Source organism: Musca autumnalis, unplaced genomic scaffold (assembly GCF_047663935.1).
Source record: "Musca autumnalis isolate F117 unplaced genomic scaffold, ASM4766393v1 scaffold_1, whole genome shotgun sequence".
Lineage (NCBI taxonomy): Eukaryota > Metazoa > Arthropoda > Insecta > Diptera > Muscidae > Musca > Musca autumnalis.
In genome coordinates, this window is record NW_027411644.1 from 59,074,178 (window position 1) to 59,218,356 (window position 144,179).

The window sequence follows — 144,179 nt, forward strand, 5'->3', positions numbered from 1 at the left end:
CGTTCCGAGGCGCAAACATTGATTCGGACCACTACCTTGTTGCAGAAAGGTACGTACCCGTCTAAACGTTGCAAATAAAGCACGAACAGACACAACGCGGAAGTTGGACATCGATAGGCTGCAAACACAACAGATAGCCACAGCATATTCCACTCAACTAGCCCAATTGCTTAACGCGAGCACTCCTTGTCCCGATAACATAACAACACAATGGCAACATATTGCCCACTTCATGCAAACAGCCGCAAAATCCATACTTGGATTCCAGAGACCTCCACAAAGGAATTCATGGTATGACCAGCAGTGTCGTGCTGCTACCGAAGAGAAAAATGCGGCATATAGAGCTACTTTACAATCAGTAGCAACTCGTAGCGCACGAGAGAGATATCGGGAGAAAAGGAGAGAAGAGAAACGTCTTTTTCGCAAGAAAAAGAGAGAAATGGAAAAGCGGGAGTGTGAAAAAATCGAGATGTACAGGAGCCAGAATGAAGTCCGAAAATTCTACTAAAGAGTGAAACATCAAACAGATGGCTTTGGTACAGGCACATCTTCCTGTAGAGACCAGCAAGGTAATCTGGTAACAGATACAGATAGCGTGCTCAGGATATGGAAGGAACATTTCTCCAATCTGCTGGTATCCAATAGTAGCGAAGACGATGATACCACAGATCCAATCCCAGAAGATGGTATAGAATGTATACCACCCGGCCAAGATGAGGTAAAAACAGCAATCAACCGGCTGAAGAATAATAAAGCAGCAGGAGCCGATGGCTTACCAGACGAGCTGTTTAAAACCGGAGGCGACGCGCTGATAAGGTGTATGCATCAGCTAGTTAGCACCATCTGGCAGGAAGAACGCGTACCCGACGATTGGAACCTGAGCATCCTATGTCCCGTCCACAAGAAAGGAGATAAGACTGTATGCTCCAACTATAGGGGCATAAGTCTTCTCCCTATCGCGTACAAGATAGTGTCAGGGATATTGTGCGAACGACTAAAGCCTATGATCAATCAAATAATTGGACCATACCAATTTGGCTTTAGACCTGGCAAGTCCACCATTGAAAAGATATTTACCCTGCTGCAAATCCTGAAGAAGACCCAAGAGATGCATATCGACACATTTCACCTTTTTGTCGATTATAAAGCTGCATTCGACAGTCCCCTCTGATCAAAGGTATTCCACGCAATGTCTGAATTTGGTATCCCCGCAAAGCTCATCCGGCTTTGTAAGATGACTTTAACTGATACTAGGTCCTCAGTTAAAATTGGAAAGAACCTCTCCGAAGAATTTTGTACCAAAAGAGGTTTCAGACAAGGAGACAGCCTTTCGTGTGACCTATTCAACATTTTGCTGGAAAAGGTAATACGAGATGCAAATGTCAAAAGAAATGGCACAATTTACACCAATAGCCACATGTTACTTGCCTATGCTGATGACATAGACATCATGGGACGATCAGTAAAGGAAGTAACTGATACCTTTAGGAAGGTCGGAGCAGAATCTGTGAAAGTGGGTCTGGCGGTAAACGGCGAAAGGACCAAATTGATGGTGTCGACGCGCAAAGCGTCCATAGAGCTCGGACCAACTGTGGAAGTTGGTACCTACAATTTTGAGGTAGTTAAAGACTTCGTCTACCTCGGCACTGCCATAAACACAACAAACAACATCAGTTGTGAAATAAGAAGAAGAATTGTATTGGCTAACAGATGCTACTATGGTCTAAGTAAGCAATTTAAAAACAAAGCCACATCTCGTCAAACAAAAATAACACTATACAAAACGCTGATACTACCCGTGCTAATGTTTGGCTCCGAAGCAATAGTACTTGCGCAAGCAGATAAGGTGTGTTTGAGAGGAAAATTCTTCGAAAGATCTACGGGCCGATTTGCGTTGACGGTGAATATCGACGTCGTATGAACCACGAGTTATATAAGCTATACAAAGACATGCATATAGTCAAACGTATCGAGATGCAACGATTGCGTTAACTAGGCCATATCATGAGAATGAGCGATGATGAACCCGCTAAAAAGGCGTATGAATACATGCCACATGGCGGTGCACGCAGAATCGGCAGGCCTAAGCTTCGATGGAGCATACAAGTGGATGAAGAAATGAAAAGGCGCGGTATTCCAAAAAGTCAAGCGAAAAACAGAGAGGAATGGAGATCTTTTCTTAGTTCGGTCTATGGAACAAATGTTCTGTAATGGGCCAACTAAGTAAGTAAGTAAGTAATTATTTTCAGATGACTTGATGAGTTTTTATTATTCTGTGCAAAAAACAAAAATAAAATTTCAAAACTTCAAAAATAGGGTTTTGGTCAAAAATTTCCTGATTGAAACCTACTCGTATGTGCAATGACAGGTTTTTGAAGAAAAAAGTCATTTTTTCAAGTCTTTGATTGAAATCAAATAATAACGGAATTATATTCTTAACACTTTCAAACCTCCAAAACCAGAAAAATTACAATCGGGCAACGACCCATGGTGACATGCCAAGCTGTCAAAGATGTCATAATTTTCATTCCGTTTATTTCTGGCATTCAGTCGTAATTAAACAATTTAAGTATTTTGGCACCAAACCCAGATCTGTTGATATTATATTTTTTAATGGAAAATACTGGTAATTGTATGTAAATTAAGATTATTATTAAAAATGTAAATGTAATATTAGATGTAGTCAATTATTTGTTGTGTCAGTAAGTGATGTTTTTTGATGTAGTCTATGGTATCGTCCATGTTTTCTTTGGAGTAGAACTTTCAGTATCGGGGCGTATTCTCGTAAATATATATATTTGGTGAGAGGTGGCGATATCAGCTAACAGTTTTTGAAAAGAAATTTTGCGTATACTTGCGAATTAAAAAGAAATTAATTTCCGGATTTCGTAAAACTTAAAATGTTGGATATTTTTAATTTTTGGTTTAAAAACCAACGAAAACCTGAATATGTTATAGACTGGAACTCTGCGAAATTTAATAGAGGTGTCAAAGACAACTACATAACGGGTGTTATACAACAAATTGAAAACATTTGTGCACGCCTTAAGGGAAGGGGCCGACTATGTGATACCCTCCCTATCTTATCTACTTAACATTAAATATGATAAAACAAGTAAGCAAAGTCTATAGTCGGACGGGGCCGACCATGGAATACCCTACACCACAACTTCTAGGAATTAGCTATGTGCAACCGGCTTGCACCCTGAATGCCCGGTTTCGATGCCCAGGCCTGGCCACATAAAATTTTCAACGGTTGCAAAATACCGCTTTGTAATTTTGCGATATTTCCTGAGTATTTCAGCAATGAAAAACTTCTCTACAAGTGGCAACTTAGGGCATGCCTTTCGGATTCGGCAAATAAAACTAAAAACTAAGTCACATATCAATGATATAATATAAATCCATTTAAATAAGAGAAGCCTCCTATATCCCTACTGGGATGTTTGTGGAACAATTATATAAATAGTTCATTGTGGTTATTAATTGTGATATCAAACATATATTTTATACCAGTAGAAATAACTAATATTGAATAGAAATTCAAATAATTTGCATGCAAACAAATTTATAAATCCCAAAATTATTCACATTCAATTACACACCAAAGAAGATAGAATAAGTCAGCTGCGCTAACGGTGATATACCCTCAGCATCTGGCCAGAAAAAGAAACAAGCACAATTATCATACCGTATAAAAATATATTGATTTTGTATCACCAGTTTGCTTCAAAATATGTGGAGTCTGTAGGTATCGAAATTTAAGGCTATACCAAATCAAGATTTGTAAGCTAACTTCAGATTTTTAAAAAGTTTGAGAATTATTTTTTAGAAATTTTGGACATTTATCTCAGTAAGTATGGATATACTCCGGAAAAATTGTACCATTGCAATAGGTACCGTGAAAAGAACCTTCTTCAAAAAAAATCAAATAGATCCGAGACGGGTCCTCGAACTGCACTTTTCCCAAATTTTGTGTGGGAGGTACTCGAAGGATATGACTGGATGAAATAATAGGATGTGCAAAGTTTGGACCAATCAAAAAAGACCCTTAAGAGTTATCTTGCAGATTTGCCATGTTAATTAGGTTTCTTGTTTGTTGTTCATTGCTTCATGGAGCTTTTCGGCCATAATCTCAGGAAGTATAGAATTGCCATTGCAATTGTACCTTCGGAAAGGGGAACGCAAGGACAAGCTGCTGAATATATTCACAGCGATTCGAGGGGACTCTTAAATTTCACTTTTCCGAATTTTGTGAGGGAGGTACTTGAAGGTGTGGACCGATCTTTTTCTGGAAGGAATAATAATATATGGAAAGTTTGGAACAAATCGATTGCTCACTTCGACAGTTATCGTTCACACAATTTTTCAGACAAATGTTGAACTTTTGTGGGGGAGGTGCCCGAAGGAGTGAACCGATATAGCCCATATTCGAAATTAAACTAAGTTTAGGCAAAATATTACGAAGTGTGTAGTGCGCACCAGCCAGCTAGACAGTAAGAGAGACAGATGAACGGACAGGTCTAAATCGACTCCAAATTGTCTGAAACGAATTTCGTTGAAATATACTAGGGGTCTAAAACCATTATTTCGATGAGGCACATCTTTGGTCGTATTTTGTATATATTCCCTTTACCCTAAACGCCGAGAGTATAAAATAGTTGTTTGCTGCAATATTTGTATGAAAAATCCAATTGGACAACTGAACTGAAAAATTCTCTGTCATGATAGATACAATTTGTAGCATGGGAGGAAATTGTGGTTCTCTACAGAAAACCCATTATATATTAGGCAGTAGGCCCGTTATCTAGCAGACACGTTATTGCAATTTACATCAGGGGAAAGGTCAGTAGTTATTTTTTCATATGTAGGCTACTTTACCGGTATATGCCCTCCAGGAATTAAAATATGGACCAAAAATAAAATTTGTATATTTTTCATACAAAAGCAATGGTCTATCTCACCCGCTAAATAATATCAGATCATCCTGCAAAATTCTAGGCATTTTCTTAAACCTAAACTCTTACCTCCAGCAAAATTTCGCGACTATTGAGCTGTAATTGCGACCTCTAAGGTGTTTATGAAAACATTACAAACAAAAAACTGGATATATTATATTGTAACTCTGTTATCTGATCACGTACATCAACACAATTGACATCAATAGAAAGGTCAAGCGCTCCTCTTCCAAGTATAGCTTATTTGCCCGGAATGTCTCTTCCAGGAAAAAAGAAATAAGCTGTTTATTAAAACTTTTCACAATTTTCACACAAAAGTTGTGGTCCATTTAACCCTCTAAATATTATCTGATCGCCATCTCAAATTGCAAGCTTCTTATTTGTCATATACTCTTACCTTATTTAAAATTTCGAGGGGATCGGACTATTATTGCGACCTACAGAGCAGCTACAAAATCGGATAAAAATTATGTTTTTGGTCCATTTCACCCGCTAAATATTTCACGATCATCACCAATTAAAATAGCGATCTATTCTGATGTGAAACCGACCTCCATACCAAATATCGTGACGATAGGTCCATAAATGCGGCCTGGAGTTTGATTACAATTTATAATGGACAGACGGACACACGGACGGACGGACGGACACACATCTCAAAATCGATTTATCTCGCCGAGATATGAAGATTGGTATACCACATTGGGGGTCTCCGACGAATATTTCGCGGTGTTACATGAATTTTTACCAAAACAAACTTATAATACCCTTTCCACATAGTGGTGTAGGGTATAAATATATAAGGGGGCTATAGTTCACTCTGAACTGAATATAACAAAAATTGACCGACTCTACTCTTGGCTGATTTCGGCCAGAAGTACCGAATTTATTCCGGATCGGACTTATCTTACGAATTTACTGTACAATAAACATCAAATCAGATGAAAAATGTATATGGGAGATATATTCAAATCTTAAGCGATTTAGATATAACTTGGCAAACTTATTTATTGTCCGAATTCCGCGAAATTTCCCAATTTGCATCAAAATTAGACATAATTTGCGTATTTGGTGCACCGACTAACTCAAATCGGGCGAATAGGTAGTTTATTTATTTTTATTTATTATTCATACATAGTAATGCAAAAAGTCTTTAAGACCAAAGTGCGCATTACAAATAAATACAAAATATCTTGCTGATTAATCCATGACTAAGATAACATTATACAAAAATAAAAAAAAATATAGTTTGCAAAAATAATGACAAAAATTAAAAGAAAAGGAAACTAGGAAAACGGCTCCCCAGCCAAAAAGAATGAAAGGTAATGAATTAAAATCCCATGTTAATAATAATGCACGTACTACAGGCACCGGGCTATGTTACGTTTAAATGTATTGGGTGAATATGCAAAACTTCTTAAGTTAAGAGGCAGGTGATTCCAAAGCCTTGCTACTCTAACAAGGAATGATCGATCATAGATACCGGACCAAAAGCGAGGGAGAAAGATTTGTGGATTGCGTAAGAATCGCGAGAAAATGAACTTTGAACAGAGTAATTCCGGTGTACCGTTTTTAATAATTTTATAAAAGCATGACATAACCCGAACATTTATGTACGACTGAAACGGAAGTCCCAAAAACTGCAAAGTATAACTGGAGATATGATCTCTATAATTTAAACGGTATACAAATCGAAAGGGTGACGTAGGGGATGGAAGATACCAAGCAACGGTCCTGACCGGTTTTAACATGGCAAAGCCCAGGATTTATCTTGGTCCCTCTTTCATCTCAAGTGGACACTGACCTCCCCGTGGTGTCACCTGGGGATCTGCCTTTAACACCCGTTAAAGGTAGTGAGCTAATATGTGCCGCGCGTTCTCCCATAAGAACGTTAAAAACTTGGGTTTGGGCGTCGGGTTAGTAACCCTCCCCTAGAAAAAACAGCATACTATGAAAAAACGAAAGAAAAGAAAAACAACCCCCTCTAAAGTTGACGAACCCCGCAAACGTTTTAAGGACCATGATCTGCGAATCTGCACCTGGAATGTTCGCACTCTTTATAGAGAAGGTGCAATCTTCGCATTGGCAGACGTACTTGAAAAGTACAAGGTCGATATTACTGCCATACAGGAAATACGATGGATTGGGAAAGGCGTCACAACAACACCTAAAGGTGACGCACTGTATTATAGCTGCCATGACGTAAAGCATGAGTTTGGTTGCGGATTTGTAGTTAGTCGGAGACTAAAACATCTGGTATCCAGCTTCACTCCAGTGAATGAAAGACTTGCTGCAATTCGAATAAAAGCTAAATTCTTCAACATCAGCTTTATTTGCGCTCATGCTCCCACTGAAGAAAAGGACGAACAGACCATAGATATATTTTACGAGCGCTTAGAAGAAACATGTGACAGTTGCCCTGCCCATGACATTAAAATCATTCTAGGCGATTTTAATGCCAAAATTGGAAAGGAGAATATCTTTGGCCCAACAGTCGGGAAATTCAGCCTCCACAGTGAAACATCTGACAATGGTATGAGGCTGATAGACTTTGCAGCTGCAAAAAACATGGTAGTTAGCAGTACCAGATTTAATCATCTCGATATTCATAAGGGCACCTGGCTGTCTCCAGATCAGAAAACAAGAAATCAAATTGATCATGTTGTGATAGATGGAAGACATTCATCGAGCGTGTTGGATGTACGATCGTTCCGAGGCGCAAACATTGATTCGGACCACTACCTTGTTGCAGCAAAGGTACGCACCCGCTTAAACGTAGCAAACAAAGTACGAACAGACACAACACGAAAGTTAGACATTGGTAAGCTGCAATCACAACAGATAGCCACAGCATATTCCACTCAACTAGCCCAATTGCTTAATCAAAGCACTCCTCATCCCGATAACATATCAGCGCAATGGCAAAGCATTGCCCACTCCATGCAAAGAGCCGCAAAATCCATACTTGGATACCAGAGGCCTCCACCAAGGAATCCATGGTATGATCAGGAGTGTCGTGCTGCCACCGAAGAGAAAAATGCGGCATATAGGGCTACTTTACAATCCGTAGCAACGCGTAGCGCACGAGAAAGATACTGGGAGAAAAGGAGAGAGAGGAGAAACGTCTTTTCCGCAGGAAAAAGAGAGAGATGGAAAAGCGGGAGGGTGAAAAAATCGAGATGTACAGGAGCCAGAATGAAGTCCGAAAATTCTACCAAAGAGTCAACTATCAAACTGATGGCTTTGGTACAGGCACATCCTCCTGTAGAGACCAGCAAGGTAATTTGGTAACTGATACAGATAGTGTACTCAGGATATGGAAAGAACATTTTTCAAATCTGTTGGTATCCAATAGCAGCGAAGACGACGAAGATACCACAGTCCCAATCCCAGAAGATGGTATTGAATGTATACCGCCCAGCCAAATGAGGTAAAGACAGCAATAAATCGGCTGAAGAATAATAAGGCAGCAGGGGCCGATGGCTTACCAGCCGAGCTGTTCAAAACCGGAGGCGACACGCTGATAAGGTGTATTCATCAGCTAGTTAGCACCATCTAGAAGGAAGAACGAGTACACGGCGATTGGAACTTGAACATCCTGTGCCCCGTCCACAAGAAGGGAGATAAGACTGTATGCTCTAACTATAGGGGCATAAGTCTACTCCCTATTGCCTACAAGATCGTGTCAGGGATATTGTGCGAACGACTAAAGCCTATGGTCAACGAGATAATTGGACCATACCAATGCGGCTTTAGACCTGGCAAGTCCACCATTGACCAGATATTTACCCTGCAGCAAATCCTGGAGAAGCCCCAAGAGATGCAGATCGACGCCTACCACCTTTTTGTCGATTATAAAGCAGCCTTCGACAGCCCGCTGCGTTCAAAGGTATTCCAAGCCATGTCTGAATTTGGTATTCCCGCAAAGCTCATCCGGCTTTGTAAAATGACTTTAACTGACACGAGGTCCTCAGTTAAAATAGGAAAGAACCTCTCCGAAGAGTTTGGTACCAAAAGAGGTTTCAGACAAGGAGACAGCCTTTCGTGTGACCTCTTCAACATCCTGCTAGAAAAGGTTATACGAGAGGCAAACGTCAAAAGAAGTGGCACAATCTACACCAATAGTCACATGTTACTTGCTTATGCTGATGATATAGACATCATAGGCCGATCAGTAAAAGAAGTAACTGATACCTTTATAAAGGTCGAAGGAGAATCTGCTAAAGTGGGTCTGGCGGTAAACGGTGAGAAGACCAAGTTGATGGTGTCGACGCGCAATGCGTCCATTGAGCTCGGACCGACTGTGGAAGTTGGTTCCTATAATATTGAGGTAGTAAAAGACTTCGTCTACCTCGGCACCTCCGTAAACACAACAAACGACATCAGTTGTGAAATAAAAAGAAGAATTGTATTGGCCAACAGATGCTACTTTGGTTTAAGTAAGCAGTTTAAAAACAAAGCCACATCTCGTCAAACAAAAAAAAAGCTCTACAAAACACTGATACTACCCGTGCTGATGTATGGCTCCGAAGCCTGGGTACTTGCGCAAGCAGACATGGCAGTGCTTGGTGTGTTTGAGAGAAAAATTCTTCGAAAGATCTACGGACCAATCTGCGTTGACGGTGAATATCGACGTCGCATTAACCACGAGCTGTATCTGCTATACAACGACATCAATATAGTTAAACGTATCGATATGCAGCGATTGCGTTGGCTAGGCCATATCATAAGAATGAGCGATGATGAACCCGCTAAAAAGGCGTATGAATACATGCCACATGGCGGTGCACGCAGAATTGGCAGGCCAAGGAATAGGTGGCGCAAACAAGTGGATGATGAGATGAAGAAGCGCGGTATTCCAGAGTGCAAAGCAACAAATAGAGAGGAATGGAGATCTCTTCTTAGTTCGGCCTATAGAACAAATGTTCTGTAATGGGTCAGCTAAGTAAGTAAGTAAGTATACAAATCGAACTACCATATTAATTAATATAAGAATTCTGTCGAGGCACGACTGAATAGTGCCAGAGAATACCTCTATACCATAGGTTATAGTTGACATTAACAACGAATATGCAAGCTGCCGTCTTACAAAGAAAGGAAGGTAATAAGTAGTACAATTCAATTTACGCAAAATGGAAATTACCTTGGGAAATAACGTGTCAATGTGTGATCTAAAATCAAGCCTGTAATCAATATATACGCCCAGACACTTAATCTTGTCAACTACCTCAACAATATTTCCATCCATAACCATGTGAAAGGAATGACTACTCTGACGCATAGAGCCAAACAGTAACGATTTAGTCTTACTAACATTGACAATAAAGTTATTGCGTTGCATCCAACAACTAACATTAGTCAATACTGCATTGACAACTGGCAATAAACCAAAAGAATTTGAACCACGAAAAAATAGGTGAATATCATCGGCATATATAAATGGCGAACATACATCAGCATCAAAGGCATCAACTATATCATTGATATACATAATAAAAAGTAAGGGGCCCAAGACAGAACTTTGGGTTACCCCACTATCTACACCCCGAACACTTGAAACTAATCCATTAAAATCTACAAACTGAAAACGATCAGTAGTGCGATTCTCTAACTCATTTTTTGAGTTACCGACAATTGTCGGTAAAATTAAAATGCTTATAATTTCTGTAATTACCGATGTTTTTCGGTAAGTTAGCGACGAATAAAAAGCAGTCGAAAAGTTCTACCGATTGCAAGAGTGTTGTCAACTTTTATTTGAAATTTTCATTCATAATTTTGCGTTTTGATGTTACCGATTTTTGTCGGTAACTCAAAAAATGTGTTAGAGAATCGCACTACTGATAGGTAAGAGAAAACAAGCTTACATGCCGTGTTATTAAAGTAGAATTTTGTTCTTAACTTCTCAATCAATACTATGTGATCGACTTTGTCAAATGCCTTAGACAAATCCAGCGAAATTAAAACCCCATTATTGTACATGTCGACTGCCTCTCTAATCGTGTCAGTCAAATGCAGCAAGTGAGATACCGTACTATGATTACGCCTGAAACCATGTTGAAAAGGATTGAGAAGCCTCTGGTCGTCAATAAACCTCAACATTTGCCGTTTCATTAGATGCTCACATACTTTTGAGAGAGCTGGAAGTATACTAATAGGGCGCATATTTTCAATAGAGTGTGTATTCTTCTGTTTGGGTGGGTATTGGTACTACTCGTGCAGTTTTCCAAGCACTAGGAAAAACAGATGTAGTAAATATAGAATTGAAAAAATGAAGAAAGAAATTGGACGCATACGGATATATAATTTTCAAAAATTTAACCGGTATGCCATCAATACCCGTAGACTCTGACTTAATAGAGTGCAAAGCAATAAAAATATCCTCTTCAAAGATGCAGTCGAAAGAAAAGGTAAAATGATCACCCTGATAACCAGACAAATCTACCACATTAGAAAGAGGAACAGATCCACATTGAACAAAATTATCATTAAGTTCATCAACATCTATTATATTGTCCATTGGCACCGGGTCATCACCAACTAATCCACCAGACCTTAACTTAGACCAAATCTGGGAAGAATTCATACCTTTAAATACGTCCGTAAAAAACTTTCTCCTCTCGTTCCGAAGAACACACTTTGCTCTGTTCCTATAAGAACGGAATATATCCAAATTTGCAGGTGTTGGACATCGTATATACTCCTTATATGCCAAATCCCTTAAGGATCTGGCCAACAAAACAGAATTTGATTTAAGCCAATTATCATTAGAATAAAAGACATTTTTCTTTATAACGGGGACAAATGTAAATAGATCTGATATAAGAGAGTCAATAAAGTCTAGTTGTTCATTGACACCTGACGTTAAAAGAAAGGCATTAATACTGACACCAGATAAATAGTCCAAGAATTCTCCCCAATTAATATGTTTGTAGTCTCTATACTCAATAAAAACATCACGTTGCAATAAATCTACTTTTATAGAACCAAAGACAAGGGCATGACGAGAAATTGAAGGACATTGTACCTGCGAAGAAAACTCCAAATAACTCGGGTTGCTTAATAAACAATAATCAATTAATGATGTAGATGAATGTGCCACATCAAAGTGAGAAGGCAATGAATTGTGAGCTACTGTCAACCCCAATCGTGTACAAACACCTCTCATCCGATCAGATCGAGATATATCAAATATATTGCAGTTGAAGTCACCAACAACTACTATGTGCCCATATCTAGAAAACAAATCACAATGTAAGTCTCCAAAAACGTCCACGTGTCCTTGGGGTAGGTAAACTACACCAAAAAGAAACTTCCCATTATTGGAAGAAATTTCGACAAAAATAGACTCACAAACACCATACTCGGCAGACCGGAAAACTACTCTGTACTACTCTTACACTATCTATCAATGTCATATGACACGAAATAACCAGTAAGGAAAGGATCAAAGTCGGGCGGGGCCGGCTATATGATACCCTACACCACTGTGAATATGTAAAATATAAATCGGAGCTATATCCAGATCTTAACCGATTTTGATATAATTTGGCACATTTTTTTCCAGACCGAATTCAGTCACACATTCCAAATATCATTGAAATCGGACTTGTATATCGTGTTTGGAGCAGAAAATACACGAAATCGGCCGAAAATATATGTATATGGGTGCTATATCCAAATCTGAACCGTTTTCGGTATAATTTGGCACATTTATTTCTAGACTGAATTCAGTCACACATTCCAAATTTCATCGAAATCGGAAATATATAGCGTGTTTGGTACAGAAAATACGTGAAATCGGCCGAAAATATATATGGGAGCTATATCCAAATCTGAACCGATTTCTATATTATTTGGCACATTTATTTGTAGACTGAATTCGGTCGCACATTCCAAATTTCATCGAAATCGGACATATATAGCGTGTGTGGTACAGGAAATACGTGAAATCGGCCGAAAATATATATGGGAGCTATATCCAAATCTGAACCGATTTCTATATAATTTGGCACATTTATTTGTAGACTGAATTCGGTCACACATTCCAAATTTCATCGAAATCGGAAATATATAACGTGTTTGGTACAGAAAATACGTGAAATCGGCCGAAAATATATATGGGAGCTATAATCAAATCGGAACCGATTTCGATATAATTTGGCACACTTATTTCTAGACCGAATTCAGTCAAACATTGCAAATTTCATCAAAATCGGACGTATATAGCGTGTTTGGTGCAGCAAATACGTGAAATCGGGCGAACATATATATGGGAGCTATATCCAAATTTGAACCGATTTCGATATAATTTGGCTCATTTATTTCTAGACTAAATTCAGTCACACATTCCAAATTTCATCGAAATCGGACATATATAGCGTGTGTGGTACAGGAAATACGTGAAATCGGCCGAAAATATATATGGGAGCTATATCCAAATCCGGACCGATTTCACTATAATTTTGCACACTTATTTGTAGACAAAATTCAGTTACACATTCAAAATTTCATTAAAATTGGACGTATATAGCGTGTTTGGTGCAGCAAATACGTGAAATCGGGCGAAAATATATATATGGGAGCTATATCCAAATCTGAACCGATTTTCACCAAAAGCAGTAGCGTTCTTCCTATGGCTAAAAAAGTTGTAGTCCCCAATTTTCAGCTGAATCGGACAAAAAATGCGACCTGTATGTTGCGAACAAAAATACATGGACAGACGAATAGGCAGGCAGACGGACGGACACGAATAAATCGACTCAGAAAGTGATTATATGTATATCCCCAAAAGGAACTGTGGGTCTATTTCGTTTCCTTTTGTTTGTTACATACAAATGCACAAAGACATAATACCCCTTACCACTGTGTGTGGTGTAGGGTATAAAAACATTCCCTATCTACCCACGGAGGCAATGTGGAGACGTAATTTTATTATCTTTTTGTTGGCGTGGACGCACAGAATAAATGGCATAAGGAAAATCTCCAATATTCCACATATTAGTGAATATTGAACGATGGAAAATTTCATGTCATATGACATTTACATATAGTGTAAACTACCCCTTAGATTAGGTCCCAATATGGACTCAATCGGTCCACTCCTTCCGGTACCACAAAAGTTCGAAAATGTTCAGTTTAGGACCTGCTCTCGAATCGTTTTGATTTTTGTTGTAACAATCATTGCCCTCCATACGTCGGTACGAGTTTCATCAGGGGCATGTCCATACTTCCTGAGAAAATAGCCTGAAAGGTGCAAAAACCCCTATAATACCGTGTGTAGTGGTTGGAGAGCAGCATAATTCTCGAACGGATCTGCCGATTCGGTCCAAAATTTGGCCTTTATAATATTTTATCCAAACTAAGTTTAAGTTCGAAGATAAACCATATCGGTCCACTCCTTCAGGTACCTTCCCCACAAAAGTTCACATATTCAGAAACATTGTGCGCATGATAACTCTTGAAGGGAGTGACCGATTCGGTCCATACTTTAGACGTCCTAATATATCTACCAGATATAGATCATGTTCGAATATAGACTATATTTGTCCACTCCTTCGGGTACCTCCCACACAAAACTTCGGATATGTTCACTTTAAGGCCAGTAGTGGGATTCTGTAACTCATTTTTGCTGTTACCGACAAAAATCGGTAAAATTAATTCGCAAAATTATGACTAAAAACATAAAGAAAAGTTGGCATCACTGTTTGTGTCGGTAGAGGCTAGCGACTACTTTTTATTCATCGTTAACTTACCGAAAAATTTCGTTAATTATCGAAATTATAAGCATTTTAATTTTACCGACAATTATCGATAACAGCAAAAATGAGTTACAGAATCCCACTACTGCTCTCGAATCACTTCGATTTTTGTAAAAGCAAATTCGTTGCCTCCATTACGACGGTAAAAGTTTTTTCAGTTTTTTTTTTAGTTTCAGTTCGGAGATAGGCAATACCGGTCCACAACTTCCGGTACTTTCCCCCAATATTTAAAAAAAGTCACTAAAATGCTATGCACTATATCTATTGATACAGGCTGAGGGTATATTTCTGTACGCAAAGCCGGCTGATACTTTTTTACTTGTTTCATAGTGTTACTAACCCGACGCCCAGACCCATGTTTTTAACGTTCTTATTGGTGAACGCGCGGCACATGTTAGCTCGCTACCTTTAGCGGGTGTTAATGGCATCTCCCCAGGTGACACCACGGGGAGGTCAGTGTCCACTTGAGATGAAAGAGGGACCAAGATAAATTCTGGGCTTTGTCATGTTAAAGCCGGTTAGGACCGTTCCTTGGTATCTTTCATTCCCTACGTCACGGTGTATAGATTCCAGTAACTTCAATATACTCTAACAGTCTATTGCAGTCTAAGTTTACGCATGTTCCTCATGCAACGAATCATTCCCATTGAAGTGAGTTCTAAATGAATCAACTGTTCTAATTTTAAGACAACAATTTAGTCTGTAACTAATTACAAACATTTTAGGACTTGAGTTTCAAAATGCATACATATGTATGTATCATCTGAATGCTGATTTCTTAACACTGTGCATTTTATTTTGTGCGTGCCACCCATTCATATTTGTTGACGATTATTGTTTTTTTTTTTGCTTTTGTTTGGATTGTAGTTTCCAATTTTGTTTCAGAAATATTCAAATCGCAAAAAAATTCTTATTTGTTTTCATTCAGAGTTTGTTTTTTTGTCTTTGCCTTCCATAATAGCAAATTTGTATTTTTGTTTATTTTTTTTCTATTTGTTGTTTTAATGGCCGGTTGTGGATGGTCGTCAGTGTTTTCAGTGGTTTGTTATCAGTCGTTAGGTGTAGTCGCACTGCTGTCGTCGATCGCCAGAGAACTAAGAAAACTTCTACAAATTTCAAATTTACTGATAAAGCCGTGTAATTAGTAAGTGTTAATTTTTTGTTGCATTAATAAGATTCGCAATCAGTGATAGTGTATTTGCGTGGTAGTTGTGTAATGTTGTGTGACGATAGTGCCGTTTAAGGTGAACAGTTGAAATATTGAAATCATAATTTTATTAATTTATTTCATTTTACATGCAACTAATGGAATTTTGGTACCTTTGTGTGACAATAATGCCGTTTAAGGTAAACAGTTGAAATATTGAAATGATAATTGTATTAATTTAATTGGGATATTTAATTTCATTTGACGTGCAACTAATGGCATTTTTGTACCTTGATAATGAATTATTTGCTTGACCTATTGCTAGAACTTTGGTTATCATCTCTTATACCATCTAAACTTTTTCTGTTATTGTTCTGAGTTGTTTTTTTTATACCCTCCACCATAGTATGGAGGGTATATTAAGTTTGTCATTCCGTTTGTAACACATCGAACTAATCATTTGCGACCCTATAAAGTATATATATTCTTGATCAGGATAAAATTCTAAGACGATCTAGCCATGTCCGTCTGTCCGTCTGTTGTAATCACTCTAGCGTCCGCAATAATTGAGATAGAGTGCTGAAATTTTGCACCCGAGGGTCTTTTTTCCATAGGCAGGTCAAGTTCGAAGATGGGCTATATCGGTCCACTCTTTGGTATAGCCCCCATATAACGGTACCTCCGGATTATAGGTATTTTGACGTTCTTCGCCACATTTGCAGCCCGAATTAGCTATAATTTGGCACTTAGGTTTCCTAGTGATCAACAAACTTATATTCCAAAGGATATGGGCATAGGTCCATGGTTTGGTATAGTCCCCATATAACGGTACCTCCCGATTTTCGGTATTTTGAGAATTTTAGACAAAATTTTTAACCGAACTATCTGCAATTTGACATTTGAGGTTCTCAATGGTCATGAAACATCTCCACGAAATATCGTCAACATAGGTCAATGTTTTCGTATAGCCCCCATATATCGGTACCTCCCGGTTTTCGGTATTTTGAAAATTTTAGCCACAATTTGTAACCGAACTATCTGCAATATGACATTTGAGGTTCTCAGTGGTCATGAAACATCTCAACGAAACATCGTCAACATACGTCCATGTTTTGGTATGGCCCCCTTATAACCGTACCTCCCGATTTTCGGTATTTTGAGCATTTTAGTTACAATTTTGAACCGAACTAGCTGTAATTTGCCATTTAAGGTTCTCAGTGGTCATGAAATATCTCCACCAAACATCGTCCACATAGGTCCATGTTTTGGTATAGCCCCATATAACGGCACCTCCCGATTTTCGGTATTTTGAGAATTTTAGCTACAGTTTTTAACCGATATAGCTGTAATTTGACATTTGAAGTTGTCAGTGGTCATAAAACATCTCCAACGAAACATCGTCAATATAGGTCCATGTTTTGGTATAGCCACCATATAACGGTATCTCCCGATTTTCGGTATTTTAAGAATTTTAGCTGCAATTTTTAACCGAACTAGCTGTAATGATCGGTATTTTGAGAATTTTAGCTACAATTTTGTCTATTCAAAAATAATCGTCAATATAGGTCCATGTTTTGGTATATCCCCCCATATAACTGTACCTCCCGGTTTTCGGGAATTTTCAGTGGTCACGAAATTTCTTCACTAAAATTCGTCAACATGGGTCCATTTAGGAGGGTATACATTGTTTTGATGAAACTACCCTCAATTTGACTGCAGCTATAAAACTTTTCCGCCAAAAAACTTAAAGATAGGTTGACTCTTTGATATAGCCCCGTAGGTGGTACCTTTCACCTAGCTGAACACATTTTTTTTAGATTAGATTAGATAACATTGTGCAACAAAATGGAGGTGAAAGTCTGGGCCACGGAAAATTCCTCTTGGGGAAGAAAGGCCTTGGTGAGTATATTATGTACCCCGAAGGACAGATCCGCCGTGAGTCGAACTTCCGCGCTATGGGGTGATGAAATTTTTATTAGAGACCCTGTGGGCCATTAGGAATTAGCGTTATATCTTTGTTCACTGTTGCTTAAGTGCTTTACAAAAACAACAATCAAAGATATAATGCTAATTCATTATGGCTTACAGGGTCTCTTGCAAAAACTTCATCACGCTATAACGCGGAAGTTCGACTCACGGCGCATCTGTCCTTCGGGGTTTTTAATATACACACACCAAGGGCTTTCATCTCCAAAAGGAATTATCTCTGCCCCCAACATTTGTGTTCACGGTGTAATTTAAGCAATAGTGGGAGGCAGTAGTTGTCTATCCATTGTCGAAAAGTTGTTCCACCTAAAATTGTAAAAGGACCCTAATTATTCCATTTTAATTAAGACTATTTTATGGTGGAGGGTATAAAAAGTTCGACCCGGCCGAACTTAACGACTTTTTACTTGTTTTTTTTTTTTTTAAATACAATTTTGAAACAAAAACCTTCCCCGTTATTTCTCAGCTAACGTCGGGTTGTCAAAACTACACCAACCAGTAATTAAACAACATCTGAGTTAGTGACCGAAAAGCCTGAAATATTTTCATCCAAAGTTTCCAATACAATAGAGTCTAATGTATGTATACTTTGAACTATACCGGAAAATTTTGGTTGCAAGTGTCAAATTGTGTTAAAGTAAAACAAGTAAAAAACTATCAGCCGGCAAAGACATACTCTCAGCCTATCTGAATTGAAAGTTTCATCTACGGACAGATCGAATGTATTAGCCATTTAAACATGCCGACAAAAATATGGATTAGGATTAAAGTTCAAAAGTGTTGCGGAGGAGGTACTTAAACGAATGGACCAATATAGTCCATTATGGAAGTGGATCTTATTTTGGAAGTCATATCTTTTGGATAGATATCGCGTCCACTACTCATTTCAGTGGGTCATCGTATAACTTTTAGACCAATATGCCAGGAAGCATGGACTTGTCCACGAACAGCATCGGTATACATTTCCAATGGATCCTCGAACAGACCCTAAACTGCACTTAGACACAAAAAATGAACTTTTGTGGGGGAGGTACCCTAAGGAGAGGACCGCTATGGGCCACTTTAGAAGTTAAACTAAATTTGGGCCAAATATTAGGAGATCCAAAGTTTGGACCAAATTGGTTGACCCGTTCAAGAGGCATCGTGTATACCATTATAGTGACATCTTTAAATATTGGGGGGAAGTAGCGGAAGTTGTGGACCAGTATTGCCCTTCTTCGAAATACAGAAAACTGAATGTTATCGTGCTCTCCAGATACTTTATGTGGTGCCACAGGGGGTTATTTTACACCTTTCGGTATGTTTTCTCAAGAAGTATGGGTTTGCCCCTGAAAAAAGGCAGCGAAGGCAAGTTGCTTTAACAAACATAAAAGTGATTCGAGAGCAGGTCTTACAGTTAACTGATCCAATATTTTGTGTGGGTGGTACCCGAAAGAGTGGACAAATATAGTCAATATTCGAATCTGCTAAATATATTAGGATGTGTAAAGCATGGACCAAATTGGTCACTCCCTTCAAGAGTTTTCGTGTGCACAATTTTGCCGAACATTTTTGAACTTTTATGGGGGAGTTACCTGCAAGAGTGGATATAGATGACTTATCTTCGAACTTAAACTAAGTTTGGACAATATATTACGAAGACCAAATTTAGGACCGAATCGGCAGATACATTCGAGAATTATCTTGCGCTCCAGACACTACACACCGTGTCAAAAGGTTTTTTTTGAACTTTCAGGGTATTTTCTCAGGAAGTATGGACTTGCTCCTAGTGAAACTTGTACCGTCGTATGGAGGGCAGTGAATGCAAGTTGTTACAACAAAAATCAAAGCGATTCGAGAGCAGGTCCTTAACTGAACTTTTCCGAAATTATGTGTGGGAGGTACCCGTTGGAGTGGACCGAGTGAGTTCATATTGGAACCTTAGTGTAGTAGAAATTTTACTATGGGCAAAGTACGGACCAAATCGGTTACTTCCTTTTGTAGTTATCGTGCGGACAAATTTTCCGAACATTTTCGATCTTTTGTGGGTGAGATAGCGGAAGGAGTGGACCGATATAACCCATCTTTGAACTTTAACTAACCCATCTTCTGAAACGTATTTCGTCCAAACATACTTGGGGTCTAAAACCATTATTTCGATGAGGCACATTTTGCCCATATAAAAGTGTATATACTCTCGTTAGCATAAATGCTGAGGGTATAAAAATACAAAAAAATCTTTTTGGACCAATATTAAAGAGGTTATGAGTATATCTTTGCATATAGTTTTTACAGAATTCGATTTGTCAAGGCGCTATTACTCAGGAACAGTTAGTCAAAAAAATCTGAAAATATATTAAAATGTTTTGGCGATGAGCAGCATCATTTTGAAATCCCTCAGAAATCTCCAAATATTTTTTCTTTATATGGGAATAAAGACGAATCGAGTTACAACGATTGAGTTGGCTGTCAATAAGATGGATAAAGATGGGCATCTTGTGCATGGAATAAGAGCCATTTGATGGTACGGATTTTCGCATTTTTATTTCTGTTATGTTGGTACATACATATATCATTTTATATATGTTAGCAATATCAGTCATTTTGGATTGTCTGTTTGCTTTTGACAGATAAAGGTTAGTCGTGTTTAGGTCAGCTTTTCGTTTTTTTACTATTCGAAAAAAAAAAAATGAATCAAAGAAACTCTGTTAACTTCACTTTTCCGAAATTTGGCGTCCGAGGTACACGAAGGAGGATATAGCCCAAATTCGAACCTGTCCTATGTCTGGTATAAATATTACGAAGCGTCGTGCAAAGTATGCTCCAAATCGGTTACACCCTTCTAGAGTTATCGTGCGCACAATTTTCACGAACAATCTTGAACTTTTGTGAGGGAGGTATCTGAGGGAGTGGACCGATATAGCTTGATCTAAGCTTTCGAAGATGAGAGTAATGAAAATGCTTAAAAAATTGACAAGTTAAACAATTTTTTGTGTTTTAACCTTTTGGTTCTTTTTTAATATTTCGTATTTCTCAGCATTGGAACCCCAGTGCGTATGATTGTTATTAATTAGAACGATTATAATAAAAATCATAAATGTTATGAAATACGAAATATTAAAAAAAGAAAAAAACCAAAGATATTTTTTATTAATTAATTGATTCTGTGGTTTACTTGGAAAACGACATAAGTCTAAAAATCAAAATTTTCAGGAGAGCGAAAACAATATTTTTTTTCAATATTTGCTACTTGTCGATGATTTTGTTTTGGTTTTTTTTTGTTACATATTCATAGAGCATCCCAAAAACAAACGCGAGGAACAAAAATATTTCAATTTTTGTATAAATGTATTTTTTATTATTTATTTAAACGTATCTTTGAGTGTGCATTTTATTATTATTTACATTTATACTTATGTTGTTTTTTTATGAAAGAGAGCGGTGGAAAATGGAAAACACATGTACACTTGTGTTGTTTTTCGGTAAATATTTATTTTACAAATTATTACCAAATCTTCATAAAAATAAAAAAAACATTTGATACAAATTTAAATTAAAATTTGTATTTCAAAAGTGTTAGCAGTTTTTGTAGACGATTGTCAAAAATTGAGCGAAGACGAAAACCAACTAAAATATTGTTCATACCAATATTATTAAGAAATTATTGGACATGAATTATCTATGTAATTAAATAGCCAGTTAGGCTTAATTATTATTAGACATCGGATTTTAGCATGTTTTTATTTCTTATCCAATTGGACTCCAATTTTGGATCTAGGCTTTTTGAGGGTCAATTTTTCGATATTTTGGGGTCATATCAAAAACATGCACAAAATATGGAAAAAATATGCTAAATATGCAAGCGTTTTTTAACAAAATCGTCAATTGAATTTGGAAAATCATCAAAAAGCGTTCTAAATTAAGTTTTTTTTGTCGTTTAACGTCGTTTTTTATACCCTCAGCATTTATGCTAACGAGGGTACATACATTTGCATACGGCAAAATGTGCCTCATCGAAATAATGGTTTTAGACCCCAAGTATGTTTGGACGAAATCCGTTTCAGACAATTTGGAGTTGATTTAGCAATGTCCGTCCGTCTGTCTGTCTGTCTGACTGGCTGGACCGCACGATAACTCTCGAAAAGATCGACCGATTCGGTCCAAAATTTGGCTTTCGTAATATTTTGTCCAAAATTATTTTCAGTTCGAAGATGGGTTATATCGGTCCACTCTTTCCGGTACCTCCCCCACAAAAGTCGGAAATGTTCGGAAATTTGTGCGCACGATAACTCTTGAAGGAAGAAACTGAATTAATCAATACATTGCACATCGTGAATTTTCTACCAGACTTAGATTTGGTTCCAATATGGACTCAATCGGCCATCTCCTTCGGGTACCTTCCATACAAAATTTGAAATAAGTTCAGTTTAGGACCTGCTCTTGAATCGCTTTGATTTTTGTTGTAGCGACTTGTATTCACTGCGCCTCATACGATGGTACAATTTTCATAAGGTGCAATTCCCCTATGACACCGTGTGTAGTTGTTGGAGCGCAACATAACTCTCGAACGGATCTGCCGATTCGGTCCAAAATTTGGCCTTAGTAATATTTTATCCAAGCATAGTTTAGGTTCGAAGATAAGCTATATCGGCCCACTCCTCTCCCAGAAAAGTTCAAAAATGTTCGGAAAAATTGTTCGTACGGTAACTGTTGAAGGGAGTGGTCGATTTGGTCCATACTTTACACATCCTAATATATCTACCAGATATAGATCAGGTTCAAACATGGACTATATTTGTCCACTCCATCCGGTACCTCCCACCAGGGACGTACGCAGGATTTCATTTCGGGGGGGGCCCAACTTGACCAAAAATCATGAAAAATTCAAATGTTGTGTAGTGTTACGTAAAGCTATTTTAAGGGATTATGGCCACTTATAAGTATCAGAAAAGCCATTTTCATGCATTTTTATAAGAAATCTACTTTTTTTCTTTTGAATAATCTTTCTGACAAATGTCCGAATATAAAGCACTGTTTTACTAAAGCAGTTTGCGGTACCCACTGTTGTTTAAAAAAGAATAAACCGATCAGCATATATTTTTGTGGGATCATTACGAACCTAATAATCTTGTCCATTATCGAAACGGAATTAATAAATCAAATTTTAAAAATTTTGAACAGTTAAAATCAAAATTTCGATTTAAAAAAAAACACACTGTAAAAAATTTATATTTTTCGGACTCCGTCAGCAGTTTTTAAAGACTCTCTCGGTAAGCACATGATTTATGTGTATAATAGTCCCACAAAAACATATAAAGACCGGAGCATCCGATTTCGAGCTATAGTGGGCACCGCTTTCAAAAGTGCCATTTCAAGGAAAAGACGTTTATAGATTCTATGCTACATACAGAACACCATAAATGTTTCCCTTCGATAGCAAATGTCCGATGGACTGAAAATTTTGGCACATATTCTATTCTACTATTCTTTAAAATGAGCCAAAAAATTTTCGATTTTTCGAATTTTATATGAAATATTGGTACAAAGTATATAAATTCAATAGAAAGAATTCATAATATTTAGGATACAATTTAAAATTTACAGAGTAGGATATTTAGAATTGAAAATAGACGAACGTGGCCCGGTTCGGTAAAGTCGCCATGTAAAATTTAAGCCCCGTTTTCAGTATATTGAAGTTTTTCATCATACGGGCTCACGTTATAGTTTATCGCAGAATTTTACAACCACAAAGAATTGCCGTTACCTTTGCTATAGCAAGATTTTTACTATTTCGATGATCTTAGCCTAATTTTTAAGAATATCGGCTGCCGTTGTCGTTGATATGTTTCCAAATGAAAACATTAAGAAAAATTTAACAGTTTTGGAGATATGGTGCGAAATCTATACAAATTATGGAATTTTTAGATATATTATAAAATTTGAGGTAATAAATGTAGTTTTTCCGGTTCAATACTTGTCCAAATATTTTATTCTGACCCTTATCTACAAATTTGCTTCAGAGGTCAGAAGAAGATTTGCATTGGTTTCAGAGATATAGCCCCGAGTTGCTTTAAAAAGTCGATAATTAGCAATGTTAAGAGGGGGCCATAAAGTCCAAGCTGGATCTGACTCAACAAAACGCAACTAGGGCTTTCGAACTTTGGGTCTGTACTTTCAAAAATCCTCACTTCAAATTTTTTGCACAAGAATACCACTGTGCAGCATAGTGCTATTTACTGGAAGAGATAGAGTCTGATTCGGATTATTTTTTTTACTTTTATTATAATGTTAAAGAAGAAGCATTATAATTTTTATAGCATTATAATTTTGTCCAGATTCGATTTAAGTTCGAAGATGGGCCATATAGGTCCACTCCTTCAGGTACCTCCCCACAAATGTTCAAAAATTGTCGCAAAACTTGTGCGCACGATAACTCTTGTAGGGAATAACCGATTTGGTCCATACTTTGCACATTATGAAATTTCTACCAGACTTAGATGAGGCTCCAATACGGACTCAATCGGTAAACTCCTTCGAGTACCTCCCACACAAAATTTCGGAAAAGTTCAGTTTAGGACCTTGGTTTTTGTTGTAACATCTTGTATTCACTGTCCCCTATACGAAGGTACAAGTTTCCTCAGGGGCAAGTCCATACTTCCTGAAAAAATAGCCTGAAAGTTGAAAAACAACCCCTATGACACCATGTTTATGGGTGGAAGCGCAAGATAATTCTCGAACGGAAATGCCGATTCCGGCCAAAATTTGGCCTTCGTAATATTGTTTCCAAACTTAGTTTAAGATCGTAGATAAGCCATATCGGTCCATTCCTTCAGGTACCTACCCCACAAAAGTTCAAAAATATTCGGAAAAATTGATAACTCTTGATGGGAGTGACCGATTTGGTCCATACTTTACACATTCTCATAATATCTACCAGATACAGATCAGGTTCGAATATGGACTATATTGTCCACTCCATCCCGTACCTCACACACAAAATTTTGGATAAGTTCACTTAAAGACTTGCTATTGAATCACTTTGATTTTTGTTGAAGCAACTTACATTCGCTGCCTCAATTACGATGGTAAAAGTTGTTTCAGGGGCAAGGGCATACTTCTTGAGAAAACAGCCCGAAGGGTCTATGTCGGACCATTCCATTAAGTACCATTTCAGCAAAATTTTTGAACTTTAATCCTAATCAACATTTTTGTCGGTTCATACGACCAAAATTTTGAAACCCTCTAAATACATAAGTTTTTTTGTGAAAAAAGTGTTTCAATTTGCACAGGCTGAGGGTATATCTCTGTCGACTGATACTTTTTTACTTGTTTTTAATTGGACTCGTCACTTTGACAAACACTTTGATGGACTTTGGAAAAACACCTTGATGGACTTAGTTCTATATACTTTTGACAAATAACAATCGATCGGTGGTAAGTACTTCCATCATGTCTGAAACGGATTTTGTCCAAACATATCTATGTGGAGTCTAAAATCATTATTTTGATGAGACCTATCTAATGTATATAATCTCGTAACCTTAAATTCTGAGGCTACAATTATACTTCGGTGATGATAAGGAAAAAAATCAAGTGACGCACAAAAATTCATTTGTCTTCATTATTTTCTCATACTATTTAGCAGCAAATTTGTCTAAAATAGAATAACAAAATTTTGGCGATCGCAGTAAAACAAATTTCTAATTGGTTTTCAAGATGTAGTCCACGAAGGACCGACCCTTCATACATTGTATCCAATAGACATTTTTTCATATACTTCCATTCCCACAATACTGAACTCGTTATTTTTGTTGTTACAGGATGAGTTTTAAGCCTCTAGAGCTCTATATAGTTCGAATATGACATAAACTTGGAGTACATTCATTAAGGATTCCATTTGATAGTGGAATGATATGGCATGTAGAAGTAATTCAGATTTCATTGGAAGTTTCTCTCAAAACCAGCATACTAACAAAAAATTTTTAAAATATTTTCATACAAAACTTGTTAATTATGTACATTTTCTGTTCAGAAAATATAAGCTTTAATTTGAAATCTGCAAACATACAAACATTTTTATAAGAAAAAATATAATAACTAGTTACAGCAGCTTAACAAATTTTGTTCGACCAAACCATTTCGGGGGGGGGGGCCCGGGCCCCCTGTGCCCCCCCCCCCTGCGTACGTCCCTGCCTCCCACACAAAATTTCGGATAAGTTCACTTTAAGACCTGCTATCGAATCATTTTGATTTTTGTTGAAGCAACTTGCATTCGCTGCCTCAATTACGATGGTAAAATTTGTTTCAGGGGCAAGTCCTTACTTCTTGAGCAAACAGCCCGAAGGGTGCAAAAACCCCATATGTTGTGGCTGGATATCCACTTCCATAATGGTCAATGTCGATCTATTCCTTTAAGTATCTCCTCCGCAAAACTTTTGATCTTTAATCCTAATCAACATTTTTTTCGGTTCATACATCCAAAATTTTTAAAACCCACTAAATACATTCGTTTTTGGGAAAAATTGTTTCAATATACGCAGGCTGAGGGTATATCTCTGTCGGCAAAGCTGACTGATAAGATCAACTTCCATAATGGACTATGTCTCACCATTCCTTCCAGTACCTCCTCCGCAACATTTTGAACTTTAATCCTCATTTTTGTTGGCAAGTTCAAATGTCCAAAAAGAGCCACAAAATTCTGTACGTAGATGAAAGTTTCGCTTCATATAGGCAGAGTGTGCAAGCCGACTGATACTTTTTTACTTGTTAATATTTCGTATTTCCTAACATTGGAACATTAGAGCGTATGATTGTTATTAATTAGAACGATTATGAAAGAATCATACGCAGTGGGGTTAAAATATTAAGAAATACGAAATATTAAAAAATAAAAAAACCGAAGGTATTAATTGAACTATCATGACCTAAGGAGTTTCTATTGAATATGTGATGCCTAGCGAAGTCCACACACATCCAACTAATATGCTACGATCGTTTCGCTGGTGGTTATTCAGCTCATCAAGCATATCAAATGTCAAATCAAACTTATTGCAAATTTGCAGTTGCGAAGTATTTTTGAAGCCTTTTTAATATCAAGTTAACTTAGTGTCTCTGGACTTCCTAGAATCATTCTTCAATACATTCACGCACATACAATCGAAAGCTTTTTCCTCCATGAATTGGAATTGGCCCACGTTTTGATATAGCCCCCATAGAACCGTACCTCCCTTTTTCAGTATTTTAAAAGTTTTACTGAAATTTGGCGGTTAGTCCTCAGCAGAGGTATGAAACATTCCAACTGAGAATTTTGGGTGTAGGTCCACGTTTTGATATGGCCCACATAGAACGATGCGTCCCGATTATCGGTATTTTGAAGATTTTAGCTTCATTATTACACCGAAATTGCTGAAATTTGGTATTTTGTCTTCGTTGGTGGCATAAAATTTTCAACTTGAAATTTGTCTGCATAGGTTCACGCCTTCGTATAGCACCCAGCGATTTTCAGCATTTTGGAGGTTTTAGCCGAAATGGCTGAAAATTGATATTAAGCCTTCGTTGGGGGCTTTTAACTTTCCAGTATAGGTCCTCGTCTTCCTATAGCGCCTATAGAACCGTACCTCCCTATTTTCGGTATTTTGAATGTTGTGGTCTCAATATTCACCCTTAATGACTGAAATTTGGTGTTCAGTCTTCATATTTTTTGTGAGCTTATTGAATACATTAAACTCTTGTCTTTATATATATGAGAATTTTCCTTTAAAATTTTTTTTGACCGATGAATGGTCAAAAACGGTCCATTTTTTGTAAAAAATCGAATTTTGATTTTCGCTATTCACCACTTTTTTTAAAAAGTTGATGTTTTTAAAAGTCTCTCGTTTTAAAGCAAGATTATTACGTAATTAATAAGCTCACAAAAATATATGATGATCGGTTCATTCGTTTTCGCGCTATAGTCAACACGGCAAAGCGCTTTGTTAAAATAGGGGTAACCCCTGAGTGAGGGGTCGCTGAAAAAGAGAAATAACATGTTCGTCTGCAAACCTCTGCAGCTGGAACCTTTATACGTTTTAAGTACTCACTTTTCACAACTCAAACAACAAATTATATCGATATACACTTTTATAAAATTTTTTCCCACTCCATTAATTTTAAAATTTGGTTCACAAAATCTATGTACTAAGTACCACAGACTTGGGTAGCTGTAAACACCATATGATCACTATTTACTTCCAAACAAAATTAAATCCATATTTATTACATCCAAACGATAAAATACTTTAAATATTAACATTTTGGAGCATAACACAAGTTATTTATTTTAGTAAAATAAGGACAAAAATACATATTTCTAACAATTATAGGATTTGAACCTTCCCATGGACAAAACTACTTGACAAATCAATACCATAATTCAAATTCGTTCAAATTGAAACTTTTATTATTAATTTTCATAAATAAATTTGTATTCCGAAGTTCTTGATTTTGACCATTTTTGACCACGGTAGTGACACTGTGCGTCGCACAATGGTTCAGGAATCGATTTTCCTGGCCAAAAATCAAAATGTTGTTTTGTCAAAGATATTTAATATCTATATGGGATTCTACAGTAAACATATTGAAACTAAGGTAACCAAAAAATTAGGTACACATATTGGAAAGTGTGGGCGTGGTGTGCCCTTAAAGACGAACATTTTCCCCATTTTTGGGAAATACGTAATTTTTGCAAATTTCTGAAGAAAGACGTAGCTATTTCTTGGAAACTATAACAAATGTTGTGTTCATTGTTTTTTGTAAGGTAATTAGGATTGTGGCCTTTAAAGATCGTTTTAGTAAATCACTGTAACGTTTATACAACGTGAGCTATTTTATTTTTGCTCAGGTACTAAATTTTATGAAATTCCAAATTTAGTGGACTAGAACTTTTGTGGAACAACACGGAAGATGACCGAGAGTCTCCTCTTTCAGCCCATATATACTTTTGTACCCGTCCCGTTCCGTCCGTTAAACACTTTTTTCAATTTATTGAATTAAAATGTGTGTTTTTCTATACTGTTTCCATATGAATTACAGATTTTTGACACAAATTAACATTTTTTTAGTATAAGAGTTTTTATACGAGTTATATAAGTTTAATGAAAACCCAATGAGTATTTTTTTAATTTTTAAAAAAATTTAAATTTTTTTTTTTTAAACGCCACAATGCACATAGGTTTCAATCAGGAAATTTTTGGCCAAAACCCTATTTTTAAAATTTCGAAATTGTAACTTTTTTTTGCACAGAATAATAAAAAACAGCTCAAGTCATCTGAAAATAATTAGTTTTTGTAAATAACGTTAGCATTCGCTGATTGGCGCAGTACCAAAGTTGACACTTTTTTATGTAAAAATAAAACAGACTTTGTGCTGCAAAATATACAATTTTTGTTGTATTGCGTTGATGCATAAATATACAGAAGTGAGACCAAAGTTATTATGAATCGGGAAGCTGTTAATGAGTACTTTCATAATATTTACAAAAAGGGCGATGCAATTTGCAAAATTAGCGTAATAAAATCAGTTTTTATATATATATTAAAAATTATTTTTTACAAATATTTTTAAAATATATTTAAACTTTTAAAAAAATGTCCACGTTTGTCCACCTCCAAATTGATTTTGGAAGATAGCTGGGAGTCTGAACTAACAAATTGAGAAATAAATTCTTGCTCAAATTTGCCACAGTTAAAATAAAGTGGATTTTTCTATTTTAAGATGGGAGAATATTTTGTAAATACCTGTTGTGACTGTACGTAGTATCAAATTGAAATAGAACGGTAATACCTACATCAATCAAGCGATTTTTCTTAAAATTCATATTGAAGGGTTTCAGAGTGTAGAAAACAAGTACGTGTAAGTTTTTTGAAAATAGGTCCATTTTTTGTCATAGCCCCCACATAAAAGTACCGTCCGATTTTAGATATTTTGTGAATTTTAGCGCCACTTTATGACCGATTCGGCTGAAATTTGGTATTTCGACCTCTTGGAAGATATGAATCCTTCGTACCAAAAATTGTTAACATAGGTCAATGTTTTGGTTTAGACCCCACACAACGGGACCACCCTGTTCAACAAATTTTGGCAGTTTTTGGTCATTTTGGTCGATAAAACGTAAGAAATGCTGTTTGTACACATTTATTAAAAATAATAATTAATTTCAATACAAAATGGACGTTGAAATAGTTTTGGCCAGAAAATTTGGATTTGGGACCATTGTGCAATGCTTCAAATTGAAGACGTTGGCACGACGTGTGTTGTTTTTGCTGTAAAGCAGACCAACCAAATTTTGGTGTGTGCATTCGTCGAAATTCGACGACACATAGAAGTGGAAGAGGTTTGAATTGTTTTCGCAGACACTTTCATCGGAGTTGTATAAGGTTGCCAAGGAAAAACTTCTCATTGAACTCTTTTCTTTGCTTATCTTTATACTTCGAGCTGACGATTGATGTTTGGGTATAAAAAGTTTCTTGTTGAAGAAGTTATTGAAAAATAACTTCGGTGGAGAATATCCACAAACAAGAAACAAGGGAACTGATGAGATCCCGTGGCGTGGATCGAAACTATAGTATTCCCTGCCTTACCCCTTGGCGAACAATGCCAAATCTTTTCCACTAATAAAATAGTTGTTTTAAAATATTAAAACAACAACAATGGGATTAAGCCAGACTATTTTGAAAAAACAAAATTGCAAACGCTATCCCAATAAAAAAACTCCACAATGCTTCAAATTTAAATTTTTTTTTGTAAAAATTTTATTACAAATATTTGAAAAAAAATTTCGACATTTTTTTCGATTTTTGTTTTAGTTTTTTTTGGTAATTTTATTGTTTATTTTTTGGTGTTTGACCATCTTTAATACATAGGAAGACATAAAAACCACAAAAACACCCATATTTTGATGAAAAATAGTTAAAAAACTAAAAAGTTTAACTTTGACCTTGAATCTCTCTGTAACTACCAGACCGACTTTGACCGCTTATAATTCGTCTGAAAGCTGATTGTGTTATATGTTTAACAAAAAAAAGAGTTATGAAAATATCTCTATCCGTTCAAAAGTTACAGAATTTTGACCAGGAAAAAACGATTCTGAACCACTGTGCGTCGGCAATATTGTCTGTATGAGTACCTATGAATATTCGTTTTTAAGTTTTGTCTCATTGTGTAATTACCGTAATTATTAATGTATGTAGACTTATTGGACATTTTTCGCATATTACTCTTTGTCTTATTTAGTAATGGCTATAATAAGTTTTAAATATAAAATGATCTAATTCTATAGTTTAACATCTCACACAGCCGTGACTATTTGTTCCCACAATTAATACCTTTAGATGACAATGTATTTTGTTTACTTCCATGAGCTAAAACTAACACCATTGTTATGCAGTCTGTTGTCACTTATACTGAGTTAACATTAGTTAAACAAGGGACTTATTTTTCATAGTACCCTTCAATTTTCACTGTCTACAAATGTAAATCTTTGCTCCCACTGTTAAAAATTGCTTTCACAAATGCACAAACTTCCCCTCGTAGCAATTTACTTCCCAAAAATACCTCATCAGTTTCGTGTCAAATGTGTCAAATTTAATGTCATATTGCTCTGTCACAAAGGTCATAAATGAAGGGTCGGTCATAAACCTTTTAGTTCAAAAAAAGTTTTAAAACAATAAAGTTTCACTTGTTCAACTTCACTGTTAGCGCAGTTAGCATGTCTTGTTATTATCTTGTCAAATTGTCGAAAAAATGACATTTTAATGAAGAGTTTCAAAATTTATCATAACGTTTTAAAAGCTTAGTCAGTTTAAAAAAGTTTTCGAGGGTGGGTGGTAGTCACATAAAATCAGGTTCTCCCTATTTAATTTGTTTTAAAGTCAACATCTATCATGTTTTAATATTCATCTCTCATTGAGAGTTGAGAGCATGTGACTCTCTTTTGTGGGAAAAATTGTTTGACTGTGATTGTTATGTTGTCTACAGGTGGTAATTCATTTGTTATTACCTGTGTTTTCCTACACTGAGAGGTAGGAGTAATAGTGGGGATGATGCGAACGGAAATATATTAGGAAGTTATGCGCACAGTTATTTAAGCAGGAGCGTTCGAAAAGATTTTAGTGAAAACTTTAACATAACTAAACGTCAGAGTGATATGTGGGCTTTAAATTACACTTATATACAAATTAAGTTGGAGCTCAGAGATAAATGTCCAATGTCATGGTTGTTATTTTCACTTTATAAAGTTATTTCGACATTTGTATAACTATGTCAACATATGTCGACTTCACTTGTACTACACGCTAATTCTGGTTCTAGAGAAAAGTGGAGATAAACTGTAATTTGGTTTTATGATGTGATTGAGAATTACTTGCAGAGGCAAAATCAAATAAAATGCACCGAAGTAAACATTGTGTACTCACGGTGCTCTTGAAACAACTTTAAATGGAATGTGTTTACACCTGGGAAGTTTTTGCGGATTCTGAAACTACAACGATCATAGATGAGAAAAAAAAACAAACAAAAAAATCGACAGAGCGCGCATGTTCTATATCTCAATAACGGTAAAAACTACGAAAATATCTTTAAGATCAATCTTCAGAGAATTTGCATAGCTACAATATTTTTTTAGTCCCACTTCGAAAAATCTTGCGGTTTCCAAGCAAAATCGTGAAAACCTGAAGTTAAATCGCGATTTATTTAAAAAGCGCTCCGGCGATTTTGTGTTTTTTGATTTTTCTCATTGAAGTTTCAGAATCCGCCAAAACATTCCAGGTGTAAGCACCTTCCATTTAAAATTTTTTCAAGAGCACTGTGTACTTTGATGGTGTTTCAAATGGTATATGTCTGATGGTTCCAATTAGCTGAAGTAATGTAGACATTTGAAGCATTGAGCTAACTACTTCTAATCTCATCTTTAGATTAATGTCTCATCCGCCTTATTTAATTCTTTAAGATAAAATTATTTCATCTCAAATTATTCTCATTTTATACTTATCCAAAAAATAACTACTTGGTTGTTCCTCTTGAGCCCCAGGAGGTCCAATTTAATCCATTGCTACAAGACTCTGCAGCACACAAATGTACTTCCGCATAGTTGTCTACAATGTTACGCCACTGTATGCTCTCTTGCAAGAATTTCTCAAAAAGCTTTCGTTTACAATGCGCGCCAAATTTTAAAGCAAAGCTTTTTTAAACCATCCCCCACTTTGAAGAACTTACTCTCATCATATCCCAAGCATTTAGTGTGTGCTTGCTCACAACACAGTATGGGAGAATGAGGAAGACAAGCCAACAACAACAACAACAAAAAGAAGAAAATTAACTTAAATTGACTCTCATAACCATTAAATACAAATCAAATTTGAACTTGAACTGAGAGTTACTATCAATGACTGCCCTCCATCGTCATCATTCATTCCAAGCACAGAAATCACCCACAATGCGACGGCAGCAACGAAGGCTGCTGCTGCATTTATAGCAGTAGCTGAGCAAGAGTGTTGTCGTTGTGGATTTTCTTTGTATGGAAATCGACCAAAATAAAGGGAACTTGAATGTTTTAGAAGTTGAGGAAATTAAATAAAATATTTTTTATCAATAGTAGACACCAAGTGGTCAACCGTCTATTGAAGACCTAAATAGGTCCTCTGTCTACAGAATAAAAAGATATCAAAAGGTCTTTTGTCTGTAGAAGAAGAAGAAGAAGAAATCAAGAGGTCTTCTGTCTATAGAAGACCTCAAGAGGTCTTCTGTCTATAGAAGATCTCAAGAGGTCTTCTGTCTATAGAAGACCTAAAGGGGTCTTCTATCTATAGAAGACCTAAAGGGGTCTTCTGTCTATAGCAGATCTCAAGAGCTCTTCTGTCTATAGAAAACGTCAAGAGGTCTTTTTCTATAGAAGGGCTCAAGAGGTCTTCTGTCTATATAGAAGACCTCAAGAGGTCTTCTGTCTATATAGAAGACTTCAAGAGGTCTTTTGTCTATAAAAGGCCTCAAGTGGTCTTCTGACTATAGAAGACGTCAAGAGGTCTTTTTTCTATAGAAGGCCTCAAGAGGTCTTCTGACTATAGAAGACGTCAAGAGGTCTTTTTTCTATAGAAGGCCTCAAGAGGTCTTCTGTCTATAGAAGAGCTCAAGAGGTCTTCAGTCTATAAGAGACCTCAAGAGGTGTCCTGTCTATAGGAGATCTCAAGAGGTCTTCCGTCTATAGAAGACCTCATGAGGTCTTCTGTTAATAGAATACCTCAAGAGGTCTTCTGTCTATAGAAGATCTCAATGGGTCTATTGTCTATAAAAGTCCTCAAGAGGTCTTCTGCCTATAGAAGACCTCAAGAGGTCTTTTGTCTATAGAAGACCTCAAGAGGTCTTTTGTCTATAGAAGACCTCAAAACTTCGTCTCAAGAGGTCTGCTGTCTATAAAGACCTCAAGAGGTCCTCTGTCTATAGAAGTCCTCAAGAGGTCTTCTGTCTATAGAAGACCTCAAGAGGTCTCCTGTCTATAGAATACATCAAGAGGTCTGCTGTCTATAAAGACCTCTATAAAGACCTTGAGGTCTTCCAAAGTCAGATGACCTCGTGAGGTCTTCTATACACAGAAGAGTTCAAAAGGTCCTCTGTCTATAGAAGTCCTCAAGAGGTCTTCTGTCTATAGAAGACCTCAAGAGGTCTTCTGTCTATAGGAGACCTCAAGAGGTCTTCTGTCTATAGACGACCTCAAGAGATCTTTTGTCTATAGACGACCTCAAGAGATCTTTTGTCTATAGAAGGCCTCAAGAGGTTTTTTGTCTATAGAAGACTTCAAGAGGTCTCCTGTCTATAGGAGATCTCAAGAGGTCTCCTGTCTATAGGAGATCTCAAGAGGTCTTCCGTCTAAAGAAGACCTCATGAGGTCTGCTGTCTATAAGACCTCAAGAGGTCCTCTGTCTATAGAAGTCCTCAAGAGGTCTTCTGTCTATAGAAGACCTCAAGAGGTCTCCTGTCTATAGAATACATCAAGAGGTCTGCTGTCTATAAAGACCTCTATAAAGACCTTGAGGTCTTCCAAAGTCAGATGACCTCGTGAGGTCTTCTATACACAGAAGACTTCAAAAGGTCCTCTGTCTATAGAAGTCCTCAAGAGGTCTTCTGTCTATAGAAGACCTCAAGAGGTCTTCTGTCTATAGGAGACCTCAAGAGGTCTTCTGTCTATAGACGACCTCAAGAGATCTTTTGTCTATAGAAGGCCTCAAGAGGTTTTTTGTCTATAGAAGACTTCAAGAGGTCTTCTATCTATAAAAGACCTCAAGAGGTCTCAAGAGGTCTTCCGTCTATAGAAGACCTCATGAGGTATTCTGTCAATAGAAGACCTCAAGAGGTCTTCTGTCTACAGAAGTCCTCAAGAGGTCTTCTTCCTATAGAAGACCTCAAGAGGTCTTCTGTCTATAGAAGACCTCAAGAGGTCTTCTGTCTATAGAGGACCTCAAAACTTCGTCTCTCTTTAGAAAACCTCAAGAGGTCTTCTTCTCTCTTTAGAAAAGAGGTCTTCTGTCTATAGAACACCTCAAGAGGTCTTCTGTCTATAGAAGACCTCAAGAGGTCTTCTGTCTATAGAAGAGCTCAAGAGGTCTTCAGTCTATAGGAGACCTCAAGAGGTCTCCTGTCTATAGGAGATCTCAAGAGGTCTTCCGTCTATAGAAGACCTCAAGAGGTCTTCCGTCTATAGAAGACCTCATGAGGTCTTCTGTCAATAGAAGACCTCAAGAGGTCTTCTGTCTATAGAAGATCTCAATGGGTCTATTGTCTATAAAAGTCCTCAAGAGGTCTTCTGTCTATAGAAGACCTCAAAACTTCGTCTCCCTTTAGAGAACCTCAAGAGGTCTTCTTCTCTCTTTAGAAAAGAGGTCTTCTGTCTATAGAAGACCTCAAGAGGTCTTCTGTCTATAGGAGACATCAAGAGGTCTCCTGTCTATAGAAGAACTCAAGAGGTCTTCTGTCTATAGGATACCTTAAAAGGTGTTCTGTCTATAGAAGACCTCAAGAGGTCTTCTGTCTATAGAAGACCTCAAGACGTCTTCTGTCTATAGAAGACCTCAAGACGTCTTCTGTCTGTAGAAGACCTCAAGTGGTCTTCTGTCTATAGAAGACCTCAAGAGGTCTTTCGTCTATTGAAGACTTCAAAAGGTCTTCCGTCTATAGAAGATAGGGATCTCAAAAGGTCTTCTGTTCATGGTAGAGAGGACCTAAAGAGGTCTTCTGTCTATAGAAAGAGAAGACCTCAAGAGTTCTTCTGTATATAGAAAAAGAAGACATCAAAAGGACTTCTCTCTATAGAAGAAAACCTCAAAAGTCTTTTTTCAATAGAAGGAAACCTCATGAAGTCTTCTGTCAACTGCAGAAGACCTCAAGAAATTTTCTGGATATAGAAGAAAACGACAAAACGTATTCTGTCTATCGACAGAGAAAGCCTAAGACAAGAGACGTCTTGAGGTTTTCTCCCATTGGCAAGACCTCTTGATTTTTTCTTTTTCTATAGAAAACCCCAAGACATACCGACCAAATAAAATAATCGACCATTTTTCTCACGACTACTCTGCCAGAAAACTGTAGCTGAGCAGAAAGCATGGCAGCCGCAATAGCAGCATTCGCGACAGCAACAACCATAGTAGACGCAATGCCAGTCACCACATACAACAGTCATCGCCAGTACAAGTTAGTGTAATTTTGTGAGCACAAGCGTGCGGTTAATGGCATTCTTTGGATGAAGAGAACAAAACAATTCAATTAAAATACCGAGTAAATAAAAACGATAACGGCAAATCATTTCTGTTTGTTTGTACACTGTGCCTGCGGGTGTGCGGGAATTATTCTTTTTTATGAAAAAAATGTATAAATTATTATAAATTATTTATGAAATGGAAAAATAGCAAGAAAAGAAAAACAACTGAGAAATCTTCTTTAAAAAATACGCAAATTTCTTAAATGTCCTTGTAAGAAAATAGGAAAAAAGCTAAGAAAAACAAACGAGAGAAAAGACAAAGAATAGCAAGAAGAAAAAACAACATTATTGTTTCCATGAGAGTGAATGTGTATGGATGAATACAAGGCAACAAAAATAATAATAACAAAAATAACAACTAAGAAAGGATAACAGCAACAGTATATCACAAACAAGCACAGTAAAAAAAAACAAATAAATGCCAGTGGCAGTGATAGTGTAAACAAAAATCATCAAAACCACATTGAAAATTAAGGCCACAAAAAGAGTGGGAAAAATAAATCTTTAAACAAATTCTTAAATTTCTTCCATAACAACATCACACACAAACATATACTACTACTACTACAAAAGGGTATAAACTAATTGGAGTAACAAACACATCAACCATCGCAAAAAGGTAGCCACAAGGATAACAAGGATCTCTCCACATCCCCCATTCCTTTATTCTCCATAAAAACAGGTATATAAAACCAATTAAATTGGCTTTGTTTCCAGAAATAATGACCTCCCACCATTTCCTTTTGCCTTCTTAAATCCTTTTAGGTAAACATGACATTGTTGTTGTGGTCTTTTTGTCTTTTTTGTCATTCTGTCAATCTTTGAGTTTCAACTTTTCATTTCACCGTTTTTTTGTTGTCTTTAATTTTAACTAATCAACCGTTGGCAGGTTGTTATTGTATTTGTACCTGCTCTTCATCCTCTATTGTATTTTGTGTGTGTAGACTATCCTCTTACCCTGCCACAACAAATAGGTCCTTCAAGTTGTGCATTGGTATGAGTATTTTGTTGTAAACAAATACTACAGATATGTGTGTATGTGCTGGTATCTGTCTTCACAATAAAAAATGGTTTAAAAAAAGGCCGGTGCTCTACTCACGTATACATCATTAGATGTTAGTCCAGTTAATTTTTGTGTGGGGTAGTATGATGAGTTTAGTTAAAACCTAAACAGTTCATATAACTGAGTTATAGACTGTTTATCCGGTAAAATCCGGTTATATGTAAACGTACTAAAACAAATAATAGAAAGTTATAGTCGGACAGGGCCGACCATGTGATACCATACTCCTGGGCACTATTTTCCAAGGGATTTCTTTTATATGATTGCGACATATTTTAGCCGTCGGCTCCTACATACATAAGTTGATATACATGGTAACATACCAGATATAAAGAACATACATACTAGAGTGGGGCGATTTGAACACCATCACGGGCGCCTGGAGTTTCTGATTCTTCGGATTGTACTGAGCCAAAAAATCAACTAGACCATATGTCTGCGGTGAAAATCGAGCCGTCGGATTTTGACTTGAAGTGTTTTTTCAAGGATTTTTGGATATTTTGGCATATAACAACCAAACCACTGAGATTTTTGATCCAATACAAAGACAACAATTGTAGCCAAGACAATAATAAAGAACTCTCTAGTACATCGCAAAAGCATTGGAACGCCCCTTCAGGTAGTTATGGCCTCGAGAAGGTGCACATTTTTCGGAAAATATTGATAAACGACACTGTGCTACAAAATGGAACTCAAAGTCAGTGGGTGGAAAATTTCTTTTGGAGATGAAAGCCCTTGGTGAGTGTACTGAGAACCCAAAAGGAAATTTTCATCATAGGTCAAGTTTCCGAGATATTGCGTGATTAATGGTTTAATGTTGGCCCCTTAATTTGTGAACAAATAGCTTTATATCTCTCTAAAGCGTTATTGTAGCTTCATTTTGACATTACATGTCCTCAGTCAAATCGAATGGTGAATCTTTTTGTAGAATATTTCATAACTCTAACTCAATTCCTTTCAAGTCCTTTTCGTCCTTTATTTTTTGAACCGTAGTAAAAGTACCACAAGGCTAGATTTTACAGCATCCAAATATTCTACAAAAATGTTGTTCAGAAGATTTTAGGTACGGTTCTCATTGATGACCAATCGATATTTCCCCGTTTTCATGGTCCTTTTTGACATTTTACCGGTTTTTGTTCAGAAAACTACGTTTTGTTTTTATGTATATTCGTTATTGGTCTGTGGTGCTTCTGAAATACTTACTGACACAAAGAAAATAAGTAAACTCAATACTCGTAACGTCTTTATGTTTTTTTTTTTAATTTTGGGCCAATCTCCGAAGAAGAATGGACATTGACCCCCAAAAAAATTATACCGTCGTAACAAGGGCCACAAAGACGAAAAATGAAACAATCCGAGACGAGTCCATAAACGACACTTATATTTTTTTGGATCCAAACATATTTCTAACATATATTTTTCTGCGTGTAGTCATATATCAATATATCGCGAATTATGATAGTACTAACCATGGCTTCACTTATCTTTAATTTTTTGACTTATACTTTATAGGGTCGCAATAACTTTTTAATGTGTTACAAACGAAAAAACAAACTAGGTATACGTAAAAAAAGTGGTGGACCTAAATGTTCATAAGACGACCTGACATAACGCCCAAGATGGAACTTATTTATTTAACTGACAGGCCCAGTAAAAACAGTCGACACCAAAAATTTAAATTTTCTTTTTATACCTACAGCATTTATGCTAACGAGGGTATACACACTTTCATACGGGCAAAATGTGCCTTATCGAAATAATAGTTTTAGACCCCAAGTATGTTTGGACGAAATGTGTTTCAGGCAATTTGAAGTTGATTGAGCAATGCCCGCCTCTCTGTCCGGTTGGCTGGAGCGCACGATAACTCTCGATCGGATCAACCGATTCGGTCCAAAGTTTGGCTATCGTAATATTTTGTCCAAACTTAGTTTAAGTTCGAAGATGGGTTATATGGGTCCACTCCTTCCGGTACCTCCCCACAAAAGTTTGAAAATGTTCGCAAAATTTGTCCGCACGATAACTCTTGAAGGGACGAACCGATTTGGTCCATACTTTGCACATCAGACTTAGATAAGGTTCTAATATGGACTCAATCGATCCACTCCTTCGCGTACCTCCCACACAAAATTATATCGGAAAAGTTCAGTTTAGGTCCCGGTCTCGAAATGCTTTGATTGTTGTTGTAGAAATTTGTATTCACTGCCCCCTATACAACAGTACAATTTTCATCAGGGGCAAGTCCATACTTTCTGAGAAAATAGCCCTAAAGGTGCAAAAACCCCCCTATGACACCGTGTGCAGTGGTTGACGGGAGATAACTCCCAAACGGATCTGCCGACTCGGTCCAAAATTTGGCCTTCGTAATATTTTGTCCAATCTCAGTTTAAGTTCGAAGACTTAGATAAGGTTCTAATATGGACTCAATCGGTCCACTCCTTCACGTACCTCCCCCTCAAAAGTTCAAAGATTTGCATAAAATTGTGCGCACGATAACTCTTGATGGGAGTGACCGATTTGGTCCATACTTTACACATCCTAATATATCTACCAGATATAAATCAGGTTCGAGTATGGACGATTATCTGTCCAATCCTTCGGGTAGCTCCCACACAAAATTTCAGATAAGTTCACTTTAAGACCTGCTCTTTAATCACTTTGATTTTTGTTGAAGCAACTTGCATTTGGTGCCTCAATTACAACGGTAAAAGTTTTTTCGGAGGTAAGTCCATACTTCGTGAGAAAACAGCCCGAAATTAAAAAAAACCCTATGGCACCATATGTAGTTGTTGGAGAGAAATTTGGTCCAAAAATTGGCCTACGTCATAGTTTGTCTAAACTTAGTTTCAGTTCAAAGATGGGCAATACCGGTCCACAACTTCCGGTACTTTGCCCCAATATTTAGAAAATGTCACTAAAATTGTATGTACGATATCTCTTGAACGGGGCAAACAATTTGTCCAAATTTAGTTTAACTTCTAAATGGTCCATATCGGTCCTCTCCTAAGGGTGCCTCTCTCACAAAAGTTCAACATTTGTGTCTAAGTGCAGTTTAGGGTATGTTCGAAGATCCGTTTGAAATATATACCGATGCCGTTCATTGTGGTCCTGTTTACAGCGATATTATGTTGTACGTGGACAAGTCCATGCTTCCTGGCATACTGGTCCAGCGACTAGTGGGCGCGATATCTATCGAAAAGATATGACTCCCAAAATGAGATCGACTTCCATAATGGACCAAGTCGGTAAATTCCTTTAAGTACCTCCTCCGCAACATTTTTAAACTTTAATCGTAATCCACATTTTTGTCGGCAATCTGAAATGTGCAAAAATGGCCACAAAATTCTGAAAGAAAAACCTAAACACATTCGATCTGTCCGTAGATGAAAGTTTAAATTCACATAGGCTGAGGATATATCTCTGTCGGCAAAGCCGACTGATACTTTCTTACTTGTTATATTGCAAAACTACCACTTGGGCAGGGATTTTGGAACATTCGGGCTATTGTCGAGAAGAATATGGAGAATAAAGTTAAAGCGCTGTAAAAAGGACCACAAGGACTAATAAAAACTCGGTAATGCGGACAAACAGAAACGATCTCTCAACAAGCAGTCAGCTGGCATCAGCAATGTATTGGCAATGGGGTTGAAAACCGAGGCCTTGGATTTTGTGGAAGTAGTGGTATGATGGTTGTGTTAACGTCTGAGTTCAGAGGGAATGAAAAACGTGCCCTTGCCCATCGAAATCAAACATATATATCGTGTTTGGTGCCGCAAATACATGAAATCGGCCGAAAATATATATGGGAGCTATATCCAAATCCGAACCGACTTCGATATAATTAGGCCCATATGTTTCTAGACCAAATTCAGTCACACATTTCAAATTTCATCGAAATCGGACATATATAGCGTGTTTGGTGCAGAAAATATGTGAAATAGGTCGAAAATATATATGGTAGTTATATTCAAATCTGAACCGATTTTCACGAAAGGTAATAGCGTTCTTCCTATGGTTAAAAAATTATATTCCCTAAAGTTTAGGTGAATCGGGCAATAAATGCGACCTGTATGTTGCGACAAAAATACATGGACATTATTATATCAGTTTCAGCATAAACTTTGGTAGACAATGGGATTGTGTGTATACTAGGTACATATTTGGAGGCACGGCCACTTTTTAAATATGTTATATATTGGGTGCCACCGTGGTGCAATGGTATGCACACCCGCCTTGCACGCAGAAGGTCGTGGGTTAGATTCCCTGGACAGACAACATCAAAATTTTCAACGGTGGCAAAATATCCCTCAGTAATGTTGGGGACATTTCCTGAGTATTTCAGCCATGTAAAACTTCACTATAAAGTGGTGTCGTAAGACAGGCCGTTCGGACTCGGCGATAAACATTAGGTCCCATCTCATTGAGCTAATATAAATCGGGGTGCACTCATTGATATGAGAGAAGTCTCCCCTGTCCCGTCTGGGATGTTTGTGGAACAATTATATAATTATATTATATATCGAAAATTGGGTGCCACCGTTGTGCAATGGTATACACACCCGCCTTGAACGCAGAAGGTCGAGGGTTCGAATCCCCGTCTAGGCACCATCAAATTTCCAACGGTGGCAAAATACTCCTCAGTAATGTTGGCGACATTTCCTGAGTGTTTCAGCTATGTAAAACTTCTCTACAAGTGGTGTCTTAGGACACGCCGTTCGGACTCGGCGATAAACTGTAGGTCCCACGTCATTGGGCTAATATGAATCGGGTGCACACGTTGATATAAGAGAAGTCTCCCTTGACCCTTCTGGGGAACCATTATTATATATATTAAAAACTAGTGACCACACCCACTCTTTTCAACACATTTTTTTCCAAAACTACTGAACCTAATTTCATTCAGAAATGTCACGTGATCGAATTGCTATATATTTGTAGACGAATTTCGGGGTCCTATTGTTTTATAATCGCTATATCTACTAAACTTATGAGTACATCGGCTTGAACATTAATTTTGAGACAACAGTTGTTGAACCCCGATCAAGAAAAACGATGTATTTACAAATGTCCTTAAATGGTGAGGTTCAACGGTCCATCAGCTATGAAAAACTAAAACATATAAGTCTCAATAAGCGGGAGAATTCGAATTACAATTTTTTAACTTTTATAATTAGATCACTTTAGAAATAAGACAGGGAACATGGACGATAATACATCCTAAACAGCATCAATAGGCGAAAAAATCCGACAAAGTCCGTAAAGGAAAGCAAAGGTTACAGACCAAATCTGTTGATAAACTTAAAATCCTTCTCGGCTTGACAATGGACCGAAGAAGTGAGGTAGAAAATACCTATTTTTTAATTGTCAAGCATAAAGTCCATAACAAGTTGTCATAGAAACTCATTACGACGGGCCAGTAACGCGGACCGGGGTCTGCTAGTTATACCCTCAGCATTTATGCTAACGAGGGTATATACACTTTCATACGGGAAAAATGTGCCTCATTGAAATAATGGTTTTAAACCCCAAGTATGTTTGGATGAAATTTGTTTCAGACAATTTGGAGTCGATTTAGCACGATAACTCTCGAACGAATCAACCGATTCAAACCAAATTTTGAACTTCGCAATATTTTGCCCAAACTTAGTTTAAGTTCGAAGATTGGCCATATCGGCCACAAAAGTTCGAAAATGTTCGGAAAATTTTTGCGCACGATAACTCTTGAAGAGAGTAACAGATTTGTTCCATACTTTGCACATCGTGTAATTTCTACCAGCCCACACAAAATTTTGGAAAAGTTGAGTTTAAGACCTCCTCTCGAATCGCGTTGATTTTTGTTGTAATAGTTTATATTCACTGCCCCCCATACGATGGTACAAATTTCATCAGGCGCAAATCCGTACTTTCTGAGAAAGCAACCTGAAAGTTGCAAAAAACACCCTATGACGCCGTGTGTAATGGTTGGAGCGTAAGATAACTCTCGAAGGGATCTGCCGAATCGGTCCAAATATTGGCCTTCGTAATATTTTATCTAAACATAGTTTAAGTTCGAAGATGGGCCATATCGGTCCACTCCTTCCGGTACCTCCCCCACAAAAGTTCGAAAATGTTCGGAAAAATGTGCTCCCGGTAATTCTTGAATATAGTGACCGATTTGCTCCATACTTTACACATCCTTATATATTCCCCAGATATAGATCAGGTTCGGATATGTACTACATTTGTCCACTCCTTCTGGTACATCCCACACAATATTTCGGATAAGTTCACTTTAAGACCTGCTGTCGAATCACTTTGATTTTTGTTACTAATGTAAAAGTTTTTTTCAGGCGCAAGTACTTAATTTAACTCCCAAAATAAGATCCACTTCCATAATATAATATGTCGGTCCATTCCTTCAAATATCTCCTCCGCATTACTTTTGAACGTAAATCCTATTGCACATTTTTGTCGTCTAGTTCAAATTTCCAAAAAGGACCACAAAATTCTGAAAAGATTCTTAATACATTCGATATGTCCGAAGATGAAAGTTCCAGTTCACATTGGCTGAGGGTACATCTCTGTCGGCAAAGCCGACTGATATTTTTTTACTTTTTTTTTTATAAAAATGTATAGAATAGGGTTATGACTTTTTACAACCTCGTATACCTGTATGATATTTTTATGAGTTTTTACCTAAGATTACATAAAATCTTAATAATAAAGTAATTCGTTAAAAAAGCTTTCGCACAAAAAGCTTTTTAAATTTTTTATTTTTCAGAATTTTTGAAAAATGTTTGAAGTCATTGTTTGCCAAGATGACATAGCCGTTAGTTTCTCTTCAGTATTTAAATTGAATAAAAATTATTTCAGTAATGAATAGGCAAAATGTCAAAAGGTTATTCATTCGTGCAACAGAAAATAATTTTTTTGAGAAAACAATTTTTTTCGTTTCAAAGTATTTTTTCAAAAAAAAAAAAAAAAAAAAAATCAAAATTGTTTGTGCGGAACTTTTTTTATAAAAAAATCGATTTAACGTTATTTTAGGCATTCATTCGCACTACAGGAAATCAGTTTTGAGAAAAAATTTCAAAAAGTCATAACCCTAGTATTCATGTAGGTACCTATTTCATTCTACATATTTTATTGCAATTGCAACAACTTAAAAATTACTTGGTGCATTTTGTTAACATTTAAGGCTTCGAAGGATTAGACGTAGTTCGTTACAAGATCTGTAATATATGTACGTGCATTTCATTTGATGAATCCGATGAAAATTGTTAAACATCTAATAATTATAATTTAAAAAGGTTTGAATTTCCTGTTATTTAACATTGCAAAATTAGATTAATAGTTTTTGGAGGATTTTCGTGTTCATCTGGCGTTTTAGTGTAGACCTCATATAAGCGTACTGGCCGTCTTTAGCTAAATTTTCCGGCCGAATTAGCCATATATTGGAATTTAGTGTTAATAAATATATGTATGTACTTCTTATTTTGAAAAATAAAAATACTATTGTTCTTACTTTAAAGGATTTTTGTTAAATTGTCTCTGCTGACTATATCATTTGTTGTACTTGTTATTATGATATTTTTGTCTTCTAGTACAGAGTTAGAGCTATATCGATTTCTCTCTTAAAGGGTTATTTTACACATTAGCCAGTTTAGGTGGTTCCCTGTAGGATTTTCTGGACCTTTTTGGGTCATTATCTCAGGAAGTATGGACTTTCCCACGAAAAAAAAATACAACGTCTTAACAGGGGCCGCAAGTGCAACCTGCTGCGTCACAAATTAATAAGATCAGAGAGGAGTTGTTAAACTATACTTTTTCCAAATTTTGTGTGGGAGGTACTCAATGAGTGGACCGATATAGTCCATATTAGAACTCGATCTATGCCTGAAAGTAATATTACCAATAGCAAAGTTTGGCTCAATTCGGTTATTCCCTCCTAGAGGGAACCTTTGTGGGGGAGGTACCTGAAGGAGTGGACCGATATGGTCTATCTTCGAATTTAAACTAAGTTTGGACAAAATGTTGAAAGACCCAAAATTTTAACCAAATATGTTGATCCGTTCGAGAGTTATCGTGCACTCCAACTACGACACATAGTATTATATGGGTTGTTTGCAGTTTTCGTGCTGATTTCTGAGGATATATGGACTTGCTCCTGAAAAAATTATATCGTCGTAATGGGGGTAGTGAATACAAGTGGCTGCAACAAAAATCAAAGCGATTCGAGAGCAGGCCTTAAACTGCACTTAAGCAAAATTTTGTGTGGGAGGTACCCGAAAGAGTGAACCAATATGGTCCATATTTGAACCTCATCTATGTCTGGTAGAAATGTCACGATGTGCAAAGTATGGACTAATTCGGTTACTCCCTTCAAGAGTTATCGTGCGGACAATTTTTCCGAAAATTTTTGAACTTTTGTGGGGGAGGTACCTGAAGGAGTGGACCGATATGGCCCATCTTCGAACTTAAATCAAATCTGGACAAAATATTTCGATACCCAAAATTTGAACCGAATCGATTGATCCGTTCGAGAGTTATCGTGCGCACCAGCCAGCCAGACAGACGGACGGACATTGCTAGATCGACTCAAAATTGTCTGAAACGGATATCGACAAACATACTTGGGGTCTAAAACCATTATTTCGATGAGGCACATTTTTGGCCGTATCAAAGTGTAAATACCCTCTTTAGCCTAAAGGCTGAGGGTATAATCAAAATTGCCAACATTTCCTTAAAAATTTCTAAGATACTGGTTTCGGATTATTCGTACCATGTATTTTGTTGGTTGTGGCCATTAAAACTTAATGATTACTACATTTCCTGAGTATTGCAGGTTCAACTTCTCTATGTGCGTGATTCAAGGATTACTTGAATCATGGGTACTAGTGATATCGTACTATATCGTTTTACAATTTCACATCTTGATCAGATCTCTTGCATGAAGGAAGTGAGAAAAATTTGAATTTTTTTAATTAGAATATTTTAAAAGTGAAGTATCCTTTTGGTCCTTGCCAATTGTTTCCCAAATATACCTTACATTCTTTAAAAAAATATTCTAACATCGCTTTTCACCGCTAATTACATTTCAAGAGATAAAACAAATCCTCCTCTTTCTTCATTTTACAACGTGAAATTTCTTCTACAAGTTTTTCTGTAATCATGTCGGAGGTTATGGTTTTCATTGTTATAGACTGATTCTCTTAGCGAAGTGAAGGATGGCATCAACGGTTATGTCTACGCTAACGGCGGCAGAAACGCAGACGACTATAACAATCCGAGTAACTGTTAGAATCCTTTGGTTCTTCTCATTGCTGTGAGTATGTCTTGCCAAGTGGTGTGGGTAATATTGTAACGAAAGACAATTTTATTCTGCCTTACTTTCCTACCTTAATATATTCCATATTAGTGTATTCCCCTCCAGAGATTTGCTTTGCGGAACATAAACTTGTATGTGCGAGTGTTTGTGTGACATAACGTTTACCTCGAATGTATGTCAGTGTGTTGTTATCCATAAACTTGGTTTATTTCTTCGTTGTGTTTACTTGGCTGCTTGTCTGTCTGTTTGTTTGTTGGTTATCACAGACAAGGTAAGTGGTTGTGGCAATATTAGTGTTTTCCATTAGTGTTGGAGGTAGGTAACGTCGGATACAGGCATTGGGGAATTGCTGATTTCTAAGAAAATTTACATCAATTATATGCAATGGAGAACAATGGCAAATTTTTCAGCTTTATTAAAAATGTATTATTTGTAATGTAGGATTATTGAATATTATTCAGTTTTGTAACATGATTCCAATACGGGAGGAAATGAAGATCAAAAGCGGCGAAGTAGATTTTATTTGGCATATGAAAACTTCTTACAGAACTTAAAGAAGATCATTGGATCTTCTTACAGAAGACCACACGGGTGTTTTAACAGAAGACCAGAAGGTATTATTTTAGAAGCAATAAGAAAGAACACTTTCTATAGAATAGAAGACCCCCGTAGAAGCTTCCTATATATAGCTATAGAATAGAAGACCTCCGTAGGAGGTTTGTATAGAATAGAAGACCTCCGTAGGAGGTTTCTATAGAATAGAAGACCTCCGTAGGAGGTTTCTATAGAATAGAAGACCTCCGTAGGAGGTTTCTATAGAATAGAAGACCTCCGTAGGCGGTTTCTATAGAATAGAAGACCTCCGTAGGAGGTTTCTATAGAATAGAAGACCTCCGTAGGATAGAAGACCTCCTATAGAATAGAAGACCTCCGTAGGCGGTTTCTATAGAATAGAAGACCTCCGTAGGCGGTTTCTATAGAATAGAAGACCTCCGTAGGCGGTTTCTATAGAATAGAAGACCTCCGTAGGAGGTTTCTATAGAATAGAAGACCTCCGTAGGAGGTTTCTATAGAATAGAAGACCTCCGTAGGAGGTTTCTATAGAATAGAAGACCTCCGTAGGAGGTTTCTATAGGTTTCTATAGAATAGAAGACCTCCGTAGGAGGTTTCTATAGAATAGAAGACCTCCGTAGGAGGTTTCTATAGAATAGAAGACCTCCGTAGGAGGTTTCTATAGAATAGAAGACCTCCGTAGGAGGTTTCTATAGAATAGAAGACCTCCGTAGGAGGTTTCTATAGAATAGAAGACCTCCGTAGAAGGTTTCTATAGAATAGAAGACCTCCGTAGGAGGTTTCTATAGAATAGAAGACCTCCGTAGGAGGTTTCTATAGAATAGAAGACCTCCGTAGGAGGTTTCTATAGAATAGAAGACCTCCGTAGGAGGTTTCTATAGAATAGAAGACCTCCGTAGGAGGTTTCTATAGAATAGAAGACCTCCGTAGGAGGTTTCTATAGAATAGAAGGTCCTACGGAGGTTTCTATAGAATAGAAGACCTCCGTAGGAGGTTTCTATAGAATAGAAGACCTCCGTAGGAGGTTTCTATAGAATAGAAGACCTCCGTAGGAGGTTTCTATAGAATAGAAGACCTCCGTAGGAGGTTTCTATAGAATAGAAGACCTCCGTAGGAGGTTTCTATAGAATAGAAGACCTCCGTAGGAGGTTTCTATAGAATAGAAGACCTCCGTAGGAGGTTTCTATAGAATAGAAGACCTCCGTAGGAGGTTTCTATAGAATAGAAGACCTCCGTAGGAGGTTTCTATAGAATAGAAGACCTCCGTAGGAGGTTTCTATAGAATAGAAGACCTCCGTAGGAGGTTTCTATAGAATAGAAGACCTCCGTAGGAGGTTTCTATAGAATAGAAGACCTCCGTAGGAGGTTTCTATAGAATAGAAGACCTCCGTAGGAGGTTTCTATAGAATAGAAGACCTCCGTAGGAGGTTTCTATAGAATAGAAGACCTCCGTAGGAGGTTTCTATAGAATAGAAGACCTCCGTAGGAGGTTTCTATAGAATAGAAGACCTCCGTAGGAGGTTTCTATAGAATAGAAGACCTCCGTAGGAGGTTTCTATAGAATAGAAGACCTCCGTAGGAGGTTTCTATAGAATAGAAGACCTCCGTAGGAGGTTTCTATAGAATAGAAGACCTCCGTAGGAGGTTTCTATAGAATAGAAGACCTCCGTAGGAGGTTTCTATAGAATAGAAGACCTCCGTAGGAGGTTTCTATAGAATAGAAGACCTCCGTAGGAGGTAGACCTCCGTTGGAGGTTTCTATAGAATAGAAGACCTCCGTTGGAGGTTTCTATAGAATAGAAGACCTCCGTTGGAGGTTTCTATAGAATAGAAGACCTCCGTTGGAGGTTTCTATAGAATAGAAGACCTCCGTTGGAGGTTTCTATAGAATAGAAGACCTCCGTTGGAGGTTTCTATAGAATAGAAGACCTCCGTTGGAGGTTTCTATAGAATAGAAGACCTCCGTTGGAGGTTTCTATAGAATAGAAGACCTCCGTTGGAGGTTTCTATAGAATAGAAGACCCCCGTTGGAGGTTTCTATAGAATAGTTGGAGGTTTCTATAGAATAGAAGACCTCCTCCGTTGGAGGTTTCTATAGAATAGAAGACCTCCTCCGTTGGAGGTTTCTATAGAATAGAAGACCTCCGTTGGAGGTTTCTATAGAATAGAAGACCTCCGTTGGAGGTTTCTATAGAATAGAAGACCTCCGTTGGAGGTTTCTATAGAATAGAAGACCTCCGTTGGAGGTTTCTATAGAATAGAAGACCTCCGTTGGAGGTTTCTATAGAATAGAAGGTTTCTATAGAATAGAAGACCTCCGTAGGAGGTTTCTATAGAATAGAAGACCTCCGTTGGAGGTTTCTATAGAATAGAAGACCTCCGTAGGAGGTTTCTATAGAATAGAAGACCTCCGTAGGAGGTTTCTATAGAATAGAAGACCTCCGTAGGAGGTTTCTATAGAATAGAAGACCTCCGTAGGAGGTTTCTATAGAATAGAAGACCTCCGTAGGAGGTTCCTATAGAATAGAAGACCTCCGTAGGAGGTTTCTATAGAATAGAAGACCTCCGTAGGAGGTTTCTATAGAATAGAAGACCTCCGTAGGCGGTTTTTATAGAATAGAAGACCTCCGTAGGCGGTTTTTATAGAAGAGAAGACCTACGAAGGAGGTTTTTATAGAAGAGAAGACCTCCGTAGAAGGTTTCTATAGAATAGAAGACATCCGTGGGTGGTTTCTATAGAATAGAAGACCTCCGTAGGAAGTTTCTATTGTATAGAAGCCCTCGTAGGAGGTTTCTATATAATAGAAGAACCTTCGTACAAACTGTGGTAACTACATATACATATGTACTTACCATAATTATAATAAATCTTCACACACACTTATACATACGTATAATTAAATGAATATGAGGATATAGCACACGCATTCAAATATACATATGTGTTGGGGGCACTCACCAACTCTTCTAAAGTTGACCACCACGGATTCACAATCCCTGGCCAACTCGGTTTGCCTGCGATCTATTCCCAATCTGGAGCAATTCAAACTTCCCGTCTCTGGCTGGGGATAAACGAACAGCTTCTACTCAAGGCAGTAGGGACAACAACAATTCTTACCCGTGAGGCAGCTACAATCGATTTCTTCTTCTTCCTCGTGCAGATGGATAATTATAATTTGTTGTTTAATGTTTATTTCACGGGCCAATACCTTCCTGTCACCTTTCCACAATTATTAAAAGGCAGCTGGTGTAAGATTTACCATGGCCCCACGGGCAATTTATTTCATATTTTCAACAACTATATTCACTCACAGTTTATTAATTATTAATTTCTATTTGGCTCCATTGGGCCATTCTATTAAATCCACAACTCAAATGGATATTCTAACAAGCTCTCTTTCTCTTCTGCTTGTGCCAGTTTCAAAGTTATTTTTGCTAGTGATGTTCTGTGCAATCGAATGTAGTATTGTGGCCTCAAAACTGGTTTTGTTATTATTAGAATAGCAGAAGAGAAAGAGAGTAAGAACAAGTGATAATGAGGAACAACGTTTATGTGAGGTATGTTCAGTCTGCGCTACAGTGATGTCAATGTAGCGTTTCTCACATAAACATACTCCCCCCTTGGGACCTCGTCCCAACTAAAATAATTTAACTTAATAGGAAAAATTTACAAATTAATTCAATTTCCAAATGAAATATATAATACAAATTAAAATAAAGGAATGTACAAACGTATTACTACGCATGAGCCATCCAAATGGAGTAAGGGTGAAAAGAATGAGTTTCATCAAAAGCCAAGACCTCCACAGCACATAGTATTTGAGCCAGAATTGAAGGAGACCATAGAGTCAAAATAATTCTTTTGTGTATCTTCTCTCGTTTGACCTGAACCAAACGCAGCACCATAGAGGCAACAATATAGAGATTATACCCCTGAGCAAGACATCATTAGACAATGTTGGCTGTACTTTACTTTCCAGAAGGAGTAAGATTGTGCATCCTCCAATAAGAAAATGCTTTGTAGTACGGTCAGAGATAATCGACGCTGCTGTGCAAGAGAGTAAGGGGCTTAGATTTGAGACAAACTTCGGCATTGGCCAAGGAAATTCCAATAGTAAACAATATCTCCATAGCCCACCCATGTGAGCTTCTGATTCATGAGACAATTTAGTTGAGAGAGCTGGAGAATGTCTTAACCCCCCAATAAGAGTAAGATGACTGGTATTGTTATTGCCCGTTAAGGGGGTAAGATGCCGGGAGTTGTCTTTTAACGAAGCAATAGCACGAAGCATGCTAGTAATTTGTTCTAATGTAATATGACCAACATTCCAAAGCCCACCCATGTGAGCCGCTGAGACATAATAAGAGACAGATTTTTGGAATTCATCTCCGTTTTCACAGAAAGTTGTCAACAAGTGAGACCAATTTTCCCGTTCGACATTCAAGAAGAAAATGCGGAAGGGAAAACATCGTCGTAGAGACACGAACTCTACGTTTGTAAACATTCTAATATCAAACGGACTAAAACCAAATACTCCAATGAGTGAGAAAGGTTGACCGAACGATGTCGTTTCGAGAGCAAGAGTCATCATATGTTGGATTTTGCGACTATTATGAGCCATAACAAATTTCTTAGGATTCCAGAATTCAAGTTGACGCATAGCCAATGTCAACACAAAAAGTTTATGGTTGAAGTAGATCTCTGCGAGTTTTCTCCTATATAGAAGTATAAACGGATACCTTTTACTAGACGAAAGAGCGAGAGTAATAATTAAGCATCCATTAGCTCGAGTATGTCGATCCTTGTTCAAAAAGGGAATCCGAGGAAAAAAAATGTTACCAGATTCCAAATTTCGATTCCGCACGAGGCAATGATATTTCAAGGGAGAGCAAATCATCTTGGACAAGAGCGTCAAGTAGTATCGAGCACGAGATATGTTTTTCTCCAAAAGCCATATTCTTTCAAAATAAAACGTCTTGTTTCCATCTGAGTAAATCAAATTACCAATGTGAGCGACTTTACCATTTATTGCAAAATAAAGTCGAGACCATTTCTCCAAAGTATCTCCCTTCTCGGCTGATCGAGCAAAAGTAACATCAGTAGGTTTTGCTTCAATTGCAGTTTCTGGTATCCCCACACCAGAAGGCCAGTCAATTATATTCACCATGGGTCAGTTTCGTGCGTGCCATCGCAGATTACGCTCCTTTAACTTTAAAGGAGTCCGCCCCCGGGTTGCAAGATCTGCCGAGTAATTTTTCCATCTAACATGACACCAATCATGTTTTCCTTTAATAATGGTTTCCTTGAGACAAAATAAAAGCCAAGTGGAGCCAGACCAAGCAAAGAACGAAGCCTTCAAAAAGACAAATTGAGGCAATATTAAATCGATTAATTCTACAATTCGAAAAGACCAAAATCGCTCCAGATGAGTAATATACATATTTTCCCAAGGGGCAACTTTTGAGTTATCAACAAGCCAATTTGAGCAAATAGAGACACAAACATCTATCCTCAAATATAAAGTCGATTCATTCGTTAAATCCAATGAGCCATAAACACCATGTGTATCAATTATACAATTAGGTATGCAATTTACCAAAAATGAAGACATCTGATCTGGTACCGTCACTATAATACCATGTGAGATAGTTACTGCACGCCGAAGTGCCAAAATTGCGCAACTATTCAAATTCCACTTAATTGCAGATTTTTCGGACAAGAGAGAGACAGATATTGTCCACTTAACTCCGCTGAGCCAAAATAACGCCGAAGTTGCGTCTGACCACGCAAACAACGAAGGCTTCTTCAGAACCAATTGAGCCAATAAGAAATCGATTAATTCAAGAGACCAAATGGCAACTTTCGATTTAGCAACACGCCAATTTGAGCAAATAGAGCCACAAACGTCTATCCTCAAATATAAAGTTGCTGCATATAATGATTCCCATGAGTCATAAAATCCATATAATTTTTTCTCACAATTCTGAGAGTATTTTCCCAACAGAGGAATACAAATGTCTTTGTTCTCTCTTGAATTCGGGACAACATTTTCCCAGTTCAAAGGAGTAAGATATCTTAAGAGATTATATCTTCTATCATCATATTCTGGCAATGATGTTGATGGACCGATCTCATCGCATTCCTCTCCGTCTAATGAGACAACTAACTCATTGGACACGTCATGGGAAGAACTTATTGTCTGTGGAAGTGACAAATTTGCTGGGCTAGCCAATGTCCACTCATGCGAGGGCAAGTCGTTACTTTGAGGAATAGATATGCAGTTACAGTCTGCTGACGTATGACCCGCAACGGACAAGCAATTAATGCATCGGCTTTCTTGCTGTACGACGTGTAAACTATTTTTCAACCCTCTGTCAGATCTTCTTTCTCTGGATTTTCCTCTCTCCCAATCCCCAAGGATATTAATACATCTGATGTAACACTCCTGAGCAAGATTCTTATTAATTTCGAGGACTTCTTTATATTGATTAAGGCACTCGGTATCCTTATTACAATTTGTATATGCCCCAATCCAATCTGCCCATTCACTTTGGAGTTCCGACCACTCGACTTCAATCGCCCAAGCATTGAATTCTGTGGCATCTGTATCCATAAGCATTTCCTCAAAGGAAAAAAATTCCTCACACTGGAACAAAAATGCATCTATGATCGCCATTTTTTCAAGAAATCTCTTGTAACTGAGTAAGAAACTCGCCAAAAATGTAAGTCTGACTGCGAGTGAGCGAAATGTTATACAATTTAAAACCAATTCCAGAAGAGCAAGAAAATTTCCAATATTTTAAAAACGTGGTAAAAGTACAACAGAACCAATTTCCAAGACTCAAAATTATTTATTCCTCGTACCAATACGCTAGTGTAAACTCGTATTCATATAAACTGCCGTACCACAGTTCGACTGCAATTCCAAGCTTCTAATTGCCAAATGCAATGTAGCGAAATTCCACAAAAATGGTCAACAATGCGATATTTCAATCCCCAAATGAAGAAGCTAACAACATATTATGTTGCCAAAGAGTAAGTTAAATTGAGCACTAGCCAACCAATGTTTAGCTTCAAGAGTCAATCAGTTACGAATTTCAAAATTGTTCTCAAAATGATACCAATTTGCATGGGACAAGCGAAACATCCAGTTCTCCAAATGAGAAATATATTTTTTTAAACTTCGAAAGTCCAAAGAAAAATCTCCAATATTTTTCAATATCACTAAACCACTGTGGGCAATTTTTCTTCTGCTATGAGAATTTGTTAAATTTTTCGATTGGGGTAAACAATTTTAAATTCCAGTAAAAATTTCCAAAAATTTCAAAATTTTTCGCTTGTTTGTATTTTAATTCTCCGAATGAGTAAGATTTAAAGTTTTTACTTCTCCAAATGAGTAAGTTTTCAATTTTCCACACGTCAACAACTATTGAAACTCGTAAGTCAACAAGAAAAATCTCCAATATTTTTCACTGACGAGACGAGTTGTTACAATTTTTTCGAAAACTCCAATTTCTCCGAAAATTAAAATTTTTCCTTCTGACCCACTGTGCCAAAATCCAAAAAGGCCAAATCCTTTTGTACCAAACTATATTGGTGTAACGTGTAAGGCAATTTCCAATGTAATATACCTTCACTCAAAATAATGGTGACGTTTAATTTCACAAAAATCCAAATGATTCCATTAAACGCCTCAGCAAACCACTGTGAGTCAGATTCCAAATTTTTATTGAGACAGATAGTTAATCATATTTGCCTACAACAACCACAATATCCAATAGTGGAGGCAACAAAAAAGAAGTAAAAATATTTTTGTCTTTGCAAATTTCTTTCCTTTCTTGCAAACCAACAAGAAAATACATCACGCATGGAATTAAAATGTGTAACCACCAAAGGTACGCAGTGAGAAAGAATTCAGTATCGCTCAGTCAGCGATAAGTAAAAAAGCGAAAGAGGCAGACCAACAGCAAGTCACCTGCGCACAAGCAGCGCGGTCAAAATACTAGCAGAGAGTCAATATAAAAAACAATGCAAAATTACAGGCCAACAACAATTGGCGCTTCAGCACAACAACTCCGATGAAGAAGTCAAGCAGACCAACAGCGAGCCACCAAACTTTAAAACAACAATTCTCTTTATGTTTTGCAGCCACACGCAGACAAAGGGCCAGACAAAAAAAAAAAACACAACAACAATAGTGCTTTTGTAGCTCCAACGGGACTGGCAGGCAAACAAAAAAATGCCGGTTCAACACAACAACACCCAACAGGAGTAAAAAATTTGAAGAACGGTGCCCAATGAGGCAAAATTCCTTACAAAATTATGCAATGGATAACCTCAAAAAATGTGTGAGCCAGCCAAATCAATACAATAATGTCGATCGCACAATAAAATTGACAAATATTGCGTACTCACTTTTTCTCCAAAAATACCTTATTCCTTGTTGTGTATTTGTCAACGGCTACCGAAGGACCATATGCTGGACCTATTCTCCACGGCATCGAAGGACCATGTGCTGGACCTATTCTCGACGGCTCGAAGGACCATATGTTGGGGGCACTCACCAACTCTTCTAAAGTTGACCACCACGGATTCACAATCCCTGGCCAACTCGGTTTGCCTGCGATCTATTCCCAATCTGGAGCAATTCAAACTTCCCGTCTCTGGCTGGGGATAAACGAACAGCTTCTACTCAAGGCAGTAGGGACAACAACAATTCTTACCCGTGAGGCAGCTACAATCGATTTCTTCTTCTTCCTCGTGCAGATGGATAATTATAATTTGTTGTTTAATGTTTATTTCACGGGCCAATACCTTCCTGTCACCTTTCCACAATTATTAAAAGGCAGCTGGTGTAAGATTTACCATGGCCCCACGGGCAATTTATTTCATATTTTCAACAACTATATTCACTCACAGTTTATTAATTATTAATTTCTATTTGGCTCCATTGGGCCATTCTATTAAATCCACAACTCAAATGGATATTCTAACAAGCTCTCTTTCTCTTCTGCTTGTGCCAGTTTCAAAGTTATTTTTGCTAGTGATGTTCTGTGCAATCGAATGTAGTATTGTGGCCTCAAAACTGGTTTTGTTATTATTAGAATAGCAGAAGAGAAAGAGAGTAAGAACAAGTGATAATGAGGAACAACGTTTATGTGAGGTATGTTCAGTCTGCGCTACAGTGATGTCAATGTAGCGTTTCTCACATAAACAATATGTATGTCTGTATGTAAGTTAGACTTTGCTGTTGTTGACATAAACCCACTTGAATGCTTAGCAGGCATGTCACGTTCTTAACCACCTGGCTTTTGTTTCGAGTTTGAAAGCCTCTTATAATTGTACAAAACAAACATGGTAAACAATATTATTATACAGGTGTAACATACACTGCCGCTCACTTGAATAGAACCCCCCTGCAAAATTTTTTTCAACCTCAATTTTTTCCGAATTATACAAGATATGAAGTTTTTAAGTTTTATTATATTTTGCTTCATGTGTTTGGAGTAAACTTAGTCATTCATTTGCATTCAAATCCAATTTGTATAAGAATTATGCAAGAAAAACAAAATAAAGTCAAAAATTTAAGTGAAAAATTTGGCTCATTTGAATAGAACCCCCCTTTAAAACTTGGGAATACAGAAAGATTGTATTAGAATATCGATGCATATTCACTCTATAATAAAAACGAAGAACTTTTAGTAATATTCAGTAGAAGTATATCCCTCCTGATTAAGGATACACCCGCATATGCTGCTTTGGCAAGGATTCTTTAAATAATTAGGTGTATTGCCTAACAAAGCTTGCTTTTTTCTTTCAACAACTTTATTTTTGGGAGCGTACTGTCTCCTTTAGTCGTATATTTTACGCATAAATCATTCCCATACATTTTAGAGAATATTTACCACTGTAGAATATGACGGCCCCTCCAGGATATTCGCATTTCTTTTCAAAATTTTAAGTTTTGATGACTCGAAGTGTACAAAAGTTTATAAAATCGTGATGAAATAGCCACTCGGGATATCCGAAAATGCTTCTTACTACTGGAAATGCCTGTTTTAGAAGTCCTTTGTAAATTGTCGTGCGAATTTAGGGTTAAAGAAATTGGCGCCCAAGTGACTAAGTTTACTCCAAACACATGAAGCAAAATATAATAAAACTTAAAAACTTCATATCTTGTATAATTCGGAAAAAATTGAGGTTGAAAAAAATTTTGCAGGGGGGTTCTATTCAAGTGAGCGGTAGTGTAGAACAATTAAAGGAGATGAAGGCTTATGACTTGCCTATGTGTGTGTGACTCTATGGATACTTCATAGACATCATCTTTATTTAATTAGTTTTTGTATTATTTCTTTTGTTGGCATTAGGAGAATTGGCTACAGCTCCTCTCATCTATTGAGCATTAAATTTCTTATTCATTAAACAATTAAAAATGTATTATTTGATGCTATGGTGTTAATGAAATAATTAATAAGAGTTGAAGAAGGATCTGAACTGTGAAAGCTTTTCGTATTTAGTAGTGGAGGCAATTAATATCGTCTTTGAAGTCTAAATCACATAAAAACAATTATGGACATTCAGTTGATCGCTCTGAGCGCATTTGTTATTCATGTTTATGTTTATAGCTGTTCTTATATGAGAGCGTCCATTATACATTTCTGATTCTGATTGCTTTTTTTTCATTTTTGTTTGTGAAATGAACTTTTGACGTGACCGACCGCACGCTGTCGAGTATAACCAGAAATGCTTTTAAACTGACAAGCTCATCTCTTGTGCTGTTGTCCGTCTATCCAACCACTTGACATAATGTGCACAGAGAACAATGACAACAACAATAACACCAGCGGCAAGTAGTAGCATCATTTGAATAAAACTATGTAACATCAACTGAATTGGTTTTTTGTTCATCCAAAAAAATCTACAAAAATTTAATTGTCTGCAAGAGATGTCATAGACATGACAATGCGAAATGAAATACAACAAATGAGTAAACAGGAGCGTAGTTAAATTCAAATAAGTTGGGATATTAATATCAGTTATACCCCTTTTGCGTCGAACATTTTAAAAGTTTTTCAAGTTTTTATGTATGATAATACATACTTTTTATTTATATTTATTTATATTTTTTTTACAGATAAACATTGTACATTGTGAGCCTGCTGAGAGCGTAACTTCACCAAAACCACCATGAACAGCGACGAAGTCTTAGAAATCAAAAGAACGTGGAACATCCCCGCAGCAACACCCACAGAATCTGGTACCGCCATTCTAATGTTATTTTTCAAGAGATATCCGTCCAATTTACAAAAGTTTTCAGCGTTTAAGGATCTGCCACTAGAAGAATTACATGTAAGTAAGAACAAGTAAAAAAGTGTCAGTCGGCTTTGCCCACAGAGGTATGCCCTCAGCCAATGTGAATTGAAACTTTCATCTATGGACAGATAGAATGTATTTAGCGTCTCTTCAGAATTTTGTGGCCCTTTTTCAACGTTTGAACTTGCCGACAAAAATGTGGATTAGGAGTAAACACAAATGTTGAACTTTTGTGCGGGAGGTACCCTCAGGGAGGACCGATATGTGCCATTTTAGAATTTAAACTAAATTTTGACAAAATATTAGGAGATCCAAAGTTTGGAGGAGATCCAAGTTTTGGTTGCACCATTCAAGTGATATCGTCCTAACATTTTAGTGACATTTTTTAAATATTGGGGAGAAGTACCGGAATTTGGGGACCGGTATTGCCCAATGAAACCAAGTTTGGATAAAATATGACGAAGACCAAATGTTGCACCAAATCGGTAGAACAGTTCGGGAGCCACATATGCACTGTGGTCGAACTTGTATGGGAAGAGCGGCCAAAAATACTTCCTGAGTAGATAACAATACGAAAAGTTCAGTAAAGGCTAGTTTAGCAACACAAATAAAAAGAAGCAAAAAAAAATTCAATATAGGTCCAATTTTAGGTATAGCCCCCATAGAACGGTACCCCCTGATTTCAGGCATTTTGGGGGTCTTGACCACATCTTTCAGTGAAATTGGCTAAAATTTGGCTATCGGTATTCCCTAGCGTTAGAAAACCTTCTAGCAAATTTTTTTTGAACTGGATCCACGTTTTGATATGGTCCCCATGTAATTGTACCGCCCGATTTTCGGAATTTTGAGGGTTTCATATAAGTTATTAAATCGAAATGGCCGAAATGCCATTTAATCTTTCGTGGATGTAGGCCGCCCCCAGAAAATTGTCGATTAATGTAGGTCCACCCTTTGATTTTGTCCCCATAAATAGGTAGCGCCCAACATTCGGTATTTTTAGGGTTCTAGCCGTAATAATCAATCAAAATAGCTGAATTTTTCAAATTTTACATTGAGGACCACATTTTAACGTATCCTTCATATAACTCAACCTCACAATGGCTCTTCTATATATTTAAAAAGCTGAAATGTATCACCTGCACATTTGAAAAAATGACAAAAACACCCTGAAATGTACCCTTAGTATTTTGGGAACCAGTTCCAAAGATGCGGAAAGATGCAGCTGAAAGTTTCAAAAATATACTACTGATCTTTTAAAAAAAATTTCGTTACGGGGAAAGAGGGGGAACATAATTAAAACTTTACATGAAATTGAATTATATTGAAGAAATGGCATTGCAATAGTCCTTTAGTCAACATACGTATTCAATAATGAATCCCAAAAATTAACAAACACAAAACTGCATAAAAATTAAGTTAATACATTGTTTTTCAATATTCGATTTAAGTTTGGTCAATATAGAGTTCATTAAGTTTGATATTGATATTTTACTTTCACCTAACTTTTGCACTGAATTCACCTAGAAATCCAAACTGTTAAATTTTCTCTTTTTTGGTGCCATTCTCAAAGAGTACAGTAAGAAGTAATCCATAACAAATTTATTTTAGAGAAATTTAACATGTTAGTAGTAGATACGAACACATTTGGTACCAAAAATTAGACTTTCATTTTTTAATGTTGGCCAATGGCAGCGACCACTGTGATATGGTGACATAGGGGTTTTTACACCTTTCGGGATGCTTTCCCAAGAAATATGGACCTGCTCCTGAAAAAACTTTTACCGTCGTAATGGAGGTAGCGAATGCAAATCGCTTCAACAAAAGTCAAAGTGATTCGAGAGCAGGTCTTAAAGTGAACTTATCCGAAATTTTGTGTGGGAGGTACCTAAAGGAGTGGACAAATATAGTCCATATTCGAACCTGACCTATATCTGGTAGATATATTATGATGTGCAGAGTATGGATTACATCAGTCACTCCCTTCAAGAGTTATCGTGCCCATATTTTTTCCGATGATTTTTGAATTTTTGTGAGGGAGATACCTGAAGGAGTGGACCGACATGTTTTATCTTCGAACTTAAACTATGTTTGGACAATGTATTACGAAAACCAAATTTTGGACCGAATTAGCAGACCCGTTCGAGATTTATCTTGCGCTCCAACCACTACACACGGTGTCATAGGGGTCTTTTGCACATTTCAGCCTATTTTCTCAGGAAGTATGGACTTGCCCCTTATGAAACTTGTACCGTCGTATGGAGGACAGCGAATACAAGTTGTTACAACAAAAATCAAAGCGATTCCAGAGCAGGCCCTAAACTGAACTTTTCCGAAATTTTGTGTGGGAGGTACCCGAAGGAGTGGACCGATTGAGTCCATATTTAAACTTCATCTAAGTTTGTAGAAATTTCACGATGTACAAAGTGTGGGCCAAATCGCTTACTCCCTTCAAGAGTTATCGTGCGCACAAATTTTCCGAACATTTTCGAACTTTTGTGGGGAAGGTACCGGAAGGAGTGGACCGATATAACGCATCTTCGAACATAAACTAAGTTTGGGCAAAATATTACGAAAGCCAAATTTTGAACCGAATCGGTTGCTCCGTTCGAGAGTTATCGTGCGCACCAGCCAGCCAGACAGACGGACGGACATGGCGATCTTTTGCTTTACTTCTCCAATTTTGGATGTTATGTTTTGTGATATCTTCTTCAACTTGGTCTTTCCACCGGAGTTTTGGCCTACCCTTGGGCTCGTATTCAAATGCCTTTTTGGCGGGGGCATCTTTATCCATCCTGCAAACATCGATCGATGTCGTTCGACTGGTATACCTCGTGGTTCATACGACGTCGGTATTCACCGTCAACGCATATTGGTCCATAAATCTTTCGAAGAATTTTTCTCTGAAACACACCAAGTTCTGCTTCATCTGCTTTCGCAAGTACCCATGCTTCAGATCCATACATATGTAAGTACGGGCAGTATCAGTGTCTGGTATAGTGTAAGTTTTGTATGACGAGAGCTGGTTTTGCTTTTAATCTGTTTGCTTAGACCAATGTAGCATCTGTTGGCCAATATTATTCTTCTCTTTATTTCGTAACTTATATTGTTAGTTTTATTTATGGCTGTGCCGAGGTAAATAAAGTTATTTACTACCTCAAATTTGTAATTATCAACATCCATAGTTGGTCCGAGTCTATTGTACAGCTTGCGTGTTGATAACATAAACTTCGTCTTGTCGCCGTTGACTGCCGGAGCCACTTTGGCAGATTCTTTTTCAATTTTTGCAAAGGTTGCTGTTACGGCTCGCGTTGATCTACCTAGTATGTCTATGTCATCTGCGTATGTAAGCAACATTATATCTTTATTGTATATCGTGCTGTTTTTATCTCTGGCAGTATATATATTCGCATCTCGTATGACCTTTTCCGGTAAGATGATAGGTCACACGATAGACTGTCACCTTGTCTGAAACCTCGTTTTGTGTTGAAAGGCTCGGAGAGGTTCTTTCCTATTTTAACTGCTGATCTTGTGTCAGCCAATGTCATTCTGCATAGTCGAATTAGTTTTGCAGGGATGCAAAACTCAGACATGGCTTGAAGCACATTTGCTCTAATTGGGCTGTTCATTGACCATGGGTTTTAAACGAGCATACTGTGTGCTCGACAGCACTTTGTATGCGATGGGTAGGAGACTTATGCCTCTGTAATTTGCACAAACTGTATTGTCTACTTTCTCCTTGTGTACGGGACTTAGTAGGCTGAGGTTCCAATCGTTTGGTATGATTTCTTCCTGCCAAATTTCGCAAATTAACTGAAGCACACTCCTTATTAGCATTTCGCCACCGGTCTTGGACAGTTTGCCGGGAAGTCCATCAGCTCCTCCTGCCTTATTGTTTTTTAGACGATTGATAGCTGTAATAACCTCGCTTTGGCTAGGTGGTAGACATTCAACTTTGTTATTTACGATTGGTTCTGGGGTGTCTCCATCGCCACCCATATTCGATACCAAGAGCATCATAAAGTGCTCATTGCAAATCCTCAGTACGCTATTTGTATCAGTTACCAGATTCCCTTCGTCATCTTTGCAGGAGAATGTTCTTGCACCATATTCTTCAGTCTGGTGTTTTACACTCTGGTAAAATTTTCGGACTTCATTCTGACTCCCGAACATTTCGAGTTTCTCAAGCTCACGTTTTTCTTGCTCCTTCTTTTTTCTCCTGGAAATACGCTTCTCCTCTTCTCCCGATAAGTTTCTTTCACCCTTTGTGTTGCTACTGAATGAAGTGTTGCTCTGTATACCGCGTTCTTCTTTTCTGTAGCCTTACGACACTCCTGATCGTACCATACATTTTAGGAGGTTTTTGGTACCCAAGTATAGATTTGGCGGAAGTCTGAAGGGAGTGAGCTATTCTTTGCCACGGCGCTTCTACATCGGGACAAGGAGTGCTGTCTTCCAGCAAGCTGTCTGTTGTGTTTGCAGCTTCTCGACATCCAGCTTCCGTCCTGTGTTAGATCGCACTTTTGCCACAACATGAAGGCGAGTGCGTACCTTGACTGCTACAAGGAAATGTTCCGGATCGATGTTCGCGCCTTGAATCGATCGGACATCTAGCACTCTGGACGAGTGTCTTCCGGTTATCACAACATGATCAATCTGATTTTTTTGTTTTCCCATCTGGGGATATCCACGTATCTATGTCGAGGTGTTGGCTGCTCATTACAATGTTCTTTGCCTCTCGATCAGCCTCATTTCGTTATCGGATGAAGGCTGAACTTGCCCTTCCAATGTTAGCATTAAAATCTCCTAGAACAATCTTAATGTCATGGCCTGGGCAGCGGTCATATGCTCTCTCTAGGCGTTAGTAGAATATATCCTTGGTCTGTTCGTCTTTCTCTTCGGTCGGACCATGGGATATCAGATAAGACTGATGTTAAAAAACTTTGCTTTTATACGGATTGTGGCAATTCTCCCATTAACCTGAGTAAAACTGGATACGAGAATTTTAAGCCTCCGGTTTACCATAAATCCATGCTTTGTTTCTTGACGTCTGTCCAATTACATCGCACTAAGTCGATCAAATCAGCTTTGTAATTATCAAGTACATCCGCCAGTGCGCAAACTGCACCAACTCTGTGGAGAGTCCTGACATTCCAGGTGCAGATTCGCAGATCATGGTCCTTAACACGTTTGCGGCGTCAAATTTAGAGGGGTTTGTTTTTCTTTATTTTTCATAGTAAGCTGTTTTGACGGGGTGATTTACTAGCCCAACGCCTAACCCAAGTTTTTATCGTCTTTATGGGTGAACGCGCGGCACATGTTAGCTCACTGCCTTTAACGGATGTTACAGGAAGCTCCCCTGGTGACACCACGTGGAGGTCAGTGTCCATTTGAGATGAAAGAGGGATGAAAGATAAGTCCTGGGCTTTGTCATGTAAAGCCGGTCAAGACCGTTCCTTGGCATCATTCATCCCCTACGTCACCCATAAAATATAAACTATAAAATATAATAAAACATGAAACATAAAATATAAAATGTTAAATATGAAATATAAAATATAATATGTAAAGTATAAAATATAAAGTACTAGCTGACCCGGTCCGCGTTGCTGGCCAGTTGTTTGGATTATCCGTGTAAACTTTAGTTATCTATCCAGCATTGATACATCCATAATTAGGCATCCCCCTAGAAACTTCATAATATAAATCAATGTTTTGACATAATAAATTCCATGTAATGGTATCCCCCAAATTTAAGATATAAAATCTCTTTTATTATAGCCTTCACCATAAATTGACAGTTTAAAGCACTTTGTGACCCACATATAATGATCGGTGCACGTCAATTAACATTGCTATATATTGGATTGTTGGGCTCGGTTGGGGTCGTAATTATTACTGCAGAGAATTGTCAGTATAGGTCCACGTTTTGATATAGCTCACATAGAACGGTACCGGCGGATTTTCGCTATTTTTGAGGATTTAACATCATTTGCTCTGTTCCAGAACCTGCAAGAAGCTACTATTTTTTACTACGATAACATTTTTTCCTCTATGTTATCGAAGAAAATAGTAAAAATTAGTAGATTCTTGCAGTACTGGAACAGACCAATTATCACACCGAAATGGCTAAAAGTTGGTTTTAATGTAATTTAAAGAGGAGAGCATAAATATTCGTATCGACCGAAAGACACGCCTTTTTATTTGCGCTCGGTATGCAACAGTTATAGGTTCACGTTTTGATATAGCTCCCATAAAGCAGTACCTCCCGATTTTCGATAGTTTGGAGATATAGTCACTTTTGGGGGTCGTAAACAGTCTTGCAGAGAATTTTCAGTATACGTCCTCGTTTTGATGTAGCTCCCATAGAAGGGTGGCGCCTGATTTTTCGCTATTTTTGGTGGATTTAACCTATGGATAGTGACATCTCAAGTTAGCGGGATTTTACTGTATTCCAAAATGTAGAGTTGATCGCGCTATCCCACTTATTGTTTAGTGTCCACCGTTTATAGCATTTTTTAGGCACGCAAAATTATGTATATTAGCTGAAATAATAAATGTTTGAACATTTTGTGACGACCGCAATATTTCACTTCCGCGAAGACCATTCAGGTTCAAGACGGTAATTACAGTAGTATTGCAAAGAATCTGTAAACAATACGTTCAAAAATATCATGGACTTTAAAAAAATTGAAGGAGAACCTCCGGTCACTACACTTAGCCATATTAAAATAGCTCACGACCGCGCTATCCCACTTGTTCAAGCTAGTGTTCATATCATTTTTGTGTCACGCTTACTAAAATCTAATATATAAAAGGCAATGTGTGTATGTTAGTATGTTTGTTTGTTTGTATGTTTGTATGTTTGTATGTTTGTATGTTCCGAATAGACTCAAAAACGGCTGAATAGATTTTCTTGAAAATTTCAGATAATGTACTGGGAACACCGGTGGTGAAAATAGGCTATATATTTTTTTGAATGGTCGTCGCGGAAGTGAAATATCGCGGTCATCCCAAATTATTCAAAAATGTATTATTTCAGATGATATACCTAATTTTATTAAGCGTGACTACAAAACCGCTATAACACTGGCTTCAATATGTGGGATAACGCGGTCAACGCCATAGTTTGGAATACAGTAAAATCCCCATAACATGAGATGTCACTATATAGAAATTCCGAAAAATCGATTGGGAAATCTTATGAAATTTTGTATGTGGAGTTTTTAGGTCTGAGAATAGGTCGGAATCTATTTCTTTATCCCGCTAAGTGTAGTGACCGGTGGTCCTCCCCACAATTTTTTTAAGAAAACCGCGAAATTCAAGGTACGTTTTAATATATTGTTTACAAATTGTTTGCAATGCTATGGTAATTACAGTCTTGACCCTGAATGGTCGCCGCGGAAGTGAAAATCGCGGTCATCCCAAAATTTTCAAAAATGTATTATTTCAATTAATTAGAACTGTCGTAGGCTGTTTTTATACGGCTAGGAGTAGTGACCGGTGGTCCTCCCCCACAATGTTTTTAAGAAAATCTGAAATCTTTGATATTTTTGAACGTATTGTTTACAGATTGTTTTCCCTGAATGATCGCGGTCATCACAAAGTTTTCAAAAATGTATTATTTCATAATTTTAGTAAGCGTGACACAAAAATGATATAAACACTATAAACACTAGCGGTCGTGAGCTATTTTAATACGGCTAAGTGTAGTGACCGGAGGTTCTCCTTCAATTTTTTTTTTTTTTAAATCTGAAGTCCATGATATTTTTGAACGTATTGTTTACAGATTGTTTGCAATACTACTGTAATTACTGTCTTGACCCTGAATGGTCTTCGCGGAAGTGAAATATCTCGAAAAGTGAAATATCGCGGTCATCACAAAATTTGCAAACATTTATTATTTCAGATAATATACATAATTTTGTAAGCGTGCCTAAAAAACGCTATAAACGCTGAACACTAAACAATAAGTGGGACAGCGCGATCAACTCCACATTTTGGAATACAGTAAAATCCGGATAACTTGAGATGTCACAAGATCGAAATTCCAGAAAGATCCATTGGAAATCAGACAATGTTATTGATATACAATACAATATCATCATTGGAATCAGAATACCGCGATCGTGTTCGATTTTTGAAAATAATATAATTACGGATAAAATCTCAAAATGTGGGAAGTGAAACTTCATGAGCATTGATTTCAGTCCTTGGAATAGCTAGGTAAAGATACATTTTTTAAATACAGCAAAATCTCGATAATAACAACTACAATTTATAGAAGTAATTTTTTTTTTTTATGAATTATATAAATATTGCCATACATATCCCGAAGGAACATACATTTCGCTGAGGGGTATTTTACCACTATTGCATATAGAGCGCGAAGAAAAAAGTCGTTACGTTCGATCGGGCTGAATGAGGTTAAATCCACCACAAATAGAGAAAATTAGGCGCCACCGTTCTATGGGAGCTGTATCAAAACGAGGACGTATACTGAACAGTGTCTATATCTCTGAACTATAGAAAATCGGGAGGTACTGTTTTATGGGAGCTATATCAAAACGTGAACCTATTACTGTTACATACCGAGCGCAAATAAAAAGGCGTGTCTTTCGGTCGATACGAATATTTATGCTTTCCTCTTTAAAATATATTAAAACCAGATTTCAGCCATTTCGGTGTGATAATGATGTTAAATCCTCAAAAATAGCGAAAATCAGCCGGTACCGTTCTATGGGAGCTATATCAAAACGTGGACCTATACCAACAATTCTTTGCAGTAATAATTACGACCCCAACCGAGACCAACAATCCAATATATAGCAATGTTAATTGACGTGCACCGACCATTATATGTGGGTCACAAAGTGCTTTAAACTGTCGATTTATGGTGAAGGGTATAATAAAAGAGATTTTATATCTTAAATTTGGGGGATACCATTATATGGAATTTATGTCAAAACATTGATTTATATTATGAAGTTTCTAGAGGGATGGCTAATTATGGGTGTATCAATACTGGATAGATAACTAAAGTTTACACGGAAAACCCAAACAACGGGCCAGCAACGCGGACCGGGTCAGCTAGTTATGTATATTAATTAAAATAAACAATTTGTAAACAATATATTAAAAAGTATCTTGATTTTCGCGGTTTTCTTAAACAATTTGTGGAGAGGACCACCGGTCACTACACTTAGCGGGATAAAAAAAATAGATTACGACCTATTCTCAGACCTAAAAACTCCACATACAAAATTTCATGAGATTTCCCAATCGATTTTTTGGAATTTCTATATAGTGACATCTCATGTTATCGGTATTTTAGATTCCAAACTATGGCGTTGACCGCGTTATCCCACATATTGATGCCAGTGTTATAGCGGTTTTGTAGTCACGCTTACTAAAATTAGGTATATTATCTGAAATAATACATTTTTGAATAATTTGTGATGACCGCGATATTTCACTTCCGCGACGACCATTCAAAAAAATATATAGCCTATTTTCACGACCGGTGTTCCCAGTACATTATCTGAAATTTTCAAGAAAATCTATTCAGCCGTTTTTGAGTCTATTCGGAATATACAAACAAACAAACATACTAACATACACACATTGCCTTTTATATATTAGAAGAAGAAGAAGAAGATAAATTATAAAATATAAAATAAAAACAAGTAAGCAAAGGCTATAGTCGGACGGGGCCGACCATGTGATACCCTACACCACAACCTGTAGGAATTAGCTATGCGCAACCGCCTTGCACGCTGAATGACCGGGTTCGATTCCCATCAAATTGTCAACGGTGGCAAAATACCCCGAAGTAAAAAATTTGGTTCTAATTGGTAGATCCGTTCGAGAGTTACCGTGCGCTCCAGCCAGCTAGACATTAATAGCGGCAGATGAACAGACAGGGCTAAATAGACTCCAAACATACTTGGGGTCTAAACCCAATATTTCAATGAGACACATCTTTGGTCGTATTTTGTGAAAAAATTCGTGACTATTGGGGTAAAATTGCGACCTCTAACGAGTTTATGATTACACTATATACGAATAACTGAAAATATTGGGATGTACCTCTGTTATCTGATCATGCACACCAACACAACTGGCATCAATTGAAAAGTCAAGCGTTCCATTTCCAAGGGTAGCTTACTTGTCCGGAATGTATCTTCCAGGATAGGGATACGCAGTGAAAAACTTAAAACTCGATTTTCGGTTAGCCGATTATTTGAGAATGTACTAAAAGTCGATTTTCGATTATTCCTTATCCGCCAAAAACCGATTATAGTCGAATATGTATAATCGACCATTGATGCGATCCGTGATGTATAAAAAAGGACGGTCCATTACGCGGTTTTAGCACACCCAATAATCAACTACGACTAATAGTCGTCCACGATTAATAGTCGACTACGACTAATGGTCGACTACGAAAAATAGTTGACTCCGTCTTTCGAAAGTCAATTAAGAATAATCGATTATCCGGTTTTCGCACAGTCAATAGTCGACTACGACTTTCAGAAATTTTGCGGCTAATAATCGATTAACCAAAATCGATTTTACGTATCCCCATTCCAGGAATGAAGATATAAGTTGTATATTAAAAATTTTCACTATTTTCACACAAAATTTGTGGTCCATTTAACCCACTAAATATTATCTGATCGCCATCTCAAATTGCAAGCTTCTTCTCTGTCATATACTCTTACCTTATATAAAATTTCGCGTTGATCGGACTATTATTGCAACCTACAGAGCCGCTAGAAAATTGAATAAATATTATGTTTTTGGTCCATTTCACGCGCTAAATATTTCTCGATCATCACCAATAAGAATAGGGATCTATTCTGGCCTGAACTCGACCTCCATACGATCGGTCCATAATTGCTGCCTGGAGCGTGTTTACAATTTATAATGGACAGACGGACGGACGGACAGACACACATCTCAAAATCGCTTTATCTCGTCGAGATATGAAGATTGGTATACCACATTGGGGCTCTCCGACGAATATTTCGCGGTGTTACATGAATTTTTACCAAAACAAACTTATAATACCCTTTTCCACATTGTGGTATAGGGTATAAATATAAAATTGAGACTTAACTCAAATTTACAATTACCAAATATAAAAACTACAATGTTTACCCTATTTTTCTGACCACAACTCTTATCCGTGCATTACTTACTAAACATAGCCGTTGATGTACTCGTGGCGAATGATTGCCATGGGATATTCTAAAGCTTATGCGCCATAGCATACCTAAAGTAGAGTTAGTTTTAACACCATTGATATAAATATTGTATGGTTTTACAATTTTCATTATGAATAAGAATTCCTGATAATATCTGTATTTTTTTGTTTTTGCAGACCAATGCCCGCTTCAGAGCCCACGCAAATCGAATTATTAAAGTGTTCGATGATTCCATACAAATGTTGGGACACGATTGGGCGGGGCCCAAACTGGAGGAGACATGGTCGAAAATTGCCACTTCACATTTTAATCGGCAAATTGAGAAACAGTCTTTTAACGTAAGTAAATCTAAATTTATTTTTTCAAGGCTTCTTAAAAACATACCTCTCTTTCCCCTGCAGGAATTAAAGGAAGTAATTCTGGAAGTTCTAACAGCGGCCTGTAATTTAAATGAAACACAAATTTCGGCATGGACAAAATTGCTGGATATCGTCTACAACATAATTTTTAACAGTTTGGATAAATTGGAAAATGGCCAACAATAAAATTTAAGGAACGTGGAAATTTAAACAATCTCAATTGTTGATAATTAAAACCACAAAAAAATTAATTTGGAATACTAATTGTCACTTTTTGTAAAGAAAATTGGAATATCAATAGGCCAAAATAAAAACTGGAACCAAAACAATTCTATGGACATCTACATCCACAGTGGGTGTAATTATGTAGTTAGCTTTAATAATCATTGTTGGTAATCGGTAATAAATTCCCTCTTGACATCTCCTGATCTTTGGTACAATAAAAAAGCTTTATGGACAAATTATTGGTGTTGGAATTCGTTTTTATGTTTTTGTGTTAAGTGTCAGAATTTTTGATGGTATAAACCTCGAATGGATGTTAGCACAGAAAGTAAGGAAGATAAAAAATTTTTAACTTTACATAGATCTATTACTAGAAGAGAAACCTTTAGCCCACCTCTATCGAAGTAATGAATAATAATTCTAGATTAAAAAAACAAGAGAATATTTGGAAACTTACATCATTGTACCTCCGGATAATAATTTTTGGAAAATTAAAAAATGTAGAACCCTCTTCCTTAAATATAGAATACAAACATTAGATTTTTTTAAATTTTTAAAAGGAAATCTCATTGTTTTTATTTTTAAGAACACAAGGCAATTATTTGTAAAATGCTTTAGTCATAGATGCAAAAAAATAATAATAATGATAAAAAAGAAAATAAAATTAAATAAAGAACCACTAGAAATGTAACTAATATCACTAATAATCACAGCAACAACAAGAACAACATCAATTAACAACAATGTAACTAAAACAAAATCATTAACAAAACTGAAAAATTATTAAATATAAAAAATGTTTGTATTGTAATATAAAAAATGATAAGAAATTCAATAAAGATGTAAAAAAATATTTAAAATGTTTAATTTTTGTTTTTAAATCATTCAAGGACAGGATCCTGCAAGATATTTTTAATTCTGGGTATAAAATTTTAGAAATAAAATAAAAATCAAATGTCGATAAAAATCCTAAACAGCATCAATGGGCGAAAAAATTCGACAAAGTCCGTATGAGAGAGAGAGAGAGAGAGAGAGAGTAGAATGGTTACAGACAAAATCTGTAGATACATTTAAAATCCTAATTGGTTTAACAATTTACCGACGAAGTCCATAAAAAGTTGCCATTAAAAATCTTTACGAAGGGCCAGCAACGCGGACCGGGGTCTGCTAGTAAAATATCTATTATATAAAAGAGCTCAGTGATGACTGAGTTATTGAGTGGCTGACAGATCATCGCCCAGACGAAACCGCTGAAGCTAGATACCTGAAATTTTGAGTGTGTGGCGGGTAGGGGTGGGGTAAGGCCGTGTTTTTTGGAAATTCGAACTAGAAGGGTACGAAAAGTACTAAAAGGTACTAAATATGGTACCCTTTGTATTAGACAAACGGAAAGAGCTAGAATTCTGAAATTTTGCATGAGGGTCACTGATGGAAAGTTAGAAAGATTTACCAAAGGGTGTTTTTAAATTCCACGTCTAAGTGTACTAAAAGTTACCAAATTTAGTACCAATTTATATTTTGATCGGGTATAGCTAGAATCTTGAAATTTGGTATGGAAAACAAGGTTGAAAAGTGTTGTTTAAAAACGAAAATGGTTTGGGGAATACGCACTAGTACGAAAAGTACTAAATGGTACTAAATTTAGTACAATTTGTATTTGGGTGAACGGATAGAGCTGGAAACCTGAAATTCAGATTTATGGAATTCAGATTAATGTTGAAAACGAAATTAGGGTCGTGTTAGAAAATCGTACTTATGTGTACAAAAAGTACTAAATGGTACTAAATTTGGTACAATTTGGACATAGGATTACTGTTAGAGTGTAGGATTGAGATATGGAGGTAGTTTTGGAAATTCGTATTTTTTGCGTACGAAAAGTACTAAATGGTACTAAATTTGGTACAATTTGGTTTTGGGTGAACGGATACAGGCTGAAATTTAGAATTAATATTACTGTTAAAGTTTAGGATTGAGCGATGGAGACAGCTTTGGAAAATCGGAGTTATGTGTACGGAAAGTACTAAATTGGGTACAATTTGGATAATAGTGAACGGATAGGGCTGGAAACCTGCAATTTGCAATTAAGGATACTGTTGAAGTGTAGCATTGAGATATGGAGGTGGTTCTTATGTGTACGAAAACTACTTAAAGGTACTAAATTTAGATTTTGGTGAATGGATAGAGCCTGAATCGCGAAATTTGGAATTATGATTACTCCCAGCAAAATAAATTGGAAGTAGTGCAATGTAGACTAGTTCTTTCACGGCATGTTTTTATGCAGTTCAAACGGAGTCGTGAAAAAGGCACTCCATTACGCACATTTTAACCGCATTTGGATGCAATCCAAAGAATCACATCCATTTGTCACATTTTAACAACATCCGGAGGCAGTTCAACGGAGTCGTGAAAAAGGCACTCCAATTCCTCACAATTTAACAGCATCCGGATGCAGTGCAAACGGAGTCGTGAAAAAGACACTCCATTCACTACATTTTATTAGCAGTTGTTAGAGATCCCTACATGTACATAAATCAGTTTGTACATCTCTACAGGCAGCGGAATACATTACCAAAAAAAGATAATCGTGTTAACATTTCCAAACATTTGTTAATACAAACTAAATAATATTAATTTGTGAACATTTTTCCGGTAACTCACGAGAAGAAAATTTCCCAATGGAGTGCTGTTGGAGTACATGTCGAAATCTTAGCTGGTGATGGGAAGACAATATCAAACCCATTTAGCAGATGAAGCAAAAGCACTTAAGCTTGGATTAAATGAAGAGCGGAGGAAACACACATGTTTGCGATTGAATTCAATAGAGAATTTTTATAATTTGTGTTAATTTAATAAAGTTATTAATATTTTTGTTTTACACAAATAATAAATGCATTTTATTTTGTTATTCAAAACACGTGCTCTGGACTGCCTCCTATTCTACCCCAAAGGGTCAGTTAAAATGCAATGCCAAAGGGTCAGTTAAAATGCAGTGCCAAAGGTTCAGTTAAAATGCCATGCCAAAGGGTCAGTTAAAATGCGGTGCAATGGAGTGCCTCTTTCCGGGGTCACTCCCTTGCACTTCCAAATCACTTGTACATATCATTTAACTGCCTCTTTGGAGGCAAACTTTTCGCTGGGCTGTTGCGTGGAGGATTGAGACAGATTACAGAAATTCGTACTTATGTGTAAAAAGAGTTCTAAACGGTACTAAATTTGGTGAACGCATCGAATTAAAATCCTGAAATATAGAATTAATAGTACTGTTGGAGTTGACAAGTTTTGAATGGTACCAAATTTACTATATAAATAAATGTGAAATTCTGAAATTTGGTATTATATGTAGTCGTTGTTGGTGTGTAGGATTTATATATGGATGTGGTTGTGGATATACGTACCACAAGTGAACGAAAATTACTAAATGCCAATATATTTGGTGGCTGCCACCGTGGTGCAATGGTATGCACACCCGCCTTGCACGCAGAAGGTCGTGGGTTCGATTCCCCGGCCAGGCAACATCAAAAATTTCAACGGTGGCAAAATACCCCTCAGTAATGTTGGCGACATTTCCTGAGTATTTCAGCCATGTAAAACTTCTCTATAAAGTGGTGTCGTAAGGCACGCCGTTCGGACTCGGCGATAAACAGTAGGTCCCATATCATTGAGCTAATATGAATCGGGGTGCACTCATTGATATGAGAAAAGTCTCCCCTGTCCCGTCTGGGATGTTTGTGGAACAATTATATACAATATATTTGGTTCAAATAATAAAAACTTGAGGGCTCATAGAGGATAATGAGCGGGGATAACCCGTTTTAATAACAATATAGACTAAGAGTAAGCAACGATATTGGACAAACCTGTTAAAAGAATATACGCAGTAGCGGGCATTTTGCTAGTAAAATATAAAAGCACTCCACGCTGTTTGGGAACACTGAGCAGACAACCCTCCGGTCAAGCTTGAAACGTTGGGTAATCAATTATAAGTGTGGACGCCAGTCGTTTGAGGAATTCAGGAACAAGAAGTCCAAGTCCAGGGTGATATCTCCGGAACTGTTTAACCTCTACCTTTCTGAAATTCCACAACCTCTAGATGGCATAGAGATCGTAATGTATGCGGATGATTGTACGATCTTGCCGTCGGGTCCTTTCGTCGATGGCATATGTTTTAGTTTAAATGTCTATATAGATGACCTAGTGCAGTTCTTTCATCTAACTAACTTTAATATGGATGACGGAATCATCCGGAATCCTGGATAACTTATCCATTTTCAACAATGGATCGGAGATGGTAGAACGGAAGGGGCTGTGCACAGTGGTCCCACTTGTATGGGAAGGTGCGAAAAAAAATATTTCTAATCGTCGGATGAATCCAATTTGTTCAGTAAAAACTCCTTTAGCCAAAAAATCATCAATATGGGTCTAGTTTTTTCTATAGCTCCCATATAACGGTACCAACTGATTTCAGGAATTTTGAAGCTTTTATCCACATTTTCGGCCAGAATTGGCTGACATTTGATATTTGGGGTTCCCAGTAGTCAGAAACCTTATGTACCAAAAAGTGTGGACATAGGTCCAGGTTTTGGTGTAGCCCCTATATAACTGTACCTCCCGATTTCAGGTATTTTGAAGTTTTTATCCACATTTTCCGCCCGAATGGGCTGTAATTTGGTATTTGAAGTTCTCATTGATCGGGAAATTTTTCAACCAAAAAATGTGGACATAAGTCCAGGTTTTGATAGAACCCCCCGTATAACGACACCGTCAGATTTCAAGTTATTTGTAGTTTTTATCTACATTTTCGGCCTAAATCGGCAGTAGTTTGGTTATGGGGTTCTCAGTGGTGAAAAAAACGTCTCCGAATTATAATGTGGGCAGAAAAGGAAACTTATTATTCCACTTGAGGTCAGAATATCTCATATTTATACCCTCAGCATTTATGCTAACGAGGGTATATAGACTTTCATACGAGAAAAATGTGCCTCATCGAAATAATGGTTTATGTTTGGACGAAATCCCTTTTCCGTCCGCCTGTCTGGCTGGCCGGAGCGCATAATAATTCTCGAACGGATCAACCGATTCGGTCCAAAATTTGACTTTTGTAATATTTTGTCCAAACTTAGTTTAAGTTTGAAAATGTTCGGAAAAATTGTGCACACTTTGCACATCGTGAAATTTCTACCAGACATAAATCAAGTTCGATTATGGAATATATCGGTCCACTTCTTCCAATACCTCCTAAAGGAAAAGTGCAGTTTAAGACCTCCTCTCGAATCGTTTTGATTTTTGTTGTAATAACTTGTATTCGCTGCCCTCATTACGACGGTACAAGTTTTTTCAGGGGCAAGTTCATACTTCCTGAGAAAATGACCCGAAAGCTGGATGCAGCGCACGATAACTCTCCAACGGATAAACCAATTCTATCCAAAATTTGACAGTCGTAATATTTTGCGCAAACTTAAATCAAGTCAGTTTAAAACTTTTCGCTAAAATGGTGCGCATGATAATTCTCGAAGCCAGTAACCGATTTGGTCCATACTTTGCACATCGTGATATTTCTACGAGGCATAGAGGTTATAATATGGAATATTTATGTCAACTCCTTTGCGTAAAAGTGCAGCTTAGGACCTCCTCTCGAATAGTTTTGAGTTTTCTTGCAACAGGTTGTACTCAAGGTCCCTATTACGATGGTTTTTTGATTGGCAACGCCATACATCTTGCGAAAATGAACCAAAAAATGTAAAAAAACCCTACGGCCAGCAAGTGTATTGGCTGATGCACATGACAACTCTTGAACCGAATACTGCGTTGGTACACACGTTGCATATCGTAGTATTTCTACGAATGTTAGACAAAATTCAAAGGTGGTGCTTATAGGCCCACTTCTTCCGCTACCTTCCCCACAAAAGTTCGAAAATATATCTTAAGGTACTGCTAGTGTCCCTGTTTACAGCGATAATACGTTTTTCGTGGGCAAGTCCATGTTTTCTGATATAATGGTCCAAAGGTATAAATTATATGGTGACCAACTGAAATGGTGGACTGGGTGCGATATCTATCAAGAGGGATGTCTACCAAAATTAGAACCACTTCCAAAATGGACTATGTCGGTCCATTTCATTAGGTATCTCCCAGCTAAACCTTTGAGCTTTAATCTAAATCCATATTTTTGTCGGTAAGTTCATACGCCCAAAATTCTGAAAACCTCGTAAATACAAAATTTTTTTTGGAAAAGAGTGTTTCACTTCACACAGGTTGAGCGTATATCTCTGGCGTCGAAGCTGACTGATACTTTTATACTTGTTAATTAAATCTCTTGACCTAAAGGTGGAGGATTGTGTCCAGTCAGTGCGTTGCTTCTTCCTCGACAAACTAAAAAAGTTCTACTTTGAGGGAATCGTAAGGATCTGGCATGACGAATATGGATGCAATCTCAAGCTGTAGAATTACAATCCAACTCTCACTTAAAAAGCTAGTGGTCATAATTAAAGTAGGGGTCATTACTTGTCGAAGTATTGGAAGAACTATGACAAGCATTAATTTTGAATACAACAGGCTCTGTGATAATGAGTAAAGGACTGAAATGCTCAAGCACATTTTCTGCCAGTCTTCTTATCTATGAACAAAAGTCATCATTTGTTTGGTGCCCAAAAAAATGTATTATAATTCTTATATTTTTCTATAGACCCTGCCAACCTGTTACGGAAACAAAAGATAAGAGAAAAAAATTCAAAAATATTGACAACCAACACAAAAGCTTTAAGGACCATGATCTCCGAATCAGCACATGGAACGTATGAACACTAAATTCAGATGAGTTCAATGCGAAACTGCCATAAAATAAATAAGATGGCCAAAGCGGCTCTGTTACGTTCAACTAATTTCTACTCCATACTTCCTATATCCACTGGTCTCTTCCACTCCTTCCCATTTACGCTTTTTCTCTTCTCTAACTTCAAGATGTTTTCACATTGGAACGCTGGTCACCAAGTGAAGTAGCTGTTTACAACAAAGTGCTCATACTGCAACTTAACCAAACCTGGACTCCTAAGGAAACCAAGTCTACAGCTATCAAGTTTTTGAATCTGCATAACTTCTCTATAACGTGGTGTCGAAAAATGTTCGACGCACCGTAAGTATTCTTCGAAAAAGTTGATCTCATATTTTAAAATGCGACATTTTAATTTAACGGTGATATTTAAATAACAGCTAGAGTTCTTGTTATTAACAGTTTAGCATAAACCCCCTTTCGTGTATGAACAAACTGTTATTTTTGTTTCTGTTATATTTAACTTAGCTTTGCATTTTAAAAGCTTATTTATGTTAGCCTAACATAAATGTTATTAACATTTAATTATCTCTATGTATATACGGCGAATTGAATAAAAAACATCAAGTGGTTGTTTGCTTTTAATGCGAAAAGTGTTTGAAGTGGGACAGACAGTAGTTGTTTATGGATGTCATGGACTCATGGATGAATGTTGTGAAACGCGCCACATTTTTAAAGAGAGAGTGATTTTTTACCGGCAAATTAATCACCAACTTCCGGAAACCATATTTTTCCTCAAAAGCCATTAAAATAAATTAATTAAAAGGAAATATAAAACTTGTTACAGTATTATGCTGAAAGCGGAAAATAAACAATATTTCGATCATTGTATACATAGTAATTTATTTGTATAGGGCCAAAGGTTAGCGAAAAATCTTTAAAGGTCGCAATTATGATTAAAATCTTAAAAAACAAGTAATAAGGGTGTAAATTTCGGCCTGCCTGAATTTGTTATACCCTCCACTACCAGTTGTATTGAAGTAAAACTGAACAAGTAAAAAAGTATCAGTCGGCTTTGCCGACAGAGATATACCCTCAGCCTGTGTGGATTGAAATACTTTTTTTCCCCAAAAGAAAAATATGGATTCAGGGGGGGTTTTCAAAATTTTGGGCGTATGAACCGACAAAAGTATGGATAGGATTAAAGCTCAAAAATTTGCGCGGATATCGATAAATAGGTATTTTTATCATACTAGCCTACGAAACACATAATATCGCTGTAAACAGGCCAACTAGAAAAACCTTCGGTAAAAATGTCCAAAGGATCCTCGAACAGACCCTTAACCACACAAAAATGTTGAACATTTGTGTGGGTGGCACCACAAGGATTGGACAGATAGGGCCCGAAATTGAACATAAATTAAGCTTCGACAATTTTTAAAGATCCAAAGTTTGGACCAAATCAGTTGCTACGTCTATGAGCAATAGCGCGCACCATTTTAGCGAATATTTTCGAACTTTTGTGGGGTAGGTACCGGAAGGAGTGGACCTATAAGCACCACCTTCGAATTTTATCTAATATTAGAAGAAATATTACGATATCCAATGTGTTGACGAACGAAGTATTCGGTTCGAGCTCTCCAGCCACTACATATGGTGCCATAGGGGTTTTTTGTACAACTTTCGGGCTGTTTTCTCAAGAAGTATGGACTTGCCCCTGAAAAAACTTTTACTGTCGTAATTGAGGCAGCGACTGCAAGTTGCTTTAGCAAAAATCAAAGTGATTCGTGAGCAGGTCTTAAAGTGAATTTATGCGAAATTTTGTGTGGAAGGTACCCAAGGAGTGGACAAATATGGTCCATATTCGAATCTAATCTGTTTTCTCAAGAATTATGGACTTGCCCCTGAAAAAACTTTCACTGTCGTACTTGAGGCAGTGAATGCAGGTTGCTTCAACAAAAATCAAAGTGATTCGAGAGCAGGTCTTAAAGTGAACTTATCCGACATTTTGTGTGATAGGTACCCGAAGGAGTGGACAAATATAGTCCATATTCGAACCTGATCTATATCTGGTAAATATATTAGGATGTGTAAAGTATGGACCAAATCGGTCATTCCCTTCATTCCCTGGTGCGCACAATTTTTCCAAACATTTTTGAACTTTTGTGGGGAAGGTACCTGAAGGAGAGAACCGATATGGCTTATCTTCGAATTTAAACTAAGTATGGACAAAATATTACCAAATTTTGGACCTAATCGGCAGATTCGTTCGAGAGTTATCTTGTGCTCCAACCACTACGTACGGTGTCATAGGGGTTTTTTGCAACTTTCAGGCTATTTTCTCAGGAAGTATCGTCTAGCCCCTGATGAAACTTGTACTGTCGTGTGGGGGTAGTGAATGCAAATTGTTACAACAAAAATCAAAGCGAGAGCTGGTCCTAAACTGAACTTCTGCGAAATTTGTGTATGGGAGGTACCCGAAGGAGTGGACCGATATAGCCCATTTGCAATACCAAACATCCGAGGAGTAATAGAAAGTTCTATACCAAATTACAAAGTTTTATCTAAAAAATTGCAAGCTGTATCACGATTTCAACAGACGGACGGGCATACGGACATGGTTATATCGACTTAGAATTTAACCCTGATCATGAATATAAATGCTTTATAGGATCTTCGATGAATATTTCAATGTGTTACAAACGGAATAACAAATTTAATTATACCCTCCATATTATGGTGGAGGGTATAAAAACTTGACCAGTTCATTGTTGTGCCTACAACAGGAAAATTTTAATACCCTACACCACTATGTGGAGAGGGTATTATAAGTTGGTTTTGGCCGCATTGTAACGCATCGAAATAATGGTCGTAGATCCATACATGTACATATATACCAAAATGAATGTCTCGACGAGCGGAGTCGATCTGGCTATGTGAGTCTGTCCGTCCGTCTGTCCATCTAAACCTTGTAATCACGCTACAGGTCGCAAGTTTAATCCGATCGTCAACAAATTTTGGGTGTTGATGAAGGTCCCGGAGGGGAAGAAGCCTATTGATTTTGGTGATGGTCGGATAATATTCAGGGGTCGGAATGTGAAAAAAAAACTTCTCTGGAGAAAAGGCCAATGTTTTATTTCAAATCGAAAGCAAAACCTGGCAATTAAAGTGGAAATATCACCTTTACAACGGTGTGAAGTAGGTTGTCATAGGTGATCAAACAACAGAGATATCGCAATAGTCGGTAATGCTTTTTTCCATTTTTTGTGGAATCACAATACAGGTCGGAATTTTGTTCGGATCCTCAAAAAATTTTGGGGGTTGGTGGGGGTCTCACGGAGAAAGACGCATATTGATGGTTGGCGTACATCCCAATTTTCAAGTTTTTTATTTTAGTTGTACTGACGATGCAATTAAATGCGTTTCAACAAAATTGACCGGTATTAATGATGACATTCAAAGCAAAGGCGCTAAGGTATCCCAATTTTTATATTTTGAATTTTATCAGTCAAAAGCTTATGCACAGGGGTAGTGGTGTAGGGTATCACATAGTCGGCCCGACCCGACTTTAGCCTTGGCTTACTTGTTTGAAAATCGGATCGTATTTTTATATAGCTCCAATAGGCATATTTGACCGAATTTGGGTATTGTGGGCCCTATATAGCTATATCAACATCCGATCTGATTTTCACAAATTTTTGTAAGCATCATTTTCAACGCTATACTTTAAAGTCACAATTCCATAATACAAATTTCACCATCGTTAATAAAATTTACATAATTTGTTTTCTAAATCTTCTTTCTTGCTGTGAAATAAAAGTTTTATTTTTTGTTCTCTTTTGATTTTTTTGGTGTACCCAGTTTACAGTATGTTGCCATCATAAATATTATCGAAAATATATTGGTGATTCTGTTATTGTTCTCTGAAAGTATAACAAACGAGAATCTTTGAAAAACAAATACTTTACGACACACACATGTTGCCAAAGTAAAAGTGCGAAAAATTGTTTTTCAGTTTCCAAAAAACTTTAGCAAGAATCCGATTTTGTGAATCTTGTAACAGTCTGAGATATGAAAACAATATTTGTCTTAGCGAACACAAGTTATGAAGTATATAATCGAAGAAAAACACATTCATAGTTATCTCAATTTAATGCTTTCTGTGTGTTCTGTAACACGGTTTGTTATTATTGCAGTAATGTTTTTTGTATGGGAAAGTTATACTTTATTAAGCAAATAATTCACTGATTGAAGGAGAATACTTTTCAAAAACTTTTGACAAATAATAATTGGTTGCTTAAAGAATCTTTGAAAGATAAACATTTAGCTGAGGTTAAGCATAACAGGTACAAAGTTGATAGATAGTTGGCGTATGATGAATTGCGATTACGCATTCGCCTAATAGAACTGATAAGCACAACTTTTGTGGACATTGAAAGAAATTATAGTAGAGTGTTTGGTTACCTACGACATTTACGCTTTTTATGGAAATTTCAGTTTAGAAACTAAATGAACAAGTAAAGCAGGTAGAAGAGAAAAAGCAAACAAGTATAAAAGTACCAGTCAGCTGTGCTGATGTAGTTATACCATCAGCCTCTGGCCAAAAAATGGCAAAAAGGCAAACACAATAATTATTCAGTATGTATATAAAAACAAATGAGAGGGGCTATAGTCGGACAGGGCCGACCATGTGATACCCTACTCCACTTCTTTTGGGCACTGGTTTTCCACGGATTTTTTTATAAGATTGCGACACTTGATTTATTATACCCTCCGTCATAATATGGAGGGTATAATTAAATTTGTCATTCGGTTTGTAACACATCGAAATATTCATCGGAGACCTTATAAAGTATATATATTCTTGATCAGGGTAAAATTCTAAGTCGATATAACCATGTCCGTCCGTCCGTCTGTTGAAATCAAGATACAGCTCGCAAATTTTTAAGATAGAGCTTTGAAATTTGGTATAGAAGTTTTTATTACTCCTAGGATGTTTGGTATTGCAAATGGGCTACATCGGTCCACGGTTTTATATAGCCCCCATAGAACGGTACCACCCGATTTTCGGTATTTTGAAGGTTTTAGTTTCATTATCACACCGAAATGGCTGAAATTTGGTATTAAGTGGTCGTTGGTGGTATAAAACTTTACTCCAGAATTGGTATGGGTCCACGCCTTCATACAGCCCCCATAGAACGGTACCTCCCGATTTTCGGTATTTTGAAGGTTATTACCAAAATAATCAATTGAAAAAGCTGAAATTTGGTATTTAGTCTTCGTTAGGGGTATTCAACTTTCCCCTCTAAATTTGTCGGTATATGACCACGCCTCCATATAGTCCGCTTAGAACGGTTCCTCCCGATTTTCGGTATTTTAAAGGTTGTGACATCAATATTCATCCAAAGTGGCTGAAATGTGGTATTAGTCTTCGTTCGGGTATTAAAACTTTCCCCTCAGAAATTTGTTGGTACAGGCCCACGACTTAATACAGCCCCCCATAGAACGGTACCAACCGATTTTCGGTATTTTGAGGGTTTTAGCTTGGTTATCGCACCGAAATGACTGAAATTTGGTACTTAGCCTTCGTTGAGAATGTAAAATTTTCCCCCAGAATTTTGTTGGTATTGGTCCACGCCTTCATATAGTCCCAAAGAACGGTACCTCCCGATTTCCGATATTTTGAAGTTTATGGCCTCAATATTTCTCCGATGTTGCTGAAATTTGGTATTTAGTTCTCATTTGAGTTATAAAACTTTCCATATGAAATTTGTCGGTATATGTCCACGCCTTCATATAGCCCCCATAGAACGGTACCTTTGTTTGAGGGTTGTGGCCACAGCAACAAACAGAAATGGTATTTACTTTACATTGGAAGACAAACCCTTTCCGACTGAATTTCGCCGGTATAGGTCCACGTTTCGATATAGCCCCCATAGAACGGTACCTCGCGATTTTCATAATTGTGAAGGATGTGACGTTAATATCCCACCGAAATAACTGAAATTTGTTATTTAGTCTTTCATGGGGTTATAAAATGTTCCAGAAAAGAATTATCCGTATAGGTCGAAGTCTTCCTATATCCCCTATAGAACGTACCTCGTGATTTACGGTATTTTTTAGGTTTTAACCACATTATCCTACTGAAATATCGTAAATTTGGTATTTAGTCTTCTTTGAGTCTAAAAACTTTACGTCAGAAATTTGTCGGTACAGATCGAAGTTTTGATATAGCCCCCATAGAACGGTACCTCCCGAATTTCCGTATTTTCAAGGTTAGCGATATTGTTTTACCGAAATTGCTGAAATTTGGCTTCAAGTCTTTTTCATAAACGAAAGGAAACTAATTGCTCCAATTTACTTTTATACCACTCCTGGTGGAGGGTATAATAAGTTCGGACCGGCCGAACTTAAAGCCGTTCTTACTTGTTATTGATAAATTTGCGTCAAAGGAGAGGTCAAGAATTGGTTTTCAAGTTTCGTGTTCGTAATTTGTCTGAATATGCCTCCAGAATTTAAAATTAGGGTCAACAAATAAATTTGTATATTTTTCCCACAACCCAGCAAAAAAAGTCATTACCAAGTAATGACTTTATTCAGTAAATTTTGGCAGTAATAACTACTACAAATTGACCGTAAAAGTCATTACTTCCTTAAATATGTTTTTAAGTACATATTTAACCACATACCGACAGTTGAGAAAATCTAAACAAGTAAAAAAATATCAGTCGGCTTTGCCGACAGAGATATAATCTCAACCTGTGGAAATTTAAACTCTTTTTTCCAAAAAAAAAAAAAAAACACTTATGTGTTTAGGGGTTTTCAAAATGTTGGGCGTATGAATCAACAAAAATGTGGATTTGGATTAAAGTTCAAACGTGTTGCGGAGGAGATACTTGAAGGAATGGACCCACATATTCCATTATGGAAGTGGATCTTATTTTGGCAGTCATATCTTTTCGATAGATATCGAGCCCAATAGTCATTTCAGTGGGTCGTCGTATAACTTTAGAACCAGTATGCCAGGAATAAGGGACTTGTCCACGGAAATCATAATATCGCTGTAGACAGGACAATAACGAACAGCATCGGTATACATTTCCAAAAGATCATCGAACAGACCACAAACTGGACTTAGACACAAATTTTGAACTTTTGTGGGGTGGTGCACTAAGCAGAGCACCGTTATTGCCCATTTTAGAAGTTAAACTAAATTTGGATAAAATATTAGGAGATCCAAAGTATGGACCAAATTGGTTCCCCCGTTCCAGAGATATCGTGCATACCATTTTAGTGAAATTTTTTTTTTAAATATTGGGGGGAAGTACCGGAAATTGTGGAGCCGTATTGCCCATCATCGAACTAAAAATAAGTTTGGACAAAATTAGACAAAGGCCAAATTTTAGACCAAATCAGTTGATAAGTTCGAGAGTTATCGTGCTCTCCAGCCACTAAATATGGCCATAAAGGTTTCTTACACCTTTCGGGCTGTTTTCTCAGGAAGTATGGACTTTCCCCTGAAAAAGCCTTTACCGCCGTAATTTAGGCAGCGAATGCAGGTTCTTTTAACAAAAATCAAAGTGATTCGAAAGCAGTAAACTTATCCGAAATTTTGTGTGGGAGGTTGGGTACAAATATAGTCCATATTCGAAATAGGAACGCATATTTTTATACCCTTAGCATTTATGCTATCGAGGGTATAAACACTTTTATACAGGCAATATATCGAAATAATGGTTTTAGACCCCAAGTAGGTTTGGACGAAATCCGTTTCAGTCTGGCTGTCTAGAACGCACGATAACTCTCGAAAGAATCAACCGATTCGACTTTAGTAGTATTTTGTCCAAACTTAGTTTAAGTTCGAAGATGAGCCACATCGGTCCACTGCTTCAAGTACCTCCTCCACAAAAGTTCGAACATGTTCGGAAAATGTGTGCGCACGATAACTCTTGAAGGGAGTAAGCGATTTGGTTCATACTTTGCACATCGTAAAATTTCTACCAGAGTTAGATGAGCTTCTAATATGGACTCAATCGGTACACTCCCTCGGGTACCTCCCACACAAAATTTCGTAAAAGTTCAGCTTATGACCTGCTCTCGAATCGCTTCGATTTTTGTTGTAACAATATTTATTCACTGCCCTTATTACGACGATACAAGTTTTATCAGGGCCAAGTCCATACTACCTGAGAAAATAGCCTGAAAGGTGCAAAAAAACCCTATGCCATCGTGTGTAGTAGAGTTGGGCAATCCAGTTCCTGGAGCGGATCGATCTTTCTAGTTCCTTTTCCTAAAAGGAACTAGTTCCTCAATATAGTTCCATAGTTCCAAATAGTTCCGAGAGCGATATAGTTCATTGAATCTTTCTCTTTCATCATTCTTTCTGTTTCCTTCGTTCCAAGTAGTTCCGAGACCGATATAGTTCAATGAATCTTTCTCTTCCATCGTTCTTTTTATTTCCTTCGTTCCAAATAGTTCCGAGAGTAAATTAGTTTAACGAATTTTTCACTTTCTTGTTGTTTTCATTTGATGGTGGATGAATTGACTTACAAATAAATAAATTGCAGCGATGTAACGAGGATGTTATTTACGTTTATGTTACAATGTGACCGCATCTGAATGATGAACGAACTGAACGAAAAAGATCGAAATTATTGTGGAATTAAAGAAGAAAGTGAAATATACAAATCAAAGGAATTATATGCACGACTGGAACTATATGAACTAAAGGAACTATATAAATGCAAGAGCCGGATATAGTTTCAATAGTTCCTTGTCCGGAATAGTTCCTTGGAACTAGTTCGTTCCGGAACTACACAACTCTAGTGTGTAGTGGTATTAGCGCACGAAAACCCTCGAGCATAACTGCCAATTCGGTCCAACATTTGGCCTTCGTAATATTTTCTCCAAACTTAGTTTAAGTTCGAAAATAAGCCATATCGTCATATCCTTCAGGAACCTCCCCCAAAAAATGTTCAAAAATGTTCGGAAAATTGTGCACACGATAACTCTTGAAGAGAGTGACTGATTTTGTCCACACCTTACAAATCCTAATATATCTACCAGATATAGATCAGGATTGAACATAGACTATATTTTTGTCCACTCCTTCGGGTACCTCCCACTCAAAACTTCGGATAAGTTCACTCTAAGACCTGCTCTCGAATCGCTTTGATTTTTGTTGAAGCAACTTGCATTCGCTGCCTCAATTACAACTGAAACGTTTTTTTAGGGGCAAGTCCATACTTCTTGAGAAAACAGCCCGAAAGTTTAAAAAATCCCTATGGCACTATACATATGTAGTGGCTGGAGAGGACGATAGCTCTTAAACTGATCAACTTTGACCTTCGTCATATTTTGTTCAAACTTAGTTTCAGTTCGAAGATGGGCAATACCGGTCCACAATATCCGGTACTTCCCCCCAATATTTAAACAAATTTCACTAAAATGAAAGTTAATGCTTCCTGTCATACTGGTTACTAGTTATTCGATGACCCACTGAAATGACTAGTGGGCGAGCTATATATCGAAAAGATATGACTCCCAAAGTGTGACCACAGAACATATATTCCAAAAATTATGGACAAAGGTAGACGTTTTGGTACATCATAAGAAGAGTCTCGATTTTCACCGTAGACATATGTATGCTCTAGTATACTTTTTTGCTCAGTACAACCCAGGAATCAAGAATGCGAAACTCCCATTATGGTGTTTTTCCTTTCACACAAATAGCCTCGCCCTAACCTCCATATAACGGTATCTCCCGATTTCGGTATTTTAAGGATTTTAGCTAAAATTTTAACTGATTAGGTGTACTTTGACAGTGTTCGAAAAACTTCTACATCACAAATTTTTAACATAGGTCCATATATATATAGCCCCCATATAACAATACCAACCGATTTTATGTGATTTGAGAAATTGTCATGGCTGAAATACTCAGGAAATGTAAGCCAACATTACACTGAGGGAATTTGCCACTGACGAATATATTGATGTTCGGGTTGGCGATTGAACTGCAGACCTTCTGAGTGGAAGGCGTTCGAGCTGTGGAGGAGGTAGGGGTGTGACATAATAAATTTTTAAGTGGATATTATTTTGGGTGTCATTCCTTTAGAAGTATGGACTTGCAACGAAAAACATAATATTGATGTAAATAGCAGAAGAAGTACCTACGGTAACAATTTCTTAATCAAAAATGTTGAACTTTTGTGAGGGAGGTACACGAGTGAGTGCATCGATCTGGCCATCTTCGAAATTGATCAAAGTTTTGATCAGATGTTACGAGAGCCGAGTTTTGAATCTAATACGTTAATCCGTTCGAAAGTTTTCATGCGCTCCAGCCAACCAGACAAATGGCCATGCCAAAATCAACCCCAGATTGTATGAAACAGATTTCGTCCAAACATACTTTGGTTCAAAAACCATTATTTCGATGAGGCACATTTACTTCTTTCAGAAGCACTGTTCGCCATCACCACATATATTAGTCGAGGATTTAACTAAAATATGCCGAGTCATATCAAAATGCTTGTAGAGTTTAGAGTTTGGCCCATTAAAAGAAGTTGTCGTAATGGTCAGTTTTATACTCTCAGCCTTTAAGCTAATGAGGGGTTTTTATACGCTATACTCTAAACTATACAAGCATTTTGATATGACTCGGCATATTCTAGTTAAATCCTCGACTAATACGTGTGGTGATGGCGAACAGTGCTTTAGTTGACGATTGCCAATTGGATGTGCATTTATGCTGCTGCCAAGAAATTAAACCCCAAGGGTCTTTGCTACTGTTGTCAGAAGCGAAATCGTCCCTTAGGATTCACATTTGTTTGCAGGAAATTCTACAGATCATCTACGAGAAGCCGGATTGGCGCTTTATAGTCTATATGTCTTCTTCTATATGAATATGCCCTGTACTTATATATTGAGACCAACTGAACTTCAACATTAATATCTTCTATTGCCTAAGGTTTCAAAATCATCTCTTCTTTGTTTTCAAATTAAACCTTTCACCTTCACTTCAACTTTCTTTCCAGCTTACGCTTTCTAACCTCAAATGTCAATTATAAAAGGCAAAATAGGAAAAATATGAACAACATATCTTCCCAGGAATATGTCATCAACTTGCCAACTACATTGTCCCAATACACTTTTCTATTTGAGGTTAAGGTTATGATGTACTTTGGAGAGTAAAACATTTACTGGCTGTTAAATTGAAATTACAGCCAAAGAACAGGCAAACTGTCGGCATGCGTTACATGAGCCAAAACTTGGAGGTGGTTGTGATGTTATGGATTTATGAGAGAAGGACGAAAGATGTAACTGCCCTGGAAAGTAGCAAACAGAGTGTTGACCGAGAAAAAAGCAAGGTTCACACATCCACACCAATTTAGGTTTCTCTTTCGAAATTTACAGAATGCTATTTCTATCTATGAATTGAAAAATACGCAAGCTAGTTGGAGCTTAGATTATATTCTACAATTATAAATGTCGGTTTGAAATTCATTCGCACAGTCTTTAACCCAATAGCCACTTCTTAGTGATATTTTTTATACAACATCAATAAATCACTTATTATGATGATCTGTCATGATATGCCCATTTGATGTGGAAACTGTTCCGCAAACTACAAACTTAAATTGCATTGCTCGCGAATTGCATCCATCTGTCACTGTAACTGTCAACATTGCAATTCACCATGAATTTCAAGGGAAATTAAAACTTCAAGAAAAAAGTTCCATTGCTGCGTTACTTTCTTCGCAGTCGCCAAAAACTTCAAGCCATTGTTTCGTCGTACATAATTTTGTTGTTCCTTTCCACAAGAATATCCGTACCAAACACAATTGTGGGCATTGTAAGGAAGAGGAAAACAATAATTTTTCAAGAAAATGGCAAATGATACGCCTTTGTTTTAATAATATGGGGGATGAGGGATGTTTTTTTTTTTGTGGAAAAAATTATCGTGGGGGTCTCCTATTGGGTAGAAGACTACCATCGGTGTCTGTTATAGAATAGAAGATCACCGAAGGGGTTTTGTATGGAATAGAAGACCAACGTAGGGGTCTTCTATAGAATAGAAGACCACCGTAGGGGTCTTCTATTGAATAGAATACCAACGTAGGTGTCTTCTATGGAATAGAAGAACACCGTAGGGGTCATCGCTAGAATAGAAGACTCCCGTAGTGGTCTTCTATAGAATAGAAGACCACCGTAGGGGTCTTCGTTAGAAAATACAGCCCCAGTAGGAGTTTCTGTAGAAGTGGAGACAACCGTATGGGTCTCTGGTATAATGGAAGACCACCGTATAGAATAGAAGACCACCGTTGGGTCTTCTATAGAATAGAAAGACGACCGTAGGGGTCTTCTCTAGAATAGAAGACAACCGTAGGGGTCTTCTATAGAATAGAAAGACCACCGTAGGGGTGGTCTTGTATAGAATAGTTGAATTCTATAGAAAAACTATAGGATAGAAAACTACCGTTCTATAGAACAGGGGTCTTCCATAGAATAGAAGACCACCGCTGGGATCTTCTATAAAATAGTAGACCACCGTAGGGGGTTTCTATAGAAGAGAAGACCAACGTAAGGGTCTTCTATAGAATAGAAGACAAACGTAGGGGTCTTCTATAGAATAGAAGACCAAGCTTAGGGGTCTTCTGTAGAATAGAAGACCAACGAAGGGGTCTTCTGTAGAATAGAAGACCAACGTAGGGGTCTTCTATAGAATAGATGACCAACGTAGTAGTCTTCTATAGAATAGATGACCAACGTAGTAGTCTTCTATAGAATAGATGACCAACGTAGGGGTCTTCTATAGAATAGAAGACCAACGTAGGGGTCTTCTATAGAACAGAAGACCAACGTAGGGGTCTTCTATAGAATAGAAGACTAACGTAGGGGTCTTCTATAGAATAGAAGACCAACGTAGGGGTCTTCTATAAAATAGAAGACCAACGTAGGGGTCTTCTATAAAATAGAAGACCAACGTAGGGGTCTTCTATAGAATAGAAGACCAACCTTAGGGGTCTTCTATAGAATAGAAGACCAACCTTAGGGGTCTTCTATAGAATAGAAGACCAACGTAGGGGTCTTCTGTAGAATAGAAGACCAACGTAGGGGTCTTCTATAGAATAGAAGACCAACGTAGGGGTCTTCTATAGAATAGAGGACCAACGTAGGGGTCTTCTATAGAATAGAAGACCAACGTAGGGGTCTTCTATAGAATAGATGACCAACGTAGGGGTCTTCTATAGAATAGATGACCAACGTAGGGGTCTTCTGTAGAATAGAAGACCAACGTAGGGGTCTTCTGTAGAATAGAAGACCAACGTAGGGGTCTTCTATAGAATAGAAGACCAACGTAGGGGTCTTCTATAGAATAGAAGACCAATGTAGGGGTCTTCTATAGAACAGAAGACCAACGTAGGGGTCTTCTATAGAACAGAAGACCAACGTAGGGGTCTTCTATAGTATAGAAGACTAACGTAGGGGTCTTCTATAGAACAGAAGACCAACGTAGGTTCTTCTATAGAATAGAAGACCAACGTAGGGGTCTTCTATAGAATAGAAGACCAACGTAGGGGTCTTCTATAGAATAGAAGACCAACGTAGGGGTCTTCTGTAGAATAGAAGACCAACGTAGGGGTCTTCTATAGAATAGAAGACCAACGTAGGGGTCTTCTATAGAATAGAGGACCAACGTAGGGGTCTTCTATAGAATAGAAGACCAACGTAGGGGTCTTCTATAGAATAGATGACCAACGTAGGGGTCTTCTATAGAATAGATGACCAACGTAGGGGTCTTCTGTAGAATAGAAGACCAACGTAGGGGTCTTCTGTAGAATAGAAGACCAACGTAGGGGTCTTCTATAGAATAGAAGACCAACGTAGGGGTCTTCTATAGAATAGAAGACCAACGTAGGGGTCTTCTATAGAATAGAAGACCAACGTAGGGGTCTTCTATAGAATAGAAGACCAACGTAGGGGTCTTCTATAGAATAGAAGACCAACCTTAGGGGTCTTCTATAGAATAGAAGACCAACGTAGGGGTCTTCTGTAGAATAGAAGACCAACGTAGGGGTCTTCTATAGAATAGAAGACCAACGTAGGGGTCTTCTATAGAAAAGAGGACCAACGTAGGGGTCTTCTATAGAATAGAAGACCAACGTAGAGGTCTTGTATAGAATAGAAGACCAACGTAGGGGTCTTCTATAGAATAGAAGACCAACGTAGGGGTCTTCTGTAGAATAGAAGACCAACGTAGGGGTCTTCTATAGAATAGAAGACCAACGTAGGGGTCTTCTATAGAATAGATGACCAACATAGGGGTCTTCTATAGAATAGAAGACCAACGTAGGGGTCTTCTATAGAATAGAAGACCAACGTAGGGGTCTTCTATAAAATAGGAGACCAACGTAGGGGTCTTCTATAAAATAGAAGACCAACGTAGGGGTCTTCTATAGAATAGAAGACCAACCTTAGGGGTCTTCTATAGAATAGAAGACCAACCTTAGGGGTCTTCTATAGAATAGAAGACCAACCTTAGGGGTCTTCTATAGAATAGAGGACCAACGAAGGGGTCTTCCGTAGAATAGAAGACCAACGTAGGGGTCTTCTATAGAATAGAAGACCAACGTAGAGGTCTTGTATAGAAGACCAACGTAGGGGTCTTCTATAGAATAGATGACCAACGTAGGGGTCTTCTATAGAATAGAAGACCAACGTAGGGGTCTTCTATAGAACAGAAGACCAACGTAGGGGTCTTCTATAGAATAGAAGACTAACGTAGGGTTCTTCTATAGAACAGAAGACCAACGTATGTTCTTCTATAGAATAGAAGACCAACGTATGGGTCTTCTATAAAATAGAAGACCAACGTAGGGGTCTTCTATAGAATAGAAGACCAACCTTAGGGGTCTTCTATAGAATAGAAGACCAACCTTAGGGGACTTCTATAGAATAGAAGACCAACGTAGGGGTCTTCTGTAGAATAGAAGACCAACGTAGGGGTCTTCTATAGAATAGAAGACCAACGTAGGGGTCTTCTATAGAATAGAAGACCAACGTAGGGGTCTTCTATAGAATAGAGGACCAACGTAGGGGTCTTCTATAGAATAGAAGACCAACGTAGAGGTCTTGTATAGAATAGAAGACCAACGTAGGGGTCTTCTATAGAATAGATGACCAACGTAGGGGTCTTCTATAGAATAGAAGACCAACGTAGGGGTCTTCTATAGAACAGAAGACCAACGTAGGGGTCTTCTGTAGAATAGAAGACCAACGTAGGGGTCTTCTATAGAATAGAAGACCAACGTAGGGGTCTTCTATTGAAAAGAGGACCAACGTAGGGGTCTTCTATAGAATAGAAGACCAACGAAGAGGTCTTGTATAGAATAGAAGACCAACGTAGGGGTCTTCTATAGAATAGATGACCAACGTAGGGGTCTTCTATAGAATAGAAGACCAACGTAGGGGTCTTCTGTAGAATAGAAGACCAACGTAGGGGTCTTCTATATAATAGAAGACCAACGTAGGGGTCTTCTATAGAATAGAAGACCAACGTAGGGATCTTCTATAGAATAGAGGACCAACGTAGGGGTATTCTATAGAATAGAAGTCCAACGTAGAGGTCTTGTATAGAATAGAAGACCAACGTATGGGTCTTCTATAAAATAGAAGACCAACGTAGGGGTCTTCTATAAAATAGGAGACCAACGTAGGGGTCTTCTATAAAATAGAAGACCAACGTAGGGGTCTTCTATAGAATAGAAGACCAACCTTAGGGGTCTTCTATAGAATAGAAGACCAACCTTAGGGGTCTTCTATAGAATAGAGGACCAACGAAGGGGTCTTCTGTAGAATAGAAGACCAACGTAGGGGTCTTCTATAGAATAGAAGACCAACGTAGAGGTCTTGTATAGAATAGAAGACCAACGTAGGGGTCTTCTATAGAATAGATGACCAACGTAGGGGTCTTCTATAGAATAGAAGACCAACGTAGGGGTCTTCTATAGAACAGAAGACCAACGTAGGGGTCTTCTATAGAATAGAAGACTAACGTAGGGTTCTTCTATAGAAATGAAGACCAACGTAGGTTCTTCTATAGAATAGAAGACCAACGTATGGGTCTTCTATAAAATAGAAGACCAACGTAGGGGTCTTCTATAGAATAGAAGACGAACCTTAGGGGTCTTCTATAGAATAGAAGACCAACCTTAGGGGTCTTCTATAGAATAGAAGACCAACGTAGGGGTCTTCTGTAGAATAGAAGACCAACGTAGGGGTCTTCTATAGAATAGAAGACCAACGTAGGGGTCTTCTATAGAATAGAAGACCAACGTAGGGGTCTTCTATAGAATAGAGGACCAACGTAGGGGTCTTCTATAGAATAGAAGACCAACGTAGAGGTCTTGTATAGAATAGAAGACCAATGTAGGGGTCTTCTATAGAATAGATGACCAACGTAGGGGTCTTCTATAGAATAGATGACCAACGTAGGGGTCTTCTATAGAATAGAAGACCAACGTAGGGGTCTTCTGTAGAATAGAAGACCAACGTAGGGGTCTTCTATAGAATAGAAGACCAACGTAGGGGTCTTCTATAGAATAGAAGAAGGGTCTTCTATAGAATAGAAGACCAACGTAGGAATAGAAGACCACCGTAGGGTTCTTCGTTAGAATAGACAGCCCCAGTAAGAGTATCTGTAGAAGTGGAGACAACCGTATGGGTCTCTGGTATAATGGAAGACCATCGTATAGAATAGAAGACCACCGTATGGGTCTTCTATAGAATAGAAAGACCACCGTAGGGGTGGTCTTCTATGGAATAGTTGACTTCTATAGAAAAAACTATTGGATAGAAAACTACCGTTCTATAGAACAGGGGTCTTCCATAGAATAGAAGACCACCGCTGGAATATTCTATAAAATAGAAGACCACCGTAGGGGTTTTCTATAAATTAGAAGACCAACGTAGGGGTCTTCTATAGAATAGAAGACCAACGTAGGGGTCTTCTATGGAATAGAAGACCAACGTAGAGGTCTTCTATAGAATAGAGGATCAACGTAGGGGTCTTCTATAGAACAGAAGACTAACGTAGGGGTCTTCTATAGAAAAGAAAGACCATCGTAGGGGTGGTCTTTTATGGAATAGTTGACTTCTATAGAAAAAACTATTGGATAGAAAACTACCGTTCTATAGAACAGGGGTCTTCCATAGAATAGAAGACCACCGCTGGAATATTCTATAAAATAGAAGACCACCGTAGGGGTTTTCTATAAATTAGAAGACCAACGTAGGGGTCTTCTATAGAATAGAAGACCAACGTAGGGGTCTTCTATGGAATAGAAGACCAACGTAGAGGTCTTCTATAGAATAGAGGATCAACGTAGGGGTCTTCTATAGAACAGAAGACTAACGTAGGGGTCTTCTATAGAATAGATGACCAACGTAGGGGTCTTCTATAGAATAGAAGACCAACGTAGAGGTCTTGTATACAATAGAAGACCAACGTAGGGGTCTTCTATAGAATAGAAGACCAACGTAGGGGTCTTCTGTAGAATAGAAGACCAACGTAGGGGTCTTATATAGAATAGAAGACCAACGTAGGGGTCTTCTATAGAATAGAAGACCAACCTTAGGGGTCTTCTATAGAATAGAAGACCAACCTTAGGGGTCTTCTATAGAATAGAGGACCAACGAAGGGGTCTTCTGTAGAATAGAAGACCAACGTAGGGGTCTTCTATAGAATAGAAGACCAACGTAGAGGTCTTGTATAGAATAGAAGACCAACGTAGGGGTCTTCTATAGAATAGATGACCAACGTAGGGGTCTTCTATAGAATAGAAGACCAACGTAGGGGTCTTCTATAGAACAGAAGACCAACGTAGGGGTCTTCTATAGAATAGAAGACTAACGTAGGGTTCTTCTATAGAAATGAAGACCAACGTAGGTTCTTCTATAGAATAGAAGACCAACGTATGGGTCTTCTATAAAATAGAAGACCAACGTAGGGGTCTTCTATAGAATAGAAGACGAACCTTAGGGGTCTTCTATAGAATAGAAGACCAACCTTAGGGGTCTTCTATAGAATAGAAGACCAACGTAGGGGTCTTCTGTAGAATAGAAGACCAACGTAGGGGTCTTCTATAGAATAGAAGACCAACGTAGGGGTCTTCTATAGAATAGAAGACCAACGTAGGGGTCTTCTATAGAATAGAGGACCAACGTAGGGGTCTTCTATAGAATAGAAGACCAACGTAGAGGTCTTGTATAGAATAGAAGACCAATGTAGGGGTCTTCTATAGAATAGATGACCAACGTAGGGGTCTTCTATAGAATAGATGACCAACGTAGGGGTCTTCTATAGAATAGAAGACCAACGTAGGGGTCTTCTGTAGAATAGAAGACCAACGTAGGGGTCTTCTATAGAATAGAAGACCAACGTAGGGGTCTTCTATAGAATAGAAGAAGGGTCTTCTATAGAATAGAAGACCAACGTAGGAATAGAAGACCACCGTAGGGTTCTTCGTTAGAATAGACAGCCCCAGTAAGAGTATCTGTAGAAGTGGAGACAACCGTATGGGTCTCTGGTATAATGGAAGACCATCGTATAGAATAGAAGACCACCGTATGGGTCTTCTATAGAATAGAAAGACCACCGTAGGGGTGGTCTTCTATGGAATAGTTGACTTCTATAGAAAAAACTATTGGATAGAAAACTACCGTTCTATAGAACAGGGGTCTTCCATAGAATAGAAGACCACCGCTGGAATATTCTATAAAATAGAAGACCACCGTAGGGGTTTTCTATAAATTAGAAGACCAACGTAGGGGTCTTCTATAGAATAGAAGACCAACGTAGGGGTCTTCTATGGAATAGAAGACCAACGTAGAGGTCTTCTATAGAATAGAGGATCAACGTAGGGGTCTTCTATAGAACAGAAGACTAACGTAGGGGTCTTCTATAGAAAAGAAAGACCATCGTAGGGGTGGTCTTTTATGGAATAGTTGACTTCTATAGAAAAAACTATTGGATAGAAAACTACCGTTCTATAGAACAGGGGTCTTCCATAGAATAGGCGACCAACGTAGAGGTCTTCTATAGAATAGAGGATCAACGTAGGGGTCTTCTATAGAACAGAAGACTAACGTAGGGGTCTTCTATAGAATAGATGACCAACGTAGGGGTCTTCTATAGAATAGAAGACCAACGTAGAGGTCTTGTATACAATAGAAGACCAACGTAGGGGTCTTCTATAGAATAGAAGACCAACGTAGGGGTCTTCTGTAGAATAGAAGACCAACGTAGGGGTCTTATATAGAATAGAAGACCAACGTAGGGGTCTTCTATAGAATAGAAGACCAACGTAGGGGTCTTCTATAGAACAGAAGACCAACGTAGGGGTCTTCTATAGAATAGAAGACTAACGTAGGGGTCTTCTATAGAACAGAAGACCAACGTAGGTTCTTCTATAGAATAGAAGACCAACGTAGGGGTCTTCTATAAAATAGAAGACCAACGTAGGGGTCTTCTATAGAATAGAAGACCAACCTTAGGGGTCTTCTATAGAATAGAAGACCAACCTTAGGGGTCTTCTATAGAATAGAAGACCAACCTTAGGGGTCTTCTGTAGAATAGAAGACCAACGTATGGGTCTTCTGTAGAATAGAAGACCAACGTAGGGGTCTTCTATAGAATAGAAGACCAACGTAGGGGTCTTCTATAGAATAGAGGACCAACGTAGGGGTCTTCTATAGAATAGAAGACCAACGTAGAGGTCTTGTATAGAATAGAAGACCAACGTAGGGGTCTTCTATAGAATAGATGACCAACGTAGGGGTCTTCTATAGAATAGAAGACCAACGTAGGGGTCTTCTGTAGAATAGAAGACCAACGTAGGGGTCTTCTATAGAATAGAAGACCACCGTAGGGGTCTTCTATAGAATAGAAGACCAACGTAGGGGTCTTCTATAGAATAGAAGACCAACGTAGGGGTCTTCTATAGAATAGAGGACCAACGTAGGGGTATTCTATAGAATAGAAGACCAACGTAGAGGTCTTGTATAGAATAGAAGACCAACGTAGGGGTCTTCTATAGAATAGATGACCAACATAGGGGTCTTCTATAGAATAGAAGACCAACGTAGGGGTCTTCTATAGAATAGAAGACCAACGTAGGGGTCTTCTATAGAATAGAAGACCAACGTAGGGGTCTTCTATAAAATAGGAGACCAACGTAGGGGTCTTCTATAAAATAGAAGACCAACGTAGGGGTCTTCTATAGAATAGAAGACCAACCTTAGGGGTCTTCTATAGAATAGAAGACCAACCTTAGGGGTCTTCTATAGAATAGAAGACCAACGAAGGGGTCTTCTATAGAATAGATGACCAACGTAGGGGTCTTCTGTAGAATAGAAGACCAACGTAGGGGTCTTCTATAGAATAGAAGACCAACGTAGGGGTCTTCTATAGAATAGAAGACCAACGTAGGGGTCTTCTATAGAATAGAAGACCAACGTAGGGGTCTTCTATAGAATAGAAGACCAACGTAGGGGTCTTCTATAGAATAGAAGACCAACGTAAGGGGTCTTCTATAGAATAGAGGACCAACGTAGGGGTATTCTATAGAATAGAAGACCAACGTAGAGGTCTTGTATAGAATAGAAGACCAACGTAGGGGTCTTCTATAGAATAGATGACCAACATAGGGGTCTTCTATAGAATAGAAGACCAACGTAGGGGTCTTCTATAGAATAGAAGACCAATGTAGGGGTCTTCTATAGAATAGAAGACCAACGTAGGGGTCTTCTATAGAATAGAAGACCAACGTAGGGGTCTTCTATAGAATAGAAGACCAACGTAGGGGTCTTCTATAAAATAGGAGACCAACGTAGGGGTCTTCTATAAAATAGAAGACCAACGTAGGGGTCTTCTATAGAATACAAGACCAACCTTAGGGGTCTTCTATAGAATAGAACACCAACCTTAGGGGTCTTCTATAGAATAGAAGACCAACGTAGGGGTCTTCTATAGAATAGAAGACCAACGTAGGGGTCTTCTATAGAATAAAAGACCAACGTAGGGGTCTTCTATAGAATAGAGGACCAACGTAGGGGTATTCTATAGAATAGAAGACCAACGTAGAGGTCTTGTATAGAATAGAAGACCAACGTAGGGGTCTTGTATAGAATAGAAGACCAACGTAGGGGTCTTCTATAGAATAGATGACCAACATAGGGGTCTTCTATAGAATAGAAGACCAACGTAGGGGTCTTCTATAGAATAGAAGACCAACGTAGGGGTCTTCTATAGAATAGAAGACCAACGTAGGGGTCTTCTATAGAATAGAAGACCAACGTAGGGGTCTTCTATAAAATAGGAGACCAACGTAGGGGTCTTCTATAAAATAGAAGACCAACGTAGGGGTCTTCTATAGAATAGAAGACCAACCTTAGGGGTCTTCTATAGAATAGAAGACCAACCTTAGGGGTCTTCTATAGAATAGAAGACCAACGAAGGGGTCTTCTGTAGAATAGAAGACCAACGTAGGGGTCTTCTGTAGAATAGAAGACCAACGTAGGGGTCTTCTATAGAATAGAAGACCAACGTAGGGGTCTTCTATAGAATAGAAGACCAACGTAGGGGTCTTCTATAGAATAGAAGACTAACGTAGGGGTCTTCTATAGAATAGAAGACCAACGTAGGGGTCTTCTATAGAATAGAAGACCAACCTTAGGGGTCTTCTATAGAATAGAAGACCAACGAAGGGGTCTTCTATAGAATAGAAGACCAACGAAGGGGTCTTCTGTAGAATAGAAGACCAACGTAGGGGTCTTCTGTAGAATAGAAGACCAACGTAGGGGTCTTCTGTAGAATAGAAGACCAACGTAGGGGTCTTCTATAGAATAGAAGACCAACGTAGGGGTCTTCTATAGAATAGATGACCAACGTAGGGGTCTTCTATAGAATAGATGACCAACGTAGGGGTCTTCTATAGAATAGAAGACCAACGTAGGGGTCTTCTATAGAATAGAAGACTAACGTAGGGGTCTTCTATAGAATAGAAGACCAACGTAGGGGTCTTCTATAGAATAGATGACCAACGTAGGGGTCTTCTATAGAATAGATGACCAACGTAGGGGTCTTCTATAAAATAGAAGACCAACGTAGGGGTCTTCTATAAAATAGAAGACCAACGTAGGGGTCTTCTATAGAATAGAAGACCAACGTAGGGGTCTTCTATAGAATAGAAGACCAACGTAGGGGTCTTCTATAGAATAGAAGACCAACGTAGGGGTCTTCTATAAAATAGGAGACCAACGTAGGGGTCTTCTATAAAATAGAAGACCAACGTAGGGGTCTTCTATAGAATAGAAGACCAACCTTAGGGGTCTTCTATAGAATAGAAGACCAACCTTAGGGGTCTTCTATAGAATAGAAGACCAACGAAGGGGTCTTCTGTAGAATAGAAGACCAACGTAGGGGTCTTCTGTAGAATAGAAGACCAACGTAGGGGTCTTCTATAGAATAGAAGACCAACGTAGAGGTCTTGTATAGAATAGAAGACCAACGTAGGGGTCTTCTATAGAATAGATGACCAACGTAGGGGTCTTCTATAGAATAGAAGACCAACGTAGAGGTCTTGTATAGAATAGATGACCAACGTAGGGGTCTTCTATAGAATAGAAGACCAACGTAGGGGTCTTCTATAGAATAGAAGACTAACGTAGGGGTCTTCTATAGAATAGAAGACCAACGTAGGGGTCTTCTATAGAATAGATGACCAACGTAGGGGTCTTCTATAAAATAGAAGACCAACGTAGGGGTCTTCTATAAAATAGAAGACCAACGTAGGGGTCTTCTATAGAATAGAAGACCAACGTAGGGGTCTTCTATAGAATAGAAGACCAACGTAGGGGTCTTCTATAGAATAGAAGACCAACGTAGGGGTCTTCTATAGAATAGAGGACCAACGTAGGGGTATTCTATAGAATAGAAGACCAACGTAGAGGTCTTGTATAGAATAGAAGACCAACGTAGGGGTCTTCTATAGAATAGATGACCAACGTAGGGGTCTTCTATAAAATAGGAGACCAACGTAGGGGTCTTCTATAAAATAGAAGACCAACGTAGGGGTCTTCTATAGAATAGAAGACCAACCTTAGGGGTCTTCTATAGAATAGAAGACCAACCTTAGGGGTCTTCTATAGAATAGAAGACCAACCTTAGGGGTCTTCTATAGAATAGAAGACCAACGAAGGGGTCTTCTGTAGAATAGAAGACCAACGTAGGGGTCTTCTGTAGAATAGAAGACCAACGTAGGGGTCTTCTATAGAATAGAAGACCAACGTAGAGGTCTTGTATAGAATAGAAGACCAACGTAGGGGTCTTCTATAGAATAGATGACCAACGTAGGGATCTTCTATAGAATAGAAGACCAACGTAGAGGTCTTGTATAGAATAGATGACCAACGTAGGGGTCTTCTATAGAATAGAAGACCAACGTAGGGGTCTTCTATAGAATAGAAGACTAACGTAGGGGTCTTCTATAGAATAGAAGACCAACGTAGGGGTCTTCTATAGAATAGATGACCAACGTAGGGGTCTTCTATAAAATAGAAGACCAACGTAGGGGTCTTCTATAAAATAGAAGACCAACGTAGGGGTCTTCTATAGAATAGAAGACCAACGTAGGGGTCTTCTATAGAATAGAAGACCAACGTAGGGGTCTTCTATAGAATAGAAGACCAACGTAGGGGTCTTCTATAGAATAGAGGACCAACGTAGGGGTATTCTATAGAATAGAAGACCAACGTAGAGGTCTTGTATAGAATAGAAGACCAACGTAGGGGTCTTCTATAGAATAGATGACCAACATAGGGGTCTTCTATAGAATAGAAGACCAACGTAGGGGTCTTCTATAGAATAGGAGACCAACGTAGGGGTCTTCTATAAAATAGGAGACCAACGTAGGGGTCTTCTATAAAATAGAAGACCAACCTTAGGGGTCTTCTATAGAATAGAAGACCAACCTTAGGGGTCTTCTATAGAATAGAAGACCAACCTTAGGGGTCTTCTATAGAATAGAAGACCAACGAAGGGGTCTTCTGTAGAATAGAAGACCAACGTAGGGGTCTTCTGTAGAATAGAAGACCAACGTAGGGGTCTTCTATAGAATAGAAGACCAACGTAGAGGTCTTGTATAGAATAGAAGACCAACGTAGGGGTCTTCTATAGAATAGATGACCAACGTAGGGGTCTTCTATAGAATAGATGACCAACGTAGGGGTCTTCTATAGAATAGAAGACCATCGTAGGGGTCTTCTATAGAATAGAAGACTAACGTAGGGGTCTTCTATAGAATAGAAGACCAACGTAGGGGTCTTCTATAGAATAGATGACCAACGTAGGGGTCTTCTATAAAATAGAAGACCAACGTAGGGGTCTTCTATAAAATAGAAGACCAACGTAGGGGTCTTCTATAAAATAGAAGACCAACGTAGGGGTCTTCTATAAAATAGAAGACCAACGTAGGGGTCTTCTATAAAATAGAAGACCAACGTAGGGGTCTTCTATAGAATAGAAGACCAACCTTAGGGGTCTTCTATAGAATAGAAGACCAACCTTAGGGGTCTTCTATAGAATAGAAGACCAACGTAGGGGTCTTCTGTAGAATAGAAGACCAACGTAGGGGTCTTCTATAGAATAGAAGACCAACGTAGGGGTCTTCTATAGAATAGAAGACCAACGTAGGGGTCTTCTATAGAATATAAGACCAACGTAGGGGTCTTCTATAGAATAGAGGACCAACGTAGGGGTCTTCTATAGAATAGAAGACCAACGTAGAGGTCTTGTATAGAATAGAAGACCAACGTAGGGGTCTTCTATAGAATAGATGACCAACGTAGGGGTCTTCTATAGAATAGATGACCAACGTAGGGGTCTCCTATAGAATAGAAGACCAACGTAGGGGTCTTCTATAGAATAGAAGACCAACGTAGGAGTCTTCTATAGAATAGAAGCCAACGTAGGGGTCTTCTATAGAATCAAAGAAAACCGTAGGGTTTTCTATAGAATAGAAAACCACCGTAGGGGTCTTTCTTAGAATAGAAAGACCACCGTAGGTGTCTTCTATAGAATAAGAGACCAACGTAGGGGTCTTCTATAGAATAAAAGACCACTGTAGGGGTCTTCTATAGAATAGAAGACCACCGCAGGGGTCTTCTATAGAAAAGAAGACCACCGCAGGGGTTTTCTATATAAAAGAAGACCACCGCAGGGGTCTTCTAAAGAATAGAAGACCACCGTATGGGTCTTCTATAGAATAGAAGACCAGCGTAGGGTTTTTCTATAGAATAGAAGACCACCGCAGGGGATTTCTATAGAATGGAAGAGCACCGCAGGAGTCTTCTCTAGATTAGAAACCCACTGTAGGGGTATTCTATAGGAAAGAAAAATTGTATAATAAAAACTATCTAAGGATTCTTCTAGAGACCACCATTAGGGGCCACAGTAGGGGTCTTCTATAAAATAGGAGGGGGTTATCTATCAAATAGGAGGCCTTCGTAGAGGTAATTTATAACACAGAAGATCACTGTTGGAGTCTTTTATTAATTTGATGACCATCATAGAAGACTGCCGCACTTGTTGTATCTTTTTCTGATTCTTTGAGAACGGCTTCAATGTATCATGTGACATTAGGCGGTCTTATATGGAATCAATACTTTGTTCAGAGTTCTGTTTCTTACTACTTACGTTTTTTCATGCCTTGTGACTTCTTTAAAAGGCACCTGAAATTTCATTTCAAAAAAAGTTCTGAAATGTTCAAAACATTTTAATAAATTTCTGCACCTTCTTGTGTTTACACAGACCATCCGCCGTTGCTTCTTAATGCATTGAATATCCATAGATATAATCAGCACGTGTCTTAGTTTATCCTGCTTTTATTCAAATCAATGCCAAGTTCAACATTTGTCCTTTTGTCCCACAATGTAAATTTTCCAAAGTGACATTTTTCCATCAAAACTGTGAACTGAAAGTCCCTCAAATACCAAACCAAACAAAAGATTGTTGCCTCCCTGCTAACCACACAGTTTTAATGGCTAAATTTATGTGGTGTTGAAGCTTTTTGTTGAGTTCTGAGTGTCTTAAAAGGATGATGTTTAATGTAATAGAAGTGATTTATAACGAATCGGAAAAGAAAAGAAAAGGGAAGAACCCAAGGAATGAATGACTGACTGACTAACTTTTGACTTGTGTTGAAAAGACAGTATTGTGTAAATTACATGGTGGAAAAAAGAACATGATAAAATATTACCGAAAAACAAGTGAAACTGAATTCGAACTAGGGTATGTCAGTCACAATGCCTGCATATTTAAACAAGTGGAACATTTATTTGTAGTTTTGAGGAGGACTGCATTAAAACGAAGCTAATGCTGAAACATGGCGTCATATGTTTTCGTCTAGTAGTGAAGATTGTCTTTTGTATTGTCATTTTGTTTTGGTAATACTCGTACTTCAATGTTCCTTCCGTACAATTTGTCTTTTTGGAATTTATTTTTATGCTGCCCTTTTCCATGTTGGCCTGCAGTCGGATGTAGAAACAAATTTGTCGTGTATATTTAAGAGGTTTGAATAATTAAAACTATTGCATACTTTAAGGAGATTTATTTTGTAATAAAAATAAGATGAAATAACGTGAAGACAAGAAAGGAAATTTTGTTTGGCTTTTATTATTAGCAAAAACAAGTAATAACGAATTAGTCAGCTTTGCCAAAAGTTAAATACCACCAGCTTATGACTGTACACAATAACAGTCAATTCGGTATCTGATTCTATCCAAACATACTTGGAATCTAAAACAATTATTTCGATGAGACATTTTTATAACATATGTCCCAGGCCAAATTGAACAAAGATAAAATTGAACTTCATACGCCTGGGTTTTATAAAAAAAATTCCACGACCAAATTAAACCTTATAGGGGTGGATTTTTCAACATCTTCCAAGACCAAATTGAATCTTATAGGCGTGGATGGAGGACCATCGGCATGTTTTCTTTAGATAGAAACCCTTTACAGGCCTTCTTTGGATGGATAGAAAACCGTCTAAAGCCTTCAAGGGATGGACGATTTGCAGCAAGTCTTCTATATATCGAAGACATTCTACAAGACTTACATAGATGGATAGAAGACTTTCTGCAGGTGTTCTATAGGTAGAGAATCTCCTACAGGTTGTTTATAGATGAAATATCTTGTGCAGGACATCTGTAGATGGATAGAGGACCTTCTAAGCGGATTCAAACGATGGACGGTAGATGTATAGGGGACCTTATATAATTTTGCAATGGACAGAGGACCTTCTGCAGGTCTTCTATATATGGAAGACATTATAAAAGTCTTCTATGGGTACAGTAGCTCCTCCAGGTCGCCTATAAATAGCAAACCTTTTATGGATGGATAGAAGATCTTCTAAAAGTTTTCAAAGAGTGGACGATTTTCAACAGGTCTTCTATGCATAGAATACCTCCTACAGGAATTACAATAATGAGGGACCTTATACAGTTTTCCTATGGATAACGGACCCTCTGCAGCTCCTGTATATATGAATAGAAGACCTTCTACAGTTATTCAATCATAGACGATTTTATGCATGGCATCTTGAGTGGAAGACAGTGTTGCCGACAGTTTTTGATCGAAATCGTCAAGTCGTCAACAAAATGTGGAAAACCGTCAACATGGCCCAAGACTCCACAGCAATAAATCTAACCCAATATCACTTAAATCTATATATGAGGAAAAGTCAGAATTTTTTAATATTCCAAAAAATTAAATTTTTTTGGCGCTACATGAACGATTTTTGGTACATGGATTAAGAAAAAATTCCCATTCTCAAAAAATTCCCATTCCACTGCCACACAAAGTTCAAAATTAGTCAAGACATTTCTCGAATTGTTTTGAAAGTTTCGCGGCTCTGATTACGAAGACACAACTTCTTGAGATGATGCGCACGGAACGTAACTTAAACGTGGGTATTTGATTTGGTAATACTTCCCGAAATATGTGTCCCGAAATTATCCAATATTTAGGGCCACTCTTTCATACATCACTCGCCATAAAGTTTTCATTAGTATTTGTTACATACAATGCTATAAGATGAGCTATATCGGTCCACGTTTTGGTAAAGGTACCTACTGATTTTCGCTATTTCGAGTATTTTAGCTACAATTCTTGACTGAACTACCTGTAATTTGACATTTAGGTTCCCTGCTGTCACGAAACTTCTAAACCAATAATTGCCTAAATAACGTTACCTCCAGATTTTATGTATGGTGAAAATTGTAGCTATTTTATATTTTTTGTAATTGGACATTTGAGGTTCTTGGTGGTCACAATACTTCTCCACCATGTTTTAGTATAGGCCCCGTATAACGATACCTCCTGCTTTTCGACATTTTGAGAATTTTAATTTAACTCGTCATTTGACATTTGAAAATCCCTGCAGTTACGTAATTTCTCCACCAAAAATTATCAACTTGGGTCCATGTTTTTGGTCATGGTGCACGAAAGAAGGTGATACAATAATACCATCTGATGTCTTCTGATTTGCTGTCAAAACATATTTTTAATCAAAAATAACAAATATTTCTCTTCTATAAAGAATATCTGTGTACAACATCTTTATTTAAGCTTCGCAAGAATATTTTACCGTTTTCTTCTGCCTTTTGTGGATATTTCGCGCAAAATTTTTTGACAGCAAATGAAGACTTCGGCCTGAATTCGCCTGAATTCGCCTATTGGACCACCTTGTTAAATTCGCCTTGTTTTTGGCATAGCCCCCATATGGGGGTAACGGTAGTACTGACAAAACATCACCACGATAAATTGTCAGCATAGGTCCATGTTTTGGTATAACCTGTTTTTATACCCTACACCACTATGTGCAAAGGGTATTATAAGTTTGTTTTGGTAAAAATTCATGTATCACCTCGAAATATTCGTCGGAGACCCTCAATGTGGTATAATAATCTTCATATCTCGACGAGATAAAGCGATTTTGAGATGTGTGTCCGTCCGCCCGTCCGTCCGTCTGTCCATTATAAATTGTAATCAAACTCCAGGCCGCAATTATGGACCGATCGTCACTAAATTTGGTATGGAGGTCGGATTCAGACCCGAATAGATCCCTATTTTTATTGGTGACGATCGTGAAATATTTAGCGGGTGAAATGGACCAAAAACATAATTTTTATCCGATTTTGTAGCTACTCTATAGGTCGCAATAATAGTCCGATCGCCTCGAAATGTTAAATAAGATAAGAGTACAGACAAAGAAGAAGCTTGCAATTTGAGATGGCGTTCAGATAATATTTAGACGTTTAAATGGACCACAACTTTTGTGTGAAAATTGTGAATATTTTTAGTATACAGCTTATATCTTTATTCCTGTAAGATACATTCCGGGCAAGTAAGCTATACTTGGAAGAGGAACGCTTGACCTTTCTATTGATGTTAATTGTATTGGTGTACATTATAAGATAGTAGAGTTACAGCCTAATGTACCCTGTTATTTGTTTGTAGTGTAATCATAAACACGCTAGATGTAGCAATTACAGCTCAATAATCGCGAAATTTTGCACGAGGTAAGAGTTTGGGTAGAAGAAGATGCCTACAATTTTGGATGATGATCTGATATTATTTAGCGGGTGAAATGGACCATCACTTTTGTATGAAAAATAAAAAAAATATTTTTGGTTTATATTTTATTTCCTGGAGGGCATATACCGGCAAAGTAGACTACATATGGAAATAGAACTACTGATCTTCCCCCTGATGCAAATAGCAATAACGTTTCTGCTAGATAACGGACCTACTGCCTACTATATAATGGGTTTTGTGGAGAGAACCACATTTTCCCATTTCCAGTTTTTGCATTATTGCAAATTACATGATGTCCTAGCGTTTTAATGTTCCAATTGGATTTTTATACATAAATTGCAGCACCTTATTCCGAAACGATTTCCCAGCCAGGCAACATCAAATTTTCAACGGTGGTAAAATACCCTTCAGTAATGTTGGCGACATTTTCTGAGTATTTCAGTCATGTAAAACTTCTCTACAAGTGTTCGCACTCGGAGATAATCTGTGGGTCCCATATCATTGAGCGAATATGAATCGGGGTACACTCACTCATTGATATAAGAGAAGTCTGCCTTTCCTCTCTGGGATGTTTGTGAAACAATTGTTATATTATTATTTAAGCTTGTGTTGTGTTTGTTCCATAAAGAAATTTTGATTTGTGGAAAGCTAATTCCCAGGAGTAAAGGTGTAGGGTATCACACGGTCGGCCCCGTCCGACTATAGCCTTGGCTTACTTATTTAATTTAAGTTTTGATGACTCGAAGTGTACAAAAGTTTATAAAATCGTGATGAAATTGTCACGCGGGATATCCGAAAATGCGCCAATTTCTTTGACCCTAAAAGCGCACGACAATTTACAAAGGAGTTCTAAAACAGGTATTTCCAGTAGTTAGAAGCATTTTTGGATATCCCGAGTGGCAATTTCATCACGATTTTATAAACTTTTGTACACTGCGAGTCATCAAAACTTAATTTTTTGAAAAGAAATGCGGATATCCTGGAGGGGCCGTCGTATTCAACAGTGGTAAATATTCTTAAAATGTATGGGAATGCCTTATGCGTAAAATATACGACTAAAGGAGACAGTACGCTTTAAAAAATAAATTTGTTGAACGAAAAAAACAAGCTTTGTTAGGCATTACACCTGATTATTTAAAGAATCCTTTCCAAAGCAGGATATACGGGTGTACTCTTAACCAGGAGGGATATACCTTTACTGAATATTGCTGAAAGTACTTTGTTTTCAATATAGAGTGAATATGCATTGATATTCTAATGCAATCTTTCTGTACTCCCAAGTTTTAAAGGGGTTCTATTCAAATGAGCCATTTTTTTTTCAATTTTTGACTTTATTTTGTTTTTCTTGTATAATTCTTATACAAATTGGATTTGATTGCAAATGAATGACTAAGTTTACTCCAAACATATGAAGCAAAATATAACAAAACTTCAAAACGTCATATCCAGTACAATTCGGAAAAAATGGAGGTTGAAAACAATTTTGCAGGGGGGGTTCTATTCAAGTGAGCGGCAGTGTATCTTACCACCTTTTTCCACGCGAGGAATATGCAGATTTCCACCACTCTAGTATGGGAGAGAGTCGATAGTAGCAGAATTCCGATAACGAACTGCCTCAAAATGCTAGTGGTCACATTCGACACTTCTTACACGTCGTCCGCCCATGCCGCAGCTACCTGTGACAAACTGAAATGTAGGAACAAGGTCCTCAAGTTCCTAGCCGGCAGCACTTGGGGTGCAGATAAAGAAACCTTTGTGACCAAACATAACGCGATAGGTCGGTCTGTGGTAAGTTATGCGGCGCCAGTTTGGTCCACGAATTTATGTGATACGCATTAGAATAAGATTCAAGTTTATTGTCAACTGCCCTGCCAAACCTACTCATCTAACTCCAGTGGATCTGTGGTTACATCCCATCGAATCAGCCACTTTCCTGGAACTGGGGATAGACCCAGAGCTAGATTTAGCAGAAGAACAAACACACAAACATACAATAATAAACACTGTTACAACAACAACATACCAGAGTTGTTTTCCCTCAACTCGAATTGTTTCAAATTTTGTTATAGCAGAAAGTTTCGCGGCCCTGATTACGAAGACACAACTTTTAGGGGACAAGTCCGTACCGAAATTATCCAATATTTAGGACCACTCCTTCATACATCACTCGCCATAAAGTTTTCATTAGTATTTGTTACAATGCTATAAGATGAGCAATTTTCGGTATTTCGAGTATTTTAGCTACAATTTTTGACTGAACTACCTGTAATTTCACATTTTAGGTTCCCTGCTTCTAAACCAATAATTGTCTGCATAACGTTACCCCCAGATTTTATGTATTGCGAAAATGCTTGCTATTTTATATTTTTTGTAGTTGGATATTTGAGGTTCTTGGTGGTCACAATACATCTCCACCATGTTTTGGTATAGGCCCCGTATAACGGTACCTCCTGATTATCGACATTTTGAGAATTTTAAATTAACTCGTGATTTGACATTTGAGGATCCCTGCAGTCACGAAATTTCTCCACCAAAAATTATCAACTTGGATCTATGTTTTTGGTATAGCCCCCATATAACGGTAGTACTCACAAAACTTCTCCACGATAAATTGTCAGCATAGGTCCATGTTTTGGTATAGCCGACATAGAACGATAAATTCCGATTTTAGATGTTTAGAAGAATTTACATTTGTTGGCAGAACTATCTGGGGTTTTGAAAATTCGTCCTACAAGGGAGCGAACAGCACTAAAATGTATTAAAAATGGACTCATTTGTTGCTGACCGCCTAATAATCAACGCCCAGACGAAACGGCTGAAGCTAGAAACCTGAAATTTTGGGTGAGGGTGAGTTAAACTTAGGGCGAAGGTGCTCAATAAGGCTGGGTTTTTGCAAATTCGTCCTACAAGGGTGCGAAAATCACTAAAATGTCCTAAAAATGGACTGATTTGTTGCTGACCGCCTAATAATCAACGCCCAGACGAAGCGGCTGAAGCTAGAATTCGGTAATTTTGGGTGAGGGTTAGTTTTGTGGCGAAGGTGCTCGATAAGGCTGGGTTTGAAAATTCGTCCTACAAGGGAGCGAACAGCACTAAAATGCACTAAAAATGGTCTCATTTGTGTGGCTGTCCGCCTAATAATCAACGCCCAGACGAAACGGCTGAAGCTAGAAACCTGAAATTTTGGGTGAGGGTGAGTTAGACTTAGGGCGAAGGTGCTCAATAAGGCTGGGTTTTTGCAAATTCGTCCTACAAGGGTGCGAAAATCACTAAAATGTACTAAAAATGGACTGATTTGTTGCTGACCGCCTAATAATCAACGCCCAGACGAAACGGCTGAAGCTAGAATTCGGTAATTTTGGGTCAGAGTTAGTTTTGTGGCGAAGGTGCTCGATAAGGCTGGGTTTGAAAATTCGTCCTACAAGGGTGCGAAAAGCACTAAAATATACTATACATGGACTCACTTGTGTGGCTGACCGCCTAATAACACTGTGCTACAAAAGTTGACAAAAATTTTTTCCAGGGGTTCTGATCCATATATTCAGTTTTGTGGGAGTCCATGGAAAACGAAAATACCATTGTTTTCCTTGGGTCACTTCGTTTTTTGATTTTATAACGGTAAATGTCGTGAAAAACGGGGTTTCTTGGATTTTCAACTTGAAACGGACATAACTTCTTTTTTCTACAGCGGACTTTTACTGCTTATTTTTTATTTAAAATGTGAAAATCATGTATTTTGAACAAGCCATAATTATTAAAAATCGGGTGACAAATGGTTATGTCATAGTGATTTAGGTGTGACAAAAACGCATTAAAAAACAGGAAAATGCTTTTCCTCGTGACTTAGGCTGCGTAGAGGACACCAAACTGTGTAATTATTTGCTATCATCAAGAAGGAAATTTACAAAATGGGGAAAACCAATGAAATCGGTTGAAAAATAGTTATAGCATTTTTTGTGTTTTAACTTTTTGGTTTTTCCTTTATAAAAGTTTGTACCTTAGTGCGTATGAATGTAATTTGATTTTGTCTACTTAATAATTACGCACAAGGTAACAATCTTTGATAAAGGAAAAACCAAGAAGTTAAAACACTAAAGGTGGCATAACTCACGCATTTTTCAACCGATTTCATTTCTACGCAGCCTAAAGCACGAGGAAAAGCATTTTTCTTTTTTTTTAATGCGTTTTTGTCACACTTTTTCGTCTTCCATGGACTCCTACAATACCGAATTTATGCATCAAATTTTCACTGTAGCACAGTGTAATCAACACCCAGACGAAACGGCTGAAGCTAGGAACCTGAAATTTTCGGTGAGGGTGAGTTAGTCTTGGGGCGAAGGTGCTCGATAAGGCTGGGGTTTTGGAAATTCTTACAAGAACGGTACGAAAAGTACTAGATATGATACATTTGGCGAACAGGTAGAGCTAGAATTTTTAAATTTGAAATGAGTGTTGACTTTTAGAAACTCGAACTATAAGTGCACAAAAAGTACAAAAATGTACTAAATTTGGTACCATTTTATAATAAGTGAACGGATAGATCTAAAGGCTTGAACTTGGAGTGAGAATCAATGTTAAGAATTAGTGGTGATATAAGGGAGTAATTTTGGAAATGTGTACTCATCTGTACAAAAAGAACTAAATGGTATTAACTATTGTACAATTTGGATTTGGACAAACCGATAGAATTGGAATCTTGAAATTAAGATGGATGTTAGAGTGCAAAATTGAGGTAGTTTTGGAAATTATAACTTTTATATAAAAACTAGCTGAACCCGGTGTGCTTCGCTACTCGCAGCACATTTACTTGTAGGCCAAATTCCGTCACACATTGAAATACTTGAAATCGGACAAAAATATATATGGGAGCTATATCCAAATCTGAACCGATTTCGATATATTTTGATACATTTACTTGTAGGCCAAATTCCGTCACAGATTCCAAATTTCATTAAAATCGGGCATATATAACCTGTTTGGTGCATCAAATACTTTAAATCGGACGAAAATATATATGAGAGCTATATCCAAATCTGAACCGATTTCTATATATTTTTGCACATTTAGTAATAGGCCAAATTGCGTCACACATTCCAAATTTCATTGAAATCGGACATATGTATATAGCGTGTTTCGTAAATCAAATACTTGAAATCGGACAAAAATATATCCAAATCTGAACCGACTTCCATATATTTTTGTCCATTTATTGGTAGGCCAAATTCCGTCACACATGCCAAATTTGGAGACTGTATCTGTAACTGTTCTATAAATATTGCCTTACAAAGTTTACATTTTTTGGAGGAACCTCCGATTCTGATGCTATATCTCCGGATCAGAGCGGAATTTCAAAACTTTCTATTGCCTATGTTACTTTCTGGCGATGTAGTAATATACCCTGAAAATTTCAGCAAGATAGGTTCTGCGGTTTTTAAGTCCATAAATTTCAAACAAACAAACAACCATACATACAAACATTTTTTACTTTATATATATAGATTACTAAAAAGTACTAATTGGTTTTGGGGGAACAGTTAGAGCTGCGAATAAACGGATAAAGCTGGAATATAGAGTTTTTGTTTACCATTTCTTTATTAAATATTGTTTTAATGTATTTTATTCCCTTTCCGCATATAACGTAGCGGCACTTTGCTAGTATTTGTATATGTGCTTATATTTAAGTCTCAATATTATTGTGTTTTTGTTCGATCTTTTTGATATCAATAAAAATCAGAGTTGTTTGAGCTTGAGGTCTCAAACATAAATATTAGATTTTTTTTTTGAAATTTTGCCTGTATGGGCGAAGATCATTTTTAATGATTTTTTATTAATTTTCTCGTTTAGAGTTAAGCTTGATGATCGGAAATTATTTGCAAGTGAAAAAGGAAAGCCAAGGACTCGAACCCACATAGTCACCAAATTACGTTACCTGGTTTCATTGGTGGTAAAGCAAATCTTCGGACGTATCGACTATGTAATGGCTTCTCTGTCCTAGAACTTATCGTTTTTCAAATGCAAATGTGTTTTGTACATTTACGCGGATACTTGGCCACAGAAATGTATTTTCTTCACGACAAACGCTTTTTTTCGCTGCCTTTGAAGTTATGAGTTTTGGCTTTGAACGCTGACACGCCGTGACAACATTTTTTGATATGTTTTCAAGGACGTGGGTTCAAATCCCAGCAGGTCTCAGTCTGTTTTTTTATTTTTTGAAATTTTGCCTGTAAGGGCGAAGATAATTTTTAATGATTTTTTATTAATTTTCTCGTTTAGAGTTAAGCTTAGATGTTGGGAAATCCAATTGAAACTTTCAGTAGGCAAGTTAAATCACTCGAATAAATAGGAATGATTGTTGGCCTATGTTATGTTAGATTATCGTAAGTTAAAAATGTGCATATTACTGAACAAATGTCTGCGCCTTACCAGCTATCGTTGAAACCACACGTTCGCAATATGTCTTCCTTAAAAATGTTCATCCTCATAGCCAAAGACATCGAACTTCTGCCGCTTGTCCAATCCACCCAATGACCTTGCGAACCTTATACACATAAATGTACAAACAAGACAAAATTCAAAATACTAAATATTTCCTATATACTCTTTGTCACATCCTAAGCTCCTACTTCTTGAATATGTGCATAACATGCACAAACATGCATAATAGACATATGTACACGTTTCTGACTTTTCTTCTATACAAATGTCCAGAAGAGCTTTGTTAATAAATAAATGTGCATTCCCAAGCTAAATTCCAAAAACATGGCTTACGTTGATTTATTGCTAAAGCCATTATAAAGGTATTTGTTTGAGCCATGTATGTATGTAGTTATATTGTGATTTGAAAATGATAAATTGCGTTAAGAAGTTAACGAGAATACTTGTTGTTTAACTCAAATAACTATGTTTAGATTACAATAAAAATAGAGGAGAATATGTACAATTAAATTTGAACCATAAAATATGCAATGATTTATAGTCTTCTCGGATGTGTATATTACACTGTGCAACAAAATGGAGCTCGAGGTCTGGGGGGTAGAATATTCCTTTTTGGGGGTGAAAGCCCTTGATGAGTATATACAGAACCCCCAAGGGTCAGATCCGCCGTGAGTCGACCTTTTGAGTTATGGCGTGATGAATTTTCACTGGAGACCCTATAAGCCATCAGAAATTATCGTTATAACAGGTGATCCAACAAGAGGTACTTTTTTCAACAGCCTTTTTTTGACAGATCACGCGTGAGTCGTGTCACGTATTCATATTATTTTTGTTTAGTACTGTTTGATATTTTATCATGGAAAAGCTTACACGCCTCTACAACGTTTACAAATCGTTCAACTTTATTATGAAAATTCGCGTTATGTGGGGAGTGTGTTTCGAGCCTAATTTTGTTCAGTGATGAGGCACATTTCTGGCTTTATTGACATGTAAAGAAGCAAAATTGCCACATTTGAGAAGAAGAGCAACTTAAAGAGATTCAAGAGCAGCCACTTCATCCAGAAAGAATAACGGTTTGTGGGTCGGTGGAATTGTCGGACCCCCCTTTCATCAAAATGATGCCGGTTAGGACTTTATCGTCAATGACGACCGTTATTGCGCCGTGATAACCGATAATTTGATGTCTGAAATTGGACCTCGAAATCTCGGGGACAATTGGTTTCAAAAAAAAAAAAAAAAAAAAACGGCGCCACTTTCCACACATCGCATCAATCAATGAATTTATTGAAAGAACACTTCGGTGAGCACGTTGTGGACCAGTCGATTGGCCAACAAGATCGTCTCATATCACTCCGTTCGACTTTTTCCTCTGAGAATATGTAAAGTCAAAATTGTACGCGGATAAAACCGCTTCAATTCCGGTCTTGGGGGGGAAACATCAGACGTGCCATTCGCCATTTACAAGTCAAAAAGTTTGAACGAGTAATTGAAAATTGGACTCAACGGATGGGCCGTCTGAGACGTAGCCTCGGTCAATATTTGTTAGACATAATCTGCAAAAAATAAATGCCATCTAATATTCTTTCAAATGATAATAAATATTCCCCATTTGATTTGATTTTTCTGTGTTTTTTGAAAGTAGGAACCTCTAAATTGATCACCCTTTATCTTTGTTCGCTGTTGTTTTGGCTTATTTTTGATATGATATGTCTTCAATCAAATCTAATAAGGATCTGTTTCGTAGAACATTTCGACCTTCTAGCTCGCTTCCTGCCGTGTTCTTTTCGTCCTATATTTCAAGAACCGCAATGAAAGTTCCACAAGATGACATTTTTTGTCAGCTTCGAAATGCTCTGCAAAAATGTCGCTCAGAAAATTTTACGTACGGCTCTCATTGACAACTAATCGATATTGTCGCGTTTTCATAGTCTGTTTTGACATTTACCCTGTTACCGGCCACATCGGCCGGTACTATGAACCGGATTGACACGGTAGAATCTTCGACCAGGGGCCGTCACCTCAACAATTATGTGTTTGTGTTCGTGTATTTTTTTCACCATGAGAGCGGCAGTTTATCCCGGAATGCCTGCTGCGAGCTCTACTGGTCCGTGCCGGGATAGAGATGAACCCCGGGCCAGTATGGATCTGATTGGAATGGGTGCATTTTCGTGGGTGCTCTGGCCTTAGTAGCAGCCGGGATTACAGCGATAGGTTGCTGCTTGCTGCGTAGGCGCATCGCCCAGTGCGTCTTCTACGTCGTCGTCTGATTCTTCGTCGTAGTCGGAATACGAGACGTCCCGCAGTCTATCCAACAACAACAAATGCACCACCAAACACCACAAGTTGTTGTTCAACGGCCCGGAAATGCATCTTTCCTGCAATTCAATTGCAACGGTCTCCGCAATAAGGTCAGCGAAATTGTCGATTTTATGAGTCGGAAAAAGATCATGGTCGCCGCGATCCAAGAAACAAAGCTCACCGCCACCTGTAGCTTGCGTTGTGGTGGTTACAACGTTTTGCGGAAGGATCGCACAAGAAGCGGAGGAGGAGGACTTGCCTTCCTCATACACCAGTCTGTCCAGTACAGACCTATTTCGCTTGAGCTTGTCTCTAGTGACCCATACATGGAATGTATGGGGGTAGCATAAAAGTGTGGTACTGCCGAGGTAAAGCTGCTTAATGTGTACATACCGCTGATGAATAGCTGTGCCCGGCGTTATATGCCCGATATTAGCTCGCTTTTAGAGGGCAATAACCGTCTGGTGCTAGGGGACTTCAATGCTTATTACGAGCTTTGGCATTCCGTCCTAGGTAATGACCAGAGGAGTACAGCTTTGGCATTCCGTCCTAGGTAATGACCAGAGGGGTACAGCGCTGGCTGAGCAAATTGATAGCCCCACGTTTTGCACGGTGAATGAAGACGCTTCTACAAGGATTAGAGGAGACTGCCACAGCTCGCCAGATATCAGCATTTTGTCACCAGGTCTAATAAATGACGTACCCTGGCAATCCGTCATTTCCCTTAGTTCAGACCACCTCCCTATCATCGTCTCCGTAAACAGACCACCCGATTTCATAACCTCTGAACGCCGTACTTTCCTGAACCATGGGAAAGCTGATTGGCAAGGGTTCAGAGAATTTACCAATCACCGCTTCAGAGAATTGCCCACTCCCTCAGATCCTCGGGTGGCTGAGAAAACTTTCCGGGACATCATCACTGCAGCAGCCGCTCGATACATACCTGCTGGTCGAATACCCGAAATAAGACCAAATTTCCCAGCAGAGGCGACGGGACTAGCAAATGAGCGTGATAAGCTTCGTCGTACGAACACTGCAGATCCAAGAGTTAGAGAGCTTACTCTTGAAGTCAAAAGGTTAGTAGGCGAACATACGCCGAAAAAGTGGCTAAACCACCTGAAGCAATGCATCATTGCTGCAGGATTAAGTAAATTGTGGACAACGGTTAATTCACTCTCGAATCCGGAAAAGAAGGATGACAGAACAGCAGTTACTTTCAACGGCGTGACAGTAACTGACCCAAAGAGGTGCGCGTGTTATTTTAATCGGCAGTTCATAGAGCATCCCTAGAGTGCTAGGGCGAAGAGAAGTGTGCTACGCCGTATAAGAAGAACCCTTCCAGCCGCGGGGGGTACCACCATAATTTACGATGAGCGATGTTGCAGATGCCATCCGAAACGCGAAATCATCCAAAGCGTTGGGCCCACACCGAATATCGATGACTGGATGAACCTGGAGTTGAGAAACAAGTGTCCTCAACCTATCGTTAGCCACCCACATCATACTAGAAGCTTGGAAAGTTGACAGGGTAGTCCCGTTACTGAATCCTGGCAACGATACCAGCAGAGGTGAATCGTACAGGCCGATTTCGCTCCTGTCGCCAGTAGCAAAGATCCTAGAGGCACTACTCCTCCCCACGATGAGAAGGTGTTTTCCAGTTGCCCAACGTCAACATGGATTTCGGAAAATGCATAGTACTACAACAGCATTAGACGCCATATCCACACATATCAGTAGAGGGCTGAACCAGAAAAGGCCGTGCGACCGAACAGTCATGGTGGCGCTTAACCTGTCGAAGGCTTTCGATATTGTCAACCAAGCCAAGCTGTTCGAGGATATAGAGAAGACTAATCTCCAGCCATGTTTGAAACGTTGCGTAATCATCTATATGTGCGGACGCCAGTCGTTTGTGGAATTCAGAAACAAGAAGTCCGAACCACGTAGAGTGAAAGAGGGAGTTCCCCAAGCAGGGGTGATATCTCCGGAACTGTTTAACCCCTACCTTTCTGAAATTCCACACCCTCCAGACGGTATAGAGATCGTGATGTATGCGGATGATTGTACGATCTTGGCGTCGGGTCCTATCATCGACGAAATATGTGATAGGTTAAATGTCTACATAGCTGACCTAGTGCAGTTCTTCCATTTGAGGAATATAAAAATATCCGGCGCTAAATCCACTGCCACATAGACGGCTGAAATGAGGCTCCCACTGAACATATTGGTCGATGGTGCACTGATTCCTACCACTAACTACCCCAAAATACTGGGTGTAACATTCGATAGCATGTTTAAGTCGTCCGCGCATGCCACAGCTATTTTGCGATAAGATCAGAAGTAGGAACAAGGTGCTCAAGTCGCTGGCCGACAGCACTTGGGGAGTTGAAAAAGAGATCTTGTTGACCATCTACAATGCAATAGACCGGTCTGTGGTAAGCTATGCGGCGTCAGCGTGGTCTGCAAAGGTTAACACTACGCAGTGGAAGAAAATTCAAACCTGCCAGATTGCTGCCCTGCGGACTGCAACAGGGTGCCTCCTCATGACACCATTTTTACCGGCGCGTCAACACAATAAGATGTTGTCGATGCAGTACCTGCTTGGGTGTTATCGCAGTGACCATCCCTGTCACGATTTAATGACAGGGATGCCAGGCACGTCAGGAGAGATCTTCATGATCTAGGGAGAGAGGTCCAAAGGTATAAAAGCGAACCTCTAGACCAACGAGCTTATCAGGCAGGCTTGGATAGCATTCACACTGACATGGTTGCGCAGACAGTACAGAGATACAGTGTAAATGCCGTACTTGGAGACCACCTCGCCATCCATCGCAGCAGAATAACGCCAGCTGCCAAGGCACACACGAGTGGTTTTAGCCCAGTTAAGATCCGGACGATGCAGCCGCCTCAATTCGTATTGGGCCCGAATTGACGCCACGATACCCAACACATGCCCAGCATGTGGATTGGGAACACACGGTACACTGCATTTGTTTAGCTGTCCAGCTAACCCCACTCACCTGTCTCCTCATTATTTATGGACGCAACCAGTCCAGGTTGCATAATTCTTGAATCTGTATACAGAGGAACCTGATAACTGAAATAATACACGATCGAACACATTTGCGTTGCTACAACAACAACAACCCCCAAAAGGAATTTTCCACCCCCTCAAAAATTTTGGTTCCTTGTGTTATTTAAGAGACAATTGGTCTGTTCCAGAACTGCAAGAATCTACTAATTTTTACTATTTTTTCCGATAACATAAAGGAAAAAATGTTATCGTAGTAAAAAATAGTAACTTCTTGCAGGTTCTGGAACAGAGCATATATTTGTCTTAATGTATGCAAAGATTAGGGCGATGGCATATTTCAATACTATTTTGCTTAAGTGAGGGAAACTTTGTATTAATATTTAAAGTGAAATATTTTAAAAAATATCAATTTTACCTATATAAAATATTCTTATATTTGCACACCCTAAAAGTATACCTTAAAGTATCTTAATTTATTTATATTAAGTACCAAAAGTAGCAACGAATTACTCTTCGGTTGAAAATTAAAGACTTCATTATATCTATTTGGCACTTTTTATTAGCTACAGTTGTTGCTTTTATGTTAAAAGTTGGGCACGTAGAAAAGCCATTAGTCTAGTCATGGCTTCCAGTGGCATTGTGGAAATAAAACACACTTTGTGTTAGTTAAATGCGGTGCATTGTCTGACCATTGTGTTAACCTTAAAGTGAAAGTGAATAAATTGTGTGCTAGAAATGTTTTTACTGCTTTAAGGATATACAAACATATTCAATTTATTTAATTTTTTTTCTTAATACTTAATTTTTATTTTGACTTAAAAAATTTTAAAAATGAAAGGGGTGTATTGGGTGTCCACTTGAAGAAAGTTTAAAATGGAAAATTTAAAACCCTTGCCGAATAAGTGTCCTAATTTTTGTTATAACAAATAGTTAACGTATCTGTGAACCTCTTTAAAATTAAAATTTCTTTTACACAGTTATTCACATTTGTTTATCTTCAAATGTTTTCCTAATTCAAACATAAACCGATACTTTTGTGTGGTGGCTAAATCCATTAGCACTTCACTGTTTTGTTACCTAAATATAAGGACGACAAGTGCACTCGAACAAAAAGGACATTAGACTAATGATTTAAATTGCGTAAACAAGAAAAGAGATGATAATTATGTACATTAATGCATGCACACTTTTAGGGAGCTCCATGTATACAACACCAAGCAAAGGTTTACGGTTTATTCAAAAAAATCTGCATATTTAAGATTAGAAAATGCTTTTATTTGTGAATGGGAAAGGAATCAAACTCAAAGTCCAATGCTTGAAATGTAAATGTATAAATTTGACAGTTTGAAAATGAAATTCAAATAAAATGTATACGTCCTCACGCTTGTGCATATGTACATAAACTATAAGTTGATATATCATGTAAGGTGAAAACGATAGTTTTATGTTTAATGAAAAACAGAGCAAAACTGCTATTTTTCCCTCAATATTCTTACTAGGGTGTCCAAAACCGAAACCGGTTAACCGGTTTTGAGTTAGAAAACCGAAACCGGTTTTCGCCAAAAACGTCATTTTCGGTTAACCGAAAAAACCGGTTATTTGTGTCGGTTAACCGGTTTTTAAAAAATACTAATATTTTTAATATTTCATTACAATTGTATTCTTGAAAGTAAACTAATCTTAACTAACACAAGGTACCGCAAAGTTATGAATGTCAGATACCTTTAAATTTGAAAAATATTTTGTGTAAAACGTAGAGTTGTGCCAATATAGTTCACTACCCCCACATCGTTTGTGGGCGAATACGCAATATAAGACGGTTAAAACTAATATTAGTCATTATACAACAGACCGCCGAATTTTCCGATGCTGTGTAATATTCACTGTGACCAGCCTTATCAGGCAAAGTCTGTGCATAATTAACACAATCTTTAGTCGAATGTCAGGTTATGAAAGGTAACGATAACAAAATGTATGTTTGAGTCAGGAATTTCACGACAATTTAAGTTTGGCAAAGCAAGGCGAAGAAACCAGACTTAGTAAAATGTGAATTTAATTCTTTTGGTACATAATCTTATATTTGTAAGGGCTCGGGCGCCACCGTGGTGCAATGGTATGCACACCCGCATTGCACGCTGAAGATCGTGGGTTCGATTCCCCGGTTAGCCAACATCAAAATTTTCAACGGTGGCAAAATACCCCTCAGTAATGTTGGCGACATTTCCTGAGTATTTCAGCCATGTAAAACTTCTCTACGAGTAGGGTTTTAGGACACGCCGTTCGCACTCGGCGATAAACTGTTGGTCCCATATCATTGAGCTAATATGAATCGGGGTGCACTCATTGATATGAGAGAAGTCTCCCTTGTCTCGTATGAGATGTTTGTGGAACAATAAGGGCACACTTTCTGTCTTAATTTTGCTGTCCCCACTACGAGAATGAATGTCCAATAAAAAGGGTATCATGAACTAATTATATAATAACGAAGTCGGTATACTTAATTTATCCCTTGCCGTACATTTTGATACAAATACTTATCAATTTTGATCAATTTTGTACCTATTTAACAAAACCGGTTTAAACTGGTTAACCGGTTTTGAAACCGAAAACCGGTTTTTTAAAAATATGAAATGTCGGTTAACCGAAAACCGATTTGTTTGGAAAAACCGGTTTTTTGGACACCCTAATTCTTACTTTAAAATACTTCAAAAATAGTCCCAAAATTGCTAAATGGATTCGTGAAATTCAAATTTATGATAAAATTTTACATATTTGAAGACATATTTTTCAAATAATAGCTCATATGCATACAAAATATATATACAAAAAACTACAACAGCATCTAGACTTCGTGGGAAATAAAATGATGCCTATGTCGTGAAGGTTGGAGCTTAATATTCACATTAGTTGCAAAAATATGAAGACAATTTGGGGATAAAAATAAAAATTGTACTTTTCCAATTTTGTTATTTTCTGATTTTATAGGAAAAGTTAAAGCACAAAAATGTTTAACGTTCTTTCACTCTTTTGTCAATATTTTGTGCGATAATGATGATATTGCGTTGCAACCACTTTTTATTCCCTCAGAATTTATGCTAACGAGGTTATGTGGTAAATTTCAAATTTCCTTTACAATTTCATCGAAAAAAAATTAAAATTTTTTTTTTGCTAGCACATTCACGATTTTTGGTACATTTTTGGTTAAGAAAAAAATCGTGGGTTCAAATCTGTTCGCGTTCACAAAATTGGATGCTGCGCCCAAGAGTTATCTGCGGTTTTATACCCTTATAAAGAAAAAATATTAAAAAATTCCCTTTGTGTTGTAATACAAGAAAGTGTATATAAATCGTTAACATTACTTAATATCTATCCGTAGGCGTCTAAATAGTTGCTACATTTATTTTTATTTTCGTGGAAAATAAAAAAATGAAGAAATCTTGGAGAAAATTGTATATATTATAACTCAGAGTCCATAAAAATCTCTAAAAAAACAAGTAAGAAAAGTCTATAGTCGGACGGAGCCGACCATGGGTTACCCTATACCACTATCCCTGAACAATCGCTCTCCACGGAACCTCTTTTCAATAATTGTGAAAATTTAATTACACTGTGCAACATTTTTAAGGTGATCTTGTGCAAACAATTCGAACTGAGGATTTTTTGAAAGTACATACCCAAACGACAAGAAACCCAAGTTTGGTTTTCTTGTGTCAGATCCAGCTCGGATTTTATGGCCCAATCTAAACATGGTTAAATTTTGAGTTTTTAAAGAAATTCGGGGCTATATCTCTGAAACCCATGCGAATCTTCTTCTGAACTCTGAAGCAAATTTGTAGATAAGGACAAGAATAAAATATTTGAGGAAATAATGAACTCGAAAAACTACATCTATTGCCGCAAATTTCAAGATATATGCAAAAATTCCACAATTTTTATACATTTCACACCGTATCTCCAAAACCGTTAATTTTTTCTGAATATTTTCTTTTGGAAAAATATTCCCTGGAATGTAATACACAACTCTTCAGAACATGTCATTGTTGTGAAATGCCGTTGTTTTCAGTACATTTTTCAACGACGATTTAATAAAAATGTCAATAATGTAGTGAAATCTGAAATGCGAGAATAAACTGTTGGTGGGAACTGTGTTTGAAATACGAGTTGTAAAAGATATGATGCAAAATACCGCTGAAACAACATGAAGTAAGCATTTTAGAGTTTCAGAATGTTCTAAAGAATTGTTGAGAACCTTATTTGGAAAATTTTTGCAAAAGGATACTTGGTTCAACTCCCAAAAGTTTAGCCGATACTGACCAGAATTTCATCAATTATGTAAAATTTTCTATATTTTATAGATTTTGATGCCCTAGATGGAGTTTTTCTTGTGTGGTTTCTTCAAAAGATAAGTTCTACTAGGGCTACAATATTGCTACAGACAGCAGGGCCAAATTACCAATCCTTTCTGAGATTACGGCCTGATAAATGCAAAAAAGTATAGATTTAGCCCGGTTTAGATGAGGCCATAAAATCCGAACTGGATCTGACAGGACAAAACCCTACTAGGATTTTTGTAGTCTAAATATGTACTTTCAAAAAATGCATACTAGAAGTTGTTTGCATTTTGAGTGTTGCATAGTGTTATCAAATATCAGAGATGTAATGTATAATACTTATGACCAAAACCAAAAAGTTATCTAGCATGACAAAGACATTTTTGTAGCAGGAAAGGAAAATTTAGTTCACACAAACTAAAATGTAATGAAACCCACTTATGTAGTACTACTACTTCCGTAGTTTAACCGCTACGTTATTGAAAATTTTACCAATTTAACACAAAAGTTTCAGTCCACTTAACCCGCTAAGTATTATCTGATCTTCACGTTGGTTTGTAATCTTCTTCTTCATCATATACTCAAACTTTGTTTAAAATTTTGCGGGTTATTATTTAGACCTACAGAGCCGCTACAAATTTGGTTAAATTTTTTTTTTGTCCATTTTATCCCCTGAACATTTCACGATCATCACCAAAAACTAATCATTTCTATTCTGGCCCGAACCCAATCTCCTTAAAAATTGGTTACAATCGGTATACCAAATAAGGGGTCTAGGACAATTATTTCGTGGTGTTACATAAACTTTTGGAGAGCCAATATGTACCATGGGATAAAAATGTGGTTCTCTACACAGAACCCATTATATATTAGGCAGTAGGCCCGTTATCTAGCAAACACTTTATTGCAATTTACATCAGAGGAAAGGTCAGTAGTTTTTTTTTCCATATGTAGGCTACTTTGCGAAATATATATGTCCTCAAGGAATTTAAATATCGACCAAAAGTAATGGTCCATTTCACCCGCTAAATAATGTCAGATCATCGTTCAAAATTTTAGGCATCTTCTTCAATACAAAACCTGAAGTATTTTGCAAAAACTTGTACAAGGAAAATAGCTTGTCATCGTGAAAGTATATTTGTTTAGTGTGATAAGCAATGGAATTAAGAAGTACAGAGTAAAATTGAAATCACAACCAAAGAAAAAATACAAAAGTTAAAAAGAGTGTAATTCGCGAATTCTTTAACATCAGTTGAGGCGCATGCACTTTCGGGTACAGCGAGTGCATCTCTATCAATATCTATGAATTTATCCATGTTTCATTTAGTGGCCAAAGTGTGCCGTCAGTTGCATCTTACCATTCAAAAAACCTTCAAGTGAGTAAAATTTTAAACAGATTCGTCAAGAACCGCGGATGTGCCACTACATTTTATTTTGTGTTAAATGTGAATATTACTCCCGAACCTCTGTAATTTATGAAAAACTTTTTTGGCAAATATTATAATCGTGTCTGAAGGACTCCATTTATGTAAAAAATTTCAAAGAAAATCGCGGTTTAATGCGCGGAATTGTCAAAATATTTTTTGGAGATTTTCATATATTCCAGGTGTCTATATCCGCCGTTTTAGTGGATTGTTTTGAACTCATAAGATTCGGCGTTAAAAAAAAAAAAAAACAAAACTAAAATCACGCGGCGTTCAAAGGTACCCGTATTACAATTTTGAAAACCAAAAAATAGGTTTTTTAAGAAAAAAGCTGTACATAGCACACTCATAAGATATACATCAAACGACGTGGAATCGCGAGTTCTACAATCGTATCAATAGTTTAGGTCATTATCTGGTAGCGACCTCTAATTATAACAAAAATTCAAAAAAAAACCCTGAAATCAAAACTTCAAAATGTCGGCATCAATTTTTGTGGGATGCAATGTTAATATCGAAAAATCATACATTAGAACCATATTGCCCAAGGGGTATTATTTAATTCTTTCTTTGAGCAGCGGTCTGAATGTGGCGCAGTTTGGCCAGAAATCAAGAAAGAACACAAAAAAACTTGTTAACTTCAACAGATTTTTACCCATTTTTTTGTATTACCACCAACACAGCTTCTACGTAAATTATTTTTTTATGGTCCATATTATGAGATCGTGGCTAAAACACTTCAATCTACAGAAATATATTCATATTGTAAAAAATATATGTACAGTTCGCAATTTATTAAATGGTAAACCTCAATTTCAACGATTGCAAATCTTTTTTGAATATCTCCATATACACTTTCTTACGGGCAAAACGTGCCTCATCGAAATAATTGTTTTAGACCCCAAGTATGTTTGGATGAAATCCGTTTCAGAGAATTTGAAGTTGATTTAACACTGTCCGTCCGTCAGTATGTCTATCTGTCTGACTGGAACGCACGATAACTCTCGAATCTTAGTTTAAGTTCGAAGATGGGTTTTATCGGTCCACTCCTTCCGGTACCTCCCCACAAAAGTTCGTAAATGTTCGGAAAATGTGCACATCGTGAAATTTCTGCCAGACTTAGATGAGGTTCCAATATGGACTCAATCGGTCCACTTCTTCGGACCTGCTCTCGATTCGCTTTGATTTTTGTTGTAACAACTTGTATTCACCGCCCCCTATACGAAGGTACAAGGGCAAGTCCATACTTCCTGAGCAAATAGCCTGAAAAGTGCAAAAAAACCCTTATGACACCGTGTTTAGTGGTTGGACCGCAACATAACTCTTGAACGGATCTGCAGACTCGGTTCAAAATTTGGCCTTCGTAATATTTTTTCCAAACTTAGTATAAATTAAAAGATAAGCCATATCAATCCAAGTTAAAAAAATCTTCGGACAAATTGTGCGCAAGATAACTCTTGAAGGGAGTTGCCGATTTGGTCCATACTTTAAATATCGTAATAAATCTGTCATATGTATATCAGGTTTAAATGTTGACTATATTTGTCCATTCATTCGGGTACCTCCCACCCAAAATTTTGGATAAATGCACTTTAATACCTGCTCTCGAATCACTTTGATTTCTGTTGAAGTAACTTGCATTCGCTGCCTCAATTACGACGGTAAATGCTTTGCAGGGGCAAGTACATACTACTTGAGAAAACAGCCTAAAAGGTGTCCAAACTTAGTTCCAGTTCGAAGATTGGCAACAACGTCCAGTACTTCCCTCCAAAATTAAAAAAAAAATTCACTCAAATGGTATGCACGATATCCCTTGAATCTGCTAATATTGAATTGAATTGAATCTAATACTTTGTCCAAATTTAGTTTAATTTCTAAAATGACCGATATCGATCTTCTCTTTATGTTACCTCCCCCACAAAAGTTCAACAATTGTGTCGATCTGTTCGTAGATGAAAGTTTTAATTCACATAGGCTGAGGGTATATCTCTGTCGGCAAATAGTTTTCCTATTGGCGAACATTTTTAGATCACTATATTAAATCACAAGAAATTCCAATCGTAGCATTAAATTAAAATAAAGTTGTATTGAATATAATAACACTTGAAACGCATATAAACCGCGTAAAAATGCAAATGACATTATGCGCATCCGATTTTCCAACACAGCGAATGAATCCTTTTGTGAAATTCTATTTGGCGACCACGATGTAGCAACAGTTGCATATTAGGGTCGAAAAAAAAAACAATAAAATGGCCATAATTTCCACGAAGTATTAGATGTTATGCGCATCCGATTTCAATCACCATTAAAAAATATATCATTCAATGCCGTTTCAATGCGTTCCATCAAGAACCGTGGATGTAGCATCTCACTCAATTTTTAGAAAAAATTTATTATATCTCCGGATTCCAGATAGTTTTTAAATAACTGTTTTTCCAAATTTTAAACAGGCACATCGATATATTTATTTAAGTAAAAGTGAAACATCTAAAACGCCTTTTAATACGCGATAATCGCAAAAACATTTTTTGGAATTTTTCGAAATTTGAGGGATATCAAATTTGGACGCGCCATGGCTTATTAGAATCAGAATGCAAAAAAAAAAAACTAAATTCTCGCGGGTTTCCAAAGGAATCGTAAGACAGTTGTGACATTTGAACCAAAAATATAGTTTTTTTTTTTTTGAAAAATGTTCGCACAAAAATTGCTACTTTGGGAGAGGATTGTTCTGATCCTATGAAGGTTACACTCTCGAGTTTTACATGCAAAATTGAGACAAAATAAAAAAAACTATTTTTCAGTCTTCGAAATGTCAGCATCCCGTAGAGGCTGATATAGTGGATATATTAAAACATCATACATTAGGATCTTCATCTTTGAAGTGTATTATTTAACTTCTTCTTGGAGTATTAAGCTCACATTGTGTTGAAAGCCACTAATTGGAAATTAATATAAAGAAACTCGTTTCCTTCAACGATTTTTTCCTATTTTTATACCCTCCACCGTAGGATGGGGGTATTTAAGTTTGTCATTCCGTTTGTAACTACTCGAAATAATCATTGTAGACCCCACAAACTATATATATTCTTGATCAGCGTGCAATTCTACATCGATATAGCCATGTCCGTCTGTGGAAATCACTCTAGCGTCCAAACGGATTGATGTAGGTAGATGAAATTTTGGTAAAATCTATTATATGTACGTAGGACTTTTGGTATTGAAAGCGGGCTATGTAGGTCCACATTTGTTTATATAGGTCCACATCTTGATATAGTCCCCATAGGACGATATATCCCGGTTTTCGGTATTTTTAGCGTCATTATCAAACCGAAATGGCTGAAATTTGGTATTTAGTGTTCGTTGGGGGTATAAAACTTTCCCCCAGAAATTTGTAGGTATAGGTCCACGCCATCATATAGGCCCCATAGAACGGTACCTTCCGATTTTCGGTATTTTGAAGGTTGTGGCCACTTTAATCCACCGAAATGGCTGAAATTTTTGGTGGAGCTCAAATTATTTCTTTATTATTATTTTAAAAAATCCCTCTGTGAATCGTGGTAAAACTGTTGATTTTACAGAAAGGCTACATATTTTGTTGAATTTCGGAAGGGGCGTGGAACTTTCCCTATACCCTATTTCTTAAAAAAGTGCTATATCTTTATAAATAAAAATCAAATGTCGTCCGTTGGTAATTGAACTTGAGAACGGCAGGAACGAGCTGGATAATTTTTTTTGGAAATGTTCCTTATAACTCAACTTAGGTTTTTACGGAAAGAAAAATTGACCACGACCACTTTTAAGCCCACTTTTTGACATTTTCAATTTTAATGTTTCCATAAAAACTACTTAACTGATTTTCCTGAAATTATCAGGGATAACCCATGGTGAAAAAAGGCTGCAAATTTAGTTGGATTTCGGCGGGATCGGGGCACCTCACCTATACCCTACTTTTTAAAAATTCTATATTTACAAGAATTACGAATGTACCGGTTTGAAAATTAATTTGAGAGTCTCCGACCTTACGTACTCATTTGGGACCCAAAGACTTGACAACGTCCACTTTTTAAAATATGTTACATCTTCAAAACTACTGAACCAATGTTGAAAATAGGCTACATAGATTAAATATATTAAATCTCCAAAGCTTCTTAATAGCCCAGTCAAATTAGACATTTAAATAGCAGAAAAAAATAAAAATAGCTAGGGTTTGCCATTAGAAGCAACGCCCTAAAAGTCTCCATCGATCCCTTGTGTGCAAAAAAGTTATTCGGGGTCAAAGGTCAAATTTGAAGGGGTTTTTAGGTTTTCGGATTATCTTTTGAAAATGGTTGATCTAATCAAATATTGTAGGCAGAAAAAATATCTACAAGTTTCTTTTATATTTTTTTATCCTAGAAGGGACCATTCTTGAGATATAGATGTTCTAAAAAACACATAATTTTTATGCACATATAAGGGAAATATGCACATATTCAGATGTACCGGCAAAAATAGCCGAAGTAACCGGGTCTGTCCCCCCAAAAAATACATGTTTTCTTGTAGAGCGAAATTATACCCATCTTTTAAAAACAATTACAACAAAATCGGAGCGTGTTTAGAAGAGTTATTCGATGTTAGAGTCATTTTATGCAAAAATAGCCCGTTTAACCCACATGTATAATCGAGAGCCCAACAGGAACGACCCCAACGAAAACTCTCCATTTTGTTTGTCGAAGCGTGGATATCGTTTGATAGCTTATGGAAATACCTAACACATAGTGTGGTTATTTTACCCGGTTCGCCTCATAATGTACTTAGGCAGCTAATAACTTTTTTTGCACACATGGAATCGATGGGAACTTTTAGGACGTTGCTTCCAATGGTAAACCATAGCTCTCTATAAAAATTCAGCTTTGTGGGAATTTTTGCTATTTCCCCCTTATACGCATGTCTATTTTGACTGGGCTATTAAGACTTTTCCATGAAATTTGCAGCAAAGGAGGTGGGGTACCTTCCCACGCCTTTCTTTTAAACGCTATATGTATATGCCAAACTTATGCCTCCCAAAATTAATGCTGAATCTACATCGGAAAATGAGGTTGTGTCTCCGTACTTAGGTACACATTTGGAGTAAAAATACCGGATCGCACGCTCACTTTTTTAAATATGTTAATCTTGAAAACTGATGACCACGTCCACTTTTTTCAATACATTTTTTTCAAAACTGTTCAGGAATGTCCAATGGTCCAAAATGCTATATATTTGTTGACGAATTCCTGGGGTCTGTTGTGTTATAATCGCTTATGAATGCATCGGCTTGCGAATTAATTTTCGAGACAACGGTGGTTTCACCACCATCAAATGTTCTTTCTTGGTACCCAAAGTCCCGACCACGTCCAGCGAACTGATTTTGGCGAAATTTTGTGTAATTTGACGTGGTACATGTGGCACGGTATCTCCCCTATTAAGAAAAACGACATATTTACAAATGAACAACTAAAAACATATAAGTCTCAATAAGCTGGAGAATTTGACTTAACAATTTTTTTTAACTTTTATTGTTAAATCGCTTTAGGATAAAACTAGAGGACATGGACGATAATAAATCCGTAAAAGAACAGAAAGGTTGCAGAAAAAACTGTTGATAAATTTAAAATCCTCAATGAATAACTCGGTTTGACAATGGACCCGAAGAAATGAGGTAGAAAATACCTATTTTTGAATTGTAAAGCATGAAGTCCATAAAAAGTTGTCATTAAAAGTCAATACGACGGGCCAGTAATGCGGACCCGGTTCTGCTAGTATAAAATATAAAATCTATATATGTATACATATGTATAAAAGCAAATGATGTTAGTAACTACGTTTATAAATTAAGAACCGCAGATTTTGGCAATTCGCACCAATTCGGAATGGTCTCATGGCAGAAAAGGATAAAACCTAAAAAAATTACAAAAATCTGCCAAAAAATTTGCAAAAATATTTTTTTATGAAAGACAATTTTCTACACATTTCTATCGAGCTTTTCCGTTTGGAGTATATCGTGACACTATTTTTGGACAGCGTTTGGCGAAAATTGTAGATGCACCAATAGTAAATGACGTTTTTGTGCTTTTGCTGTGTCAAGTTTTGACAGTTCTGTAGACATTTTTATTTACAATATATTTGAATACATTATTTAAAAAAAAAAAACATTTTGATTTTTGTTGTATCCAAACCATTCCTAATTTAAATTAACAACGAAAATTAAAGGTGACTTTGTTCCAAAAGGATATAAGCTGCTCCAGAACTGCAAGAATCTACAAAGTTTTACTATTTTTTTTTTCCAATAACATAAAGGAAATTATGTTATCGGAGTAAAAAATTTAAGCTTCTTGCAGGTTCTGGAACAGAACATTTAAAAAGCAAAGAGATTTCGGTGCTCATCTGAATCTGATGTGCTTGTAACATGAAAATGTTGGCGGAGCGCATAGCGGGAAGGCCAATACCCTAATAGAATGAGTAAGTGGTCAACGATATCGAAAAGCCTAATATTTAAAATTGTATTGAATGAAACCAAGAAACAAAAGAGGTTGCAATTCTATTCCTAGTGCGGCTTATGCGAAATGTTTTGCATCGGTTGCATTTACAATGCTTGGAGTCAGAATTTCAACGTTCAAATCTACACCAAAGCTCAGGAAGAAATGCTCCAAATGGCGGTTTGAACCGAGTTTTATTACGTTTGTACAACTGACTACTTACTGGTCACACCCTTCTATTTAAATTCTGCCAGTTTATTGGGCCAACTACTGGATTATACAGCATCAGTGGACAATTTAATTATGACGATTGAATATGCCAACAAAAAAGTAATAGTCATAACATTGCCCATCATTGACATATAGTATTTGTTGGGTTTTTTAAAATTGCGTTATTCGGAGTGAGTTAATGGCCTGCTTGAACTCACGAAGGCGAATTTAATCCTCTAAAAATTCCTTAATTGAGGTTTTGACTTTGAATTCTCATTTTTCGTTCTACAAAATATTTGATTCTAAAGACTCTAAACGGCATATCCAAGAACACGTCCAAGAACAGAAATGACTGTAATAGTTTCTTCATCTAAAATAGAGACCACCCATCTTGAATATTACCAATTCAGTCCTTCGGTATTAAAATTAAAACACATGTTCGATATAAAATTTAAACATTATTTCGATATAGCAAATGGATGCATTAAGTTTCCGAAAAAATATTCATAATTTAATCTCAACGAAAAGGGATCCACCCCTTTAATGAAATCCCGGACCCAATAGCTACCCACATTAGCAACAACTGCTTGAGTTTGCTTTAAACGGAACTCTATCTATAAGTAGTGAATGGTGATATTAATTTGCATTAACTGTCCAATTAAATTTTAGAATTTGTTTAACAAATGTAAATCGTACATGCAAATAAATACGCAATACGGTACGTATAAATATGAGTTTCCGAATACCGAACATTATTTAACCACATCTAATATGTCTGATTAGGTAAACCTAACCAGTGAACGAAACGATCGTCTCTTAAAGGTTAATGTGTTATACACATCTCTCAGCTGGATACCATTTTTTCAATGAATTGTATGAATTTTTGAACTTATGTCACCAATTGCAATGCCTAACAGACTACGAGACGAAGTTCGCCGGGTCCACTATTATAAATATAAAATGTAAATTATCAAGGGTTTCATATAAAGCCTTTTCTCTGTAAAGTTTTTTTTCCTAACATGCAAAATCGAAATTAAGTCCTGTTAAATTAAAGCTTTATAGGCGAAATTCTTGTTCTAAGGAATTTGAAAGGAATTTGCAATTCAGCTTTCTTATGGTGGTATGTGCTTTGAGTATGAGAAAACATACTTTTTGTGTTCCGGTACACTTCATTTATTTGTTTGTTTTGGAATTTAAGCTTTAAAAGTCTTTCTTCCACTAAGCACTTCCAAAAGCTGCTTGGCACGTGTATTTCAACAATAAAACATACACACATACATATTATATTTCTCTCATTTCTAAATTCGAATATTCAACAGCTGTTTTAGTTTATTTTAAAAAATCAGCTGGTTTTCAAATACCGGTCTCAGTAACTACTCTCAGTTTACGATATTTGTTCTACCCGATTTTATTTAAAAACTCAGTAATATAGCCAAATGACTTTTAGTTCTTCCTTGTATTTTGCGTGAAAACTATAACCAAGTATTTCAATCCTGTCCCTTCATTCCTTTTCCAAATAAACGAAACATTTATATACGTAATTCTTCAATTAAAAGAAAACATAATAAATCCGTCTGTATATTTTAGCACCAACCTGAGATTAATGTGTGTTGAGAACCTTGCAAGGAATGTTAATTAGAGAGAAGGGCTAAAATCACAGGGAATTACAAATTCCTTTGGGAACGTCTTTGATGACAAGAAATGCAACCTGACGATGTAATGGAAGGTGTTGAAAGTTATTTGATATTTGTTGTTTTGGGGAAATTATTGAAATGTATGTGTTGTAATGTAAAGGGGGATAATATGAATGGCACCAATATTTTCAGTTTGTTTTTAAAAACTCATGTTAGCTAGATATCTTTAAAGGGTGTTATGGGCAGTTATCCAGGTTAAATCCCTACAGTTAAAACCGATAAAAAATACTAGATATTTATAAGTTACCACCTCATGCATACATGAACAGTGACATTTTTAATTAATTAATCGATCACTTAAATATCACTAACATTAGTAAATTAAAAGACCGGAGTGCGTATACTTGTTTCATATACAGTATACGCAATTATACGTTTATTTTGAAGACATATTTAAATTCGGAGATAGTTTTATACCCTTAGCCTTATGACTACAGAGGGTATATAGTACGCTTTATCACGATCAAAAATGTGCCTCACTGATCCGAAATTTTTCATATAATTTAAGGCCATATCCGTTTTAGACAGTATTGAGTCGATTTAACCTTGTTCGACTGTCTGTCTGGCCCTTAAACACGATGACTCTGAAAGGAGTAACCGATTTGGTCCACACTTTGTACATCAAAATATATATGTTTTCCCAGCTTAGATCAAGCTCCCGCCCTTTATAGCTCAGTTTCTGTACGCGCCTCTATCCCAAAAGATAAAAAATTTTTATTCTGTATAGGTTATGGGCTGTTCGAGAATAGTTTTGAAATTCTCACCAACGCAAATTGTAACGTGACCGCTACATTGCAAAACCGGCCCTCTGATATTACATTCAGTATCAATAAAAAACTAACTTATCAATGCATGTATAATCCCAACTTCATGCATAATTACAACTCCATTCATACATTATTTAAACTTCAGTGTATTTCTTGGTTGCTCGCCTCGCCTTACAAATAATTCTCATTCACTCCGTAAACCCAGATGGATAAGATGTTTAGTTTTCGTCGCTGAATTTGTCGAGTGCTGGCATTAACCGACGTGAGAGAGAAGACGTGTGGCATTGTCGGCAGTCCTATTCAATTCAACCGAACACAACATCAGCCATCGACCTTGCAATACGTTCGCTCCTGTCGATTCGTTCGCTCCTGCCTATTCGTTCGCTTCTGTCGATTCGTTCGCTCCTGTCTATTCGTTCGCTCCTGCCGATTCGTTCGCTCCTGTCGATTTGTTCGCTCCTGTCGATTTGTTCGCTCCTGTCTATTCGTTCGCTCCTGCCGATTCGTTCGCTCCTGCCGATTCGTTCGCTCCTGTCGATTTGTTCGCTCCTGTCGATTCGTTCGCTCCTGCCGATTCGTTCGCTCCTGCTGATTCGTTCGCTCATGTCGATTTGTTCGCTCCTGTCGATTTGTTCGCTCCTGTCGATTCGTTCGCTCCTGCCGATTCGTTCGCTCCTGCTGATTCGTTCGCTCCTGTAGATTTGTTCGCTCCTGTCGATTCGTTCGCTCCTGTCTATTCGTTCGCTCCTGTCGATTCGTTCGCTCCTGTCGATTCGTTCGCTCCTGTCGATTCGTTCGCTCCTGTCTATTCGTTCCCTCCTGTCGATTCGTTCGCTCCTGTCGATTCGTTCGCTCCTGCCGATTCGTTCGCTCCTGTCTAACTATATCCGACTACTTTCTTTACAGAACAGCAATCCGAATAGGAACGAACCGAACTCAACACCCGAAGACTAACGAACCGAACTCAACACCCGAAGACTACCGAGCCGAACTCAACACCCGAAGACTACCGAGCCGAACTCAACACCTGAAGACTACCGATCCGACAGCAATCCGAATAACTCCGAGCCGTGCGATACCCCAACAACGGGAACTACCGACCCATTGCCAATCCGAGTATTGCCGAGCGAGGGCTGACGATCAGAAGATTGCCGATTTCGCTACTGCCGAGCTGAGTGTTATCGATTGACTCTCAACGACCAACCCCATCTTGTATCCGCCGATTACGACCTACTTTGTACCGACCAATTCGAAGCGATTACACCCAACATTTTTAGTATATGTCAACTAATCTCCATACTATCTAAAACTTATGTTTACGAAATAATATAAATAAAACTCTGAAGCACACTTTCATCGTGTCTCATATTACTTAAAGTTTGTGGGTCCTTGAGTCGACCCTGGAAGCGGCTGAGCTAACCTTAGAATTCGGTAAAACCACTCGTTATAAAATCCTTCTGGTCCTGATTACAAAGATGTAACTTTTGCTCGGATAAATACATACTTTCTAAGATAAACCCCAAAATCCCCTGCCCGCGCCAACTGAAATTACTGATGAGCCCGAATATAGCTGAGTATCCGATTTTTTAGATATATTCCTACTGAATAAAAGTGCCCTAAAGAGAATATCTATGATAGAAGTCCCGCTAAAGGAGTCTTCAGTAGACAGAAGGCCCTCTAAAGGGTTCTTCTTTAGATAGAAGTTCTCTTAAAGCGGCCTTCTATAAATAGAAGTCCCCCTAAAGGAGTTTCCAATAAATAGAAGTCCCCCAAAATGGGTATTCTATAGCTAGAAGTTCCCACAAAGGAATCATCTAATAAAAATTGAAGTACCCCTAGCGGGGTCCCCTCCAGATATTAGTCCCAGTAATGTCGTCTTTTTTAGATGGAAGTTTTCCTGAAAGGGTCTTTTATAGAGAACCTTCTTAAGTGGTTTTCTATATATATAGAAATCGCCATAAAGGGAACATCTATATAGAAGTCCCCCCTCAAGGGTTCTCCTACAAATAGAAGTACCTCTCTAGATAAAAGTCGCCATAAAGGGGTACTCTGTAGATAAATGTCCACCTTTGGATAGATAGAAGTCTCCCTAAATTAGACTTCTGTAGATAGAAGTCTCCCTGAATGGGCCTTTTATATATATAAGTCCCTCTAAAGGGGTCTTCTATAAATAGTAGTCCTGAGCGGGGTCTCCTCTAGATAGAAAGCGTACTCGTATAGAGAGAAGTCAGCCATAAGTCCACCTAAAGGCGTCTTCTCTAGAGAGAAGTACCCCTGATGGACTTCTCTAGGCAGAAATCCCGCTACATTGGTTTTCTATAGATAGAAACCCACCTAAAGAGTAATCTGTAAGTAGAAGTCCCCTGTAAGTAGATGTCCCCTTCTTCTCTTCTATTACGACCTAAATGGGTCTCCTGTAAATAGAAGAACCGGTGGTGGGGTCTCCTATAGATATAAGTTCTCCTGAAGATGTTTTCTCTAAACAGAAATCCATTACATTCATTATACCCTCAGCATTTATGCTAACGAGGGTATATACACTTTCATACGGGCAAAATATGCCTCATCGAAATAAGGGTTTAAGACCCCAAGTATGTTTGGACGAAATGTGTTTCAGATAATTTGGAGACGATTTAGCAATGTCCGTCCGTCCCTCTCTCTGTCCGTCTGTCTGTCTGTCTGGCTGGTACGGATGAACCGATTTGGTGCAAAATCTGGTTTTCGTAATATTTTGTCCAAACTTAGTTTAAGTTCGAAATAGGGTCATATCGGTCCACTCCTTCAGGTACCTCCCCCACAAAAGTTCGAAAATGTTCCGAAAATTTGTGCGAAGGATAACTCTTGAAGAGAGTAACCGACTTGGTCCATACTTTGCACATCGTAAAATTTCGAACAGACTTAGATGAGGCTCCAATATGGACTCTATTGGTCCACCCTTTCGGGTTTCACCCACACAAAATGTCGGAAAAGTTCAGTTTTGGACATGCTCTCGAATCACTTCGATTTTTGTTGTAACATCTTGTATTCACTGCCCTCCATACGACGGTATAGGTTTCATCGGTGGCAAGTCCATACTACCCGAGAAAATTGCCGATTCGGTCCAAAATTTGGACTTCATAATATTTTGTCCAAAGTTAGTTTAAGTTCGAAGATAAGCACGATAACTCTTGGAGGGAGTGACCGATTTGATCAATACTTTACACATCCTAATATATCTACCAGATATCGATCAAGTTCGAATTAGGGCTATATTTGTTTACTCCTTCGGGTACCTTCCACACAAAATTTCGGATAAGTTCATTTTAAGACCTACTCTCGAATCACTTTGATTTTTGTTGAAGCAACATGCATTCGCTGCCCCCATTTTGAAGTTAATTTTTTTCAGGGGCAAGTCCACAGTTTTTGGGAAAACAGCCCAAAAGTTGTAAAAAAACTATGTCACTATATGTAGTTGTTGGAGAGCACGATGACGTTGGAACTGATCCACCGATTTGGTCCAAAATTTGGCCTTCGTCATAATTGGTAAAAACTTAGATTCAGTTCGAAGATGGGCAATACCGGTCCACAACTTCCGGTACTCCCCCCAATATTTACAAAATGTCAATAAAATGGTATGCACGATATCTCCTGAACGGGTCAAATAACTTGGTCCAAACTTTGGATCGTCTAATATTCTATCCAATGATAGTTTAACTTTTAAAATGGTCCATATCGTTCCTCTCCTTATGGTACATCCCTCACAAAAGTTCAACATTTGTGTTCAAGTGCAGTTTAAGGTCTTTTCGAAGATCCTTTGGAAATGTATACCGATGCTGATCGTTGTGGTCCTGTTTACAGCGATATTATGTTTTCCGTGGACAAGTCCATTCTTCCTGGCATACTGGTCTAAAAGTTATACGATGACTCACTAAAATGACTGGTGGGCGCGATATCTATCGAAAAGATATGACTACCAAAATAAGATCCACTTCCGTAATGGACTATATCGGTCCATTCCTTCAAGTACCTCCTTCGCAACACTTTTGAACTTAAATCCTAATCCACATTTTTGTCGGCAAGTTCAAATGTCCAAAGGATACTGACAAAATACTGAAAAGACCCCAAAAACATTCTCTGTAGGCAGAGCCGACTGATACTTTTTTACTTATTTTCTCTAGATAAAAGTCCATTAAAAGGATCTTCTATAAAACGTAGTGCCCTAAACGGATTTTCCATAGATAGAAGTCCACCTAAAGGGGTTTTCTAAATATAGAAGTCACCCAAAAGGGCTCTTTTATAGATTGTATCCATAGATACAGGTTCCCTAAAGGGATCTTTTATAGATAGCAGTCGCCCAAATGGAGTCTTCTATAGATTGAAGTCCACCAAAAGTGGTCTTCTATAAATTGAAGTCCACCTAAAGGGGTCTTCTATAAATTGAAGTCCACCTAAAGGGGTCTTCTATAGTTAAAAGTCCCCTTAAAAAGGACTTCTATAAATAGAAGTCCCCCAAAAGGGTCTTTTATTGACAAAAGTCCCCTAAAGGGGTCTCGTATAGATAGAAGTCACCTAACGGAGTTTTTATAGATAGCACTCCCCCAGAAAGGGATGTTCTACTGATAGAAGTACTTCTAAATGGGTCTTCTATAGATAGAAGTCCGCCTAAAAGCGTAATCTATAGATAAAAGTTCCCCTTAGTGGGGCCTTCTGTAGATATATGTAAGTCTTCCTTTAATGTGCCTGCTATATGTAAAACCCCATTAAAGGAGTCCTCTATTGATAGAAGTCCCCCTAAAGTGGACAGAAGTTCTCCAGAAGAATCTTCTTTGGACAGAAATTCTCCTGAAGGGGTCTTCTCTAGACAGAAGTCCCGCTACATTGGTTTTCTATAGCTAAAGTCCCCTAAACGGATCTTCTATAAATAGAAGTCTCCCTAAACGGGTCGTCTTTAAGTATCTTCTATAAATCGAATCCGAGCTAATTGGGTCTTCTAAAGACAGAAATAAGTCCCTTTAAAGGGGCCTTCTATTGTTATAAGTCGCACTAAACATGACTCCTATAGATATAAGTCCACCTTAAGAAACCTCTATAGATAGAAGGCCCCTTAAACGGGTCCGCCAAAAGGGGCCTTTTATTGACTTCATTTCCCATAAAGGGGTGTTATACAAATAAAAGCCCATTTCTGAAGGAATTTATTAACAGAAGTTCCCCTAATGGGTACTTCTATAGATAAGAGTCCACCTAAACGGGTCTTCCATAGACAGAAGTCTTCTATAAATGTAATTCCCGCTAAAGGGGCATTTAATTGATAGAAGTACCTTTATAAAGGTCTTCGACGGACAAAAGCACCTCTGAAGCGTCTCCTCAAGATAAAGGCTCTTCTAAAGGCACCTTCTATGGGTAGAAGTACCTCTAAAGGGTTCTTTATAGCTAGAAGTCCCCTAAAGGGGTCTGCTGTAAATTGAAGTCCCCCTAATGCGGTCCTATATATATATAGAATCCAAAAAAAGTGGTCTTCTATAGATCGAAGTCCCCTCAGTGGCGATTGAAGTCTCCCTAATGTGGTTTTCACCGATAAAAGGTCCCCTAATGGGGTTAGATTAAAGCGGAACTTTGATCTATAGAAGACCACTTTTTTTGGATTCTATATATAGGACCGCATTAGGGGGACTTCAATTTACAGCAGACCCCTTTAGGGGACTTCTAGCTATAAAGAACCCTTTAGAGGTACTTCTACCCATAGAAGGTGCCTTTAGAAGAGCCTTTATCTTGAGGAGACGCTTCAGAGGTGCTTTTGTCCGTCGAAGACCTTTATAAAGGTACTTCTATCAATTAAATGCCCCTTTAGCGGGAATTACATTTATAGAAGGTAGCCTTCTATCGGCAAAACCCGCATTAGGGGTATTCTCTAGTCTTCCTAAAGGGTTTTCATAAAAGAGCCTTATATAGATAGAAGAATCTCTAAAGGGTTCTTCGACAGATAAAATAACCCCTAAAGCGTCCCATCACTCTAAAGGCGTATTCTATAGGTAGAAGTACCTCCAAAGGGTTATTTTATAGCTAGAAGTCCCCTAAAATGGTCTGCTGTATATTGAAGTACCCTCAGTGGGGTCCTAACAGATAGAAGTCAAAAAGAGGGTTTTTATAGATTGAAGTTCCCTAAGGAGGTCTTTTACCGATTGGAGTCCCCGTAATTTGGTCTTTTACCGATAAAAGGCCCCCAAATGGAGTCTTCTATAGATGACAATCCTCTTCTATCTATCTTCTATTGATTGATATTCCCTAAGGTGATCTTCTATAGGTAGAAGTCCTCTAAATGGGTATTCTCTAGATAGAAGTCTACCTAATGGAGTGTTCTATATACACAAGTGCCTCAAAAGGGTCTTCTATAGATAAAAGACTTTATAAAGGGATATTCTCTAGATATATGACCCTAAAAAGTCTCCAATAGATGGAAGTACCTTTAATGGGTTCTTTTGTAGATAGAATTCAACTAAAGAGGTCTTCTGTAGATTGAAGTCTACATAATGGGACCTTTTTTAGACTGAAGTCGCCCAAAGGGGTCTTCTATAGATTAAAGTTTCCTACAGCGGTCCTTTACAGATTAAAGTCCCCCTAAAGAGTCATTTTTTAGATTGAAGCCTCTAAAGGGGTCTTCTATAAGTTAAAGTCTCCTAAAGCGCTCTTTTACAGATTGAAATCCCCTTAATGTGGTCTTCAATATAGAAGTTCCCGTAATGGGGTCGTCTGTTGATAATATCCCCTAAAGGAATCTTCTACAGATATAGAAGTCCCCCTAAAGGGATTTTATATAGATAGAAGTTTTCGTAAAGGGTCTACTATACATAGAAGTGTACCTAATGGGGTCTTCTATAGACAAAAGTCCTCTTAAAGGTGCCTTTTTTAAATATAGTCCCATAAAGTGATCTTCTCTAGATATGTTTCTCTTTAAATGGGTCTTCTCTAGATATAAGTCTCCCAAAATAGGGAAGTGGATAGCATATGAGACGCGGAAGGCCTTTCTTTTATCTTTGTTACACTGGCCATGGGGAGATTTCGAATGTGCATTCTATCTCGCACGTGATGCCTGCCCAAATCACTGAAGGTAAACCAAGGTATTGGATGGTGAAGGCGTGTGACTCGAAGGCCAAACAAGACCCTGTACCATATAAGAAGATTCTTGGACTGATATTAGGAGACCCAGGGGCTGTGATGAAAAATTGGTCTGCTATAAGAAAACCCTGTGCCGCTATAAAAGACTTTTGGGCTGATGTAACTATAGTTACCCTGGGGCTGCTATAAAAAAATCATTGTCTTCAACTCCCTTAGTCTTCTATTAGAAGAACATAGGCTGTCTCAGAAAGGCCATTGACTGCCGTCTGAAGTCTCCTGACTGTCATAATGACCCTTGGAATGCTATAGAACCACCCCAAAATACCTAGGCTCTTAAAAGAAAGCCACTGGTTTTCTATAAGAAAACCTTGCAGTTATATAGGACGACCCTTGGTCATATATGTATATGAAGACCCTTTTCATGGGCATGGGAAATAATTTTTGTTTCAGTTCCATTATTGTGACATATATTTATTACTTGTCCCAGACTTTGAGATATTAGCCTTTTTGTTACCTCCCTAAAGGGTAAACATTTCCTGGCTAATGCAATATTTAAGTGACCCTAAACCAATGACAACTTCAAAATTTCTCTTGGCAATAATTGCCCTTTGGTTTTTATGCACACACGCTAAAATGTATTTTTACTACTGAAATAAATTATCCTTTGACCTTTGACAATAAATCTCAAATAGTAATAGTAAGTGTAGACAAATATTCGTGTACAACACAAAAAAAAACTGAACACTTTTAGCCAATTATAGTTCATGTCTGTTAGACATTACTATTTCCGCAATTGGTCAACAACTAGTTTTTTACACCGAATTTCAATGTCAATTTGCATCATTAACAACATCCACCGAGTGGTGTACTGATGAACTGATAACGAAGTAATTCTGCTCTAAGGACAATTGTGGCATTTGTAACACAAAAGTGAACAACTATACAAAATTTGGTATGGCAGTCACATATTTTGTGGAACTTTTTGTATTTAGTTAGCCATTAAATATATGGTTATAAAATCGTTTTTGGAAGTGGGGTATTTGGTTGGGCGTTTTTGTTGCATTGTTGCATTGTCTCATGCACCACCGCCACACAATTCAACAAGTAATGTCCTTGAACATGACAATGCTTTTTTTTCATTTTAGTGGACGAATTGCATGGTTTTCTCTTTTTTTTTTGCTTGACTGACAATAATAACAAAAAGTAACAAACTTGTGATATTTGCGCTTGTATTAAATGGCCAAAACGTGACCGAGTAAATAGACACAAATATTGGAGAGTAGATTTTTTTATACATAGAAGTCAGAAGCCTTGTTGTTGCAAAGTACGAATCCATCATGGGAACATTTGACAAATCTTGATATTCATTAAAAACTATTTTTCACCAACATCACAGTAGTGACCAGGGTTTCGGAGTCGAGCCATTTTTCCTTCGACTCCGACTCCGACTCCAGGCCAGTTTTTTGTCACGACTCCGACTCCGGAGTCGACTCCGAGGGTAATTTCCTATACCACTAAAAATTAATAAAATTTGCTAAATTTTCCAACTTTTCCTATACTAGGACCCTATATGCTTATGTGTTCTTTTCTCTAAGACAATTTGTAATGCAATGCGATGTAAAATTGATGTTTCGTATTGAATCTGCTGCATCTTATATCAAAAAGAACAACAACAGAAAGAATTTAGAAAGTTTCAGTAGATTTTGCCGAAATATATGTACGAGTATACCCTCCGATTATCAATTTAAAACAAAAACAAGTAGAATTGACGAGTTTGATTAAATTTTTTTTGTACGGACGCACAGAGGGTAAACATAGGCATAAAGTTGCTCAAAACTCAAAATATGAAAATCGTTTTTTTTTATGAAAAAATGTTGATAAACGGCAACCAGACTCTTTTCTACATTTGCTATAACCATCCTCGACTTTGTAAGATTAACCAATCCAATGCAGCAGTCGATTGAACACAGCCTTACTGAAAACAAAAAGTAAATTTTCGAAAACAAACTAAATTAGGTGAACATTAAAATGACATTATTTTCGCGAAAACTAATATTTTTCAAAATTTATTGTTTTTGTACAGTCTCCGAACAAGATTAGAATTTAAAATTGTCAGATTGATTTTGCATGTTTGCTCTTTAATAATGGTAATACATATCCTCTTTATGAAAATTGTTTATGATCATTTTTAAGATTACTACAATTTCAATAGTGAAAAAGTCTATTTCCCCGTCGTTTTCCGACCATAGTTTCTTCTAATGTTTTATGCGGTTGAGCCTCAAATATCAGATTCAATCATAAAAAATTGCGCATATTTGCGCCATTCCGAAAAAAACAAATTTTTCTCAACTAAAATATGAAATGTTTTTATATGGAATTGAAAGGTTTACTCACACTAAATTTTGCTCCGCGTTATAACCGGGGCTCTAATTTATCAAACTAAACCAACACCTATCAAATATGTTTGCATTATTCAGAAACATTCACGGCTTTTCTCATGTGAATTGAGAAAAATTTTATTTAAGTAAATTTCAAAAAATAAAATTTAGAATGAAATATATGTATATGGGACTATATATACATCTGTACTGATTTGTTTGAATATTGGCTCAATGTTTTTTAAGGTTGCATGTGTCAAATTTCAGTGATTTTGGTGCATTTTTATCTCATATCAGATGCGAATATATATGGAAGCTGCATCCAAATCTGGACCGATTTTCATTATTTTCTATAGGATTAATCCTTGTGCAGAAGATATGCTTTGTGCAAAATATTATATCAATCGAAGTATAAATGAGCTTTCTAGGACTTTTGATCAACTTTTAACACAAATTTCCCCTCTGTGGGACGGGTCACATATCTTTTTCGTTTTATTTTTTAACAGATTTTACGAAGGCGAAATTTTGACTTCTACAGTTCCTTTTTTTAAATGCATATTTTTTAATTCGTTTCGCTTAAATACACGATTATTATGTTCTTAATGATCCCACAAAAACATATGCTGATCGGTTTATTCGTTTTCGAGCTTCAGTGGTCACCGCAAACTGCTTTAGTAAAAACAGTGTTTCGTAGGTGGCCATTTGTCAGGAAACTGTGCAATATTTTTCAACAAAAAAAAAAAAAAATCTGAAAGTAGCTCAAGGTATTATAAATCAGATGAAAACAATATCTTTTGGAAAAAATTGGTAGATTACTTGTAAAAATTCATGAAAAATTTCATTTTTCGTGCACAATAAGTGACCATAACCCCTTAATTGTGGACAAAATAAACTTATAATACTTTTTCCACATTATATTGTGAAGTATAAATATGTGAGATC

At 37.5% G+C, this 144,179-nt stretch overlaps 1 protein-coding gene across 5 annotated transcripts; it reads left to right on the plus strand.

Moving 5' to 3' along the window:
* The first annotated feature begins 15,649 nt into the window (after positions 1–15,649).
* Positions 15,650–71,513, plus strand: glob1 (globin 1). Of its 5 annotated transcripts, none has more exons than XM_073975726.1 (4): positions 15,650–15,860; positions 58,686–58,900; positions 70,248–70,409; positions 70,473–71,513. In XM_073975726.1, exons 2-4 carry the CDS (start codon positions 58,739–58,741, stop codon positions 70,614–70,616), a joined length of 468 nt encoding a protein of 155 aa, XP_073831827.1. In that variant the 5' UTR covers positions 15,650–15,860; positions 58,686–58,738; the 3' UTR covers positions 70,617–71,513. The 5 variants fall into 5 exon arrangements, with proteins under 5 accessions (XP_073831827.1, XP_073831847.1, XP_073831834.1 ...); XM_073975746.1 differs by having other exon boundaries at positions 15,767–16,063; XM_073975733.1 differs by lacking the exon at positions 15,650–15,860 and adding an exon at positions 36,516–37,291.
* The last annotated feature ends 72,666 nt before the right edge of the window (positions 71,514–144,179 follow it).

Excerpts from the sequence above, each read along its gene's own strand:
- glob1 (XM_073975726.1), top strand. The coding sequence starts at position 58,739 with ATGAACAGCGACGAAGTCTTAGAAATCAAAAGAACGTGGAACATCCCC. Across the intron at positions 58,901-70,247 it reads TGCCACTAGAAGAATTACAT|ACCAATGCCCGCTTCAGAGC; the intron begins GTAAGTAAGAAC and ends TTGTTTTTGCAG. Across the intron at positions 70,410-70,472 it reads TTGAGAAACAGTCTTTTAAC|GAATTAAAGGAAGTAATTCT; the intron begins GTAAGTAAATCT and ends TTTCCCCTGCAG.